We start from the raw sequence: 144,179 nt of genomic DNA, 5'->3' as shown, positions 1-144,179 counted from the left end.
TTTTGTTTTCAACACTGGAGTTTCTTCCTCTTTATTTTGTTTTTTTTTTTTTAATTGTTATTATTTAAATTCAAGTTAGTTAACATAAGTAGAATCCAGTGATTCAAGTGGCTTTTTTCTTTCTTTTTTAATGAATTTCTTTTAGGATGGAAAATTCACAATGCACTTTCCTGGTTAAAATATGTGGCTTGCATTAGTTCAGCCTATTTTAATTTATTCCTTTACATCTATTAAGTGATTTAATGAATCTTAATTGTTTTTGTTTCTTTTTTATTCTGTTTTTGTTATTTCGTTTGTATTTTCTTAAGTTGTTTCTTTTACTTACTTTTCTTACTACTTTCTATGTGGATTTTCTTTTGTTTCCTCTTTTTTATTTTTCCTTGTCATTTAGTTCCCTGTCACCATTTGTTGTATTTTTCATTTTTTATCTTTTACTGAATATGCCAAACACAAAGCTGAGGATTGTATCCTTAAGAATTGCTCATAACTTGACCAAAGAGACTGGACCTTTTCCCTTCCAATTAGCTCTCTGGTCACCTCCTTTCATCCCTAATGTCTTAAAGCAGAACTACTTAGTTTTTCAAATACTAAGCTGGAAAACTAGAGAGGTTAACTAACTAGAATTATCCAGCAAGTAATATTAAACCCATTTTTAGCATCAGTAAAGATGATCTCAAAGCATAAGTATACAGTCAACTAATGTCTGTGCCTCTGGGGCACATGTCTCTCCAAAGCCCAGAGCCATCAACCTACCTATCTACACCTGCACTCAGAGTCAACATGCCAAAATGGAACCTATCATTCCTTCACCCCTCCAAAAAAACTATTCCTCCTTGTCCTCCTTTCTCCTAAAGAAAGGGAACTCCTGAGGTACCTGAGTCGCTCAGGCTGTTAAGTGTCCAACTAATGAAATCATCTCACGTCATGATCTCAAGGTTTGTGGGACTGAGCCCTGGGTCAGCTCTGCACTGACAACTTGGGATTCTCTCTCTCCTTCTCTCTCTGCCACTTCCTCTCTCTCCCTCCAAATAAGAAAATAAACATTAAAAATTAAAAAAAAAAAAAAAAAGAAAGGGAACCCCTCCCATGCCTCTGAGACCCCACAAGGATTACTGACATTGCCATTCAAACAGGTGCCCGAGTCAGAAACTTAGGAATCATCCTACACTCTCCATCCTCCCTAGCTCCCACACCAAATTATGTAATTCTGCCTCTTCGATGCCTGTCCAGTTCTGTGCTTTTCAAACTTGAATATGAGAACATCCATGGACAGTAATGTCATAAGAGGTAATATATATAAAGTACAGAATGAACACAATGAATCTTCCTGGAATGCCCTCCTTCCCCTTGTCATCTTCATAGTAATAAGTAATTTCAAACATCGCATTTCATAAAAATGAGTATATTATGAGGAATTCAAAGTGAACATGTATTTTAAATATGGTGTGTAACAAAAGAAATGTGGAGCTATAAAGTGGGATGCTTAGGGCTCATGTGCTATAGCCCTAAAGTTTACACAATTATTTCCCTATGTCACTGGGATGCTTTGGCAGAAATATTTTAGAAGAATTACTCATAGTAATTCTTCTGTCCTTAAGGATTGCTCCTGTCTTCACCAAGACCTTCCCTCCTCTTTCTGTGCTGCCACAGTGCTTCTTCATTTCCCACTGGGCCACCGGGACGACCTCTACCCTGGTCTGGCTGGAGCCTCACTCAGCTCCAAATCACCCCCATATGCACGCTGACCTCAACAGTATGTGCAAAACACTAACCTGATCGTGTCATTTTCATGTATGAGGTCATTTGGTGGCACCTACTTGATGTAGAATAAGGTAAAAACCCCTTCCTATGACATATGGTGCTCTTTAGATCTGGCCCCTGCCCTCTCACTGTTCTCAGCTCTACATCCTTCCTCCCATCCTCAGTTACTTGCAGTCTGCCAAGCACATGCTTTCTCAAAGACCTATGCTTTTGCACACAGTGTACCTCTGCTACATGTTCCACTCACCTACTTCATCTAACATACTATCATACTCAGCTCAAGCATCACTTCTGAAGGTCCAGCTGGATTCTCCAGAATTATTTGGGTTCCTCTCTTTAGTGCCTGCATAGCACCCATTTTTGGTAACCCCCAACCACAACCCCCCCCCCTTACACATGGTTCCTTAAAACAGGATCGCCTGTTGTTCATCTTAGATCTCTATTCTACTCTGTAGTTTCTCTGAGGATAATTGCTAAGGACACCCTCCCTTGCATCAGGAAGTCTCAAATGCAGTGCATAACCAAACTGCATCAGGATCAGCTGGAATGTTTTCAATGTAAAGATTCCTTGGTCTCTGCAATTTTGACCCAATAGTTCTAGATGAAAACCCTAGGGATTATACCAAAATTTCTTTAAAAGTGATAACTTTAAAACTCTCCAGGTCATTCTAACACAGCTTATATGTAGACTGGCACTTGGGTCCACTGCATTCAACAGTTGGGACTATCTTGATAGGATTTAAATATTAAAACAGCAACAACATACTTTTTTATTAAAGCAGTTACAACTACCTTCTTAAAATGGGTTAACTTAATTATATTCTTTTTTTACTACAAGGTGGTATTTCTGCAGTTGGATAACACAGTATATATTAACTATTAGTATCAATTTCACTAAGGGGGTCTCCTTCTGATTTTGTTTTCAAATTTTTTTCCTTTTTTCTTTTCAAATTCTTGAGAGCTTCTTACTATAGATTCCAAATCCTTACCTACTGCAGTAATGAGAGTTGTACACCATCCACTTACAAAAATAACCTAGAAATTCAGTTTCAAAATTGCTGCATAGAAGTTAGAGGAAGAGGGGTGCCTTGGTGTATTAGTCAGTTAAGCGTCAGACTTCAGCTCAGGTCATGATCTCAGGATTCGTGAGTTCGAACCCCACATCAGGCTCTGTGCTAATAGCTCAGAGCCTGAAGCCTGCTTCGAATTATGTGTGTGTGTGTCTCTCTCTGCCCCTTCCCTGCTCATGCTCTGTTCTCTCTCTTAAAAGTGAATGAACATAAAAAATAAATAAATAAAATAAAATAAAAAAGAGGAAGAATATGGGTCTATTTCTCTCAGGAAAGAATCTCATAACAACCACTGACAGCTTTCCTGCCAAGCTTCTGGCACTAGCATCTTCGAAGAAGAGGGAAATGGTTGAACACAAGTGAAAATCTCACAACGATAAACAAGAACACAAACAAAAACTCAGGGAGTTCTTCCAACATCTAAGTTAATTCCCACCAATCACATTGGTTTTGAAAACAGATAGATATATGGGGTGTGACATTTCGTAAAATGATGTTTTAAAAACAAACTGGCCCCATATCATAAACCCAAATAAGTGTTGTCCCATTATAACACTTGTTTTTATTAGTCTTTAGACAGTTTCCATTGCTGCCACTATGATGTAAGATCCTAGATCTCTTTTGAAACTAAAAGAAAATGACTTTAAAAATGTAAAGGTGCTAAATTATGTTGAAACAGATTTGAATTTTGAAAACAGCCAGGGGATACATGGTTCCAGCTCTGACAAAAACGTTGACAAATAGGCAAGAAAATGTAATTATATAGTGAAAATAATTTTGGGTCTAGTTTTAATTTAGGTCTAAAGCAAACTACAAGAGTATGTATCTAAAATGTTTTAGAAAATGATACTATCATTTGAATAATAATAAAAATTCCTATTGTGTATTCTAATATATTTATTTAGATGTTTATGTGCTACAAGGTGAATGAAGTGAATCATGTTACTTTATAGTCATACTTCATAAACTTTGGGATAGAAATTATTAATTTAACATTGGGCTTTTAAACTACTTTAATTTCAAAATTAAATCTTTAAAAAAGAAAAAAAAAAGCTTTTCCAATTTGCATAAGGATAGCCAAAGCAACAGATGGCTTCTGTCTCTGTTCTTCTCCCAGCTCTGTCCTCTATGTAGATTTTCTGTAATGCTCAAAACAATTCTTCATTGAGAACTAGAATTTAGAAAAAGAAATATTCAAGGTGCTAAGTAAAAGAACTACTTTCGTAGAAAGAGGAAAGCACTTGGCTTGATAAAAATAAGTTCTGTAGGAGGCTTGAGAAATACAGCATTGTGTCTGAGGTATATCACTGCTGGATGCAAAAAGTGTATGTAAGATGTGAATAATGGAGAAGTGGAGATGGGAAGGAACCAAGACCCTTTCCATCTTTGGATTTGATCCAAACTTGGGCAAAACAGAGAAGGAGACCATGTTTGCTCTGAAGTTCTTCTCTTCCCCCTTTAATTATTACATCCCTCCTCCTAGTGGTCCTTTTTATTAGCCAATAATTACTTAAGGAATACAAATTAATCAACCCCAGCAAATAAGGCCATAAGTGAGCTGAAAACAAATGTTTCCCTCATCATGGGGATAATTTCCTATTGCCCTTTAATGGCCGTGGAGCCTCAAGATTGTTATTTCATTACTCACACTGAGTAGTACCCTAAAGGTGTCCTTATACCTTCATACCTTATACCTTATGCTTTCTTTGTAAAGAGAAAACAAAGTCCAAAATTCATGGAGAGAAAGCTCAGTGTCAAATCAGAAGAGATGCCGTTGTACAGACAACCTCTGACCTCATTTTTCTGACTCACACCAGGCTGGTGGCCAGCAGTTCTACCTCCTCGTGGTGCTTATTCACCCAACTCCAGACACCCAAGCTGAGTTCACTGCACTGCCCTGTGAGAGGCATGGTGGGATTGCTCAGCAATTATGTCAGTGACATCTAAATTTAAAAAAAGAATTCTTTGACGTTGATATTGGATGACTGAGTCAGTTTTCCAGTTTTCTCTGCTCATTTGTAGGAGTAATCAAAACTGACTCTCTCCGCTGAATGGGTACCTTTGTGTCTTGGCATTATTACTATATTGCTGTTATTCCTTCCTCAAGGAAGGAAAGGAAGTCACTCTTGCAATGACTGAGGTGCATTTCATTTGCAAGCTTAAAAGGATGATACGTCACCTGGAAATCAATTCATCACATTTAAGATGTATCCTTGTCAGATGCACAAGGTACACAGAAGGTGTGAATCATGGAACAATAGATGTGAGAAGGACCCATGGCCCATTTAGGCCCTCATTCTGATAGCAGCATTCCTGAACCCTACTATTCTCTAATCAACTTTCAGTTTGAGTTGATTCAGTACTTGTTATACCTCCATAAATAATCTATGTTCTCCCCGCTACCTCCAAAATAAGAGGAATAGTAGATAAAGCTTGCAATCCAAAGTAAGTGTAGTTATAAAATTGAAGATTTGAGTTGAGAATACCACTGTGACTGTTACCCACATTTTATCTTCCTATGCTCACCCTAGGTTGGTGTTACTTAGTAAATCAGAAGTTAGAGCCATGTTTTATACACACTCCATATTTAATAATGCAAATGTATATTGTAGACTTAATAGATAATATATGTTTAGTCAAAGATACACTTCCAAAGTTATCTTTTCTCTCATTTTTTGATAGAAAATTACCAAAAATAATATTGCCTCTGAAGGAAAGCATCCGAATTTATTCTTCAGAGCAAAATAGAAATAAAATAAATTTATGTGACTTTCAACTCAATAAAGTAATAGAATAAGAACATTTCATTCTCTGCTTCCAAGACATATTTTAGTATGACACAATCATAAATATTCATGTAATAAGAATGGTAACAATAATAGCCATAAGGTCTATCCTTTGGATGTAGAGAGGAGTCTCCAGCTACATGGAATGGAAACTCTAGGAAAAAAATTATAAAGTCAAATTAAGTATGCTGATGGCAACTATCTTCGTTCCTTTTTAGGTAATCTTGCCTGTTTCTAAGCACAGTCTTCCATTTCCCACCCCTTGGCACCCAGATGTATACCTCCCACCCCTCGACTCCTAGGTGTGTATTGTTCTCACAGACAGTAATCTCCAGGAGGGCCTGCCTCCTCTCTGGTCCTGTGACTTTTGCAGCAATTTCCCAGACCCACTGATTGCAGAACATATACTGCCTCCTCCTGGCTCTAAGTCATCAAACCTTCAGATTCAGCCAAATACCAATTCCCTCTAGCAAGAGATAGACAAGATACGTTTAAGCCATCTAGCTACTACAGAGGTAGGCTTCAGTTTTTTTGTCACTGTCTCTATTATGTATCATGAAGTGTTGTCTTTTCTCTGACCCAAATCTCCCTGTTTATAAGCTGAATCACCTTTTTAACCACCCTGATATACAGGTAGCTGATGTAAAGAACCAACTAGAATACCCAAGTGAGGCATATACTGTCTCCAATGCCCAAAGAGTCCATTGAGTTACTTAGCCTCTTTGGTAGAGAAGAGTGAAGAGTCCATAGTGTTTCCTTTACTGCTGGAGAGATTAAATGTTCTGTGAATTCATCCACAAAGTCTCTAAACACTTTACCTAAGTACACTCCCAGCACTGTGCATGTAGGAAGTATTCAATAAACATTTGCCGAGTTTCAAGATCACTATGGGGAGTAAGCCCCAAGTAGTAGCTCTCAGCAACTGAATTAATTACGAATTATATCATCCTATTGGTCTTCACGTTCATCCATCGATAACTACAGATGACATTTCTAACATGTTGGAAGTCCAATATAAGCAGAATGTTCACAAAAAGGCAAAACACGGATAAAAGTTAAACCATCAGTATCTGACAGCAGGGTACATAATGATAAGTATTGGGATGCGCATACCAAATTTGAAAAGGAGGGAAATTATGACAAGGTTTACCAAAATAAGAATCACATCAGCATTCTAGACAACAAAATATTTGTTTCCCAGACGGTACTTATCATCAGGATCAGCCACACAATCCAGAACAGACAATGCATAGAGACAGGAAGCATATTAGTGGTTGCTAGCATCTGGGGGAAGGAGAGAAGGAATAGGGCATAACTGCCAGTGGGTATGGGCTTTCCTTTTGAGGTGATGGACAAGTTCTGGAACTTATACCATTGAATTATACACTTCAAAATTTCTAAAATGATTACTTTTATATTACATGTTTTTACCACAATAATTTACATGTTTTTTACCACATGATTTTTACCGCAATAATTTTAAAAAATGGACACCAAGCCCATTTCAGGTATGGTGTAGGAAAAAGTAATAAATGACAAGGCAAGAAGGAATGATAAGTCTAAGAGTATCTAGAAGAGAGGGGGACCACTCCCCCTAAATTAAATGAAATCAAATTTCCTTTAGACCTTTATGTGTTACTGTGTGACCACAATTTCACTATTTTGAAAAATATCCAAACGTATATAGTTCAGTAGAAGTGGTCCACAGGTCTTGCAGCACAGAATTAAGTTAGCCATCAGATCAAGACACTGAATAGCACATTTCCCTATCTTTTACATTTTAGTTTACCATGGTAAAGAATAGCAATCTTCTCTTTGAAATCTAGAATTTACGTAAGTGCATTTATTGCCATGAATTCTAAAGCCAAGTTGTGGCATTTAGGAGTTCCTTCTTAGCATTGCCTTCTATACAATAAGATTATAGCCCAGGGGCATAGTAAGTAATGAATTCAAATGATTTCTTCTGATATATAGTTCCACCAATAAATATTTATCCCTGTTGGATGCTCCAACATGGCTTTTTAAGAACTAAACTCAATGAAATTACATAACCAGTGACTGTGCTAGGAACCCTGTGGCTGTCTGATAAATATTAATAGAATCAAAATGCAAACATCGGGACCAAGAATGCCTAGAAGTAAGAAGTCCTTGCTGAATTAGGATAGTCTCCTTCAGTGCTACAATATAAGAAACACTGAAGTCTAAAGAAGCCCCATTTTTATTCAGTTCTATGGAGATATGTGAGAGAAGCAGTCTTGGGATATTTTAGTCTTTGAGACCATCTGTCTCTTTGAATGAGGTTTATTCAAATGAATGAATTTAAGCCAAAGCTATAAAAATTGGTCAGCAGCAACTGATTATTTGGTCAACTAGTTTCTTTCTCCTCTCAGTTTCTAGAGCAATTTTTATGCTTAAATGACTAAATAGAGTCATGATATCATTGGGGCTTTCTCCCTCATTAGACTTGTGAGATTGCCTATATCAGGGATGATGTCTTACTTATACTTGTCATCCCAGGATCTAACTTCAGAGTTAGTTGGCATTAATAATTATTTCTTAGGAAAAGACAGGCTGCAAATAAGCAAAACTTTAATCAGCAAGTCTACCATGTACACAGTGGTCAGTTATAGTTTCTAAATCTGATGATAAGAAAAATGAGTATATTCTCTACAGACATATCAGAAAAACAGACCCTACCTAAGCTCCTAAATGGTCCCGTGATAATAAAGAGAAGACAGTTTAGGGGAATTTGGCATATTTTATAGACTTCGTGATGGCCTTTCCAGACTACACAGGTGCCGGTTTGCTTGGTTTGCTTGGTATTCTTTAACCAAAATTGCAACCAGATCTCCTACCCACAATCTGCTCTGGAGACAGAAAACTATCTGTTGTATAGATAAACTGGTTGAAATATCTTCTCCAATATCTACTCCGTTCCATCATGCTCCTTTACCATAACAGGTCACTCATAATGAACAGTAGACAGAAGGTTTCAGTTAAGTGACCCTCTAGATCCTGTCTTTTTATGACCTCCTCTAATGGGGGAACCAGAAATCAAACCACTCATATCCCAGAGGTTTCTGACCACTTCAGATCTTTGCCCCTACCACCATAAGTTAAGTCCAATATTGTGCTTTGAAGATCCCAAATTGCCTAAAGTGTATGTGTTAGTTGGGTTAAACAAGAGTGGTTTCTGATCAAGATGGCTATAAAACTCGATTGATAAGAGAAAAATGCAAGCTGGCTTAGAGAGTATTCTGTAGCAATTAGTTGAAAAACAAGAAAATCAAGAAAAGTCTTCACACAGAACACATTTGCTCAGTACCTTTTTGTTTGTTCAGATTCCTTGTCAGAACAAAATAATGATGATGATGATGATGATGATGATGATGATTGATGATGATTGATGATGATTGATGATGATAGTGATAAGCTTTGTTGAGGGCCTACTCTGTGCCAGTCCGTATGATAAATATTCTGGGTCTATAAAATTTAATTTTCACTTCAACCTCACTAGGTAGCTAATATTATTATCCCCATTTATGGCTGAGGAAAGCGAGGCAGAGAGAATGGGTTAAATACCTTGTGGAAAGTTTATCCAGGCAGCAAATGGTGGAGGCAAAATGAAACTGAGGAAGCCCACATTCTTAACACCAGACAGCTTCTCCTGGAGCTGTGTAAACCCTGCTCCTCTTCAGCATATTTCATTCCTATTCTGTGTGAATATTATGCATTCACGTGGCTTCATATTAATCAAATATATAAAGTTTCAACTTTGTGAAAAGCAGAAAAAACGTCTACAAAACTGGAACTAGGAGATACTCCAATCTCTATCTCTTCCCTTTTTTATTCCCCCTGAAAAAGGCTGGGCAACCTAGTAGCTGAAAAATACTGATGTCACTTGAAAGAAATTGCATCTTGTCCTGCTCTTTTCTCCTCCAATTTTGGGCCTGAACCAGTTGGAAACTGGTATGAATGTGCGTAGTGATGGCCTCTGAATGATCATCGTGAAATGACTTTCCCCAGTAATGTTAGATTTATCTGATGATTTTAATACCCTTCATTCTAAAATGCTATTATCCCGAGTGCATGCAGGGGACAGTACACTTAGTCATAAGTGATGGATGAATTCATTATCCTCAGCCAATTTTAATGGGTCATCTAGAAAGGAAATCACCAGTCGGTTTTGGCTATTGAGCATTGCTACCTCACGTACCTTATTAAGCCAAATATAAAAATGGGTGGTTTTTCATTTTCCTGTCAGACAACAAAGGTCACCGATCACAAGCTTGAGAGACACTGAGGTTTATTTCTCTTTGGCCTGAAAAAATGGATAAGCGCTGAAGTTTTTATCTTTTTCCATTGTGAACTGAATATTTCAGAACTATGCACCCTGAAGAGGAAAGTGCTTCATTGGAACTTGGAACGAGGAGGTTTCTTTGCAGAGAAATAGAGGTTGACATTAATGTATTCTCCGGGTGACATTGTTAATCTAATGGCACTGTTGAGTTCTAGGACTTCAGCCCCATCATTAAGAGCTGGAAGTAAACACATCAGTGTGGAATATAAGTAGGTATGCCCATGAGTATTACAGGTTCTCTTCTACCCACAGCTACTAGAAACTGAAAATATTTAACACACACAAAAGAACTGCTTTTCATGTTTCAACCTATCTTTTCTGTTCTTGGCTGGGAAATCCTGACTTCTTATCTTTTAAACTGTCATCTTTCATTTGACTCATCAACTTGAACTTTTCCTCTCAGAAACATTTCTGAACATCACACAATCAACAGCTATTGATTGTAGTAATGGAAAAACAGGTATATATTTCAGGATCTGCATTTGCTGTGAGCTAAGCCTTTCCTGCTCTTAATCCCTGGTCATGTACAACTGACTTGGCGCTCTTTTAATGCATTTGCATATTGAATAATTATTTTGCTCTGTCCTGGAAATGCCATGACTAACAAATTCTGTGTTAGCAAATTGTTGAATTCTACAATGAGAATTTTTAAAGGTAAGAATTAAGGGGAGAAACATGTTATAAATTTTCTAATGCCAATGTGTTATACCAAAATAACCTAGAAAAAATATTGAAACTATACTGCAATTCCTGGGTAGAATTAAAATGGAAATAACGGCCTAAATACTCAGAAAATAATGGCAAAATTATTTTATTATTATTAGGTTACCGTTTTACTTGATTAAAAGTGTTCATTTTATATTATGGCTATTAATTATATTCAGCAGAAAAAAATATTATTTCAAAAATAAAACAATCTTGGTAAATCCTCAAATTAAATAGGTAAGGGCCGAGTTGAGCTGTAGAAGAGGGAAGATCAGGGAAGAAGTTTTAGCCCAGGTGTTCCCATCTCCTTCCTTCCTCTGTGGAGGTTCTCATGAGCCTCTCTGGAACACCAGGACTCTACAAGTCTGTTTGAAATCCATGAACTAGCCCAATAATCTTAGGAGATAGACATAATGCAGGGAGCTGTTTTCACTCAATGATTCCTTCTTAAAGATTGTCTGTTAGGGACACTTGCCTGAAAATTAAATGTATACCTCACTAACATTGTTCTGTATGTAACTGTCTCACCTGGAGCTTCTTAGAGGCTTACAGGTTCTAGCTTTTAAATCTAGCTTAAAAAATAATAAATCGTGAAATTTATTCTAAAATAATAAAGTAGTAAGCAAATAATCAGAATTTAAAAGTTATGATCATTTCAGAAAGCATACTTCTTCCTGCTGTTTGGTTATACAACCAAATAAAACTACTAAATACATAATGACAATAGTTTTCTATAAAAATTAACTGGACTAGTGAATTTCATTAGGTTTGGATTTTTTCTCCGATAATCAGAACCATAACTATACAAATATTAGCCTGTACTTTAATTTAAACTTAATTATTTAAGAATTCCTTGAGACCCTGTGTGCTATTTTCTGCCAGTTTATAGGTGTGGGAATAATATTCAAGGTGTTTCCCTGTGGTCACTTTAAAACTAAATCAGGCAAACTCTTACCAAGTAAGGAGTGGACATGGTTACATTCTTTTCTCAGACAGAATTAACAAAGTTAATGGAGACAGGGTGGCTTGCTTTTTGTTCAGGAGAAAAACATGCTACTTACCAAAACAAGGCGGCCTAAGTAAAGACTGAAATTAATAGTCCTAAAATACTTTGGAATTTATAAAAAGCTACAGAAATTATTAACTAGAACAAGAATTTTTCCATGTCTGTCTCCATTCCTTTCATGAATTGAAAATATCATCTACAATCATTTTCTCAGGAATACTCACTAATATGAAAACTCAAAGGCACATTTTGCCTTTCAAACTTATAGTTATCTAAAAGTATTGAAATATACCTCAGACCTTATTTCTAAAGTGGATAGAATACTGCCCATAATTTAAAAAGCATTGCCATATTATAACTTACTAAAATAAATTCTAACAGAAGTTACCAAGGATTTTAAACAGATGTAAGTTAGTTCTACCATATCCTATGTTTATGAATATGGCCAAAAAAATGCTTAGAGAAGATTTGAAGCAGTAGCAGATAACACAAGTCCATCTGCTTATGTCATCTGCTACTCTTTTTGTGACATGGTAAAGATTATAAAAGGAAAATCAAATTCACATAGCATTTATCTAAGAGGCTTCTATAACTGAATCCCTAATAAGGAGTTTTGTAATTTTTCTTTTTTTTTTTTTTTTGTTTTAACTCTAGCAACTAATTAAAATAGTAAACTGATATTTTTAATATGTTCTTTGCTCAAAACAATATTTTTGTTATTCAGTAACCCAATTTGATATGTTCAAATTAGTGTGTTTCTTTTTTAACTAATTTTTCAGCCTATCACTCTGTGGAAACACATAAGAACACATTTGTTTGAATTAGCCTTCTATGTTTGGTTATTTTTAAGTTGTATGTTAGTGTTCAGCAGTATACACATGATCTAACAATAGAAAGTCAGAGTTCTCACCATGCTAATTTAAATTCTTACTGCCTTGTTCATCCATTGCAACACCTTCCTAACTGCTATCCCAGACTACAGGCCTCAAACTCTAATCTCTCCAGTACAAGCCCACGCCACCCAAAACCTCATTGTAACGGGTATATTTTGACCACTAGGAGGAGCACAACATTCTCTCCCATTCCCCTCAAATCCTCTCTCAAGGAAACCTGAGTCAACTCAGACTCCTTGGGCAACAACAATAGCAGGAGATGGAATCTGAGACATAATCAGGCTGGAAGAGATCAGCAGTTTGGAGACATCATGGAGCCATGCTATCTTTGATGAGCTTTATCAGAGTGCTTCTTACCCATATAGATAATGCATTGAGTGAGTCTGGAGCACCTTCCTGATGGGAAGGAGCCTCCCATCTATTGGGAGCCATGGGGCAACTTCAGTGAAAGAGGAATGAAATAAATACTTTACCCAAATCAGCTTCAAGCTTTAGGTTGTGCTTTTCTTTGGGATGTGCTTCTTCCTTTCTTCTTCCTCCCTCCTCCCACTCTGCCCCTTCTTCTCTTCCTCTTCATCTTCCTCCTTCTTCTTCTGTTCATTATGCATTCATCCATTCACTCATTCATTCGTTTAACAAATATCCATTAGTGAATGCCAGTGCTTTGGCAAGCAGTGTATTAGGTACAAAAATAAAGTGGTTCACAAGATATCTGTGGTCACTTCCCTCACGGAGCTTTTGGTGGATCAAGGAATGTAGACATTAAACAAATAATTTAAACTAGGATTGTATAAGGAAGGAGGGAGATCAGAATGTGATGGAAGCAATAACAGAGGCCCTAACTATAGTCCATAGAAGGAAAAGGTCACTTTGAAGAACTAACATTTAAGCTGAAATTTGAAGGGAAAAAAAAAAAAAAAACACAAATTAACTGGATGATTTGGTATGAGTGAGATCAAGGAGGAGAAGGAATGTTGCAGAGAGAGGAAAATGCTGAAAATTCCAAAAGAGCGAGAAGAAAAGGATGAGAGAGAGAAAGAAAAGTTTGATGGATGTTGAGAACTGAAAGAAATTCAACAAATGAAGCATAATAAGTGAGGGAAAGCCAGTAAGGAGAGAGAAGTGTCAAGTACAGAGTAGAAAATAACTAACAGTGCAATATCCTGTTAAGAAACAAGGAGTAGTCTCCAAAACAACAATAGATGGCATGGGCTTATCTAAGAGAGGAACACCTCTGCCAGTGTGACAGGAGGGAAGGAAGAAAGGAAGGTCTGTGGCTTTGGTGGTCGAAAGTTGAGGGAGCGCCTCTCTGCCGACTTATTATTTTCTATGAAGCAGGGGGTGAGCTCATTTGCTGGGAGTGAGGGGGTGGAGATTTGAAATTTGATTAAGAAATATATTAAGATTGCCAGGCAATGTTGAGGGCCCAGGTGAGGTGATGACTGTAAGTTTATAATGGTATCAATCTTCTCAGTTATGTAATTTTCTCCAGCAAGTCTTATCAAGCAGAATAATGGCAGAGAGAGGGTAAAAGTTGATTCATTCAGGAGTGATGACTGTCAGGATAGTATGACGAAAAAAGGCCAGAGCTATTGACAGGAGACTTATTGAAATGATAGTCAACACAATTTACCATCAAAACCAAGGAGAGGAAACGAGAAGAGTCTCATGGATGGGAAGTATGCAAAACAATCAATTGACTGAAGAACTAAGGTAATTGAATAAGCAAACAACTCTTATTCCCTGGAAGCTTACACTCTGCCAGAGGAGCCGTAAAGCAAACAAACAAACAGACAGCCATGATAATAAATGTAAATGTTATAAAATGATACAGAGTGACAGGGTGGCTATTTTATTTTGGATAGTCAGCGTGTCTGAGGAGACACTATTTAAATTGAAATCTGGACAAGAAACATCCAGTGTTGATACATGAAGGGAAAGAGCAATCCAGAAAGGTGAGAGCAAGTGCAGATGAACTTAGGTGGGAATGAGCTTGGAATGGTAAGAAGGCCCACAACACTATGATGAGTGAAATCCAAGTGATACAAGCCACACTGTGTACAGCTTAACAGAAAAAGATAAGGAATTTGCTCTTAATTTTCATTCAGAAGATTAAAGGACAGGAGTGACCTGCCTTATGCTTTAAAGGTTGATTATTGTTGCTCTGTACAGACTATGAACAGAGTCGAGGAGATGAGGTTGTTGTCATGTCCACTGACCCAGAGAGAATACTACCATTCCAGGAGGTGGAATAGACTAAAGGCTAATAATGAAAAGGTTAGAATTAGAATATGTTTTGATGGCTTGGATGTGGGAAACAAGAAAAAGAGAATACAAGCATGGGATTGAAGTAACAGGGTGAAGTGGGGTTATTTTCTGAGGATGGAAGACAAAGAAAGGACAGGTTTAAGGACAGAAATAAATTCAGTTTTGGCAATACACTAAAACCTGGGTTTGTGAGCATAATCCATTCAGGAAACATGCTTGTAATCTAAAGCATTTGTATATCAAAAAGAATTTCCCCATAAGAAATAATGGAAGCTTAGATGATTCATCCCACGACCCAAAATATTCATATAAAAATGATTACAATACGGTAATATAATACAAAATAAGAAAGAAAATACAGGAGCACCTGGCTGGCTTAGTTGGTTGAGCATCTGACTTCGGCTCTCTCTCTCTCTCTCTCTCTCTCTCTCTCTGCCCCTCCCCTGCTTGCTCATATGTGTGTGTGTGTGTGTGTGTGTGTGTGTGCACGCATGCTCTCTCTCTCTCATAAATAAATAAACATTTTTTTTAAATATAAAGAAAAATAATCTGCATCTGCCTTTGAAAAATTTCATGGCTGGTGTGAGGGAGACAAGAGAGAGGAGGGTTATTGTGTGGTATGGCTTTCACTATCACTAACAGAAGTACTGCTGTCTATTGGCTCAATGGAATCTTTCTTTTCGTGCAACTTTAAAAAGGAACCTATCCAACGACACTTGGTTTTGCCTCCTTTTGAGAATTTTACAGAAATGTGACATTGCGTTGATAATCACACACAATCCCACAGAGAGAGAGAAAGAGAGAGAGAGAGAGAAGAACCATTGGCTTAGTTGCGATCATGTGACATTTGGCATCACGTACTACTTGTATTGTAAGACATCACTCTTGTATTAAGCTAAAATTTATTAGACATGTTTACTCATTTTGAGGAACACTCGCAGAACACGTTCCTCGTAATCCAAGGTTTTACTCTGTTAAGTTTGAATTGTTTGTTAGGTCTCTCAATGGCTGTCAGTTTGCAGTAGGACAAACAAGTTTCAATTCTTGTCAGGGCCGCAGATACAAATTTGGAAATAATGGGCATAGAGATGTTAGAGGAGGCAGTAAGGAATAGCAAGAGGGGTGGGTTAACGGAAGTGAAGTTGGATTCTTTGGTCATGGAAAATTCCGTGAGCATGTTCTGTCCATTTGCATAGGCTATTGAGGTAGGCAGGCTCAGGAAAACCAGGCTTTTGTTAAGACCAAAAACCTATGGAGACTCAAGAAGGACAATATTGGTGGAGAGTTTGGTGAGTGAGCTGAGGAGAAAATGCATAGTTTTCTGGGAACCTGACTGTAGAAATATGGAGAAGCTTCCATTTAAAAAAATTTTTTTTTCAATGTTTATTTATTTTTGGGACAGAGAGAGACAGAGCATGAACGGGGGAGGGGCAGAGAGAGAGGGAGACACAGAACCGGAAACAGGCTCCAGGCTCTGAGCCATCAGCCCAGAGCCCGACGCGGGGCTCGAACTCACGGACAGCGAAATCGTGACCTGGCTGAAGTCGGACGCTCAACCGACTGCGCCACCCAGGCGCCCCGAGAAGCTTCCATTTTAACCACAAGGAAGGAAATCTGGAACATGAAGAATGGTGGTTGGAGTTCTGACACTTCCCTGAATCCCTGGAAAATTTAGCTGTGGCTTGGAGAGTTGTGATAAACATATCCTTTTCCTTCTGCCCTGTGGCAGGGTCAGCAAACTACACTTGCTGGCTAAATCCTACCCATCACTTATTTTCATAAAGTTTTATTGTCACACAGTCACGCCCCTTTGTTTAAATAATGCCAATGGTTGCTTTCACATCCAACTACCAAAGCCAAAATGAATAGTTGTGACAAAGTACTCAAAAATATATATTATTATATATTATATATTAACAGAAAAAGTTGACTGATTCCCACTCTATTATTACTGGAGCTGTACAGTAGGAACAATGACCAAGGAAATCACCTGTATAACCCTTATCACCTGGGACACAGACAGTGGTTCCTATGGACTTTCAATAAATGCTTTTGGACCTTCAAAGAAAGATTATGCAAGTAATCACATAACCTAACAAAAGCTCATGTAACATGATGATATATTGTAGAGAACTTTCCATTACACATGTCCTCAAATAAGCCCTGATCTTCCTCATCCCCTGTGGAGGAAAATAGGATTTGGGTTAATCTTTCTCATCCCCTGTGGAGGACTTGGGTTATTCCTCGAAGCAAGACTGTGTAACCATTAGTGTCAATGCTAATTGCACAGAAGCTCAGTTGCCACTGTTGATAATTTAATCCTCTTGGTGCTTGCTAGAAAATGGTACCCTTTGTATGTCTTGATCAGACAAGAAGAATCTCACCGAAAAGTCCCCTGGGATCCAACTCACTTCAGCTGTTTTAATTTATAAACACAGAGCTATTGCCCAAAAGCAAAAACATGCTGCCCATGTGGCTGGGCTGGTATGAGTTTTCAACACCAGTGCAGCAAAGGAAGTTAGGTGTAAATGTAGATGAGGTCACACATTCAAAAGGTTCCAAACACTAGTCAGGACTGTAGATGAACAGCATGGACCCAATATGAGGCTGGAGGGTGGAGACGGGATTGTGGCACACTGAAGAACCCTGGCCCTATCTACCCGAAGTCATTGCTACCCAACCTCCAGCTTTGTAGTCGTACAGGAATAATAATCTAGCCAAATAAACTGATTATTCAAAAACAGTCATACATTTGGATTTTGGCATTACATTTCTGGTTTCTTTTCATCGCCATCACTGCCAAACATGCCTCAACTCTGGCCCAAACACTGCTAGTCATAACCCAGTTTCTAGAAGAAAGAAAAGAAGCCAATTAGCTTGTTGTTGGTGCAGAACTAAGACCTAAGTCTCAAAAGCAGTCTTTGTTGCATATGTGTGTGGAATACTTTAGCTCACTAGGAAACTACCAAGGTGTTAGAATCTTAAATCTCAGTCCAGTCCCAGTTCTCTTCAAAGCTTTCCTCTTGGGCTGGCACTGCTGAACTCCACCAGATATTAGTCATGCCTTTTCACTAAGAGCCTGAAAGAGAAAGCACAAGCTAGGGCTCAGCATTTCCAAATCTGTGAATCCCCTCTGCTGTCACATTTTCAGGGGAAGGACTTTAGATGAAAAAGACAAGCCAAATTCTTCAGCATAATATTCAAGGTCTTCTATATTTTGGTTTTAGTAAACCTTTCAAACTTATCTTCAATTCTTCTATACTCCACTCAGCTGGAATGCCTACTGTACTCAAACTTATGCATCCTAATTTCTGTAATAGCCTCCCTTTACCTGTCTGAGTCAAGTACTTTATGTCTTTTTTGTGTGTGTGTGACCTCTTCAACTGTATCGTTTGTTGCCTCTTATTTTGTAGTTCCTGGTTATGTTGTTTTTAATTTTCCCTGAGTATATTTGATTTCATCATCAGTGTGTTAGGCTAGTCCTCCAAGGGTAAGATGTCAAGATGAGATTAAATATGCATAGATTTTTATTGGGGGAAATGCCTGTGAAAGAAAATAGGGAGCAAGCTGGAGAAGGCAAGTCTGAAGCAGAACAGGAAGAAGGGTTGGGTGGGAGTGTTCTAGATTACCATGCTGTCAGAGGAAGGTCCTGTGACTCTCAGAGGAGAATGGGCCATAAGGGTCCCATGTCTCTCAGGATAGGGCTACCTCTGTGTCTCAGCCATACTCAGCCATTGGCTAGGAACAGCCTCTAGGAAGCATGGACTCAGTGCAGATATGGTGGTGATGAACTTCAGAGCCCAGCGGCAGGGGTCCTTGGTCAGTTATGCTCCCTGTATTTGGAAGATTGAGATGCACATTTTCATGGCTGCCATTAGAGGGAAAATAACTCTTTAAAGGAAGAAATCATTTTGAATATACTTTTTTCTCCTGCAGCAGTTAACAAAGTGCCCTGTTCACTGAAAACATATATACATTGCCATAAATACACACACATACACATGCATACATGCATGCATACATACATGCATACATCACTAGACAATAATAAGCATTTAGGTTTAGGTTCAACTTAATTGTGTGCTCATTTCTTAAAATGGGGGAATACTATCAGTATGGCTATTTTCCTTCTATTAATAAAGCTACTTCACTAATCTAATAATATTTCACTTTGTTTCTCTAAATTTCTCCATATTTATTTATTTGTGTTGGAGAAATCCATAAACAAAACAATCAGTAACAAGCACTACTTCTCTACTGGCCAGAAAGCTGCCTCAGTGACTTAAAGGAATTATTCCATATCTCTAACACCCAACATACCATTACATACCCCTAAGGAACAATGGAACCCAAGAGGAGACTAGCACTAGCACTTATTTGAAGTATTTCGGTAAAACACTCATACATAATATTTTAAGTGCTCCTGCTTTTTAATTTTTTGTGTGTTCCTTATTTTGTACTTAATCTCCATGTAGAAGTCATGGCAATATCACTTAGATTCTTACTGCATACTTCCCACACTTTCATTAAACTAATTATCTTGAAGTATAATTAGCTAATTACTGAGAAAGGTAGATAATGATAGTGAATGGAATGTAAGATAAGCGTTAATGAACAACAACAGGATCCAAATATTCCAGTCAGGGAGAAGACATTCAGAGTTGGCAGAAAGACAAGGAATATTCAATAACCTTTTGATCAGTTGCACTTGAATCAGAACTAACAATGCTACACTGTGCTATTGCAACTGGGTAGGAATCCAAGTCCTCAATTTTTAAATCCTAACAAAGCTCCTTTACATTTCAGTGATACTGAATGATGTACTGAAGTACCCTAGTGCAGACCAATTGCAATTTGTCAACCGGACTTTTCAATCTTTCTCTTTTTTGCCTTTTTAGAAAGCATTATGTGGAGAAGATTTGTTTTCATTTGTAGCTATTGTCAAGAAGCAGAATTTATTATAATTAAGTTACAACATGTCTTGGAAGGGCCAATATTCTAAACTTTAAAATGCTCACAATAAGGTAAGGGCGTATTTGTTTGAAATGAAAAAAAAAAAAAAGGTTGAAAATAGATTTTTAATTAACTGGCTCTGGATCAGAGCACTTTTCAAATGAAAATACAATAAGGCACCTAATCAGATAAGTTATTTACCCAGAATAATTGGATCCATGCTATAGCAAAGTCCTTTAAAATGTGGCTTGGCTGCAGTGTTTTTCAGTTATTTCAGTGTGTTCAACTGGCTACAGCAGGGAAATGATGTAACATGTATCATAATAAAATCCCTGTATGAACCAACAGCCTCGTAGGAGAAAAACCCTGCCAAGATCAAAACCAACCAAGAGACCTCATCTCCTCTAATCATTGGATTGGTAGTAGGAGAAATATGACACCCAAATTTGCTGCACAATGTATTTATCATATTACCTCAGAGTAGTTTACTTGCCAGTCAGAATGCAAGCTCATTTTAGGACAGTTATACATCACCTTTCATCCCCCCATCTAATACCTAATAAACCCTCGATAAGCGTTAGTCAATTTAAAATGTAAACAGTGCAGAAGAACACCAAGACTAATGTAATTCAATACACTATTTGCACTGAACACGGAGCTGGCTACAGATGGAAGAGAAACCAGAAGTATTTTCTGGGAATGTATAATCTCCTTGGAAAGATAAAACAGCCACCCATGAAACACCTACATCCAAATAAAGTGGTTTGTAAGGTGTAGGTGTTAATGACTGATAAGCACAGTAGATGCTGACAGAGATCAGAGGAAGGAGGCATCTGTGTGAGGTAGAGTGACCAGCAAGCACAAACACCATAATTATGAAAGGCAAAGGGGGAAAGGGAGAGCATCCTCTAGGTGGAATAAGATGAGTCATACATTCACAGGACAGTTGGGAAATGGGTCTGTCTGGGGTGGATGATTCATGATGAGGAGTAAAGAGGGTAAGGGTAGAGAGGTAAGGTTGGAAATACAAATGAAAAGCCCTGAAGCCATTCCGAGAAGTCTGAAAAGTGTCATGGGAAAAGCACTAAAACTAAATCAGGAGATCTTATTCTAGGCCTCACTTTGCCCCTTGCTCACTCTGACATTGGGTAAGTCAGCATACCTCTCCAGTGTCAGTTTCCTCGTGCATAAAGTTGAGAGACACCAAAAGACCACTGCAGCTCAAAAAGGTCTTGGCAAGACAGAATCCTGTGAAGAGAAGCTATAGAGCAACGGAGCAGCATGAAGGAAGAAAGCTTTGGGCAAGATGAATTTGGAACTAATTCATAGAAGCAGGCTTGGGGATGGCAAAGTAAATGTTTGCAATATCCACCAGGTACTGGAGGATGTAGTGCTGGAATAAGGGACTAGCAAAGGAAATGCAAAGGTAGGGAAAATTTAGAAGGCATTATCTACCAGACTTTGTGACTTGCAAAAGTACTAACTCAAATGTAATGCCATTATTTTGAACCTAGGTAATTTGATATCAATGTCGAATTAGAATAAAACTACATTAAGGGTAAAGCTGGTGTGAGACGAAATCAAATAAAAATCTACTTTGGGCTCTGTCCATCCTAAATACCTTCCATCCACTGCAAGGACTGCCCTTTAGTTTCATCCTTAGTGTCTACACCAAGGACCTCTCGAGTCTGAACTTGCTAAGGACCCTTAATATTTTTCCCTTTATAACCAACCAAGCATACTGGGTACTTGATCATCACAACGACTTTTGAGGTATTCGTTTTCTCTTGCTGTGTGACAAACTACAACAAACAGAAAAAATAATACCCATGTGTTAGCTCACAGTTCTATAGGTCAAAAGTCTGGGCAAGGCATGGCTGAGTTCTCTGCTCAGGGTCTCACAGGACTCAGATCAAGGCTTTGACCCCTTGAATTCTTATCTGGAAACTTTGAGGGAAATATCCACTTCCAAGCTCATTCATGATTCTTGGAGAATTTAAGTCCTTGTGATTATAGGAGTGAGGTCCACATTTCCATGCTGGCTGTCAGCAAGGATTGCTCTCAGCTCCTGAAGGCCACCTACAGCTAGTCTCTGTTCCCAGGGACCACACACATTTCAAGTCATGTGGCTTCTTTTGTCTTGATAGCCAGACATGGAGAAACCTCCCTTATATCCACTCGCCCTCCCACTCTGTTCTGACGTTGTCTCTGACCCCTAGACCCAGATTCACATGGCTCATGTGATTAGCTTCTCAAATGAAATCTGAAGTCCTTGTTGGGTTTTACAAGGTCCTTTATTATCTGACACCAGGTTTCCTTTCCAGCCTCATTTCCAATCACATTCTGCTTCTCTCATTCACTCACTCCACTTGTGTTCCTGGAACATGCCAAGCAAATTTCTGATTCATGCTCTTTGCATTAACTGTCCTCTGAAGGAAATGTTCTGCCTCAAAAAGAACACGGAAGTTTCTCCCACTTCACCTCAATTGTATCACCCCTGAAAGGCCTTCCTGGAACCATCTGAAACATCCTTTATCACTTTTTCCTGCTTCATTTTTATCAATTATATACTTCTTAACATCTTTGGCTTTTATTTTGTATTCACTTGTTTACTTATGTATTTATTTGTTGACTTGCCTGTCTTCACCTCACTAAAATGGAAACTCCATGAAGGCAGCAGATTTGTTTGTTATGTTCCCTCTCTTGTCTTTAGCATAGTTTTTGATACGTAATAAGTATCTCAATATGTTTGCAAAGTAAATGATGTAAATGTTTCCCTTTCATCCATAAATCACTTATTCAACTCTTATTCACACAGTTAATACCATGTGGCCATGATGCAACAATCACTGTGCCAGGTGCTAGGTGTATAAGGTAAATCAGATACACGTGATTCTTGCCCTTTTGAAATTATTTAAAGAATGATAATAGACAAAGAAATAAGCAATGAAGATCTAATATGTGTGCTATAATATGGGAAGGGCAGTGTGCTTTAACAGCACAAAAGGGTAAAATCTCTCCAAAGATCAAAGAATTGTACCTGTAAGAATTGGCAGATAAGTTGAGATCTGAGGAAAGAGTGAAAGTTAAGCGTTGGAATTAGTTTGGGTGATGATAAAGACTTCTTCTTCATTTGTATGAAGAAAACAGAAAAATTCAAACAAACTGGTTTTTAATGTCCTCAAATTTTACTTAATAACTAATTTAATTCCCAAATTATTGCTCTGATCAAGAAAATTATATCTGTTTTTACTTAGTAATCTCACTTTATTTAAGATCAAAGAAATTTGGATTTCTTTTAAAGAAAAAGGCCAAAAGAGAAACAACCCCCAAATAAGCTACTTTTTTCTTTGAATCATCGAATCGTGCACTACCCAATCCATTTAATGTAATAGATAGTTACCAAGGATATATCATTCGCATAAAGATAAATAAGTCAGTATACCATCCCCCCAGGATTGTATAATTTTGTACAGAAGGTAAGTTCGTATGCAAATAATTAAAATACAAAACAAGAATAGAAAAAACAGTACCTTGGGAGTGGTTCAAAATGCTTTGAAAGTGGAAAAGACAAGGACTAACAGAGTATTTGGCTGGGTAAATGAGTTTATCACAAATGCAGAGAGAGAGAAATATATATATATTTATACATATTCCAAAGAAAAGTCAAGAATGTAAAAAAGAGAATTAAGGAAAAGATAGTACAAATACCTTTGTCTTATCTCATCTGAGATCAAAAGTAATATTTCAATAATAAGGATAAAACATAAATATGTCATCTTGTGTATATTTTAAGCTAAAATGAAGAGTAGATTATTAATCTTCACCTGTAACTATCAAAGATAAAGTCCCAGGTTATGTGGACATTCAAACATGAGAAACCGTACATGTACCATTTGTTGTTTATCCATTCCCCAACAAAATGTATGCAGAACAATCAGAAAACTTAAATGAAAATAAATTTCTCTGATGTATCCCTTAATGTTGGCAGGTATGTTTTAGAACTCAATTCCTCTATTATCTTTCCTTATCACACAGTAATATGAAAATTAGAAGCCTATCCATATTTAATAAAATAGAACCTTCATAGTGCTGCATATAATTTCTTGGAAGATTTTAGCAGGAAAATATTCTTTATTTCCAGAAACAATTATATTAAAATTGTAGTAGCAGATCTTAGGTTGATTCCTTATAACATAGTGCCATCTAGAGATTAAAGTTGATGTTGCTACAAACTACATTTACAACTTAGCTTCTAAATTCTAACATCAACATCACATTTTATAGCTAAAAGTCCACTAGGAGAAACTACAGTATGATACATCTATAGGAGTACATTTGAAATAAAATAATGAGTACATACATGAGAGAACTTACATGTAATATTATCGACATCTAATCATCACATTGTATGGCCTCTCCCTTGGGCAGTATTCTATTCATTTGTGTGCTAAAATGTCTAGTAGTTTCGTGACACACCATAGTATTGAGAGAAGTTAGATGGAGGTACAAGAATATGTATCTGATTAGATTTTGTAAGGAGACTTAACCAAATTTCTACAAAGAAGCAAGGCAGTTCTCATCATAAATATGATGTATTAAGCAGCTGCAATGGGTAAGGCATTGTACTTACCATGTGTATGTTTCCTGAGGCTGCTATAATGAATATGAATATAACTCAATGGCTTAAAATAGCCGAAGTTTATTCTATCATAGTTGTAAAGACTAGAAGCCTGAAATCTAGGTGTAGGTAGGCTGTACCCTCCTGGAGGCTCTAGGGGAGAATCCTTCCTTGCCTCTAAGCTTCTGGTGGCTGTCGGCATTCCTTGGATTCCTTGGCTTGTGGCCACATCACTCTAAATTCTGCCCTCAACTTCCCATTACCTCCTGTATGCATCTAGCTGTGGCCTCATCACTTCAATCTCTCATTTCCTCCCTTTATTCTGTCTGTGTATGTCTCCTCTATGTATTTCTTCTCTGTGTGTCTAGTATAAGGATATTTCTCACTGGGTTTAGAGCACACCTAGATAATCCAGGGTGATCTCCTCACCTCAAGACTTTTATTACATCTGCAAAAACCCTTTTTCCAAGAAAGGCAACATTCACACATTCCTGAGATTTGATGTGTCTTTTGGGAGCCACTATTCAATCCACTACACCATGTTTTTTGTTTTTTTTTAAGTCAGGGAAATAGGAGTTACCTGGGTGGCTCAGTCAGTTAAGTGTCCGACTCTTGGTTTCAACTTAGATCATGATCTCATGGGTCATGAGTTTGAGCCCCACATCGGGCTCTGAGCTGACAATGCAGAGCCTGCTTGGGATTCTCTCTCACTCCCTCTCTCTCTCTGCCTCTCTCTTTGTGCCTCTCTCTCTCTCTCTCCCTCTTCCTCTCTCCCTCCCTCAAAGTAAATAAACTTAGAAAAAAAAGTGAGGAAAATAAATGGAAAAAAGTGAGGAAAAAATGGCTTAAGTTTCGATAAGCTTACAGCATAATCGTGGAAAAGGGTTATATGCTTAGATAAGAAATTACCCAGAACAGAGTCTCTCAACCTAGGCAATATTGACATTTGGGCCAGAAAATTCTTTGTTGTGAGAACTGGCCAAAGAATTTTAGATTGTTTAGCATCCCTGATCTCTACCCATTAGATGTCAGTAGCACCCACCTCTTAGTGGCAACGTAGAGCCTGCTGAATTCAGACTGTAGATTCTGAAAGGGCTTGTAACTGGCTCTAGCCCATCACAGCCATAATCTGTGACCAGTCCTGCTAGCATAGGGACCATGTAGGAGAAACTCCCATGTCCTTGGTCCCAGCTACAGACCTGAAACAAGTCTGTACCACTGAGGACTGAGTCATAGCCCCATTTGGCTTGATCCTGTCACCAGCATCATACACCAAGCAATCTGGGAGCACTCATGCCCACCCATGCATTAGGTAATAGGCATTCAGAACTTGTCCCAGCTGTGGACCCTGAAGTGGCCCCGTGAACTAGGCCTAGCCCCTCTCAGCAATGGTCTGAGAGCCCCTGGATGCAAACCTACCAAACTTGGTGAGATTGTAGATTCTGAAAGGGCTCTGTAACTGGACTCTTATCCCAGCCACAGTATGTGAATGGTTTTGCTGGCACAGGGGCCTTGCAGGTGACATTCTTTGCCCCTAGAGAAACTAAAAGGGTCCTATATATGGCTCAACCCACCTCACAGCCATGATCTGCCAGTAATCCTGAGCATCCATAGTCCCAATGGGAGACATTACCATCTGCACCCTCAGAGATCCTGAAGGACCATCCAACCCCGTCATAACCACACAGTCTACTAACAGACCTGCAAGCCTAGAAACCCAATAGAAGACATTCTTGTTGCATTCCCAGAAATCTTAAAAGGGCCCTGTACTCAGATGTACCCTCTCCAGCTACAATCTAGTCCAACCTACCCAGGGACCTGGCAAAAGACATGAATGGAAATTCATGTCACCAGAGTCAGATCTGCAGATGTCAGTTTTGTTTACTGATTTTTTAAAATTCTTTTTGCAGAAGTAGACAATGTATCACAATGTCACATTTAATTTTTTGAATATGACACCAAAAACACAAGCAACAAGAGCAAAAATATACAAGTGAGTCTACAGCAAACAAAAAAACTTCTGTACAACAAAAGAAAAAGTCAACAGAATGGAGCAGCAACCTGCAGAATGGAGGAGATACCTGCAAAGTATATACCTGCAAAGTATATATCAGAAAGGGGCAAATATCCAAAATATATAAGGAATTCATACAATTCTGTAGCAAATAATAATAATAATAATTCAATTAAAAATAGGCAGAGGACATAAATAGACATTTTTTCCAGAGAAGTTATACAGCTGGGCAAGTTTGGTTATATACCTGAAGGAAATGAAATTACTATCTGGAAGAGATATCTTCACCCCCATATTCATTAAAGCATTATTCACCATAGTGAAGATATAGAAACAATTTTGGTGTCCATCAGTAGATGAATAAATAAAGAAAATGTGGTGTATATATATGGAATGGAATATTATTCAGCCATGAAAAACATGAAATCCTGCCATTTGCAACAACACGGACAGACCCTGAAGGAATTATGCAGTGAATTAAGTCAGACAGAGAAAGGTAAATCTGTATAATCTCACTTGCATTTGAAATCTTGGGGGGAAAAAATTAGTCAAATTCACAGAAACAGAAAGTAGAATAACAGTTGCCAGGGGAAGGGGTGGGGGAAATGGAGAAATGTTGGTCAAAGAATACAAAGGGTACCCCCATTCATTCATAAGATGAGTAAGTTCTGAGGATCTAATATTCAGCAAGATGACTACAGTTAACAGTAATGTATTATTTACTTGAAAGTTGCAAAGAGAATAGATCTTAAATATTCTCCCACACACATACAAAAAATTGTCATCACATAAGGAGATGTATGTCTTAATTAACTAGCTTTATTGTTATCAACATTATTGAATCATTTTGCAGAATATATATATATATATATATATATATATATATATATATGTCATATCATCACGTTGTACACCTTAAACCTACATAATGGTATATGTCAGTTAACTCTCAATACAGCTAGGAGAAGGGAAGAACAAGTTGTCCAGATTATTATTCCAAACACTATGAGCTAGAAGTTTAGGGAAGGAAGAAACCAAAATGGACTAGATTATTAAAGGTTTCATGGAGGAAATGAGAAGGGAACTATTCATTGGATAAAGAACGCATGAGTGGCTCAGTCTGTTAATCCCACTCTTGATTTTGGCTCAGATCATGATCTCACAGTTTGTGGGATCAAGGCGTGTGTTGGACTCTGGGTTGACAGTGTGGAGCATGTTTGGGATTCTTTTTCTCTCTCTCTCTCTCTCTGCCCCCCCTCAAAATAAATAAACTTAAAAAAAAAAATAGTCCCTGGAATTGTGAAGGGGGTCTGGAAAGCATTACTGGCTAAGGTCCTCCTACCGAGAAGCACTGTGAGCTTGTCAAGACCAAGGGCCTTACCTTACTCATCTTTAAGTGCAGTTCCCAGCATAGTCTCTGGCATAAAGTAACTCTCAAAAATGTCTGTTAAGTCAATGAGGTTAAATTAGTAGATCAGGATCAGAAGTGAAGCGTCTTTGATGATACACTAGGGAATTACACATTTATTTTGTTGGTTATGGGGAAATCTTAAAAGATTTCAAGTTAGAAAGATAAACTGAATAAAGAAAGAAGTGGTATATAAAAAAATATTAGAGAGACTAGAAACAAGATCAAGCTAAGAAATTATTACAATAGTCTTGCTATGAAGTAATGGGTCTGGGGACCAAGATGATGATGGGGGGGGATTAAAATGAGGTGTCAATAACAAGAAAAAATAATTGTCATTGTTTTATTCCTGGGTTTGGAGAAGATGGAGAAAAAAAGCAAAAAAGAAAATTTCCAAGTCAGGGTGACGAAGAGAATAGATTCTGTTCATCTGAGAAAAGTCGGAAAGTCCAGAGAGGGAGAGAGATGAGGAACCTGAGATGAGAGTGCATATCCAAGAACAGCAGTTCACTGAGATGCAGGAGAGATTATTTTTAATTTTAAGGTAATCTTCAAAAAAGTAATTATACTGGAGAATGGAGCTAAATAAATATGAGGTGAGTTGTGATTAATTTTAAGAATTGCTTGCTAGATATTATTTCCTTAGAAAGTCATTAGATCTTTTGGGCCTCAAAAAAAAAAAAAAAAGCATTTTGCAAAGATTTCTGGAGAAGTTAGTCTGAATTCAAAAGCATGAGTTTGGTTTTTCCTCAATGACTCTCCGTTGAGGGTAGGGGATTCCAGATTCCTGTATTATTCACACTCTAACATGCTGGCCACTCTTTCCTCTGGATGCATTGATGATGTTCAGGACACAGAAAAGTTCAAATCACCAGTTATTTTAGCATGACAATCAAGCTTGAGAAAAAGTTTCTGTAGAAGAAAAAAATTGAAAAACCATTAAACAATTGGATTTCTTTCATTGCTGCCCATAGTTCACACAAACTGGTTATTAATGACTTGTGAAGATACCTGTATACTTATTTTTTTTTTCACTTTCTATTTGTAATGTTTAGGTTGTCGTCCTTTATAAGCATTTTAATGTTTTAAGTTACCATATGTATTTTTGCGAGTGTGGAACATCCTACTTAGTCAATATGTGGGTACATACACACTGAATTCTGGTGTTCTGGTTTGGAGAATAACTTTTTTAAAAGTTTCAACTAGGGGCGCCTGGGTGGCTCAGTCGGTTGGGTGTTTGACTTCGGTTCAGGTCATGATCTCGCATTTCGTGAGTTTGAGTCGCACATCGGGCTCTGTGCTGACAGCTTAGAGCCTGGAGCCCGCTTCAGATTCTGTGTCTCCCTCTGTATGCCCCTCCCCTTCTCACACTCTGTCTCTTGCATTGTCTCAAAAATAAATAAACATTTAAAAATAAATAAATAAATATTAAAAATAAAAACCAATCAACTCTCAAAATCAGAGCTAAAGCTATTCACTCTGCTGGCATTTATGGTTAAAATTATTATGTTTATTTATGAAAGAAGAAAAATGTATTGTTAAAATCATACCCAAGTAGCATTATGAAATGAGATGAGAATTAAGATTGACTGAAAATAATTTTACATTTAGATGCCCCCCAAGATAACCCTGAATAAATAAAAAGCTTTTTAAAAAAGAGTTCAGTGATTCTTATGAATGCTCTTTAGTTGCATACTCAAGACAATTTCCCTCAGGAGCCATGCATTTGTCCAATAAATGTAATTAATTAACAAAAATAAGTGCAATAAAAATTGTCATTATTCTCACCAGCCCTTTCCAGAATTTATCTGAATTTCAGTCATCACAGGTGGACCCCATTTCTAATGCCAGCCTTCACTGGGATCCCAAATATGTACAAAACTGAAAAGGTAGGTGATTCGTGAGGTCTTGCAGTGCTTTGGTTAATCGTTACAGGAGGCTTGCATTTCGTTTGAAGCCCTCTGGGTTTTATGCTTCAGAGCATCACTCCACAGTTAGATTTGCGATGGGAGAAAGCATCCCTTTCTTTTTATATAGTGGAAGAAGGGTAATTGTGAACTCAGGCACATTCTCAGGCAGACTAGTGTTATGAACAAATAACCAAACTTAAAAATGTAGAAAGTGATTCCCTAAAAACCATTCAGCTGAGTACTCACTGCGTGCACCCCCAGGCTCAGAGAAACTGGCATAAATGATAAATTGGGCCAGTGATGGGTGCAGATGCAAGGACTGCATGTGGGTGGGAACTCAACTGGAAAGAATCACCAAAGGCCAGATCTAAGGATCACTGAGACTACTGTTGCCTTTGGGATTGGAGGCGGTGTTGACTTATCTTCAAATTTAAGAAAATCCAGCAATCCTAATGTCAGATAACCTGACTTTAAAATATTAACTCAAAAACCTTAAAAAAAAAAAAACATATTGTGCACACCAAACAGAACAGTGTTGCTACTGATTTGGTCCAATTCGTGCTTTCTGTTTTTGATTGCTTTATTTTTGTGGTTACTTTCTGCTTTAAATAAATTCTTTTATTTCAAAGTATGAGAGACAATGATTATAACTCCATATAACAGAAGTTTATGTCACCTCTTGATATAAACAGTACAGTTTTCTACTAATTACTACTAATTTCTACTAATTACAAATGGAATTAATGACAATTGAGAATAAATCTTGGTAGTTGTCATTTAGAAACTCATTCACTCATTCAGCCGACATTTACTGAATGTTCATTATTTGCAAGTACATCCTAGGTATCCTCAAGATACAAATAAGAAAAATACATAGAATTCTAATTTAATATGAAAAAATTTTGCAAATAAGTAACGATGATATAAATTCATAAGCCTTATGAATTTTTTTTAATTTTTTTAATGTTCATTTGTTTTTGAGAGACAGTGAGAGAGCACGAGTGGGGCAGGGGCAGAGAGAGAGAGGGAGAGACAGAATCTGAAGCAGGCTCCAGGCTCCGAACTGTCAGCACAGAGCCTGATGCGGGACTCAAACTCACAGACTGTGAGATGGTGACCCGAGCCGAAGTTGGATGCTCAACCGACTGAGCCACCCAGGCGCCCCTGAATTAGGAAATTTTTAAAGCAGGAATATAGACTCAGAGAGAAGCATATGATTATCCATTAAAAATTTCTTTGTAAAAAGTAATTTCTTCTCTAAATATGGATGTATTTGGTTCTCCAACAATGTTAGATTATGAGCACTAAATTTCTGCACCATGTTTAGACAAAGAACACTAAAACCAAGAAAAAGCAATAGCCACTAGTCTTGAAAACATTTTAAAATATTCTGACATATATTTTATAAGTTATGGGAACAAACGTTTTATATCCAATAGAAAACCTGACATTTCCTACACACTAAAATATGAATACTGTTTTATAAGCATACCCTTTCATAAAAACCATGCTAATGAAGACAATGACAAGATATAGAAAACTTCCATTGCCTTTCAAGTTGCATGTACTCAAAAATGTTGAGTAACAGCAAATCGAGAAAAAAAAGAAATAATCTCAAACTCCTAATTCTGCAGGGAGAGTGAAAAAAAGTTGACAGAGTTTATCCTTTTATTTAGTGAAGCTATACATAATAATGCTAAAGAGAGAGGAGTTTATAATCAAACAGACTTTTATAACCAAACAGACTTTTATAACCAGACCGTAGTTTAATCTATGCTCTAATTCTCAGGAGTAGAGTCATCTTATGAAAGCCTTAGGTTTTAAAGTCACTGAGTAAGATGAAAACAAGGGACACAAAAATTACCTTTGAAATCCCTTTGAAAATTGAGACACATTGGAAAACAACACACCATCTCTTAATAAGTCATAATCGCCCCTTTTCTTTCTGTCTTGTTTCTTTTGTTAAGTACCAGATAAATGAGTGTGTGTTTAAAAATCACATTGTACAAAATAAATAAACTCTAAATTCCCGTAACTGTTGAGAGTGGAATAACAGGATCATCACAATTTAAAGTGTTATTTTGCTTCCTATCTTCCTCCCTACAAGTTATTAGTGAATTCACAAGACTATGCACGTATAATGTGATACCATTGTAAAGATAGATAAGCTCCTTTATTCATAAATTAATGAAAATAACATCTCTTTCTGGGAGCTATTTGAAAAGATTAAATGATGAATATATATAATTTATATATATAAACTACTTAAGACAGTGCCTGTCACATGGTAGGCATGTAATACATCATAGCTATCATTCCTTTACTTCAGCAAATAATTTTTCTTATGAATAAATGTTAGCGATGTGAACAAAGTATTACCTTCCAATTTTAAAAATGTTTTTAAGTTTATTTATTTATTTTGAGAAAGAGAGAGAGAGAGAGAGAGAGAGGCAGGGAGGGGCAGAGAGAGAGGGAAAGAGAGAATCCCAAGCAGGCTCTGCGCTGCCAGCAAGGAGCCCAACACAGGGCTCAAACTCAAGAACTGTGAGATCATGACCTGAGCTGAAATCAAGAGCTGGCAGCTTAACTGACTGAGCCACCCAGGTGCCCCCACCTTCCAATTTTGAAGATAGGGGCAAAGGTCTTCCCCAGCCCCCAACACGCACGCAAAGCTATATTCTTAAGATAATAATATGATCAATTTTATGTTTTAGAAGGATGTGTGAATATATTTTCTATTTGCCTCTCCAGATCCACCCATTTTTCCCCCACTCTTCTCTGTGCTCTAAAAGGCCCACCATTATGGACCACATCCCCTGGGCTCCCTGGCTTTCGTTGGATTCAACCAATAAAAGTCATGGCAGGAGATTTGAAGGGGAAGAGATATAAAGGTCAGTGTCTATTTCCCCGTTTTCTTCCAGGCCACAGATCAGCAATGCTGGATTCCTCTACCAAGGTCCATAGCTTTGTCATGTGGCTTCCTACAGTTGGCCTACATGTGGCCTCTCTCTCCTGTTTTAGAAAGGTGCTTCTTTCCCTGGCCACTACAGGTAACTGCTCTCCTTTGTTGCATGGAGGATAGATTGGAAAGGAAGAAGACTCGACACAGAGAGATGCTTAGAATTACTTGCAGACAGGAAAATAATAAGGATCTGACCAAAACAGTGATGATGAGTCAGAGAGAACAGAAATAAGATGCATTTAGAATATATCTAGTACAAGAGACAAAATAAATTGTAACTAATAGAATAAAAGACCAAGTGAGAGAAGAAGTCTAGGATCCAGGAAGATGTTAAAGCAAGTATTTTGCTTTAACAAATGAATGAAGTTTGAAGTTTGATGCTATGCACAGACAGAGAGGTGTAACCAATCTGATTTGTGGATTTTTTTCCTGGCTTCTATTATCATTCATTTGGAAATTGATCATTTGCTTCTTTGAGGTGGCTCTTGTATTTTATTCATCATTTACCAGGACCTTACCTAGTCTCCTTTGTGTGACTGTGAAAACTATTTGGATAAAGGCTTTATTTTTGAGTAGTCAAAAATTTTAGAGCACAATTAAAAAAAAAACTTTTTTAAGCTTTATACAGCTCTATTGAAGTAAAATTGCATAAAATAGATTACTTTTATTTGAATTGTACAATGTGACAAGTTTTGGCTTATGTTTCTCTGTGAAACTATCACCACAAGTAAGACCATTAACATCATCATGCAAGACCATTAGCATATGCATGACCACCCAGACTTTCCTGTTGGCCTTTTGTGGTCAGTCCCTTCTTCCTACATGGACAGTGGGGTTGTTTCCAGGATTTTTTTGTCTAGATACATTAGTTTAATGACAGTGATTACATTTCTGCATAAACTCCTACTCCTGCCGTAAAAATTAGCAAATGCTTACACTCTGAAACTCTCAAAATAAAAAGATAAAAGATTAATGGGGTGCCTGGGTGGCTCAGTTGGTTAAACATCCAACTTTGGTTCAGGTCATTATTTCACGGTTTGTGTTTGAGCCCTGTGTAGGACTCTGTGCTGACAGCTCAGAGCCTGGAGCCTGCTTCAGATTCTGTGTCTCCCTCTCTCTCTGCTCCTCCCCCACTTGTGTTCTCTCTCTCTCTGACTCTCAAAAAATAAATAAACGTTAAGAAGAAAATTTTAAAAAAAGATAAGATTAAGTAAAATTGGGCTTCCAATAAAGCTTTCATTACTTACTGTTTTTATGACTGTTTCTGTTTTTAGGTAAACTAAATTTGTGTGCACCCAGAACTAAGGTTCATTTTAAAATAACTGAAAAAAAACATCACCCACTTGCTTTAAGGACACAATGAACTAAATAGAAAATATCTTGATGGTGGCCTAACTATTTCAGTTTTATCCCTACATCTAGCATTACATACACACAGAGTACTCTGTTTGATAGAAAAATCATCATATACTTTCAATCCAGTGGAGTGAAAAGAGTAAACAAAAACATAAGGGTATCATGAAAACAGAAAATAACAAAGAAAAATGTGTTGAATCAAATTTAGAGGTTTCTAGGAATGCTTGTGGGCCTAAAAAATTCAACTAATATTGAATTTCAGTGTAATTTTATACTATATTGGACCCCAACATCTGGACTGCTCTTGATTTTTCTGAAGTTTTGCTTAGGTTTCCAACTCCTGTTGTAATAGTTATATGGAAATCATTCTGTAAAGAAGCATACATGTGTAAAAAGTCATATTTGTTTTAAATAAGTATTTTCTTCTGTATGGGTTTTAGAATGATTTTTTTCTGTGCCTGGAGGAGAATGAAAAGCACTTATTCCTCCAACAGGAAGCCTGGAGAAATACCCAGCTCAGCCATGTGGTCACGTGCAGCTTCCTGTTACATTCCAGGAATTGCTCTTGGGTGTAAACAATCATCTTCCAGGGGACTAGCCATGGCCGCATCTGCCTTGGGCATCACTCTAAACTTGCAGAGCATGTGAAATATCTGGCTATTGCTGTTAAATTAATTCTGAAATAGCAGAAAGTCTCCATTTGTGGAATGTGTCACACTTGTGTCAAGCTCATTCCGGTAAGCACAACTTTTAGGCGAGCAAAATGCATTATTGATTGGCTTCTGTGCATCTTTTACCCCAAATAAAGCATTCTTTGATTGATTGTTTTACCATATTGAAAAGTATGTTTGAAAAGGAAATTTCCACAAATCTCTTTTTAAGCTTTCCAGCATCTGCCAACAGTAAACGTAATTAACAAAAACCTGCTTATAAAAATACCCACAGCATAATAAGAATATAAGAATATTTAATTTGAGGTATTCAAAAATTGAGCCCAACCTTCAAAATAATGTATATTATGCTTGTTAGTCATGCTTTAGGACTCTACTGCACAAAGACATAGAAGTCTACATTCAATGACTAGATGAAGATATACATGAGATATGAGGAGTTAATTCCAAAGTTGATTAAGAGTGTAAACTGTATTGTCCAATGTGGGAGCTACTAGCCATGTGTGGCTATGTCAGTGTGCATGCAAATTAATTAAAATGAAATAAAATTAATACTTCAGTTCCTCAGTCTCACCAGCCACATTTCAGGTGCTCAATAGCCATGGATGGAGAGTGGCTATCACAGCACACAGCATAGATATAAAACATTTGTATCACAGAAAAGTTCTATTGGACCAAGAGGGTATATAATATATAATACATAAAGAAAAATTAAAGAACTAGGATTATTGCTCTTAGAAAAAAAGGAATGAGTGATTTGACAACATATGAAGAAGCTTCTATACATTTGAAAAAAAACGAGTGACACATCTGATTTTTTTAACTAAATTGATTAGAAGTTTTAACTATCATCATATAGTATAAAGGAGCAAAAGTGGATTTTATGGGACATGAAGTTTATATAATTTGGAGGACACTTTTGAGGGAAAGGATAATAAAATCAGTCATTTAAGAGAACATTTTTACAAAATGATTTTAAAAATCACAACAAATTACAAATTTAAAAAACTGAAAAGTATCACAAACAAAAAATTCAAAAAGCAGCATTTTTATTGACTTTTAACATTCTTTTATATTCCCTACATCTTGTCTCTTCACACAACAATCTTCTGATTGTTTTATAAACTGTTTCTCATTTTTAGAAAGACAGAATAGAGAGGCTTCATTGTGTCTTCTAGTATGGTCAATTAATATATGTGATGCATTCATAATTTTACATGTTACATTTTCAAATATTCCTCATAGAAGACAACTTCTTTTTGACCAAGTGGTTTTTTTTCAAGTTTATTTGTTTATTTTGAGAGAGAGAGAGCATGAGCAGGGGAGGGGCAGAAAGAGAGGGAAAATGAGAATCCCAAGCAGGCCCCACACTGACAGCACAGAGCTGGATGTAGGGCTGAATCCCAGGAACTGTGAGATCATAACCTGAACAGAAACCAAGAGCTGGATGCTTAACCAACTGAGCCACCCAGGAACCTCTTGACCAGGTTTTGATGAGAACCATTCCTTGTTTATAATTCACAAATCTGAAAAATTGAAGAATTTGCCAAAGATTAGCTTCAAGCTCCACACACTTTGTCTCCGCTCCCCACATAGGTCCAACGGCAAGTGCCATAGGACAAACTCCTATAATTTTATAATGCATAGTCCAAATCTTCATTTCATGACACCAGTTAAGTCACCAGTGGGCAGTACATAGGAATATTCCTGGAAACAATCCCTACCATGGGCTAACTACCAACAACTGAACTACATACAGAAGTGATTATGGGGGTGCCTGGGTGGCTCAGTCAGTTGAGCATCCACCTTGGGCTCAGGTCATGATCTCGCAGTTGGTGGGTTCAAGCCCCACTTCTGGCTCTGTGCTGACAGCTCAGAGCCTGGAGACTGCTTCGGATTCTGCGTCTTTGTCTCTCTTTGCCCCTACCCCCTTGCACTCTGTCTCTCGATCTCTCTCTCAAAAATAAATAAACATTAAATTTTTTTTAAAAAAGAAGTGATTATGAACCACAGAAAAGCATGTTCTGCTACACTCAAACTAAGTGCATCCAACACTCAACATCCCTTCAGCTGGATCCCAAAAATGCTCATGGTGAGTCTACTGCCATCACCAAGAGAAAGCATGGCAGAATGTACACACATATACAAAATCATAGCAGTTTAACTGAGTACAATTAAAATAACTTACTTTTGTAAATTTTACAATATATGACATGTGACACAATGCTAGGATCCCTCCCAGGGCCTAGGAAGGGATCTATGCAAGTGAGGAGCTATGAGGCTAAACTCCATTACCTTCCTGGTAAATCCATCTCTGATAAAGGATGCATTCTTCACTGACATGCTGAATAATAAAGGTTGAAATATAAGGATTCTGATTAAATATAAGATAGATTCCCTGACACAGTTATTGAACGTTGACATTGTGACATAATAGTCATAGACTCACAAGTTCAATATTCAAGAAGCTGTTCATTCCTTTTTAACTCTTTTGCCTTTGTTTAAAATGTACTGCCACAAGGTAAGTGGTAGCTTCTAAAATCATCATGATCTAATATCCACATTTCTGTAACATAAGGTAACTGAGAGAGGGTCAAAGTGATACATGTCTATGTTAAATAATTCTTTATAATATCAGAGACCTACAGCCATTACTGAGTGAAGTCTACTTTAAAGAAGTAATGTTAAAAGAAACTGAAAGTAACACTAGCCATCCATTTCACTTATCTTCAATTATTATTGATGTTTTACTGAATCCTTGTTTAAGCCTTTGCTAAGAACAGAACAGTTTTTTCTATTCTCTGATGTCAGGTTACATACAGAACTCTGGTGCTATGTGGCTACAAAAGCATTTGGTTTTTTTCCTTTCTAAAAAGAGATAACCAATGTTTTCTTACTTCCCCCCCCTCCCCCGCCAAATCTCATATAATACAAACAAAACCAGCTAGTCTTGGAGAATGGTGGGTGGATATCAAAGACAAGAGTCTCATCAGCACACCCCTTTCCAGCCTTCCCACACTGGGCAATAAAGAGAGACCATAGATCATAAACCCTCAGCAACCATGGACCCTCACATCAAGTTTTCTCTCTTGCAGTTGCTGTTCTATACTTTCATTACATAGACTATATCACTCTAAGTGTCTTCCTTCCACCACTTTAAAATCACCAAGTCAGTAAGTTAACCCCATTCATTTGTTTCTGGGACAAACATCACATAGTGGAACAGAGACATCTGCTTATTGACAAACTCACCTTGTGAATGAACATACACCATAGTGGCCTCCCTTATTTGTGGGGGATACATTTCAAGACCCTCAGTGGATACCTGAAACTGTGGATAATACCTAATGCTTTACATGGTATGTTTTTCCTATACATACATACCTATGATAAAGTTTAATTTATAAATTAAGCACAATAAGAGATTAATAACCATAATAACAAAATAAGACAATTATAATAATATACTGTAAGAAAAGTTACACGAATATGATCTCTCTCCTTCTCAAAATATCTTATTGCACTGTACTCGCCCTTCTTGTGATGAGGTGAGATAATAAAATGGCCACATAATGAGATGAAGTGAAGTGAGTGACGTAGGCACTGTGATGTAGTGTTAGGCTACTATTTACCTCTGATAGTGTGTCAAGTGTAAACTGTAGCTTAAAATTCTAGGCTTATATTAGAACAGAACTTTAAACAGATGCATTTGATCAGAGCATAAGTTTCCTAAAAAGTGACATGAAGTAGTTTCTCCATAATTAGAAAAAGATTACTAGCCAAGACTAAATTTCTACAAGGTATAATTTATAAAGATGGTTTTAAAATCAACAAATATTTCTTCTATAACCATAACTATTACACATCAAGTCTGCAAAAGTAACTAGACCCTTCTCCTATAGAAGACTGTAGCCTAGTTGAGGAAAAGGATGTTAAAGTTCCTTTAGGTAATTAAATAACAGCAACTGAAAACAACAACAAAAGTCAGGAAAATTATATGACTGTACACAGATTTAGAAAGATGATCCAAAGGAAAGAGTTTGAGTTACAGTTTTGGGGGTGGATGGTATGAAATGAACAAATGTAAATAGGCAGAAAAGCATAAGATGTTTGGGGCGGGGATGGGGGGAAGAGTGATCTACATTCTTTCTGATCCAAAGTTAACATGGGAAATATCAGAAGAAAAAACTTAAAATAAATATTAAGGGTGAGAATATAATGTGGGGCTCAAATTCAAGTTAAATTTTTTATTCTATAGATAATGCAATTCCAGTTGCAAAAAATCTTTACAGATTACGAAGCAACGGGTAATGATATTTTAGCAGAAGTAATCTGGCGATGCTGTCAACATCATACCAAATATAGAGGGAGGATCAGAAGCAAAGAAATTTATTCTATTATTAGAATCCCATGTTTAAGCATTCCTAAGTTCTGAGAAAAATCTATTTGGTCATGAGGAAATATTTTTCACTTATTCAATTATATTAAATTAGCATTTTTTGTAAGAATTTTATGTCTCTATACACAGATTAGGTTGATGTAAGGTTTGCTTGATAGTGAAGTCCTAATCATTTTACTAATTATATAATTTCTTGAGTGATTCTTACATGTACAGAACTATGTCAATTGTTTTCCATCCATCTGTATGTCATTCCATGCATATAGTAACCCCTTTTTATTTTACAGAAGATGAAGTTTAAGCCTGTAGGTGACTACTTTTGCCCAAAGCTACATAAGTCATAAGTGGGAGAGCAAGAATTTGAACTCGGTCTGGCTCATTTAGAAGCTGGAACTCTCATCACTGTGTTATGCTGTCTTATATAGTAAGATTTACTATAGAATAAGTGAAGATTTTTATGATATTTCTATTTATTCTAGAACTAAAGCCATATAATGAAAAGTATCAGTTTCTTTAAATGGTACAGAAATCCCCTGGAGAACCCACTGTGTCTAGCTGTGTTCGCATGGTACACAATATTTGGCTATGAACTTTCTTCACATTAATTAATTCAAATGTATCTACAGAGTACCTGTTATATTCTAGAAATCAAATGCCAGAGCTAAAGAAATGATATGACCACATTCCTCCTTTACAGCTCACATTCTGATGGGAAAATAAGATGGTAAACAAGTATATTAAAATACCTGGAATGAAAAATGTACTAGAGGGGCTCAACAGCCAAACAGGCAGAAAAGAGAATCAGCAAACTTAAATAGAGGCCCATTGAGATTATCCAGTCTGAGAAACAGAAAGTAAAAAGAATGTTAAAAATGAACACAGCCTGAGATAACTGATGGACACCATCGAGCATATCAGCATATACATAGTGGAAGCCCCAGAAGGAGAGAGAAATAAATGGGCAGAAAGAATATTTGAAGAAATGTAGCTGAAAATATTCCAAATTTGAAAAACACTAACTTATAAATACAAGAACCTCAACAAACTCAAAATAGGATAAACTCAGAGATCCACACTTAGACACACCATAATCAAACTGTCAAAAGGCAAAGAGGGGATCTTAAAAGAAGCAACAGAGAAGCAACTCATCTTGTACAAGAATGATTTATCAAGATTAACAGCTGATTTCTCCTCAGAGATCATGAAGCCACAAGGTAATGAGATGATTTATTCAATGTGTTGGATGAAAAGACTATCAAATGAGGATTTTATATCTAGAAAAACAAACCTTCAAAAAGCAAGAGAGAAATTAAGGCTTGTCCACATAAGCCAAACCTAAAGTAATTTGTTGCTAGCAGACTATCCCTGCAAGAAAAATTAGAGCCCTTTAGGCAAAAAAAAAAAAAAAAAAAAGACATTAGACTAACTCTGATCCACATGAAAAAAGAAAGAGCACTGATAAAACTAATTACATAGGCTAATATAAAAGACAGTATAAATTCATTTGGGTTTTTTTCTCTTACCCTATTGGAAAATAACTACATAAAGTAACAATGATGAAACTGTGTTGATGGATTTATAATGTATATAGATGTAATTGTGATGGCAATAATAACACAAAGGAGGGAGAGTGAAATGGAGCTATACTAGAAGAAAGATTTTACATAACATTGAAATTAAATTAGTATTAATATGAACTAAATTGTAAATTAAAATGATAATTACAATCTGCAGGGCTTCATATGTATGAAAGAAATAACAGGAATCAAAATGGTATGTTAGAAAATATCTATTTAACACAAAAGAAGGCAGTAATGGTAGAAGCAAGAAATAAAAAAGGACTTAAGATATATAGAATTGAAGAGATAAATACAGGGGCGCCTGGGTGGCGCAGTCGGTTAAGCGTCCGACTTCAGCCAGGTCACGATCTCGCACTCCGTGAGTTCGAGCCCCGCGTCGGGCTCTGGGCTGATGGCTCAGAGCCTGGAGCCTGTTTCAGATTCTGTGTCTCCCTCTCTCTCTGCCCCTCCCCCGTTCATGCTCTGTCTCTCTCTGTCCCAAAAATAAATAAACATTGAAAAAAAAAAAAAAAAGAGATAAATACACAATTCAACTATAATATATGCAGACTTCAATGCCCCACTTTCCATAACAGATGGAACACGTAGAGACAAGAGTTATTCACAATTCACTTTACCAACCGTTTAAATAATAATTAATGACAATCCATTACAAACTCATGCAAAAGAATAGAAGGAAACATTTCACAACTCATTCTGTGAGGCCAAAACCAGATGAATATTTGGTGAAAGAATGGTTGAAACATCCAAAATTTGAAAAATATTAATTTACAAATACAAGAATCTCAACAAACTCAAAGTAGGATAAACTCAAAAACCCCAATACCAAAGCCAGATGAAGACATCATAAAAAATTTATAGATTGATATCCTTTATGAATGGACACACAAAAATCCTCCACAAAATACAAGCAAACCTAATCCAGCAATATATTAAAAGGATTTTACACCATTACCAGGTGGGATATAACACAGGAATGTGAAGTTTTCAGCATATGAAAATAAATCATCATATTTATAGGATTAAGGACAAATGCCATATAATTATCTGAATAAACACAGCAAAAACATTTGACAAAATTTAACAACATTTCATGGTAAAAACACTAACAAAGTTGAAGTGGAAGAGAATGTCCTTAATCTGGCATATGGTATCTACAAGAAACCCACAGTTAACATCATACTTTATGGTGAAAGACTGAAAGCATTATCACTAAAATCAGGACAAGCATGTCTGCATTTACCACTTCTATTCAGTGTTATACAGAAGTTCCTAGTCAGGACAATTAGACAATAAAAAGAGGACTCCAGATAGGAAAGGAAAAAATAAAACTATCCATTCACAGTGGTATGATCATGTATATGGAAAACTCGAAGAAATCCACTATAAGTTATTAGTAATAATAAGCAAGTTCAGCAAAGGTTACATACAGGATCAATATACAAATATCAATTTTGTTTCTATAAACTAGCAATGAACAATCCTAACATGAAAATAAGAAAAAAAATCCATTTACAGTATAATGAAAAGAATTAAATACTTAGAAATAAATTCAAGAAAATAAATGTGAAACTTATGCAGTGAAAACAACTGACATCATGAGAAAAAAGAAAAGAAGACCTGAGTAAATGGATGAATATACCATGTTCATGGATTGGAAAAGTTAGTATTATTAGCATTGCAATACTCCCCCAAATTGCTCTAAAAATTCAACGCAATCCTTATCAAAATCCCAACTAGCTTTTTTGCAGAAATTAAGAAGCGGATTCTAAAATTCATGGAAGTGCAAAGGACCCAGAATAGCCAAAACAGTCTTGAAAAGGAAGGACAAAGTTAAAGGGTGCAGAATAACCAATTTCAAAACTTACTAGAAAGATGCAGTAATCAAGATAACATGGTACTGGCAAAATGATAGACATATATCAATTTTAATGGAATTGAGAGTCCTATAAATAAGTCCTCACACTTATGGTCAATTGATTGCCAGCTAGGGTGGCAAAATAATTCAATAGGGAAAGAATAGTGTTTTCAACAAATGGTGCTGGATATACACATCCAAAGAATGAAGTTGGACCCCTACCTCACAACATGTACAAACATTAACTCAAAATGGATTGAAGATCTAAAGGTAGAGCTAAAAGTATAAAAATCGATGACAAAAACCACACTTTGCCAACTGCAGTGGACAATGCCTTAGTCTTCTTGAACTGCCACAACAAAATACCATAGCCAGGGTGGCTTAAAAAAATAGAAATTTATTTTCTAATAATTCTAGAGGCTATGAGAAAGGCTATAAGTCTGAGACCAATGTGCCAGCAGATACAGTTCCTGGTGAGAACTCTTTTCCTGGTGTATAGACGGCTGTCTTCTTGCTGAGTCTTCACACAATGGCAGGGAAAGAAAGGAAACGCAAGCTGTCTGGTGTCTCCCTTTTGTGTTTGTTTGGTTTTTTGTTCTGTTTTGTTTTGTTTTTGAGTATACTTGACACACAGTGTTACGTTAGTTGATTAGTGATTAGACAAGTTTATACTTTGTGCTATGCTCACCACCAGTGTAGCTGCTACCATGTGTCACCATACAGCACTATTCCAATATCACTGACTCTATTCCTTATGCTGTGGTGTCTCTTCTTAATAAGGACACTAACTCTACTGGATCAGGATCCACTCTTTTGAGCTTATTTAACCTTCAGTCCTTCCTTACAGGCCCCATCTCCAAATACAGCCACTCTGGAGATTAGGTTTCAACACATGGATCTGGGAGTGACACAAACATTTTTCCATTAGGCAACATCCTCTATTGGATTCCTCTCTTTCTGTTTCACATGCCTCGTTCCTTACTCTTGCTTGTCCTAAGATCGCTTCCCAAATAAACTATCTGTATACAAGTACATCAAGTTCTGCTCTTAGGGGAACCCAAGCTAAGACAGGCATTGCTTCCAGGAATTTCCATAGCAACATTGTTCACTATGGAAAAAAAATACAAATAACAGAAATGTAAATTGACACAAGAATGGAAAAATAAATTGTGGTATATACATAACGGAATTAATCCTGGAGTTAAAATGACATAAGAAGTAAGTTACAAAAGATATACAGTATAATTCTATTCATAGAGAGTTCAAAAACAGACAAAACAGTAATGTGTTATTTTTGTTTAGGGGATATGTTCACATGTGGTAAGACTATAAAGAAAATCAAAGAAATGATAAACACAGCATCAGTGGTAACCACCCTGGGGGTGAAAAAGGCTTCAAAGTTATTGGAAATGCATTTCAAAGTTGGGTTGTGGGTACATTGGCATTGGTTTTACTACTTTTTTATATCAGACATATATCTTTACATCATACATGTATCACATTTATAATTTTATATCAATTTTTGATATATTTTTCAGACATTTTAATAAAAGTAGCCAATTTTTAAAAACAAAAATATTGGCTTGAAGCATGAAGAATGGGTTTTTTTAAATACAAGCTTTGTTAAATGATACATTCATTTAATTTAAAATTAGGCAGCATACATTTTGAAATCTACCAATAGAAAAACATCTGCCAAGAATGAATTTCAGGAGGGAATAAATTTCATAATTTACCATCTAGACTGCTGCCAAACTTTAGTGACGGAGGCTCTACACCAAGAAGCAGCAGATTTAAGGTGCTTTTTTTCTTCCCCTTCACGTTCCAGTTTGCTAACTGGATACAAGCCAAGACCTTTAGATGACTCAATTTTTCACTCTATAAGATGAAGACAATACTTGCCATCTCCCAAGTAGAGGTTATGAGGATTAATCTGTCCATAAAGCATTTGAAGGTCCTTGCAATAAAGATTAAAACCATATATAAAATTTGTTGTATTTTATAGGTGTGAGTTTGCAAGACCAGTTACCTTGAAACTGTTTATTCCATAAAAATTAGGCCTGTAGTTTAAGATTCTATGACACCAAATGTGTGGTTCAATCTTAGTTAGAGATTCATGGCCCTGAATAAGTAGGCTTCCCATTGACACGGTTAATTAAGAGAGATGATAGCAATTTTCCACTTACCATTTGTGCATGCATTTATCCTTCCTGAAATATGAATGAAATTATAAACATGGAAGCCAGTTACTACTGACTCCTAGACACCATCCTAGAAGTAGGTTGGGTAGTATAGGTGGTTTAAAATATAGAAATCTGAATGTTACATGAAAGGTAGGCATAAATATTTACCTCAAAAAATGGTCTTCACCTAGCCAAGGATGCTTTTTTTCTTAACTAAAAATCATGTTCTTAACATTACAGTTCACCAATTAAATACTGGTTAACATTAATATTTGCAGATTATATTAGTGTGAGGAAGAAAATAGCTCTTAACAATTCACTTCTGCCTCTTCCCTAAATTTGCTGTGATTCCATTCAGCATATTGTAAAGGTATTTTTACTTTCAAGACATAAGACGCTGAAAAATCGCCCCATGCCTGAAGTCACTGCAGCTTCAGGATTGGGAGGTGTCAGTTTAGCTTATAAAGACATTGAGGTATCGTGGTCTTTTCCATTCTGCTTACACTTTCACAACATCTCTGAATACATTTAACAAGCTTACTTTCCCTCCCATAATACTTTCCCTATTTGTCTTCTCATTCATTTATTCTTTCACTCAACAGACATTTATTAAATGCCTACCTACATGTGCAGAAGCTTTGCTAAGACAAAACATCTTCCCTGCCTTCAAAGAAATTCATAATCTAGTAGGTAAGACAGAGAAAGAAATATGATTAGAATTCAGAATTTTTTTTAAATCAAGAGTTCAGAAGAAAAATGCGTTTTTGTGGCATCCATGTGTAAATGCTCATGCCACACCTGTACTTAAAACCTCTCCATGGCTTCTGTGGGTTTGAAATAAACTTAAACTTGGTACGCAGGACCATCATGAGCACCCTTTGCTCAGCACTGCCAGCCCAGCCCTTTCCTGCAGCCACACTAATTTCTCACAGCTCCAGCTATACCATCTGGCTCTCTCTTCTGGGGCCTGTGCTGTGCCCTCTGCTTGGTGTGCCTGACTGTAGTTCCTCTTTGTCTAGATAATTCTTATTCTTCAGGTCTCAACTTAGGAATCTCCATAGAAAGCCATCTCTGACTCCTTCAGTTTTAGTTAGATACCTCTCCTCTTTGCTCCCATGGATTTCTATGCCTATCTTATGGCATTTTTATTTCCCTTTATTTCCCCTGGTGGACTATTCGGTCTTTGAAGGCAGCATTGTTGGGGTACCTGGGTAACTCAGTCAGTTAAGTGTCCAACTCTTGCTTTCAGCTCAGGTCATGATCTCATGGTTCATGAGTTCGAGCCCTGCATTGGGCTCTCTGCTGTTGGCTCAGAGCCTGCTTGGATTCTCTCTCTCTCTCTCTCTCTCTCTCTCTCTGTCTCTCTCTGCCCTTCCCCTGCTTGCTTGCCCTCTCTCTCTCTCTCTCTCTCAAAATAAACTTTAAAAATATATTAAAAATAAAAGAAAGCAACACTATCTTATTCATCTTTGACCTTGTTAACTATCACAGTGCATTCTTTCATAGTACCTACTCAATACATTTTGCTGACTTAATGCTTTGCAAAGTAAATACATAACTATACTTGTATATAAAGATACATCTGGGGCACCTGGGTGGCTCAGTCGGTTGAGCATCCAACTTCGGCTCAGGTCATGATCTCGCAGTCTGTGAGTTCGAGCCCCGCCTGGGGCTCTGTGCTGACAGCTCAGAACCTGGAGCCTGTTTCAGATTCTATGTCTTCCTCTCTCTCTGCCCCTCCCCCACTCATGCCCTGTCTGTCTCTCTCTCTCTCTCTGTCAAAAATAAATAAACATTAAAAAAATTTAAAAAAAAAAGATACATCTAATAGAAGGAAACATAGAAAGCATAAGAGCACAGAGGAAAAGCACATAACTCAAAACATGCATCAATTTGGGAGGTGGGCAAAGGGTTGAGCCCCCTCCCCGTTGGCCCCAGAGAGGTGGTATTCCCTGTGCCAAGCTTGGAAGGTATAAGGCAGGCATGGTGAGGAGGGAGGAGAGCTTTGACATGACTAGTGTCTTCTTGTGGAGAAGTAACATCGTGTAACATGGCACAGAAGTGGACATGAGTATATCCAAGTCTCCTGGGGGATTTGACCTTTGCTGCTGCTTTACAAATGAGAAAGAACTAAGGGCCCACCCACAGCCAAAAGTGGAGCATCAGGTAGTCACATTTTCCCTTTAGTCCTACCTACTATGAGGTTATAACTGTCTGACTCAGCCAGATGTTCTGCCCCTCCCTCTCCCCCTCATCTCTTTCCCTCCCTCCCTGGTTCTCTTTGCCTGCCCCTCCTCCTCCTCTTCCTTTTCTTATATTCCTCCTTTCTATTAAAACAATGGCCAAATACAACCATTTTTTGCCTCACAGGTAAAAACATTTGGGGACTTTAAAGATCACCCTGCCCAGCTCCATTTTACATCAGAGAAACATGGGGATCGAAACAGATACAACTTTCCAACTTCTTAGAGCAGTCAGTCTCAGTGTTACAACAACAACAACAACAACAACAACAACAACAAAAAGAATTGAGTCTCCCAACTTTTAATGTAATAGCTTTCAGAATCTGTACTATGAAACTGATACAACCCCACTGAATTTTAAAAAAATCTGTGAAAACCCAGGAGAATAGTTTTAAAGCACTGGTTCCTCAGAGCAGGACAATAGTATTTCTCAATATGGACTATGATATTGGCTTCCTGGAGATTGCAATGATGTGACTGTGGGAAATATTATTTTTATATCGAAGATCATGTATGTGGCAGAGTGGGAAGTTACTATATTAATGGCTGGTATCGGCCTTCATGTTAGGAATGCTGCATTAAATAGGCTGGCCCAGCTCATGAGAAACGAGGAGTAACAGAGTAGCAAGTGGAGGGAGCTATACCCGAAGAAATCTCAGCTCTTCAGTAAAATTATTAAACGTTTGAAATGTTTGGTGTGGAGTGATCTTTGGTGGAAACTGATGAGTGACAAAGCCGTGTGTTCAAATTGTTTTAAATTAGAAGTGGGAAGGCACTCACCGTGGCAGCCATTGCTAATAACTGTTCGATAACCATACCCCCTTCTTTTTGTCTCTATTCTTTGTTTATTTTAATTCTAGTATAATTAACATAGTGTTATATTAGTTTCGGGTGTACAATATCCTGAGTCAACAATTCTATACATTATTCAGTGCTCATCATGATAAGTGTCCTCTTAATCCTCTCCTTCTTGATTAACAGAATTTCTTTCTTTCTTTTTTTTTTTTTTTTAGGGTGAAATGTGTCCAAGTACACAATTCATATTGCTGAAATGTAACTGGAGGACTGCTTGGGATATGGGTTTCTTCATATAGGTGATTCTTCCACAATCCCTTCTTTTTCCTACTGGAAGTGTCATCAGGAGACTGAAGGTGAAGCAGACATCTTGCAACCAAGAGGGTAAAAGCCATGCCCTGGAGGTACAGGAGCAGAAAGAAGAAAAGGGCCAAAGCAATAATGGTATCATAGACTTAGACTGAAAATAATCTTCTATTTGAGCCACTGCTATTTCATTTCTGCTACACAATGCTAAAAGTAGGTGCAATGAATACATACACAAATGTGGGAGAGGGAGACACAGGATGATGAAGAAGTGGAAAGGGAATTTGTGGAAATCATTGGGAGGGCTTTGAATCCCACAGACCATGAAGTGGGGAGTCCAAACAAATTATACCCCAAATGTGAGGAAAATGGAGGATCCAGTGTACATCTTTGCAGCATGGCATAGCAAGGATTTCAGTTTAAACTGGATATATATCTATCCTAAGAGTTGGCATATCTGGGCAAATCTATAGGTCTTAGTAGGTAGGAATAGCAGGAGTCTATTTACATGGGAGTCCAAGGAAACTTCTGGATAAGAACTCATTCTTAGGGGAGAAAACATAGACATGTAGGAGATTGTTTCAAGGATAAAGGATTGTCATCACAGGGAAAACATTATGCGCAGTATTTTTATATTAGATTGCTCTCTGGCCAAATGCCCAAGGACTTCTGCCTGAGTCCTAGGACAAGGAGGCTGCAAAAGGAAAGAGTAAAGCTAAAATGAGCTCTCTTCAAATACCCTCCTGTGACAGGCATAATGGTACTGAAGATAATCACTGCAGTGGTGGCGAAAATATTGGTGTAAGGGACAGGCATTGCTCTCAAGTGCAGCCATTAGACATCCTGGTACATTTGAATGTACCATACACATAACACTAGGACAGACAGTATCTGCAGTGAGCAGAATTCTAAAGGTGTCTGCCCCCCAAGATACATATCACCAGATTATTCAAACACTAACCTAGTTTCTGTTGTACAGAGATTCTGCAGGCGGAATTAAGATTATTAATCAGCTGATTTAAAGATAGGGTGGGCCCAACATGAAATCTTTTAAAGTTTATGTATTTATTTTGAGGGAGAGAGAGAGAGAGGGAGAGGGGATAAAGAGAGAGAGGCATGTGAGTGGGGGAGGGGCAGAGAGAGAGAGAATCCCAACCAGGCTCCACAATGTCATTGCAGAGCCCGACATCGGGCTCAAACTCCCAAACGGTGATATTATGACCTGAGCCGAAATCAAGAGTCAGATGCTTAACCAACTGAGCCACCCAGGTGCCCCTCAACATAAAATCTTAAAAGCCAAAGAGAATGGTAGAAAAGTAGACCAGGAGAGATGAAAAAAGAGAAATCTGAAAGATTTAAGGTGTGAGAAGGACCTGGTCTGTCTTTGCTGACTTTATTTTTTTTTTCAACGTTTTTTTTTTATTTATTTATTTTTGGGACAGAGAGAGACAGAGCATGAACGGGGAAGGGGCAGAGAGAGAGGGAGACACAGAATCGGAAACAGGCTCCAGGCTCTGAGCCATCAGCCCAGAGCCCGACGCGGGGCTCGAACTCACGGACCGCGAGATCGTGACCTGGCTGAAGTCGGACGCTCAACCGACTGCGCCACCCAGGCGCCCGTGTCTTTGCTGACTTTAATGATTAATAAAGGGAATGTAGATGGTCTCTAGAAGCTAAGAATCACCTGCACTGCCAGCCAGCAGGGAAAAAGAATCATAGCCCTCTCACCACCTTGAACTGAATATTCCCAAAAAACTGAATCAACATGGAAACAAATTCTTCCCCAGAGCCTCCAGGAAGAAAAGCAGTTTCCCAACACCTTGGTGTTAGCCCAGTGAGTTACACATTAGGCTTCTGACCTATCTATTGTGAAATGATACATTTTGTCTTAAGCTAAGTTGGTGGTAACTTGTTACAGCAACAACAGAATGCAAATTCAGTATCTTCTTGTATTGAAATTATTTCTCTATATCTCTGTCTCCTCTACTGAATCGCTGTCATGAGGGCAAGGACAATGTCTTTGTCATGCTATTATTTTCTTTATTTCTTTACTCCTCCTAACTAAACCTTCTTGTCAATACTTTTTTTTTCTATTTTAATACAGACATTCTAGTGCCTTTCCTTTAAAATATTCACAATCTGTTTTCAAAAACATTTGCAAGAACAATCGTTCAAATACATTTGTAGGAACAAGGGTATTTGATAATTGCTAAAGTCTTTTTGCAGAAGAGACAGTATTAGTCTGCTCAGTCTGCCATAACAAAATGCCAGAGACTGGGTGGTTTAAGCAACAGATGCTTGTTTTCTTACAGTTCTGAAGACTACAAGTCCAAGATCACAGTGCAGTTGGTTTGCAGTGAGACCTCTCTTCCTGGCTTTCAGACGACCACCTTCTTGCTGTGTCCTTAATGTCCTTTTCTGTGCCTCACATGGCACAGAAGCAGAGAGAGATCATTGGGGTCCCTTCCTCTACTTAGAAGAACATCAGTTCTATCAGATTAGGGCCCCATCCTTATGATCTCTTTTAACCTTAATTATCTCTTTAAAGGCCCTATCGCCAACTGTAGTCACATTTGTAGTTCAGGCTTCAGTATATGAATTTTGAAGGGACACAATTCAGTCTATAACAAAACAATAAGGTCTAACCTTATTTGCATCTCAGATAATAAAACATGCCAAAATAGACGTGTATGTTGTGCTCACTTATTGCTCTGATAGTGTTTGCTATGGATACCTTGGTTGCTCCTCACTATCAAGTTCACTCAGCAGACCTGCAGAGGCAGTGTTATGCCTCTTTCAATCCTCAGTGATTTAAAAACCGGGTGTTTTTTATTATCTGTTGTAATTTTATTACGTTCACATTTATATTTAATTCATATTCCAGTAGAAAATATATTGAAAAATCCCTTTATTTCGAAAAATAAGCAAAAAAAACCCATGATCTTTAGAAAATCACAAAATTGAACCGTCGTTTCTATTTTAAAGGATAATCCACTCCCCTCCCTGCCCCCCAATTTAAAAGGTCAGTAGAGTTGAGGTTGAGAAAACTCTGCTCTAGATTAAGTTTCTAGACCTAACTTTTAGTCCCTACTCTACCCCTGTTCCAGTTGGGAAGACCAGTCAGTTGCAGAATCAGAAACATCACCATCTCTTCCAGGATCTGCACCAACCCTACCTGGAGCTCCCTCCCGGCCTCTCTGCCCAAATGATGCAGTTCTAAATCGAAGTCTCACAGAGAACATCCGGTTAGTGCAACCTAAATCACATCAAGCATCCTAACTGGAGGATAGACTGGTGAAGGTAGTGTTAATATTTTTTTCTCTGTATGCTTGAGGAGGGTTGGAAAGGACAATGAGCAAACTAAACCAAACTATCTGGCACAGATGTTTATTAGAGGGACGTCAAAAGGATTAAAAATATTAACGCACATTTTCTGTAAGTTATTTGTAAACTGCATGTTGAATTACGTTACTTCTGAAGTCTTTGATTAACTAAAATGAACAAATTTCAGCCTTTATACTATCTCAATAGTCGCTAAAAACCCTATTTTGACAGAAGTGAAACTTAACCATTTTATTTCAGAAAGAAAATGCTGTGAAAATCTCCATTCTCTCTATGTTCTTGCCAGTTGATACCAGCTAATATTAAACATCTAGATTTCTTAAGTTCATGTGTCTAATAACACAGTTAGGTCTGGTCATCAAACTCATTCACCCTTTAAACTGCATTATTTATTCTTTTTTTTTTTACTGGCATAGTCACACTCTGGAGGTGCGAAAAAGAATTTCTATTTACTTTCCAGTAACACTTTCAGGAACCAGTTTGTTAAATCTTTGAAAGCTGCATATTTAGTAACCCCAGCGCTTTAAGTAAGTAATTCTTATTTTGTATCAAGATTATGTTGAATTAAAAATCACAAAAATAGTTTCAAATGAGAATTTCAGATAGGAACACAGTGATCATTTAAAACAAATGTCAGGGATTGTGTGTGTGTGTGTGTGTGTGTGTGTGTGTGTGTGTAAGACAGAGAGAAAGGTCAGATAGTAAATATTTTAGTCTTTGTGGGTCATAAAACCTCTTGTGTCACAACTATGTAATTTTGTCACAGTAGCACAAAAGCAGCCATGGACAATAGTAGTGGGTGTGGCTGTGTTCCAGTAAAGCTTCATTTACAAAAATAAATCCAGGTGCTGGCTGGATCTAGCCCATGGCTTTAGTTTGTGGAGCCCTGATTTAAGTCCGTGTTTCTAGTACCAGCATCATCATTATCTTCTGGGAGCTTGTTAGAATCACAAATTCTTAGATTCCACTCAGATTCACTGACTCAGAAACTCTGGGGGTGAGGTCGAAATATGTGTTGTAATAAGTCCGCCATGTAATTCTGAAGTTTGAGCAATGGTGAGTTAAGCTATTCATAATGTATGTTAATGTAGATTTTCATTAACCGGTGACAGCTTTGCTTATATAATATTGATTGTAAACTTTTTTTTTTAATTTTTTAACGTTTATTTATTATTGACAGACAGAGAGAGACAGAGCATGAGCAGGGGAGGGGCAGAGGGAGAGGGAGACACAGAATCTAAAGCAGGTTCCAGGCACTGAGCTGGCAGCACAGATTCCGACGCGGGGCTCGAACTCACAAACTGCGAGATCATGACCTGAGCGGAAGTCAGACACTTAACTTACTGAGCCACGCAGGCGCCCCTTGATTGTAAACTAATAAGGCAGTGATGATTTTCCATTTTGTAAGAACCATATAGAGTTTTTATAGTGTGATTGTACAAATTAAGTCAGGCTGCAGTATTCAGATATAATGAGCTCTTACATACACAGACTTTAACTTACTCTTCTTTCTTGCTTCTACTGTAAGCAGCACATAGTAGGTGCTCAAGAAAAACTTGTGAAAGAAACAAAACCAAAAATAAGAACAGATGAAAAATAATGTAGCTACTTATTTGCTTCAGAAGTATAGACTGACAAGGAAACTAATTAACCATGCTTATTGGAGTTCTTTTGCTTTCTAAATATTGAATGAATAAATAAATGAGTGACTTAAACAGGGAGTAGGGAAAACAATCTGATTTTTTGTGAACCTTAAAATAATATTTCCATGCCTAAATAATTTATAAGTGACAAAAATAGGATATGCATAACTGTAGCACCGAAAGAAGCTTATAGAATAAGTCAAGAGTTCACATTCTTCCTTCCAGTTTGGAATCTCTCCTGATTCTAAAATGTGAAAACAAAGTACTCCGAAGTAAGAAAGATTTCCAAAATGTAAGTGCAGTTCTGGGGTAAAGTTACTAGGGGAAAGAGTGAATGGTTCCTCAAAAAAGCTGTGGCTTTCTTCATATCCACCCTCACTTCCCACCCCTAAACTGTGTTCTTCCTAAACCTAATCTAGACCTTTACACATGTCCCATGGAAACAGGCTGGACTTGATCCAGACGTGATAAACCAACATCCTCCAGTAGAGGGCATTTTTTAGCTTATTTGGGGCCAGTCTCAATCTGGCAGATGTCAATTGCAGTATGTTTCCAAAAATCATGGTCTCTAAAAATCCGCCATAGAGAAGCTCCTTTCAGCGTTCCAGAATTTACCTGTTGGCTTTCCCTCCTATTTTCCTCACAGTTGAGATATTAGTTTTTAACACTGTAATGTCACATAGTAGGTGTTTGTTTAATCAATATTCACTAAATGAATGTGTAAAGCCACTACATAGCTATAGATATAGGTATGCATAGTGTGTATCAGTGTTTTTCATATACACAATAATTATAATAAACTAGACACTGTAATAAAAATATTTATCTATCTATCTTTGAAACTTTTAGCACGTATCCAGTCATTATAGCATTACCAAGAGTGACATTAATAAGATGATATAGTGGTATATACTAGCCTTCATCCTCCTACCTAAAAACAAAAATTAGACAGCTATCCATGAACAAAAATAGTCCTGAGAGAGCTCAAAAGTCTAATGAAGGACCTACTGCAACACAAAGGAGCCAAAAAAATTGGAGAATAACTGTACAGAAAGGATCACTGGGAAGATCAATCCAAATAGCCAAAGCAATTCTGAGAAAGAACACAACTGTGGGCATCACACTTCCTGATTTCAAACTATACTACAAAGTTATAGTAATCAAAACAGTATGGTACTGTAAAAAAAAAAAAAAAACAGACACATAGCTCAAAGGGACAGAATAAAAAGCCCAAAAATAAACCCACACATACATAGTCAACTAATATTAAGAAGGATGTGAGAACACACAATGGGGAAAGGATAGTCTCTTCAATAAATGGTGCTGGGAAAACTGGATATGCACATGCAAAGAAAGAAATTGGACCCCTATCTTACACCATTCACAAAAATTAACTTAAAGTAAGCTAAAGACTACATTTAAGACTGGAAACCATGAAACTCCTAGAAGGAAATGTAGGGGAAAAGCTCATTGACATTATTCTTGCAACGATTTTTTTAGATAGGACACCAAACGCACAAGCAACAAATTAAAAAATCAGCAACTGGGACTACATCAACTAGAAAGCTGTTGGGGAGCAAAAGAAACAATAAACGAAATGAAAAGACAACCCACAGAATAGGAAAAAATGTATTTGCAAAACATTAGGGGTCTTTATCTAAAATTTATAAGGAATTCATACAATTCAGTATCAAAAAAAACCCAAACTGATTAAAAAATGAACAGAGGACCTCAATAGACATTTTTCCAAAGAAGGTATACAAATGGCCAAGAGGTGCATGAAAAGATGCTCAAGGTTGCTAATCATCAGGGAGCTGTGAATCAAAATCGCAATGAGATATCACCTCATCTATTAGGATGACTGTTACTGAAGTGTCAACAGAACAAATAATGAAGAGGTGAAGAAAAGGAAACCCAAACTTGGCACAGCCACTATGGAAAACAGTATGGAGATGCCTCAAAAATTAAAAATAGAACTTCCATATGCTCTAGCAATCCCACTTCTGGATATACCCCTGAAGGAAACGAAATTAGTATCTCAAGATAGATGCACTGCCATGGTCATTGCAGAGTTATTCACAAGAGCAATGATAAGGAAACAACCTAAGTCTGTTGACAGATGAATGGATAAAGAAGATTTGAGATAGATAGATAGTTAATGGAATACTATTCAGCCATAAAAAAGTAAGAAATCCTGCCATTTGTGATGACATAGATAAAACTAAAAGGTATTAGGTTAAGTGAAAAAATCCAGGCAGAAAAAGACAAATAGTGTCACTTACACATGGAATCTTAAAGGAAAAAAGAGCCGAACTCCTGGAAACAGAGAGTAGCATGGTGGTTCCCTGGGGCTGGAGGGAAAGGAAAATGGGCAGTTGTTGGCCAAAGGGTGCAAATTTTCAGTTATAAGATGTAGAAGTTCTGGAAAGCTAATGTACAGAATGAAATTAAAAATGGTAATTTTAGGGGCGCCTGGGTGGCGCAGTCGGTTAAGCGTCCGACTTCAGCCAGGTCACGATCTCGCGGTCCGTGAGTTCGAGCCCCGCGTCGGGCTCTGGGCCGATGGCTCGGAGCCTGGAGCCTGTTTCCGATTCTGTGTCTCCCTCTCTCTCTGCCCCTCCCCCGTTCATGCTCTGTTTCTCTCTGTCCCAAAAATAAAATAAAAAACGTTGAAAAAAAAATTTTTTTTAAAAAAATGGTAATTTTAATGGTTATCTGGATATTTATAAATACAGAATCTGGTTGTTTAGAACCAAGCAGATGATAATTTATATACTTGAAGGTTTTTTAAAAATCTGGATTGCATAAAAATAGCCTTAAATTGTAGCTATACAAGGGAGATTTGGTTTCAAGATATATTCAAGGAACTGGTTATTAAACAACTTCAACCATTACTAATTTTTGTATAACCTAACTAAATTCAATCAGTTAGCACTTTTCTACAAAGTTTTATTATGTGTGTGCATAGTGTTAGAGACTTTTCATAAAATAATTTTATAAATTAAAAATGGTTTTGGTTTTATTAACAGACTTGATAGTGATGACAACTGTACATAAATAATACAGCCTTATGAATCCATTATTTTGCCCACCAATTATGCTGGCTGCTGGCTGCCCCTTCAAACGTTAATGTTAGGGATGTGGGCTAACTTCAAATTTAAAGAACTTATCCACTATTGATATAGGTTTTAAAATTTTCACCACCGACAATACTTCAGCTGTCTTGTTGAAAATTAAATGGGAATATTTCAGAAATGCACATCATTTTTTATATTCTCCAAGGAAGAATAACATCAAGGCTTTCATCTTTGGGTCAGCACAATGTGTCATTTAGCTAAGGCAACTGAAATTTTTTTATGTAAATTATGGAACAGAAACATTTACTTATTAACTGAATATCAATGAACAGAAGAGGTATTTATTGCAACTGATAAGGGAATCTTGTGTCTATGGGAGAAAAAGGTGGTGTTTCAGTATCTTTGCAAACATCAGCCCTGTGTTTGGCTAAAATAAGAGCTGTTAGATTAACTACATTCATCAGAGGCAATAGTAAATAATTTGAAAAAAGTGAAATAAATAGTGAAAAACTGAAATACAAGTGAGGTAAATAAATACAAGTGAGGTAAAAAAAAAAACTTAAGTTTTTATTGATGTTAAGAAATTGTCGTTAAAAAATCATCTCATTACTAGTCCTCCAGAGGAAATTATAATTAAATAAAAATCTTTCTATGAATTTCCTGAAAGTTTTAAATTACATTTAATCTATTTATCCTTAAATCACTGTATTTCAGACAATACATAAAAACATTAACAACACATAATCCTCTAAAAATAACATTTTTTAATGTTTATTTATTTTTGAGAGAGAGAGAGAGAGAGAGACCCAGCATGAGTAGGCGAGGGGCAGAGAGAGAGGGAGACACAGAATCTGAAGCAGGCTCCAGGCTCTGAGCCCAACTTGGGCTGGAACTCAAGAACCATGAGATCATGACCCTAGCCAAAGTCAGACACTCAACCAACTGAGCTACCAAGGCACCCCTAAAAATAACATTTTAAGAGAAATAGAATGTAATGTTTCATAAGTAGAATGTTCCATGCTGATTTTTTTTAAATTTTGAATTATAAGCTTCATTTTTTTGGCATTTTTTATTGAAGTATTATTAACATACAGTATTATATTAGGTTCATAGTAAGCTTCTTTTTTTAAAGTTTTTATTTAAGTTCTACTTAGTTAGTATACAGTGTAATATTATTTTCCGTTGTACAATTTAGGGATTCAACGCTTACATACAATACCTAGTGCTCATCACAAGTGCCCTTCTTAATACCCATCACCTGTTTCACCCTTGCTTCATTTTGTCTCAACTTTTATTTCATTAAAATAATTTTAGCATAGCTACATTTTTTAAATAGTTTTAAGATACACATTTTTATATTTTTTAAATTTTTTATTTGGAAATAACTTCAAACTTACAAAAAAGTTGCAAAATTATAATATGTAACAGTAAAAACAATTCACCCTTTCACATATTGTTAAAATTTTATCCCATTTACTTCATAATAGATGTGTGTGTGTGTGTGTGTGTGTGTGTGTGTGTGTGTTCTGGAACATTTGAGGGTAAGTAATATACTTGATGACACTTTCCCCTAAATATCTCAGTATTTATTTTCTATATTGAATAGGGAATTGTCTTACAAGTACAGTGCAGTTATTAACTTCAATTATTAAAATAGCTAATTTAGGGGCGCCTGCGTGGCGCAGTCGGTTAAGCGTCCGACTTCAGCCAGGTCACGATCTTGCGGTCCGTGAGTTCGAGCCCCGCGTCAGGCTCTGGGCTGATGGCTCAGAGCCTGGAGCCTGTTTCCGATTCTCTGTCTCCCTCTCTCTCTGACCCTCCCCCGTTCATGCTCTGTCTCTCCCTGTCCCAAAAATAAATAAACGTTGAAAAAATAAAATAGCTAATTTACTTTTATTCAGCCCACCATCATTCTTCCAATTTTGTCAGTTGAGGTTTAACAACTAAGTGGCATATCTGACTCTTGTTTGGCTATGTTTAGTTAAGCCTCATTAGACTTCCTTTAAGAAGACTAGAAATGGAGCATTTCCTTAGATTTTCTTTGTCTCTCGTGACTATGGCACTTTGAAGACCAGAACCCTCCTTTTTTTTTCAATAGACCATTTTTCATTTTAGGTTTGTCTGATGTTTCCTCATGATTAGGCTCAGTAAGAATACCGCATTGGTTTTGCTGTGTCCTCTCAGAGTGGCATACAATGGCCATCTTCCTCTCATCAGTGATACTTTTTTGGTCACTAATCAACGTGTCTTCTGATTTCTCCACTGTGTAATTCCTTTTTTTTTTTCCAGGTAACTAATGAAGAGTTTGTGAAGAGACTTTAGGACCATACAAATATCCTGATCTTTTAGATTCAGTATCTACTGATGATTCTTTCTTCATCAGATCTCTCCTGTGATGGTTGCAAAGGCTGATTTTCCAATGTCAGCATTCCCTCCACATTTACAAGTCAATCCTTAGCATTCTACCATGAGTAAGAGCCTCCCTTCTCCAGCATTTATTCACCCATTCATCTGTCTGTCGCTGATTATCAGGATGCGCTCATGACTTCTACCGTTCTTTCATTGCTTTATCATTACTGGAGCTACTTATTTTTGTGCTCAAGTTCTGCTTTATGATACTCACTGTATTTGTAATTTCTTGAATGATGACTATCATTCCTGTTAGAATGGAAGCTCCTGAGTGCAGAGGTCACCATGTCCCCAGGGCTTATTACACAGCCGTACTCAATGAAAGAAGTCAAGGAAAGATTTGTTAAGTGGTCAAAAGAACCATGATCCAACACAAAACATGTAAACAGCATTGTTACGAATCTTCTGAGGTGTATATCTCAACTACAAAATGAAGAGCACACTGCTATTTCTTAATTTTTTTTAATATTCATTTTTGAGAGAGAGAGAGAGAGCAGGAGAGGGGAAGAGACAGAGGGAGACACAGAATCTGAAACAGGCTCCAGGCTCTGAGCTGTCAGCACAGAGTCCAACATGGGGCTCAAACTCAAGAATCGCTAGGTCATGACCTGAGCCGAAGTGGGATGCTCAACCTACTGAGCCACCCAGCGCTGCTATTTTATTGGAGGACTTAGGGGGAAACTAAAGAAAATTTTGAGAGGTAAATGAGAAGTTACTTCAGTTTAATCCTTTATAACTTCATGGATTTCCACCACTTTGGCTGGTAAAGCTTTTGGTTTACTCAAATATTCATCCTTGTCCCAGAGTCCTTTCTGCTCACAATTAATAGACAATGACTAATCCACATGAAGCACAGGCCTGATCAAACCCACAAACACTTATGGAATGAATGTAATAACTGGAGATGAGGGTAGATCAAAAATAGATTTAAGTTTTTTGAAATCTAAACTAATAGTGCATTTTTAAAAATTATTAGGGGCACCTGGGTGGCTCAGTCGGTTAAGCGTCCGACTTCGGCTCAGGTCATGATCTCGCGGTTCGTGAGTTCGAGCCCCGCGTCGGGCTCTGTGCTGACAGCTCAGAGCCTGGAGCCTGTTACAGATTCTGTGTCTCCCTCTCTCTCTCTGACCCTCCCCCGTTCATGCTGTCTCTCCCTGTCTCATAAATAAACGTTAAAAAAAAAATTAAAAAAAAATAAAAAATAAAAAATAAAAATTATTAGACAATGACATATTGTCTAGATGTCAAGATGTTTTGCCCTCCTTGGTGGAATTAGTATGGCCCTGCTAGAAATGCAATGTCAAATTCAGATCACAAATAGCTCTTTCACAGATTTTAGGAGACACTGTATAGACTGATTCTGAATTTTTGGTTTTAAGCAGCATGTTATATTTTCTAATTATTGTTTAAAAGGAGAATTGAACCAGGAGCCAAGGTGGAGAATTAGGACTAATGAATAGAAGTTAAAGAAAAATCAACAATAGAATATTGTAAAGAAAAACTTTCTGATAATCAACATTATTGCTTTAAGAAAATAATGAGGACTTATCTTTTCCTTTCTTTTCAGAAACTAGGTAAGATAGAAACCAAGAATATGAAATTATATATATACATAGATATAGATGATATAGATATATAGATATAGATATAGATATAGATATAGATATAGATATAGATATGGTATATGATATATATAAAAGGCCAGTTGACCAGAAAGAACGGGTGTAGAGAATCCATGATGCATGGTGTAGTTGGATATCAATGTTAAAAATGACTATATAGGGGTGCCTAGGTGGCTCAGTTGGTTAAACATTGGACTTCAGCTCAGGTCATGATCTCACAGTTTGTGAGTTCAAGCCCTGCGTCAGCTCTGTGCTGACAGCTCAGAGCCTGGAGCCTACCTGAGATTCTGTCTCCCTCTCTCTCTGTCCCTCCCCCCCCACTCTCTGTCTTTCTCTTCCCTTAAAAATTAAATAAACATTTAAAAATGTTTTAATGACTATATAAAACTAGCTATAATATCTTAGCACATGTCACATGCACAATGGTATATATACATCCACACAGTCTTATTTAAATAAAACTTTCAAAATATATTTTCATAATGATCTACAAAAGTAGATATAACTGTTCCCAAGTTATGTAGGAAGGTACTAAGGCGAAGTAAAATTATGAAAGGCAGTATGCGAAGGAATCAAATTTAAACTTGTTACTCCAAAAGCAATGAAACTTCTCAATCAATAATGTAGATTCTAAATACATAAGAAATTTACAACTTATATTTATAAAATCAAGATTTCCTCCCAGGTTATGCTCTGCATCAAATGCTGGGTATTCTTTTCAAATCAGTTCTTTATTGAACATTTACTCAAGCAAGTGAGTGATATCTTCAAAATAATAATAATAATAATAATAATAATAATAATAGTAGTAATAATGGTGAAGATTTAAATGGTGTTTACAATGTATCAAGCACTGCTCTAATATGTGCCCTTAGCCAAATTTCACCATTATCCATAATAAATATAGATTTCAATATTAAAAATATATGTACAAATATCAGGTATCAGTATAGATTCAGAAATGTTTTTATGTCATTAACTCCATTTCATTAATTAAATAACCTAAGCTAAAAATAAGAAATGACATAAACAAATTTCTTAGAGTCCTATATGATTCACTATTCCCTGCTTATAATAATTTTCCATAGAGAAATTAAGTGGATTTTCTGTTGTGATTTTGTAAGTATTGGGGAAATGTCCTGTTTGCAAACTACTGAATGAGTATTTCTGTTTAGAACTCTTTATACTAATACCCTCTCTATTGAAAAGCATTGCCCTTCTAATATCATGCCCTAACATACATTCCGCATTAAAATATTAGCTGATTATTAGCCAAAAACGGGAGAAAGTTGGGATTCTATTTCTTGTTTTATAGTATATAAACTTGCTAGGGAAAGGAAAGACCACCAGTTTCTTTTAGTATTTATTTCTTATCATCACAGTGCTGCATCATATATTTTTCCTTCTTAGGATTGTAGAACAAGCATCCAGTAAGCTCCTTAGAACATTCATTCATTCACTCATCCATACATTCCTTTATTTGGTACCTACTATATGCCATGTGCTATTTCAGAAAGAAGGAATGCATTTACAAGCAAAAGAGACAAAGTCCCTGCCCTCATAAAACGTAACATTCTGTTGTAGTTGTAAAGACAGTGCACCCATAAAAATATGGAATTTAATGCCACATCTTTAAAAAGTGCATTAATTAAAAAAATAAAGCAGTATAATCATTTTCCTCATAATTCTAATGTAAAGCATAATTGTAACAGGAAAGACAACAGGAAAGCTATGCCATTATTCTATCTGCAAAATAAAGGTGGTATATGAATATGAATTTCTGGGGACTTCTCTGCAGTGTAACTCTATCATTTGCTGAGAGAAAGGAAATGCTTTTTATGTTTTAGGGTTTCATTTGAATTTCAGGAGACCTGCAATATCATTTTTGAGAAAATTCTTATTAATCAAAATCTTTTGTAAAGTGGAAGATTAACCTATTCAGCCTGTTATTTCCTATAAATTCCTGGCTTCCAAGGACTCTCCCTTCATACTCAGAGACAGCTTGCCAGGAGAACTTACCTGTATTTCCATGAATACAGGTACATATCTTTTCTTTTAAGTCAGTAGCAAGTATGTTTTCACTGTCAAAGAGTATTATCTTCAGAGAGGCAAAAATGCTGCCATCAGATAGGGCTTGTGCTGCCCCTTTGGGGTTTTGTCGACAGAGGTTTTGTTCATTGAAGAGCTGCCCTCAGTTTTTTCTTCTATGAGACTTCACCAAAGTATTTTAGATTTGCTCTCACAATTAGTCTATTTGACTTTACATTCACTTGGCTCTTGTAAATAATCTTACACTATACTTAATCCCAGATTTGAGATTTATTATAGTTCCAGTGCCCTGAAAATCAGCCAAACTCCTCAGCCTAGGCGCTCACACAAGGAGAATACTAAGGACAGTACTAAAGTTGGATGGTCTGAATTTTCATGAAGAAGGACCTTTTGTTCTCCTCCCAGGAACTAAACAAAACAAGTCGCTAGGCCAACTCCCGGAGCCAAAGTTACAGAGTCAAGCAGAGGCCATTTAACTGAGAAATAGGCAGGTTTTTAAAGGGAAGAAAATTTTAAAAGAAAAACAACCTGTCCCTCTTACCTATACTCTTGGATCATGCTCACTTTAATGCTACCTGTGTTTTCTATAATAATTTCATTTTTTCTCCTTTAATAATTCATTTTGTGGAAATGTGGTAATGGCACACTACTTCAAATGTACTATTTATCCAATTCATACATTTCCCAACTTATACACCTTTTGTCCCATAATTGAATTCATTTTATGTCTACCTCTAGGTTATACCCCAGCCCAAGATTCTGAGGATCTGTAGGCATCTGTGACAGTGGATATTTATTTGGCCCCAGCCACACTTTCTGAAACTCATCATTATAGGCACTAGTCCAGTGCTAAACAGTGCCTTAGGTCTGATAGAGTAGGACCTGCCTTTGCCTCTGTTTCTGAGTTCTTGTTCAGCCTAATATTCAGTCCACCCTAGAACCGAAGCCTTTCTAAGCTCTTACTAATTCCTATCCCAGTGTCAGGAACTCTTTCCTAAATTTTTTACCAGTGTCCACATCATTGCTGCTTACAGAGTAGAATAGTAATACATTAGGTGGGCATTCAGAGGGCTCAGAAAAGTCTAGAAAATTGTATGATTATAACATTATACTTCTAAAATTAGCTTCATTACCAATGTTTGCCTTCTAGAAATCTTGCATTATTTGACTTACAATAGTACATTATAAAATCAAAACATCTCATAAATTTTTTACTTTCATCATCAAATTCCTAATGACATTTGTTTCTTTAATACCAAAGTGTTTGTTCTTTAAAGAACATAATCGGAAGGGAAAATTGTAATGATAGTCTGAAAAATAAATGCAAACTTTCAACTTTGTTTATATTTATTCAGATAATGCTTTCACTAGCTCAATGCAAAAGTGTTCGAAACCAAATATTTTGAAATGTAAGCATCTGAAAAACAGTAAAATAGAAACATTGCCTAATAAAGGATGTTAAGAAACATTCAGATATCTTTAAGAAATATTCCTATTTCTGGGAAATAATGTACTACATAGAAGTGAAAGTATGTCCTCTCATTTGACATGATGGATAGCCAAGATTTTATGTAATGGAAAACATAAAGATATTTCACCATGGCAAGGAACTAGTACCTTATCCCTTCATGTTCTAGTATTTCATTGCAAGGTTTATATTATCAACATCAAGCAGAAGAGTCTCACAAGTAGACAAGGAAAAGAATAAATGAAGAAAGAATATTGATGAGTGGTAATATGTAAGCAGGCAAATTTATAGAAGTATTATTTAATGCCATAATATTAAAATAATTCTGACTTTAATTGACCTTTAAGAGTTGAGTACCAGTCATGTATTTTATGTAATTATTTACACCCGGAAAATTCTATTTGTTTCAGTATTGTTTAAATAATAATGAAGACATTTGACAATTCCTAATAATGAGACATGAGAGACATTTTTCCTATGGATACTTGTGAAGAGGACACAATATTATAGCAAGCATCCCTTAAGAATATCCTTAGCATACATACAGCTATTTCTTTTAACATCCCTCAATGTAAAGCAATAGTTATACCATAAAAACCAAAAAATGCTCCATGAAAGAGGCTCTATGGAGATAGATGGATTTGTAAAACAATGTAGTGCAGGTATACATTTCTGTTGGTCCAGTTTAATCTAGATATAATCTACATTTGGAGCACTTTTCCAAATTTTTTTTTTTTTTTTTTTTTTGGAAATCAGATACGGATGAGAATTGGGGAGGGGCACTTGAATAGAACATCTCCAAAGAGAAATTCTCACAAGCACAATCTTTTGCATATAGATACAGCATTTTAACAAATTCCATGATACACAACATGGACTTCTTAGACTCTTGCTTTTCAAATTGCAGATCTGTACCCATTAGCTGTCCATGGATTAATTTCTTGGGCTGGAAATGGCAGTTTAAAAAAAACCCTGAAGGATTCAGGTAAGTTTCTCACAGTAGTGATGTAGTTTTGGAATCTTCCTTCATTCGTCCATAAAAACAGACCAGACAGGCAAACAAGAATTGCAAAACCAAAACTGCTGACAGCATCTACAACAAAACTTCATGAATCTCACAATGTGAGCACACAGAGAACCTACAACCACAAAGATCTACAATACCCCGATGGAATCAGCATCTGATTGGCAGCAAGTGGAGGAAAGGGAATAGGCTTGATGGCCCTACAACTAGTAAACAGCCGATCGCCATAGGGTACTCACTGGAAATTGTGGCAGGTCAATGTGACAATGGAAGCCAAAACCATGCAGGGTTTCTGCAATCATGGATAAAGTCAGGGTATTCAAATGTGATATGGTCTGATGATGCCTGAACTGTATACACTATTAAACTGTTGTACAAAACAATCTTCTAATTTTAGAAGTACAATATATATTATAATCATACAAAGAAAATTGCTTTTCTTTTAACTGAAATATTGCTAATTATGGCAGGGCAGCAATATCAAGGCTAGTCAGCCCTGAGAATTACCTAGAGTTGTACTGTACTTCATTGATTCTAGAGGCATTTTTTTTTCACATTTTAACATCTCTCAATCATCATGGTCCTTACATTTGACAGTGTCTTAGACTTTTAGCACTTTTCCTCAGATCATAATACATTAAGTAAATAAATTATTTTTCATACAATTGATGGCACCTTAGATATGAAGACATACAGTATTTTCCTATTATCTGCGCAATGGCCCATCATAGGCTTTACCCATGTAGGGCCATTATTTTCTGGTCAAAGTCAAGAAGTTTGGCACAACAGAACTCAATGCTACCTCAATACAGAGATGGTAAAAATGATAAGCAATTACTATTGGAGATCAAGAAAAACTACTTCCTAGTTATGTAACGTTATACAGGAAAATTGAATTGTACTTTTTCATGTTTCCTAAATTTTAAAAGTTCACTAGCTGAGACAGTAACATTTATAATTATGATTTATTGGTTGTTTTATAATGTTGGTCTTATGGAAGTTATAGGTAGAGTAGAAATCTGGATAAAATTGAAAGCAATATCCACAGTCCTACAGCTATTTACATCACAAGTGCCCATTGCCATTATATGAATTATTTCTCTGATGCTAGTAAACAGAAGAAAACATAATGACTTAAGTTAATTAATATGTTAAAAATAGTATAAGGGCGCCTGAATGACTCAGTCAGTTAAGCTTCCAACTTCAGCTCAGGTCTGTGAGCTTGAGCCCCGCATCGGGCTCTGTGCTGACTGACAACTTGGAGCCTGGGGCCTGCTTCGGATTCTGTGTCTCCCTCTCTCTCTGCCCCTCTCCCCCACTCGCACTCTGTCTCTCATGCTCTGTCTCTCTCTGTCTCTCAAAAATAAATGTTTTTTAAAAAACTTTAATAGTATAAATAGTAATTATAACCTAGGTTACTGTTGTGACTATCATAGATTTTTGACATGATTATTTGATATGTTAGCAGCTAATGGGTTAGTCTGGGTCCAATCAAGAGACAAAAATCACACAGTAATTTAAACGGGATGTTTAATATAAAGAATTATTAAGTTATAGTAGGAGAGTAGTTATGAAAAGGATGTAAAGAGAATACTAAAGGATACCCTAAGGTTGAGGAAGTCCTTAAGGAAAGACAAATTTGGGGGGCACCTGGGTGTGTGAGTTAAGCATCCAACTCTTGGTTTCAGCTCAGGTCATGATCTCACCGTTCAGGTTCAAACCCTGTGATGGGCTCCACAACTGGCAGCATGGAGACTGCTTGTGATTCTCCATCTCCCTCTTCAGCCCCTCCCCCACCAATGCAGTCTCTGTCTCTCTGAAAATAAATAAATAAACTTAAAAAAAAGGAAAGGCAAACTTGGAAGAAGTTCTCCCTTCCAAGGCTGAGGTTCAGACCTAACGGGAAAAGGCATGATTGTAGCCCACTGGTTGGCAGGGACGTTTGCTGCACTGCTGGGCCAGAAGAGGTCCACATTGCTAGGAAAATAAGAAATTACCCTTCTGGGTGAGGAGAGCCACAGCTATCAGAGATTGTGCAAAGGGGGTAAGAACGCGGCTGTAGGAGAGAAGCATGGAGCATGCAGTGCCCACACTTGGCGGGCTGCAGAAAGATGGTCACCATGGCCAGCGATGCAAGATTCCCAAGGAACTATGCCCGCTGGGTCCAGGCTCTGGCCAAGTGCCACCGCGTGTCTTCACACATACAACCACTGACTAACCCTGCAGCAGAAGCAAGAAAAAGAAAAGCCACACACACAGGAGCCACGAAAAGCTACTCCCTGCTGGAATGTTTCTCCCACTCTGCTGGCTAAATTTACATCATGCTCCTTAGAAAGAAAAAACGTATTGTTCAGTATGGGCACTCAGAAGTAAAGGGTGAATTTGGAGTTGAGAGGCGATAAATTGATAACTGGCACTGCAAGCGATTAAAGACATATTTTAAGTGTCTGCTGTAAGTGTAAGCCCTGAGTGACATACTAGGAAGAACACCATCACTAGGAAGCTGTGTGGCGTAGCAGGAGTGGAATGAGAAGGAGAGGAACGGATGGACAGAAATTATGCTTATGAAGAATATGCCTAGAAACCCAGAGTCCCAGGTAGTTAGGGAAAACACCTTTCATTCGATAGTATTTTAGAATTTTAGGAATGCTACATATCATCTCATTTTTGATGTTCACAAGTATCCTGTGAAATTAGTTGAGTCATTACTATCACTGCGAACTTATAAATGAGGAAACGGTGGCCCAGAGACATTAATGCACTTAACCAGAGTCTCAAAGCTAGTGAATATCAGAGGATTTGATGTTCAAATTTTAGAAATGCATGTTTAGGACTGTGGAACTTACTGTGGCTTTGACAATGAAATTAGACTAGAGTTGTCTCAGGGTCCCATTACCCAGAAACATGTTGCATATTACAAAAGAGTCTATCAGCAAACATTTAAAAGTGTGCTCTACAAATCTAGCTATATCTGTAATCGGCTAGGACAGCTGCTACTTTTCTCTCTTCTGCAGTTCTGGATAATCCCCATTTTCTTCCAGAATTCACAATACACACACAAACATACACACCACGAACTGCCTGGGCACAAAGGTGGTGCCTATCATGGAAACTTTCAAAAGTCTAGCTGTGAATATATTTAAACTTTATAAAAATGATCCCCGGCTGTTTTTTTCTTTAATGCCTAATGTGCATCTATCATAGGAAGAATTAATGAAGCATACAAAAGTAAAATATGACAACTCACAAACGCTAATTAGATTTGCTAGGTATTAACACACCTGCTATATTCCCTGACTCATTGGGTTTTTTCCTTGTTTAAGTAGTTTTTAATGTCATGTCCTTAAATCCAGACTCAATGCGTATAGCCTTTCAAACTTACCTAAATCTTTAGGTCTGCTGAGTACACCCTCTCCGTTCTAAGTATTTAAATTGTGCCCGAGGCCAAAAAAACACAAAATTTATTCCAGCCTAAAATATCCAGGTAATAAAAAGGAATACTCTTTCGTTTGAATAACGGATAACCTCCTCTATTTTCCAAGTCATTTTAGGTATTTTCTAAACAATAAATATCAACTGTGGGATTTTTTTTTATATCCTTCTTTGGGTATTAGTGGTAAAATTAAATTTGCATTGTTATGGCACTCACTGTCCAGTTTGGGGGTTATGTGCATCCTGTGCCTTCCCTCTCTGCGGCTCCCTACATAAGCATCTCATGGTCACTAACGACCACTACCAGAGAGCGTCACGGTAAGTGTGTGTCAGTAAAACTAAAAATCGCCACTGGAGAGGCTGTGACAAAAATTTTAGAAAGAAGCTGAGACCACTGAATAATTTATAATTATCCTTTGTCTAGTAAACAACATCAGAAATAATTGTAAAATGTGTAGTCTTCAGACTCTTCCTTTGTATGAACAAATGTAATTATATAAGGAAGAGGAAAGAAGAGCATATTTTCTGTCGGTCCCCTTTCTTTCCTTCAGTATAACTTCCTTCACATCTGGATAAATCTCCTATTTGCAGCAATTTACAATTATGGCAACATTTGATGTAAGACTTGAGTTTTCCAAATTATTTGAAATAAAATATCTTAAAAAATTCTGGGAATCTAAATGTGTGAAGCATCTAATACGAGATTTCTTGACAGGAATTTTTCTAAATAATGTTTTGTTCCTTTTTTTTTTTTTTTAATCATGCTGTTTTAACCTTGAAGGACAATTTCCTGTGGTGTCTCTGTAAAGCTGCAAATGCCATGTCAGAAACAACAGGGAGCCCCAGACTGTGTGACGTGGAGTGAGAGGTACGTGGTATAAACGATAGGAACTGAAGTCCTCTGCCAGAGAATAGTAAATATTTTTTAGAACAAAGGTTATTACTACTGAGCGGAAGAAAATAACTCCACGTGTTCATGCTACAAAGACATTTAGACATTTGAAAATAAAAACTTAGCAAGAGTAATCTGAGGATGCAGGTGGATTTGGTAAAGAGAGCTAGCTGTTCAACCATCCTCTGGTCCATGTTCTAAAGACGCTTCTCATCCTAGTCTGACAAATGGGGGACTGTGTCCCGCTCCTACCTATAGATTGACAGGTAAAGAAAATGTTAATGCGTTTGTTCATGTTGGATGATACCGCCTTTTTTTCTTTTACCATTTTTAAAGGTTGCAGATTTTCACCATGGCAAATTTTGATTTTGTTTAAACAGTTAAGAAAATATTTTCAAATCTTAAATAAATAGATATGTAGGATCTTACTTAACGTGTTTTCTGTTTGTAGGTAAATACCAATATTTGCAATTGACAAAAAATGACAACAAATACTCAGTATAGTCCCTCAGCTATTTATATTATATACAATTTTTTAAGGCATTTAGAATTTTAAAGCTAATGTATTTAGTGTCAGAACCTATGTCTGATGAAAACCACATCTTGAAACAAACATTTTTTCAGTCTTTTAAGCTATCTAGACTTCAGAATTATTATTAATTCTGAATAGGTCAGTTCTGATCGTTCTGGGCAAACAAACTTTCCAACTATCATCTGTTTTTCTTAATATTACTTGAGGAATTTTGGCAGAATTTTTAATGAGAAATCATTAGGATTTAATTCCCATACATAGGTATGTAATGATTAAAAAAAAATTAGCTTGCTTTCCTGGTGGATAATCTAATTCTCACCTTCTTTTGTATGTGCCTACTACTAATTATTTTAAAGTCAGAAAATTTTAAATAATTATTCAAAGTATATATAGGGGTCATTGTGAAAGATATGAATTAGGAAGCACATGGCAATTAAGATATGAATAGTTATGTTACTACTAATCATGAAGACAAATGCAATTTTTAAAGGCTTTTTCTTGTGCAAATCTATTCAGAAAAAAACACTTAGGTTCGGTTTATATGCACAACGTGCTTCACCCTTTCCTTGACTATTAAAACCACTAATTAGCAGCTGTTCGATTACTTAAAATAGTCAAGTTGTTCATGCTGTAGCTAAGGACAGAATGCACAAGTAAAAGAAAACTCATAGTAAATCCGTTATTTCCCTTGGAAGTACAAGTGTTAAATAGGATCTTATGTCTTGATTCATTGTCACAATGTGAGCCTGGATTCCACTAAGAAACTGTCATTTCACAAGTATTTGTCAAACCAAACATATTTTCTTTATACCATTAGATATATTAGTAAAGAACAAAACTGAATTACTAAAATAACATTTATTGGCTGATTATATATAAATTTTAAATATTAAAGTACGGTAACAATTTCCCTTTCATTGTTAGCAATGTTCCCCAGGAAAAATATTCTGCATTCTTTACAAAATTCTGCAGCAAAAACATAAATTCATGCTGAATTTCAGATTTATATATACATGAAATATTTGGGTGAAGTAGTTGAATTGGTTAAGTACTCTCTTCATAACTAATAACTAATGAAATATTTGCTTAATATTTTAATTGTAACTTTTTGCAGTATTTTTATTGTAGAAACAGCATCATTTAATAACATGTGGTAAAAATGAACAATTACGATATGTTTACAACAGAATACATTTTGTTGATTTCGACTTGGTCATATAAAATATTTTCTTTGTCATTTTCTCATAGGTTCTGTATTTCTTGGAATCATTCATTTTTGCTAGTTGGGAAATTTGGATCAAAAAGTTATAAACCTAAGATGTAGCAGAAATTTGAAATTAGAAGCATTTGATAGGGCAATTAAATCCAGACTCTTCCGAATGAAGTGTCTTTTTCACATTTGGCAAATAAGTAACTTTGCCCCAAAAACTTTAAAAAATATTTAATTAACACAGTTTGGAATAATGAAGAAATAAAACTTGTTTGTGCCTTAAAAATGTAGAACTTGCACATAGTTTCATTTTTCAAAGCACAAAATATCAAAAGTAATTCACAGAATTGAAGGAACGTTATTTCAAGAAACTTTTATTTTTTTTTTAATTTTTTTTAACATTTATTTATTTTTGAGACAGAGAGAGACAGAGCATGAACGGGGGAGGGTCAGAGAGAGAGAGACACAGAATCTGAAACAGGCTCCAGGCTCTGAGCCATCAGCCCAGAGCCTGACGCGGGGCTCGAACTCACGGACCGCGAGATCATGACCTGAGCCGAAGTCAGCCGCTCAACCGACTGAGCCACCCAGGCGCCCCTTCAAGAAACTTTTAAATTAGAAAATGTTTGGCAGTCTTCTGACAGCAAAGAAAAATAGTAATATTTTCTCCAAAACTCTGTAGTCAAAAATCACTTTTAAGCTCGTACAGTTCTTATAAAATAGGGACAAAGTAACCTTGAGGTACGTTATCATACATATGGTATACCATATATTCAACAATTCAGCAATTCAACACTCAACCATTAAGTTCAAAGATGTAATTAAGAAGATCAAAAAATGTATTCTTTTCCTTTTTCTCTTTTTCTACTACTTTAATTTCTTTTTATTTAATCACCATGTTAGATTAGCATAAACACAATTTTATGTATTCTCTGGCTCTCCCCTTCCTATGGAGAATATAAGATTTAAAGAAAAAGAAGATCAAGCTGCTTTTTTCTTCCAATTGCAGCGATTCCACAGCAATTCAAGATACAGATAAATCTATACATGCCTGTCTTGTTTTGAAACGCTGAATTTAAACATCCACACACAGCTGGCAGGAGTGTAAACTGCTAAATCCAATGGAGAAAAGTAATTTTACTTTACTTGGTAAAGTTGAATATATGCATACCGTATGGCCATTCCTGTGTATAATACTCTAGTCTGGCAAAATTCCTCCTCCTGTGCACTGGGATGCATGCCCAAGTTCATAGCTATATTATCCACAGTAGCAAAAAACAAACAAACAAAACTGTAAATAATTCGAAAACTCCAATGACAATGGATAAAATAAATAAATTGTGGCATACTTAGACACTAGAACATTTTATGGAGTGGAAAATCAATGAACTACAGTTATGGGCATCAACCAGAAAAATTATTTTAAAAAAACAAATATTAAATGAAAATTTAAGTAATGGAAGAATACAATATGATTCCATTGACTTTAATTTCAAAAACAGGCAAACCACATACACATTGTTTGGGAACACATTCAAATGTGGTAAAATTACAAAGAAAAGCAAGGCAATGATTAGCACTAAATTCAGGTGATTAGCACCACCTCTAGGAATGAGGGAAAGGGATGCAAGGTTAAGATCATTTGCATTCAGGTGATTTCTAAGATGCCTACCATGTTTTGTTTTTCATTGTGGGTGGTGGATGCACAAGTGCTCAGTTTTTTGTCTTTATGTATTTTGTTTGTTTGTTTTGTTTTTTGTTTTGGGTTTTTTTTTGTTTCACTTTGGTTTTGGTTTTTGGTTTTTGGTTTGGGTTTTCATAACCGCACTCGGTTTTTGAGATTTACATATGTCACGTATTTCACAATGAAACAAGGAAAAGAAGGGGAAAAGAAATTAAATTTAGTCACATAACTGGTTGGCAAATTGCTACTGACTTTCTGATTGATTTTAAAGAGCTTTTTAACTAACTTTTTGTCTTCCCCAAACCAATAAACAAGCAAACATGCAAAAAAGTGTGTATGTTAGGGTGCAGAGTGAACCAAGACAAGTATTAATCTTAATGGACAAGGAATTATATCTGAATTTGTCAGAACTAAATTACAATACAGATGAGAGTTTAGGGCAGTCATTCTCAACAAAATTACAAGGGATCTCAGCCAAGAAAAGGACAGAAGAAGCTGAGAGCGATGATACTCCCTGAGGATAAGTGTCTGAATGGTTGGGGCAGGGAGAATATGAAAAAGTCATTCCCCCAATTATGTCATCTACTTAAAAGAATAACATTCTCTTTGTGCTCCTTTCCTTCATCCCCACCAATCTCCCACTGCACCCTCTATAACGGCGTTAATATGTACACGTGAACATTTTTTCTTTCAAATTGAAGAGCCCATCATCACATTTATTCACACCTTGAGCAGTTATTTACTAAGCAGTTATTTACTAAGCCAGGCACCAACTTTCCAAATAAAGCCATGAACAAAACAAACAGAAAACCAAAATTCAAAAGCATCTAAATAAAGCAGAAGCCATGTATCTGATAGGATTAACACCACTGTCTGGTCTGTTAATGGAAAAACACATTTGTTTGTTTTAAATTAAAATATTTAAGGTTTAGACACCCACATGGACACCCACAAATCTTTTGCTATACAGTCTAGTCCTTTGAGTATTTACATAATGAAGTAGGGATAAGAATGAGCTATCAATTATAAACAATAGGAAGGATGCAGCAATACACTCATTACCTACATGTGATATGATCATGTATCTGGATTGGAAGTACACACGAGCCTTAGGAAACAGGCTCTCTTATCCCAGCCATATTGCAGGAATTGGGTTCCACATCCTTCTCTGACATGAGACCATGGATAGTTACAGGCCAGACAAAGAGGCACTATTGGGTATACAGGCAAATGTGTGGGTCCACAGATTTTAAAAGTGAGCTGAGTTAAACTACAGTAGTTCCTGGTTTCTCATTATGTTTTAGGGGGAAAAATAAGGAAGAAAGGCTCCTAGTTGTCCCTTTTAGCCAGAATAATCATTTCAAGGGTGTGGCCAAATGCATACATCCATGAAATATTACATTCCTCTTCTGATTCCTCTGGCTTCCCCGGACCTATCTATCATCTAAATGGAGCCAAGATGGCAGCAAGAAAGTGTGGGTCTCAACAGCAGCCATGACAATCATATCCTTTACTAGAGAGGCAGCACCACATAGAGGCTTGGAGCACCGACTCCATAGCCACACTGCTCGAATGTGAGTCCTGGCTCCACAGCTTACTGTGTGACTTCAGAAAAGATAGTTAACCTCCCTATGCCTCATCTGTAAAATGGAAACCATAACAATACTAGAAACTACCTCAGAGAATTTTAATGAGGATTAAATGACTTGATATTTGTGAAGCACCTATAGAAACGTAAGTGGTATGTGAATATTTGATAGTAATTCTTAAAAAGTTATACTTCACGAAAGGCTGTGTAATGATAGTGAACAAAATGTTTAAGCATCCTTCACCTAATTGCCAAGGTTGTTCCTGTTTTGTTTTCTCTTGTTTTGGTATTAGCATTAGGGTTAGTTCTTTTTTTTTTTTTTTTTTTTTATTCCCAGGAGAACTATAAACAATCTTAAATACTGATTGAACCGGGAGAAAGCCTCAATTATTAATCTAGCCTTATTCAGTCTGATTTTTCCACTGATTTCTAACAAGATCCTTATCTCAGAATGGAAATCACTGGTAAGTGTTATGATGGAGTATAGTTATTTTACATGTGAATGGTACACATACTCTTTATCAGTAGTGCCCACAACCAACTGTGTGTGGTTCCAGAGAAAATCTCCTCACCCCCAAAGCTGACTGATGCACATACCGAACATGTAATCACAGTTTGATTCTCTCCCTCCTCCTTACTGTAAGTAGGCCAACAGAGCTTGGGGTGAATTGAAAACATACATCTATTGATGGTAACTATACTCATCCTTTTCTTAAAACAAGCCTGATCATTTCCCTTCCTCCAGGAGCATCCAAAGCTATTCAAATTCCCCTTCGTGTTTCTATTTTTGTAGACTGTAGAACAATGGCTAATCAAACTTTATCAAGATAAACATGAAAAAGTCCACCTGCTTGAATCACTCCCATGAGCCCATATCCATATTTTTAATAGAAGCCAGTATAAATAAGATAGGTAAAATAGGTCATATATAATTCCAATCCCATTCATGAGGGCCCCCTCATGACCCAATCACCTCCCAAAGGCCCTGCCTCCTAATACCATCTCACTCTCACTGGGGGTTAGAATTTTAAGATATGAATTTGGGGAGACACATTTAGTCCGTAACAACCGTTTAAGCACAGGCCCCTTACCACCTGAGCACTCCATTTCATCCCTTCAACCTGACATGCACCAGGTCTCATAAACTGACCTCAATTTTAGGAAATACTGTAAAGAATTGGTCACTGTGTTATAAGCCTAATTCAATCTAACTCCCTTTGAAACATCGCATATTACAAACAAACTTGCTAACTGCTACAGTAATCAGTGTTTTACAGTGCACCCTTGGAATTAGGCTTCACAAAAATTGTGGCATGTCAATTAGCAACTTGATACCAATAGTGTGCATTAATAGAAAAGCAAATGCAAAATGGTTAACTTGCATTCTAACTGTTTTAACATTACATACTTAGAACACATTAGCACAGAATACCTAAGAGTGTATTTTACTTTGAAATCTCCAGGCAGTGTTGTTAAGGCATTTTCTTCAAATACAGTTTCACTGATCACAATTTTATTGATTAGATCATGTTCTTCCCATATGAACCATATCCCAATGCATCTTCTGAGATTTCTAATATTGATTTCTGTAGAAGAGGGGAAAAATCATAAAACATTAGCAAAATAACATGAGAATCTTTATTAGATTTTTGGGTTATTTTCTTCATAATCTTTTATAGTTTTTCACCCACATCTAAGTTAGCAGCGTTTTAAAAAAAAAAATCATATTGTCTGCAGGGAGTCTTTCTAAAGCATTCAACTTAGTTTTCCTAGAAACAACCATTTTCCCTTCCAATTCTTATTTCATTAGTTTATGTAACATTTAATGCCATTACATAATTACAATAACAACTAGCATAAATTGGTTTGGAAACAAACACAACTGATTTTTGGCAAGCCCCCAACACTGACTGGTGGGAGCAGATATATAGAACTTAAACTGGAAGGAAGCCTGTTAGCTCTAGTGAATACTCTGTGGCTTTGGGTCAGTGTGTTTTACAGAGGGAAGAGAGAGTTTGGGTTAATGCACTGAAATGAGAAAACATATGTTCAAGTTAACTGTTCTGTCACTTAACCTCATTAACTACTAGAAAAGTTCATCTCAAATAGAATATTAACATTTTAGCATTGTTACCTTATTAAGTGACACAGAGAAAGTTGTAATAATGGTATTCTTTACAAACATAATTTTTAAAACAAAATTGTATTAGAATCTCTTGGCTTAAAACAAAGAGGTTCAATGGGACGCCTAGATGGCTCCATCAGTTGTGTCCAGCTTCAGCTCAGGTCATGATCTCACGGTGCATGGGTTGGAGCCCAGCATCGGGCTCTGTGCTGACAGCCCAGAGCCTGGAGCCTGATTCTGTGTCTCCCTCTCTCTCTGCACCTCCCCCACTCACGCTCTGTCTCTCTCTCCTTCAAAAGTAAATAACCATCAAAATAACAAACAAACAAACAAAAACAAAGAGGCTCTAGGTCTGGGGCAGCAATATTAGATCTATCCTGTCCCCAACTCAAATTTGCAAGCTGACCATAGGCAAACCATGATACAGACAAATTTTGTTTCATCTGTTTTGCCCTCCATCTGTTCTCTTTCAAAAACCATTATTTTTATCACCCTTATCATTTATTACTTCTTTCAATCCCCTGATCAATATTTTAATATGCTTCCTGGATGGTCAAATGCCCTTAACTTTTACATCCAAAATTTTCCTCCTCAAAGTTCTCCCACATCAAAGCTTAGCTATTCCGTTTTAGCTCCTCAGATTCTGTCTTTGCCAGGTTAATAGGTTAATGGTTAACAAAGTATATCAGCATGAATACATTAATGTCAATAACATGAAGATGTAGCATGTGCTTGTGAGTTAGTGTACTACCCTATGATGATAGCATATGGATTTTAATAGAAATATTATGGAGATAATCTCTCACCCAAAAAGGTGTGATTAATGGTAGGGATCTCTCATCTTTAGAGCTTAGTTCCTTGTACCCAAGATATATGTAAAATTATCCCTACCAAAGAAGCAGGGTGACTTCACAAGCTGCATCTAAAACTCAAAAGCACCTTTATTTTATTTTGATCTAGAAAGTCAGTCTGTGTATGTGTGTATGTATGTGTGTGTAGGTGTGTGTATTTTTGGCATACTTGTTAAAGTATAAGTTTTCAATGGAAAAGGAGCATGCTATATATAACTTCTAGAGGAGTACTGATCTCATTTTAGGTCCAGCCAAAGAGGTTATTCTTAATAGAATAGTTGGAGACACACCCTTATGAACAGGCACCTAGTCAACTATAACCCACAAGCCACTGACACCATGTTTCCCCCCAAAATTAGAAGCAAATATTGAAGCAAACAAACCCCCCAAAATGAAAAGCTCTCCTATTCCTGAAATCATTGTTATACTATATGTTAACCAACTTGGATTTAAATTAAAAACAAAAATGTAAAGCTCTCTACTCCTATATAGTTTGACTGAAACTCTTCCCCATAAATCAGGGGTAGGAAGACTTCAGCCTCAGGCCATGCCAGTTCATGGCAAGTACAGTTAAATGTTCATCATCCCATTTATTCAATAATTCTTAAGCATTTCTCAAGCTTCCTATTTTCTTCCTTTTGCTTTTAAGTTACACTAACTGCATTTTTAATCTAAGAAAAAAATAATTCCACAAATTTTGACTGAGGCAATGTCACTTTTACAGGTTTATCATTACCTCCTTAAAGTAGAATTATTTTTTAAAGTTCTTTTCAATCATTCAATTATTTTTAATAACATTTATTACAGATTTTTATACCATCGATTTTGTTTTTAAAATATTTGTCATTTAACATTTTCTGTCAGAAAGTTCTAATTTAACTAACATACCAAAAATATGCACATGCCTATTTATATGGGCTTTCTAAATCAAAATAAAATAAAAGTGTTTTTTCCTAGCTTTAAATGTAATTCCTGAATTTTCTCTGGTTCTTTAGTGAGATGGTTTTGTGGTATACCTTCTATGCTAGGAATTAGGAGTCAGCCCTAATGATTGGGTGCCTTCCAAAGTATGCTTCTGAAGTTAGTTTCTACAGTTTTGGACTCTTAAAGAAAGATTATATGTTTCTGTCAGTGTAAGCTACTAAAGAGAATTGTAGAGTTGACATTTTCTAAAGCCTCTTTCAAAATGTATTGACACTGTGGTTGATGGCCTGTGTTACCAATGGTTTGTAAGCAAGATTTACAAAGATCACTGATTATATACACAGTTCATTTTAGAAGACTATTTAAAGGTTTTTGAATGGTAAAAGAGGTAGATTTCTAAAAATATTTAATTAGAGGCTCTTCCAATACAAAGAGGCAAGTTAAAGAGTTCATTGATCCAGATTTCTGCATTCTATCAGGGTCAGCCTTTCTCTGATTGTTTCATTGCGTAAATAAATTAATCCTTGGAAAATCAGAGAATGACAGCTAAAGGGACAATTACGTATAATTACGCCAATTAACTAAGGTGTTGCCATTTTTTTTTGCGCCTACCATGATAACAATACATTCATGTCTCCCAAGATGAGGCTAGAATCTTAGAAATAGTAGTCTTTTTCTTTCATGCACACACCTACACTGTTAAAGTGAATTGGATTTAAGAAGATTTAACTGTAAATAACATTTGCAATTTTTGTTTTCTGTTGTTGTTTTTCTCCAGTGTGCCTCTATGTTTCCAGTTTGGCAGAGCAATGGGTGCAAAAGGTGTTGGGGAGACTAGAGTGAAAATGACTTTGAGTAAAAATTGGAATTAATAAAAAGATCAAAGAACCATAATCTTTGGGTTATGAAGAAACTGAGAAAATATGGCTCCCCTTAGAGATCTTATATTCAAGTAGGGAGACCCAGAAATAAACAATGGACATAATAAGAAAATAAATTAAATTGGGTGTTGTAAGATGATGAGTGCTTAAAAAAAAGTAGAGCCAGGAAAAGATTAGGGGAATTTGCAGCTTTAAATGCATTCTGCAAAGAACAAGGAAAAACAATACTTAACTTTAATTCTTGGGGTGGAGATAGAAGGGTTCAGAGGTCCTGGCAAAAGATCCTTAAGAGAATTTTGGGTAAGCCCTTGCTCTTAACTAAATAAGGAGAGAAATAACCAGTCATGCCCTCCTCTTGCTTTCCCTTTACCCATTCAGCAAATACTGGCAACTCTCTTAACCTCAGTCCTCTGTACAAACAATACTGAAATGGTACAGGCATATCAGTGAAGATCCACTTTTTGTATATTTATTTTGAAAACATATAGACACATACAAAGAAACCCTGTATCCAGGATCTTCTCACTGCAAGGCATTGTGCTGGCTATTTTCCCACACAATACTTGTACACATGTCCACTCTAAGGGTAGTTCTTGAAAACAAGCTCTCTGTGTTATACATTTCTGTATCTTACTCAAGAATTATTTGTTGACTGAATAAATGAACTCATTCATTCATTCATTCATTCTTGAACATTGGATTTGGCCCATCAAATAAAAATTTTTTTTCTATCATGCTCCAAAGGAGACAACATCAAGTTCAATTCAGAGCAAATGTAACAATTTAGAGGCAACTGGCAGTTATTTTCCATTCCCATGAATCTTAAACCAAGGAGAAAAGACTTCGGAAGAAAGTAAGTTTCTCCTCTCCTTTGCACTCTCTTTGCATGGCAAGCAAGAATCATATGTATTCTTGATCTTGCTTTATGAACACACAACCTACCTGGTTTTATATATATATCCTGCACATATAAGGTTGTGTGTGGTATGTAGAAGATTCTATGCAGAGAGAATTTCAGATACTTTGATAGTAAAATGGCCACTTTTATGGTTCAAAAATTATCACAGTTTCTTCAATTATAATTTACTCTTATAATAGAACATGTTGAGAAGCTGGATCAATAGATATAATAATATAATTTAGTATCTTTGTGACAATAAGAACTTAGATGTTGGCAAATAATCTTATCATAAATATATTTCAATGTTATTATATTGTTAATAATAACAATAACTAATATTTATTGAGTCCTTGTATGTCATTTATGACCTTCAACCATTTACATATATTATCTCATTTAATTCTTAAAAACAACCTGGTAAGGTCACCTGAATGGTTCAGTTGATTGAGCTCAGGTCATGATCCTAGAGTCGTGGGATCAAGCCCCAGTGTGGGCTTTGTGCTGAGCATGGAGCTTACTTGGGATTCTGTCTCTCTCTCTCCCCTCTCCTCAACTCATGCTCTCTCTTTTCTCTCTCTGAAATAAAAAATATATATATTTTAAAAATTCTTAAAAACAACCTGGTAAAATAGATATTATTAATATTTTTCTTTTAAAGATGAAGAAATTGGTAGGTAGAAGGGTGTCCATGGTTTCAGGCTAGTATACAGGACAGTTGGGACCCCTGAGATGGATTTTTATTGCTCTAAATTCCATTCTTCTTTTTTTTAAATTAATTAATTTATTTATTTAGAGGAGGAGAGAGAGAGAGTGTGTGTGTACACATGAGCAGGGGAGGAGCAGAAAGAGAAAGAGAGTGAGAATCCCAATCAGGCTCTGTGCTGTGCCCAACATGGGACTCAATCCCACAAACAGTGAGATCATGACCTGAGCTGAAATCAAGAGTCAGATGCTCAATTGACTGAGCCACTCAGGTGACCCTGTAAATTCCATTCTTTAAACATCAGTATATGTTGTTTGTACTTTAATAAACAGCTATGCAAATGCAAGCTATTTTATAGAGCAGCTGAGAAAGTCATGATATGCCTTTGAGACTTCAGGAGAACTCTAAAGGGATTACTTAATCTATATTATACTCTCAATTTTCTATTGTCTCGAACTGGCAATATGAGAATAATTCTTGTCTTTTGTTTCTTCTCCTAGCAATCAGAACAATAGCAACTTTGCATTCATTGAATCTGATGCAACCGAAGAAAGTAAGATTTTTTTTAAGTACATTTTTATAATTTATGGGGTGCCTGGCTGGCTCTGTCAGTAGAGTATGCAACTCTTGATCTTGGGGTTGTGAGTTCTAGTCCCATGTTGGGTGTAGAGATTACTTAAAAAAATAAAATCTTTAAAGTACCTTTTATTTATTATTTTATTACTTTTTACTTATTAATTTATTATTATTTCTTTTAAAGATTTTCCAAAGGAGGATTTGGTGCCTTGGAAATGTTCGGATTTAAATTATTTAATTTTCTTTAATACATTCATGTTGACTAATTCCAAATGACTAGTAATCCCTTATAAAATCAGCAATACTGTTCAACCTAGCTTGGCAGTTTTTAGGTAATAAAGACACAGGATATTCCTAACAAGTCAAAATGAAAATGAAAAATATATGAAGTGTTTTAAAATGCTAAATCTCTGAATCTAGTTTAGCTGATACTGTTTGTGCCCTAAAATACATCAAATATGATAGTACACCCATGAAGTTCTGCTGAAATGCAGTAGTTCATCTTACTCAAGAAGATTAAAAGACACTGGAGAGGGTTTCTGCCTCCAGGATCAGAGCTGCAGTGCCCACCCAGGGGAACTCCGTAAAAGCTGGCCCTCAGGGGGGTTTGTCTTAGAATCTACCCACCTTCTGTTTCTTAGGGCACTGTCAGTCTAACCTTTATCTACCAGCTGTCTCCTGTTGATTCAGCACTGCCAGATTAGTATACTCCCTGAGAAGGAAATATTGAAGAAACTCTCATTTGGGACAGAATTCTGTGCCTGTATGAGTTTTACCAGGCAGTGTGGTGATTACTGGTGCTTTGCACTGATTTTTTTCTAGCTGTAGTCCTCATTTGCTTTCCAAAGTTCCACAGGGAACCACAGCCTTTTGAGGGGAAAGGGGACCTCTTCTAATCCTAGTATCTTATTTGCATATGCCATGACCCCAGTTTGATGAGCTAGAGAGCATATTCACAGATAATGATTGGTGGTCATTTGAATGTTCTTAAGCAGACAAATCCAAATGTGATTCACCACCACCAATTGCATCAGCTTCTAGGTTATAGAAAGGGATCATAAACCCTCACTGGCCAATCCATGTGAATGAATCATTATATTAATGGTCTCTTCAGCTGGTTAATAGTCAAATACCAGATACTATAACCTGTTGAAGCTCTTTCAGAATTCCAGTCAAAACTTGGTCTGCTAGAAACTTATTTCTATTCCACCTCTACTTTGGTTTTATGTCCAGGGTATGTGATACAGCATGGAGTTCCCAGGAAATTGGATCAACCTATCTAGCCCACTGCTGAATTCCCTTACTTGCCCACTTGTAGAGAATTAATTCTGTTATCAGAGAATGATATCAAATAATATCTAAGGATTCCTTGATGGCAGAAGAAAGCAATATCTAATGCTCTAATGCTCTTTAAGACAGAGAACTTTCACCTGGGGGCCACAGGTTCTGTGGGAATCACTGGACCATCCCAGATAAAATGTGTCTTCCCAAAATCCATTCATGATATCAGTGGCTGATTCAGCACTTCACCTTTGTTTCTCTGATCCTGAGTTAGCTGGTTAATCCTGATCAGCCTCTCCTGTTCATAACTTGCTGCCTGCCCGCCATTTCGACTACAGTCCCTTCACACCCCCCATTATCAATGTTTAATCCCCCAGTCCCAACTTGCATCTGATTTCATAACTTAAAACCCTGATAATCTTGACAGACTCTAGTATCTAGTATCAATGTCTCCATCGTTTTTTAATGCCAGTCCTTTCCCATCTCTAGCATCTCACTGGTTCCTACTAAGGCTTCAACTAAGTCCCTGTTTATAATACTATGTAAGTGTAAATAAAACCAAAATAAGTCTGTCTCCCTTTTCAGATAGAATTACAAGACTTATTTATTAAGTATGTCTCTAAGGATACATTCATAAAACGGAAACTGCATTCATGATTCTGCAGAAAGGACTTTCACATTCATTGATTAATTCAACAAACAATTTTTGAGCACATACTCTATGGCAATTATTTTAGATGAACATACATTAGACTTCAAAATATCTCATTCTTTTTGCCAATATTAGGCATTAATCTTTCTTGAACACTGGGTATTGGAATAACCAGCTGCTACAGCTAATATTAGATGTGGGTCTAAACAATGCCCATTAAAATAGTCAGCTCGCCCAGATAATGTAAGACATTAGTCATCTCTTAAACATTTAATATTGAAAAAGGGAATTCTCTTAGCTAATGCTAGAGGTTAGTATTTTCTTGAATATTTGATATTATAAAAGCCAACTCCTCTGGCTAATGTTAAGCATTAATAGTTTTTTAAATATAACCTATGAGTGATTTATCCATTCTGTCCATTACTCTTTAATTGCAACTGGCACATCCATGTGTAATCATTTAGAGAACACACAAAAGCCAGCAACAGACAATACGCAGGTATTTAACCACACCATCTTTCTATGGGTCTCGTTAATCCCTGCTCTTCTGTTTGCCCTGGGTTCTTAACACTGATTCCTTCCTCCTTGTTGTCATTGCTGTCTGTATTGTTTTTTGATATTGAGAGAAAATCTACATAGAATGAAGAGCATAAAATTCACTAATCTAAGTGTGCAACAATGACTTTTTTTACACCCAAATAACCACCACCTCTTAGATGAAAAAATAGAATATTTTTAGCGTCAACATTTCTAGGTTATTTTCCATCCCCCATTCTTATCCTTTGAGCTGTCTTCCTCCTTATTTTGATATCCTGCATGGACTTTTATGGCTCGTAAACTTCAGCTTCCATCATCCCATCCTATCTTGACTTGCTTTAAATTCTCTCTTGGATTAATTTAACTTGCAGTTCCCCATAACAGCTACCTCCCAGCCAGGAACAATTTGCTCTAAGTATTTTGCAAGCAAATGTCAGCACTGGGAACATCTAAGTATGTATAGCTAATCTAATATCATTTGCTTTTAAGTTTATACCTACATAATTTGGGGAAATTTTTATAAACAAATGTGTCAGTCATAGCTGGTCTTCCTACCACCAACAATGCCATCATGCACATATTCTCGGAAAACAAAGAAAATCATTCACATTCTCAAGGAGGATTTCTGAGCCTCGGGTGGGTACTGATTTCTCTTTGGACAATTGTAATTTACAGCCCATACTCACTCTCTGTAATGTTTTTAATCAGCCCTTACACTTTTATCATTTCAGACAGAAATGTCATCTTTTGTTCCAATTCAGTTTTGGTTTTACGTGGTCAAACTTTGTAATATACCCCCTTGTTTTGAACATTGTTATATGAAAAATAAACTAACACATTGAAATTTATGGAGTGCATATGGAAATAGCTTAATTAACTGTCATTTAGGAGAACAAAAGTGCATTGGTTTGCAAGATTTTCCAAAAATGTATCCCCGTTAGTGGAAGTCTCAAATAATACTTCTGTGTTTTTGTAACGGTATCAATTTCTCTATTTGTTAGACACTTACAGAAATACAGCAATACAGAAATACAAACCTTCACTCTAAACAGATTCTCATCTATTCACATTAAAGTAACTTCAGAAAGGCAAATTATGTATATATGATTATAATTCACATAACCAATTACAGTTTCCATAACATTAAAATAATTCTTCATAACCTTTATATACATAGAAGGTATTAGGCCTGAATGTTAAGTACTCAAGTGTAGTTATGTAAAATAACATGACAATTGTGAAATCTGTGTTATTTTAACCAATCTTAAAGAGGTAATTGTATAATCAATATCTTAAGTTGATTATGGAACTATGAGCTACCCGAACAGACTTAGATGATTGGCTGAATCAACTTGTTTCCTCTGATATAAATTGAAGTTAAAGCCTATGTTTGAAAGCAAGAAATATAAAGAAAACCTAAGAAGCTTTTAGGAAATTAAATAAAAATTCATTGAAAGCATTAGCATTCAGTAATTACTCCACCAGAGATCTGTTTGTTGTCTGTCTTTTATTATTTTTAAGATATTATAGATGACTGAGGGGTTGTGGGAGGGAGGATGGGCTAAATGGGTAAGGGGCAATAAGGAATCTACTCCTGAAATCATTGTTGCACTATATGCTAACTAACGTGGATGTAAATTAAAAAAATAAATTAAATTTTAAGAAAAGATCTTATAGATGACCCAGATGATCTTTGTATATATCCTTTTCTCACTGCTAAATGATTGAGAAAAAAATTCAACTTACATCTGAATGTGTCCACTACAGACAATTTTTCAAACACAATCCATATTTGGAATGATTTTCCATTGTTAAATAGATTTCTTAAATTATATTGCAACCCCAAATAGCAAAAATATTACAGAATGCTAGCTTCCAATGTGCCTTATAAACCAAGGTTGCTACAGTTAAAGTTCATAGGTTTTTCAACATTATTTCTGAAGTTTTTGCTTATTATTGTTTTTTTAACTTTTATGACCATGACTCTTGGGTGAAGGATTTAAAATACCCTGGGTCAGTTTTGCATGGTTTCTCTGTGTGTATTAATAATGCAAATATGTAATATGGATGGATACCTGCACAAGCACCTATCAAGATTAACCAGCTAAAGGTACTGATTAATCAAACACTTTTATCTAATGCAAACACTAAGTACCAGAGCTTGTCAGTTCTGACTTAGCGTAGGCATGACCTGGAAATTTATTAAAAAATGATGTTCCAGTCCCACTTCTGACCAATTAAGTTAGAATATTTTCAAGTAAGGGCCAGGCATTTGCATGTTTTAAAGACTCTATGGGTAATTGTAAAGTACAGCCAGGTAAAGAACTACTGAATTAAGTTAAAAACAAGAAATTAAACATAAGGTATTTCTAATTTTGATGTTGCATAAATTAAGTGAAAAATGAGTAAAATACTTTACTATAATTATGATACATCACCTTTAACTGTTTAATTAAAAGTATATTATCTGTAGGGGTGCCTGGGTGGCTCATTCGGTTAAGCGTCCGACTTCGGCTCAGGTCACGATCTCACAGCTTGTGAGTTGGAGCCCTGCGTCGGGCTCTGTGCTGACAGATCGGAGCCTGGAGCCTGCTTCAATTCTGTGTCTCCCTCTCTCTCTGCCCCCACCCTGCTTGTGCTCTCTGTCTCTCATAAATGAATAAATGTTTAAAAAAAATTTTTTAAATATATATTATGTTTCTTAAAGCCATACAGTTTACATATATTGATAACCATAAGTGCACACCAAATCTCTTTAAGAGACTGTCTCTTTATTGTGACAAATAGTACCTAGTATATCTAGTTTTCTTTTTTTTTAATTTTTGTAATGTTTTATTTACTTTTTGAGACAGAGAGAGACAGAGCATGAGCAGGGGAGGGGCAGAGAGAGAGCAAGACACAGAATCCGAAGCAGTCTCCAGGCTCTGAGCTGTCAGCACAGAGCCCGATGCAGGGCTCGAACTCACAAACCGTAAGATCATGACCTGAGCCAAAGTCAGATGCTTAACCGACTGAGCCACGAAGACGCCCCTAGTTTTCTTAATTAAATAATAATCAGTTACTCCCATCTGATTCTACAGAGTACCACAGTGACACTTTCAAGGATACCAAAAAAAAAAAAAAAAAAAAGGACTTTCTTCAAATTGCTTCTTTATTCAAAACCACACACATTGATCTTTCCCTCTATAATTTGTATTTTCTTAATTTCAAAACCATAAATGGAACTATCAGGTTAAATGATCATGATCTTTGTGTTCACTATAAATCTATTGTCATCAACAGCACCTTGGAATGCCATTTGTAGCAAATAATCCATATATTCATGTTATGTGTGATTATCAAATAACATATATGGAGTACAGATATTCTAAATTCTCAACTAAGGAAATAAGATAACCTGACATCAGTGGGATTACTTTATTAGACATTGGAAGGAACAAATAAAAGCCTGAAGACCTAAATCTTTTGGTTTATTTGTGAAATATTAATGATAATCTGTAATATACTATAATTCTTAAACTTTTCATAAGCATAGGCTCTGTCTTATTCCTGATTAAAATGTTGACCAGTACCCAGAGAATAGCAGATACTTAATGGATGATTGTTAACTTGGATTGAATATCTTTAAAATCCTAAATATAAAACATGATTAATGTGGTTAAGACTAGACTATGCATTTTCAAACATTTACAAATACATATTGTAAAAATCCAAAACGTCATCAATAAATTTGTATCACTGATCCCTTTTTGCTACCTTATAAGAGTTCAAAATGTTCTTGATTTATAAAACCTGTTAATTTTCCAAAGTCAAAGTGATGTTTAAATATATCTCCTTTTCCCTTAAAATTCGAATACTATAAGAAAATATAAATTACTATAGGAATCTATATTAAAAATGCCAAATTGCCAAAATATGAAATATACTTAATTGCAAGAGCCAAGTTACAGGCAATCTCCAAATTACTATTCAAATTATACAGAGATACAGGTTTAAAATAACACATAATTGTATTTGTCTTGCATTCCTGCACCATTCTTGAGTTTTCACATCTCTAATGTGAATGGGATTATTGCTTCATTAGTTTCTTAAAATCCTGTAATCATGCTACAAAACAATATTTAAACTGAATTTCTCTTTCAAAAATTCAATACAATTAAGTCTGGCTGATGTAGCCAAATAGCAAAAAATAGGGAATAAAATTCTGAATGTTACAAGATCAGAACTTTTCACATGTTTTCAACTCATAACACCTATAAGACTGAAACATCTGGATGAAAAGTAAAAAATACAAATATTTCTCTACTACTTGTTATATATAATGTACAAAGTTAATGCAAATGTTCTCATGTTGAATTTAGCTTTTCAAATCATCTAAAAAGTTCTGGATTGTGTAAAACAGTATCGTCTGTTTTAGTTAACTTGAGAAGACTGTGTGTCTACTTTGGCATTTCAGATAGCTTTGTTTTTACATTTCTTGGGTGCAGAAGGCATTTGTTAGCAGTTCAGAAATTTTTTCTGATCTTCAAAATCATAACCACAAAATCTTTACTTTAGTGATAAAGTATACCTAGCTGTGGCCCTAGGTGTGGCCCCTAAAATTGAGAAGGATGAGTTTTTAGTTAGTAATGACTTAAAACAATACAAAGTTGGTAATCTTTAAATTCATTGGGATTGAAAAGTTTTCAATTATTCTAATTATACTCATAATTTGTTTCTTAATTTTGAAAGGAAGTGTAAGTGAACCCCTTAAAAATAAAATGCAATCTACTAATTGTGAAACTTTCTGGGATTTCCAAGTAAGTTGGTTTAAATGAATTTACATCTTCCAAAATTCTGATTACCGTAAAAATGTATATACATCAAGAATTAAATCTCGCAAACTGTAATCACAGAAAATACTTACTTGTATGTTAGATTTCCACAGAAATATTGTTAGATGTCTAAAAAAGAGCTTTTTAAACACAGGAGTATTGCAGTGTTGACTTTAATTGGAAAAAAAATTGAGATAAATAACTCTCTCCTGCTAAGAAACCTGTGTACAGGTGGGATTTCCCATGATTCAGAGAGTGTTATGAACACTCACAGCACTCCTCCTCCCAGCCATTCTAACTTAAAGCAGAAGAAGTTTTAAAGAAAAAGAAATTGATATATCTGTCAATCCTGGCCAAAAGTAATGTAAATACAGACTTTAAATAAAATTAGCAATAAGTTTTCCCCCTTTGAAAGTCTCATAAATGACCATTATAGAAAGACTAAATATTGTAAAATTTCAGATTTGGCCATTTATTTGGATTTGTAAAGCAAAAATATATAGAAAAAAATGTCCTTCGTATAAAAGACTAGCAAAAAGAAGAGTTAATCCTTTACTTTTTATATCATCTCTAGTCTGACAATTTAAGCAAAGCATGACAAAATGAGTCATAAAGATAGTAAATATTAGCAATATCATCAAATTTGAATGTCGAATATTTTAACATTTGGACATTATAGACATCTTCTGGTAATATGGTGTTTCCAGCTGGCTTGTAAAATCACGAAATAGTGGTTATGTGCTTTCCACCAAATACTTACTGGATTATTTAAAACCAATTTAAAATTACTGTATTTGTAGTAAATGTTATGAAACCTCACTTCTTTTGACAATTGTTTCCGAGAATTCTGGAATTTCCTAAACCACAATGTGTAGAAGGACGTGCTCCTGAGTGGGCTTCTTTTCTCAGCTTTATGGTTGTTGATGAGGTTCTTTCCGAGCTCTACTATTTGCACAGGGGAGCCAAGTGTTCTTACTAAGTGCAGCGGGGTATGAGAGGAGGATCAGGTACTGCAGCTGCGAAACCTCTGCTCGGGCATGCGTTTTGGTTTACACACGGCCGGGTTAAGGAAACACTTCAACGATGTGTGCATTCATGAGTCCCGGGTGTAATGCATTTATCTCTGTTCTAAAACGATCTGTGCACGCAGTAATCCGGTTTCAATGTGAGAGTAAGTCACTGGGTTTTATTTATCTTTGGTTCATGTTGGCATGAAGCAGGCCCCTAATTACCACCGAGACCCATCGTGGGCAAGGAAAGTAATAAACAGTAATCACATCGCGTACACGTCGAGTCCCAGGGAGAGCAGAGCTCTCAGGAAGCCGCAGGAAGCGTGCGCTTCCAGGAGGGTGTGCGGCTCGCGGGGGTCTGCACGCGCGCAGAGCTTGTTAACGGAGGGCGTGCCGGAGGCGTGGCGCGAGGTGTCCGGGCGAGGCGCTCCGCGAGGCGGGCGGCGGTGGGCGGGCGGCGGGGAAGCGCGGCCGGGGAAAGGCAGCGCTGCGCCGCGAGCGGCTCCCAGCTCCCGCTCTCCCGGCCGCCGAGCCGAGCCGCCGTGGGCGGGGCCTGCGGTGATTGGCGGGCGGGCGGGGAGGTCGGAAGTACTTTGTTTTTTATGCTAATGAGGGAGTGGGGCTTGTCCGTATTTACGTTGAGGCGGGAGCCGCCGCCCTTCATTCACCCACATGGCCCTTCGAGGTGCTGCCGTCGCCGCCCGACCTGCGCCTTCGCGCCACTTCGCGCCCTCGGGCGAGGCCGAGGGGGTGGGGACGACCCCCGCCGCGTAGTCGCGGCTCGCGCCCCTCGCGAAGCTCCTTGGCGGGGCCGGCCGGTCGGCCGGCCGCACCCCCGGCCTGGGGCCTCCGGTCGTAGTAAAGCGGAGGCGGGTGGGGAGGCGGGAGCGAGAGCCCGCGGCGGGCGAGGCGAAGATGGTGGCGGCTACTCCTCCTGGTGAGTCTGCCCGCCCCTCCGCCGAGTGAGTGAAACCTGTTGTGTGCGGCCCCAGTCCGGAGGGAGGGCGGGCGGGCGGGTGGGGCGGAATGGCCCGGGGCAGCGTGGCGGCGGCGGCGTGGCCGGGGGCCGGGGCGGGTCTCGGGCCGTTGGCCGCCCCTGCGTGTGGCAGCGGCGACTCGCTGCCCCCTCGCTTGCTTGCGGGCTGGCGGAGGGGCAGGGCAGGGCCGGGGAAGGGAGGGTGGGAGGGGGCGGCGTGCGCGAGGCGGCCGCGCCCGGGACCCGCGCGGACCCTGCCTGGGCCGGCCCCGGCGGGCGGGTGGGCGCGCGGCGCACACAATGGCCCCTCAGGGAGGGTACGCGCGAGGCCCGCGCCCCTTCCAGGGCTCGGGGTGCACGCGGGGCGCGGGGTCCCCGGGAAGGGAAAGTTTCTCCTGGGGGCGAGAGTTAAAGCGCCTCCAGAACAAAGCGGCGGCGGCAGCGGCACATGGGGCAGGCCGCGGGCCGGGAGGGGGCGCGCCCACGAGGTACCTGCGCGCTGGCGGGCGGCGTGGCGTGGGCGGGAGCCCGCGGGCCCCCAAACTTTGTACGCGCGAGGGTGGGCGGAGGGCGCGGGAGCTCGGCGCGGCGCGGCCTGGACGCCACCCCCACGCCGCGTGGGCTTTGTTAACCCGCGTGGGCAGTCCCGGGTGGGGCTCGCAACTTCCCGGGCCGTGGCCCGCGGAGCAGGCCCTGGCCGGCCTCGGTGACGGCGTGGAGCCGCCTTTGCCCGCCCGCTGGCGGGGAGCGCGGCGCGGGAGGGCCGGCCCGGCTCGGCGGGAGCGGCGGCCGCGCCGCCATATTCCTGCGGGGCGGGCTGCGCGGGGGTGAGGGCGGGGGACATGGCGGCGACTGCGCGCCGCCGCCGATTGTTCCCGGCTTAGGCCTCGGGCCGCGTGCGACGGGCACCGCAGTCGCGGAGCCCCCGCCCCTCTGGGCCGGGCTGGGGGGGGGGGGGCGGGGGACACAAAGGAGGGGCGGCGCGCCCGCGTCCCCGCCGCGCTCGGGCCTCGGCGCCGCCGGTCGCCGCGCGGCTGCCGCCGGGAAACGGGGTGGGGGGTTGCCGCGTCCGGCAGGGCCCGACTCTGACCCACCGCCCCCTGGCGGCCGCTCGCGAAACCGCAGGGCCATGCACCCCCTTGTGCGACATGTGCTGCCGGCCCGGGCTCCATGAGCGAGGCGGGCACTTTGCAGTCTCGAGCGTTCCTGCTCCCTTTTCTACTCCTTAGCCGGAGCAAAGGGGACGGGAACTGGAGAAGGCAGACTCTTTCCTGCAGTATCGCCAAAAGAAAAAATTACCAACATGCCATCCGACCACATCACTTGAGGAAACAACTCTTTATCCCGGCTTGCAGCCACGAGGTCTTGGATGGGGGAGGGGTGGTAAAGAATAGTCCCTTTGCTGCTGCTGCTTTTCCCTCTCATTAGAACTGTACAGTAAAGGATTGCTGTGGATCATACTGGAGTATTTCAGGATCTTTTTAAATAAGACATGAATTTAATACCTGTGGGTTTTTCAACTTTATTCTCTTACACGTTTACACTTCTGTACATTGTTGGTCTTTTAAACATTGCCAGTGTTGCTTGGCTATGTTATCCTCGTTTTGGCAAATGAATGTAACTAATTGATACAAGAGCGTTAGAAATAAGCAAATTTAAATTTAAGTATGGGTTTGGAGGGTGATAATAATTTTCAGCAAATATGTTTGTCTTTTATCCCTGTCTCCCCACCCCCCAACCCAGTCATACACGTGGACCTAACTGCACCAAAAGCTTTTCTAAGGATACTTGCAAGAAGAAAGTTTTCCCTAGTGGGTAAGTGTATTCTAATTCTTTTTGGTTAACTTTTTCTTTAAAACAATTTTTTTTTTATTTTAATCATTTGAGTAAAATGGGAGTGGGTTTTCAAATAGTGAAATAGGTATCTTGTATTTTGTTCACTTACCTTTTCCAAAAAATTAACTCTGTGGCCAGCTAATTTTTAAGTTAAAGTACAATGCAAATACCATAAAAATCTTTGGAAACTGGTATGCAGTTTATAAAATGTAATTTTAGAACTGCTTTAAGTTGGGTGATAAAGTAGATCTAATTTGGAGTAAGTTTTCAAGGTTCAAAACAATTTAAACAGGATATTTAAGTTCTATAACAAGCTAATAACACTTGAAATGTAGTCTGAAAGGTAATTTTGTTGATTGATTTGCCAAGTATTTGCTAATTGGAAGCCAGAAGAAAAAAATGTTTTGCCACGTGGATATGAAGATTTCCTCTAAAAAGGTACATGTATGAATCAAATTGCCCTGTTAATTCTCATTCATATGCAGTCTAATCTTGATTTTTTTTTTTTTTTTTTGAGTATGTCTTTGGGAACCTCCAGGTAAAGGAAGAGCCACCAATTTCTTTGACAGTATTAGATGGTTAAGATTGTCTTGTGAAAAAGATTTTTTTTCTACTTTTAAGGTGTAAATGTGCTTGTGAATGAAATTCGCAGGTTTGAGATAAACTCATTTTCTCTTCCGCATTAGGAATTATGCTGAATTTTGTATGTTTTCTAGCCCTTAAAAGTTTGAGGTGTTCTTCTAATTATTTATTTCAAATTTAGCAGGAATAAAGAGAACATCACCTTGTGAGACTGAAGATTGTGACCAGTCAGAATAATGTCAAAGTGCTTACAGTGCAGGTAGTGATATGTGCATCTACTGCAGTGAAGGCACTTGTAGCATTATGGTGACAGCTGCCTCGGGAAGCCAAGGTGGGCTTTAAAGTGCAGGGCCTGCTGGTGTTGAGTGCTTTTTGTTCTAAGGTGCATCTAGTGCAGATAGTGAAGTAGATTAGCATCTACTGCCCTAAGTGCTCCTTCTGGCATAAGAAGTTATGTTTTCATCCAATAATCCAAGCCAAGCAAGTATATAGGTGTTTTAATACTTTTTGTTTGCAGTCCTCTGTTAGTTTTGCATAGTTGCACTACAAGAAGAATGTAGTTGTGCAAATCTATGCAAAACTGATGGTGGCCTGCTATTTCCTTCAAGTGATTTTTACTAATTTTGTGTACTTTTATTGTGTCGATGTAGAATCTGCCTGGTGTATCTGATGTGACAGCTTCTGTAGCACTAAAGTGCTTATAGTGCAGGTAGTGTTTAGTTATCTACTGCATTATGAGCACTTAAAGTACTGCTAGCTGTAGAACTCCAGCCTCGGCCTGTCGCCCAGTCAAACTGTCCAGTTACTGAACACTCTTCTATGGTTAGTTTTGCAGGTTTGCATCCAGCTGTGTGATATTCTGCTGTGCAAATCCATGCAAAACTGACTGTGGTAGTGAAAAGTCTGTAGAAAAGTAAGGGAAAATCAAACCCCTTTCTACACAGGTTGGGATCGGTTGCAATGCTGTGTTTCTGTATGGTATTGCACTTGTCCCGGCCTGTTGAGTTTGGTGGGGATTGTGACCAGAAGATTTTGAAAATTAAATATTACTGAAGATGCGACTTCCACTTTAAACGTTCCAGAAATGTAAAGTATTTTTAAAACCTTTGTAATTTTAATTTTGAAATTCATCTATACAACTTTCTGTTTCTTAAACTGAAGTTTTGTCATAATTTTGTGCTAAAACATTCTGAGGTTGCATGTCAGGATTATAAGTTTTTACTATATTGGAATAGATTTATTAAGTATTTGATTTTAATCGTGTCTGTGAAGGAAATTTATTTTAATAAACGTATGATAATTTGTGAAGTTGGGAGATGCCTTTTTGCTTTTTTAGAGTTGGTATTTGCACTGTCTTCATCCAAAAGTTAATAATTGCATTGCTTGTGCATTGTTTATTTAAATTTGGTGAAAACACTCTGTTTAAAGCAATGTATTAAGAAAGTTGTGGGGTTTGGTTGCTTTTTAAGCATGTTAATTGACATTTGGGGAGGGGAGGTTGTCTTGTTTCTAGTAATCAAATACTGTTTTACCAGTACTGGTGTTCTTAATGTATAACTGTTAACTGGTTACATACTAGTTTTCTTAGTAATTATCTGTGCTGTATAAACAGTTAGTGGTCCTTAGACTGTTGTTAACTTTCTGGAACTTAAAAAACAGGAGTTAAAAAGAAGACACACTGATGCTAAGCAGAGTGACAAGTATGTGTGTGTGGACATGTCTCATGCCAAGAGTGTAGGCTGGGAGTCTGAAGTTAGGTTTTCTCTAATGCTGTAATACTATTAGTACTTCTCCCTTCATAAACCGGACTTCTGCAGCATTGATAGTTGGTCTAGGCATATGTGACTTCAAGTCACTGGAGTGGAACCTAAGAAGTGGCAGTAACAGTATTTTATTCAACATTTCTGCCTTTTCTTTCATGTGTTTGTGTCTAGCCTGTGTTTTCACCTTGTAGAAGAATGTGGGTTAACTTGAGAATAATCAGATTTTAAAGGATCCGTTGTTAAAATTGGATCCAAGCTAAATTTTGAAGGAAAGCTGTAATATGGAGTAAATTTGCCATAACTTATTTATTACACCGTGTTATAAAATAGATTATGTAAAATCTGAACATGGAAAGCTTAACTGCTAATGTATCCCTTTTTAAAGAAACTTAGAGTTTAATCATGGATCCCTGAATAGAAAGGTAAGAGTTTCATAGTTCTGGAGTGATTATTAAAAGGTAACTTTTCAGAGAGAAAATACAAAGAATTGTGCAATGATTAATAAAATGAGGATCTAATTGTCCTTTGAGTTCTTAAACCTTTTGAATTGAAAACCTTAAAGTGGTTTTGTTTTGATCATTTAATGACAAATACTGCTTTAAATGCTTTTAAAGCCCCATAAGGTTAGCATGGGTTATAGTAGTCTCCAGAAAGATGTGCCATGGTGATTAGTGAAAAAAGTGATGTTTACTCCACCAAACCATATAATTTCATTTTAAAGCTTTTAGCATTACTATTTAACATAGAATAGTGATAAGACATTTAAAGGATTTCTTTACATGCTAAAATGGAAGTCAGATTTTAAATAAAATCTTAAATGGTTAACTTTTCTCCTTAGATGCTGAACCTTTGTAGTATTTGTGTTCAGAACTCAATTGGACTGTAACTAGACTTAACACACACATTTATTAATTTGTTTGGTGGGTGTTTTCTTGTGAGGTTGGCAGTAGGGCTGAGGTTGTCTAGAGTTCACTAGGAATTGCATTTTATTTGTTTCTGGTTTTAAAATGCGTGGCAAAGTTTATGTTCATGAATCTGTTAAGATTTTCTTAAACAATACAACATAGTTTTCAAGTAGCACTAACAAAAAGCCATCTAAATATAATTAGCCATTTTGAGATACAAATAATTTGAACACCTTGATTATAGCTCATAATTGCCTGCCTTCTCTCTAATTGACCGGGGAGGGGGGAAGCTCTAACCTTTTTTGTATTTTAACCTTGTTAAGAATTGAGTATTAGGGTACTATTGCTTGAGTTTTGATAGCTTTAAGATTATTTTCAGGAAAAATAAGTTTTTCTATTTTTTTGCATGTTATACATGTATGATTCTTAGCCTGTGTTTAAAAGGAAAGCACTTACAGCTTTATGAATTTTCAAAACTGCAAAGTAGTGGTGATTTTACTAAAAACTTTGAGATCTTCATTTTACAGGCAGACCAGTCTAAACAGAACAAGCCAGAGTTGGGTTTTTCCCTGTAGTTTGAAGAGCCCTACAGAATGATTCCTGACAAAATGCAACCTGCAATTGCCTGGAGAACAATTCAGTATTATGTTAAAGTTTATTATGTATTTAGTGAAATATTGTTCTGTTAGAAGTTGACAACTATGGTGTAGTTGTCTAGCATTAGAAAACTAGCCTTTGGGCTGAGTAGTAAAGGTAAGGAGAGCACAAGTATACAAAGGCCAGTATTTGGTGTCCAACTAAAAATAAGATCATCATGTCTAATTGAGTCTTTGCAGATTATCCTTTGCCTTAGAGGTTGTTTAGTCTACATTGTTTTTAAAGTCTGAATTAATACAGTTTTCTGTTTTTATAAGTTCAGTTCCAGATGTAATATTCCTCAAGAGTTTTAAAGGATAACTCGGATGTATCCCATGAATTTTAAGACAGTAGGAAAATTGTTAAGGCTTAATTCCAGTAATTTGAGCAGGCATAGCATTCAGAGGCCTACTTCTGTATTTGCAATTTAGTCATGCTGTTTGAGTTGTTTGGTGCGTTTAATGTAAACAAATAAAATTCCATATTTTAAGACTGTTAAGAAATTGTCCAGAATGAGCATATTAAAATAAAAATTTTAAGGTCATTCTTAGTTGTGGCAGTTTCTCTGGTGTTGTTTGTTATTATAAATTGATCCAAACATCTTTGCTTATCAATTTAAGGTAGTTGGGAAGTGGAGACGGGTCCTGAGGTGATTGTACTGCCTCTATTTGTTTACTAAAGCATTTGTAGTATCTATGGCAGCATTTGTGTCTTAGTTTTACAGATGAGGAAGTGAGATCAATAGTATTTATTTGCAAAGATCTAAGACCAGTGGAGTCTGGATTAAAACCCAGGTCAATTAGTCGATTAAAAAAAAAAAGGTTATCCTATACTATTTTGAATCTGACAATGCTTAAATCACATTTGAATTTGCTTGATTTGGAGATTTGGGTTCCTAGTATATTAAATTCTGCTCGGGGCTCCCAAGTACAATTTTTTTTTTTCCAATCACAGATCATAGGCACTTAAAATCCAGCTAGTTAACTTGTTAATTTAAGTAGGAAGCATCTTTATTTTGTACTTATTGGGATCTTGTCCACATGTTAATAGTTTTGTTTTTGTTTTTGACCTATTGATACATTGAAATTTAAGAGAGGAAGCCAAAGTGTGTAGTCTTAAACTGCTTTTTAGTAAATATCTAAATATTTGATGACAGGGTTGAATGTTTTTTAATGGGTTTGTATTATACTTAAACCAAATTAAGATCTTCAGCAGTTTGTCCAAATTGTAGTGTTTTTATAATAAGATGAAATTTAAGATTTTTTTTTTTTTTTTTTTTAATTTTTTTTTTTTTTTTTCAACTTTTATTTATTTTTGGGACAGAGAGAGACAGAGCATGAACGGGGGAGGGGCAGAGAGAGAGGGAGACACAGAATCGGAAACAGGCTCCAGGCTCCGAGCCATCAGCCCAGAGCCCGACGCGGGGCTCGAACTCACGGACCGCGAGATCGTGACCTGGCTGAAGTCGGACGCTTAACCGACTGCGCCACCCAGGCGCCCCGAAATTTAAGATTTTTAAGATATTTTGCTTGTGGCCAGTAAAGCAATTCTAAAAGCAGAAATTCCATCCCTGTGCAGTTTTGAGTACTTGAAAAAGTAACTAAATTGGCAATGTAAATACAGGTTTGGTCATTAATGGGGCAAGTATTTATGGCATAGAGGTAAAAACAAAAAAATCCTGGGGTTGATGGCAAGTGGTGCCAAATATATTCAGTGCAATGTTTCCGTTATTAATAACTGCATGCCTAAACTTAGGAGTATGTACGCTTAGTAAAAGAAGATGAGTACATACCTGTTTACATGCTTGTTTATAAGATGTATGTATTCTATGAAATTGTTACAGAAACTATAATGTTCACTTGAACTTAGACTAAAAGACCTAAAGACATTAAAAGGTTCTTAAGTTCCACTGATTAAAGGAATCATTTTCCTTTACTTGGTTGAGGTGTTATTTGTATGGGAATATAGACATACAGGAAGCTGGGATTGGCAAGAGTGGGTGAAAATTACTTAATATTCAGGTTGAGGATGTATGCTTCTTGAACTATTAGGTACCTTAAAAGTCCAGTTACATTCCTCAACAGATTCAATGCAAGGGCCATGTTCAGTGAACACTACTGGAATCTAGAGTGGTTACATGTTGAGATCAGGTTCTTAACCACAGGTGGGTTTTCAAAATAAAAACATGAATTCAGGTGTATAACAGTCTAGAAAGCGAGTAGGGCTGGATGCTAGGAAGACCAGCATTTTGAGAAACTGGTTGGTTTTGGTCTATGTATTGTAAGAACATGATGAGCCATATGAATGCAGCACATGAAAGCAGTACCTCGGAATTTGTATGGAGGTGAGACTAAATAGGAATAGAGAATGTACATTTTGTGTTTCATACAGGTTTTATGGCTATTTTGCTTGGCATAAGCCTTTTAGCTGGTGCCAATCTTACATTTGCTTCTGAAGCCATAGGATTTTCCTTCCAACTCTATGTAGTAAATAGTAACCCCTTTCTGCCCCAGTGATAAGCCAACTATGCAGTTGTTTTTGGATCTCCTTGGGGGTTGAAGTTTGTATTCACACTGGTCTACAGATCATTCTTGACAAATGATTTCCTAGCCCTCCAAAGAATTGTCAAATTTGTGCCATCTCATGTTCTTTGATCTATAAAATTCTAGGTTTACATGGAAAAGATGTAGTTTCTGCCATTCATTTTCTGAACATTTCTGAATGAATTCTATTCTTTACTGTTAATGATAACATTGTAGAGGCTACTTTTAAAATGTGGAACTTAAGCCCCCAGCTCATTAATTAATCATCTTTGTGCAAAGACCTTAAAGTGCTCTGCCTCCCTTCATCCTTACTCAACTCTCCGAGCATCCTGATGGCTGACTTTCTTCATGGACTTTGCGCTTGCTCTTCCCTTAGCTTGGAAAAACCCTTTCATATGGCCACATGATAACTGTTTCCAGTCTGCACAAATAGATGAAACTAGTTCTCAACTACGTTTTTTTATGTTTATTTTTGAGAGGGGAGGGGAGGAGAGAGAGGGAGGCAGAATCTGAAGCAGGCTCTAGGCTCTCAGCTGTCTGCACAGCCTGATGTGGGGCTCGAGCTTGTGAACCATGGAATCATGACCTGAGCTGAAGTCCTGCTCAAACTGACTGAGCCACCCAGGCTCCCCCTCGTAACTACATTGATTTTTCACTCGCTGGGTCACTTTTCCTGATAGGGGACTAGTGGCCTCACTTGGGATTTTGTTAGAAATGCAGGATCTGGGGCCCTTTCCCAAACTTGAATTAGTGTCTTCTCTTGAAAATCATTTGCCCACCCACTCCCTTCTAGGATGCTCTGTGAAGGCAGGGATTTGTAAGTGTATTGATGCATAGTCAACACCTGGAACAGTACTCAGCACATACAACACCTAATATGTCTTGCATAAGTGAGTGGAAGTGCCCACAGGTGAATATGACTGCTTAAATGAGAGGCTCCGTAGAAGTTCACAGGCAAAACAAGACATTTGTCTGTTAGTCCATAATGGACTTTACAAAGGTAATCATTGTAAACTACATTAATGATAATCTATCAAATGTCTGTTGGAAAGGATTAGAGTAGTATGAGATGGGAAACGAAAGCAAAAGATTACAGTATCTAGTCATCCAGGAACAATGAATATCTTAAAGTGTCTGAAGCTTTAAGAAAATAGAAAACCTTCCCTTCTGTGTTACCTTTGTGTGGCAGTGTTTTGGTGATGGAAGTAAATGTTGAACTTCACAATCTCACAAAATGAGCAACTGATGTTCAGGCTACCAGGTTAAAGGAGTGCTCGCCAAAGTGGTGCCGAGGAAGGTAACCTTGATGAGAGGCTTTTAGTGACAGGTTCTCAGCAGGATTTTGTTGCCTGAATGAAACAAGGCTCTGTCTTGTAATGGTTTTTTAGTCCCTGTTCTCTGTTCTCCAATTTTAAATCCCCCCCCCCTTTTTGTTTATCAAACAATTTAGCATTCAGAAAATGTCACCATGCTTACCAAAATACCATATGGTGTTCTAATTTTCTAAGTCTTAAGTTTCACCACCAGCAGAAGGTGTCAGGAATACAAAGAAGTCTTTACGCTGGTTTACTGGGCTTTGATGAAATTCTGAGTTGTCTTTTTGACACCCTGGGACATAGCATCAGTAAAACCAATATCTCAGGGATATTTGTGGTGTAAGAAGGGTCATGGTAGAGTTGCTGAAGGAAAACCAGGTACCTTCTCGGGTTAGTTTTAGGAAACAACATACAGAAATTGGTAATGGCAATCGATTTTCTCACACATGTCTGTAAATTCATTTAGTTTGTGCGCCCCAGAAATATGCTGTAGACTGGAAGACTTCTAAAGTCACAGGTGGTACTGGCTAACTGGTTGAGATATTAAGTACCTACTTAAGGAGCCCCAGGGTAGTATTTGAGAGGGAGACTTCCCAGTTCAAGTACTAGCTTCTCCCATTAGCAATTTAGGCAAATTGTCTTTAATTTTCCCACCTTGGTCAGCAAGGTAAATACCTGTTCTAATGGTACCAGTGTGTCATAATGTGATAAAAAGGGTTCAGAAGAGATTTCAGACAGAAGTTAACTCACAGTTTTCCTGCTTTGTAATTTAGGAAATGGGTCCATGACGTCAGAACCACTTTTTTTTTTTTTTTTTTTTTTTTACTTTCAGTACTGTTCTCCCAGATCACTGGAGTCCTTGGGCAGTAAACTGCTCAATGAACTGACAAGTGTTTATGAAAGTATATATTGATAACTGGTGTGTCTTCAAGAAGACATCAGTGATTCTGGGATAAACTTAACATGTGTAAATTAGAATTAGTCAAATGAAGAAGTAACTGGTACTAAATAAAACCCTGAGCAAGTAAGTGTTCCCTGAGCTCAGGGACAGTGACTGATACCGTGTGTGCATTTGGCATATAGGTATTTATAGCATTTAGGTAATTAACTCTGTCTAGTTTAGCATGCATAAATACAGTAATCAAGTGTTTCACTGATTTGGTCTTGGTATGTTTCTCCTTGTTTAATATGAAGAATCTAGTATTTTCCAGATTTCTCCAGCCAAAGCTGGAATGTGCAGTTTAGTGCCCAGTGAAACCATTTGGTCATGATTGATGCTACTGACAGAGAATAAGTTTCTGATTTTGAATTTGAGACTTCTCACCACTATAGAAGTGTTTTGCCCTCTTAAAATGGTGAATTTAGTGAGGTTACATTGCAGAAATTAAATAAGCATGTTATATAAATACTATTGTATTTTAAGTAACTGAGAATAACTTAGTCTTGACCTTTGTCCACTTTTTAAAAATACAATGCTAAAGACAGTATGTGCTACTAAGACTCTGAAGAAAAGCTTGAGACTACTGGTTGATTTTTACACTTTAACCATGATTTAATAATCTATGTCCTCCTGACACAGTTTTGTCTTAAACTCATTGAATAATTGGGCCAAATTCGAGGTGATCAATTTCTACTAAATAGTTAACCATAAGGTATATTTGTGTTAGCAAACAAAATGCTTTCAAAATGTCCCACTTTTGAAACTGTTTGAATTTTTTATGTTGACCCAGTAACTTTGTTTGCAAAGGTAAACTGAAGTGGAGTTAAGCAATTGCCTGGCAAATTTTATCACTGAGGTGACCATACAGGATAAAATGAAAGAGCTGAATTTTAGAAAATATACTTGATGACAGCAGACCTTTACTCTTCCTAGATCTTTAGTAGGAGTTTTTGTTCCAGGAATTGTTGGAGCTCTAGTCCTGCATACTTTTTTCTCCCTCTCTTTCTTCCCTCCCCCTGTCTCTTACTACCTCCCTTTCTTTCTCTTTCTCTCTTCCCTTTTCTTTTTTCTCTTTCCCTCTTTTCCTTTTTTTTCCTCTTTCCCTCCCTTTTCATCTATCATTTTTCCATCATCAATGATACACACATGGTTAAGGGTTTTGTCTAATAATCATTAACCAATCCTTACAAAATTTTAAGTATTTGAGGAACTATCAACGTAAAATACATTTCTAGTTTCAATTGGATGCTTGTCATTCATATGGAAAACTCAGAGGCAGAAGTATTATTTTAAAAAATAGTATATTTTGAAACAGATGACTAAGATCAAGATTATTTTCTATCAGATTCATTAACTTACTTCAGAATTAACTGCCTATTTGTTGAACCATCTCCTATTTCCTAGTCATTTCAGCTTCAAAGTTCCTGGACTTAACATGGTGTCTAATATGTCCTGCTGCCATTTTAATCTGAGATTAAATAAAGGCCTTTTAAGTATATTTTAATCTCATGAACCCATCCCCAAGTAACTGTGTTTAAAAGATTGCATAATGATTTAAAAAAATATATTGCATAATGATGTCAAAGAAAAGCTTCTTGTATTTCAAGACCAGGAAAGATTCCTTGGAATGTGGATAGCTGGGGTTGAAGGGAGCAGAGAGTGCAGAAACACCATGGCTTACCCCTGGTTTCATGGGGGCGGGGCCGAGGTAGGAGGTAAACAGAAAGTCCAGACACACTGGGAATGTGACAGCCAGGTTTGCCACCTCACTCAGGTGACAGGCCTGAGAATTCTCACCAGATTTCTCACGACTAACTGTGGCATGAGAGAGCAGCAGAATGATTCCTGTGTGTGTAAGGAGGCCTGGAAGTGTCAAGGATCCTGCTTGCCTGAGAGTGTCGTGCTTGAAAAGGCCTTCAGTCATGAATAAGACACAGCCCAACGGTGGCAAATATGGTCTAATATCCAAAACTCAATGTGGAAAAAGCCCCTCCCTATCCTGGAATTTGTGGCTGAAATTCTTTATTGCTACATGTGTCCATGGGATTAGAGGCCGAAGATATTAAGAAAGCATTATTGGAAAAGTTTGGTCTAGAATCGTGTAAGAGAGCAAGTAGATTAGAAAAAAGTAGGTGGTAGTTACGGAAGTGAGGTGGGAGTTGCGACCACCACAGACACTAACCTGTGAGCCCACAGTACAGAACTGGTGGGATAAAGTGGACACTGCTGAAAAAAGCAAAAGGACCTGCTATGCCTCCTTATTCTCTGAACTTTGACCTCCACAGCAAGGAAGGGGAGTGATAGCCACTCCATCCCTACTCATTTATTTAGTCTCTTTGCTGAAACGATGTAACGAACAAGCCAGGCTGTTATGCTGCAGAACTGCATAGGGCAGGATGATGTGCTGCATTGCCTTGTGCAGAACCTTGAGACATTATTTCTTAATAACCTGAAGATTTATGTTGAGTGGCTTGAGTAATTTTGCTTTAGACAATTTATTCAGTTCTTCATCCTTCATAGAGGACTTGTGAATGTCTTTATGTTTAGTTACAGATAGTGGCAACTAACAATTCTCGAGTGTCAGGCACTGGGTATCTATTTAATCCTGACAGTAACACTATGAGATAACTGCTGTAATTACTGTTCCCATTTCATAGATGAAGGAACTGAGGCAGGGAAGCTATGCAGTTGACCCCATTCACAAAGCTGATAAATGGAGGAGCCAGAATTTTAATCGAAACAGTCTAGTTTTAGAGCCAGTTCCCTTAACTGCTGCACTGCCTTTCAGACCAGTGTATCATTATGATAATTATGCTAACAGGATGTAAGGGAATAGCAGCAAAGTATTAACATTACCTACTGCCAAACAGACAAATCTAGGGCAATTTTAATATCTGAGTTTTTACCTTCCCCAAATTTTGTAGAATGACCACATTTTTATTATTATCACAAAAAAGATAAGTATAATTTCTATGAAAATTATGCAGAGAAATACATGGAAAATGTCCATCACAATGTTATCCAAGTGGTGAGATTTTTTCAGTGATTTTTTATTTTCCTGCACTTTTATTTTTTTGGTTTGGATTTTAAGCCCCTAGTTTTAAGAGAAAAAAATAAAAATTACATGTGGATTTTATGCTAAAAATTGATAACCCTGGTACAATCAATGATTTTCCAAAAAAAAAAAAAAAAAAAATACTACCAAAAACGATACCAAAAGCACATAAATTGTTAATGGATCAATAACCAAGAAATATTTTAAAATGTAACTGAACTACACCCCTCAAAGACTTTGAGCCTAGAGAATTTGCGTTATTGAGTTATTTTAAATTTCTGAGGCTGAGCCAATTCCAATGCTATTATAAACTCTGAAGCAACAGAGGAAAGGTAAAAGTCTTCCTAATGCATTTCTTCAAGTTAGCACTAACATCTGAGAAAAATACTAAATCTAATAGACGGTAATCTCACTTATGACAGATGCAAGATAACTACATAAATATAATGCAAATAACATAACAAATGTAATAGTATATTAAAATGGTTGCTGTCACCACTGTGACTTAGCTCTGCTTTGGTAGTGCTTAATGAACTCAATGAAAAAAATAGAACACAGAAGTAATTGGCCTAACTATTGGACAAGTGGAGGCAAAATTATCATTATCAGCCTTCAAAATGATTGTCTTCCTGGGAAACCCAAAGAAAATCAGTGGAAAAATTACTAGAACTAAAAAAAAGAAAAATTGGACTAATGAGAGATTTCAATGAAGTTATTTAACACAAAAGTAAGATATAAAAACCAATGGTTTTCCTAGATACTAGCATATTTATGCTACAAAGCAATTTTAAAGGCTAAAAAACTACAAACAGTAGAAAACATTTAGAAAAAAATCTTTAGATATGGAGAGTGAAAGGTAGAAAATTTAAATTTCACTGAGATTCATAAAAGAAAAGTTGTATAAACAATGCGAGCCAGGTTTCTATATGAGAAAAACAGCAATATATCAGTCTTCCCATACTGCATTATTGAGCTAACACTGCTCCAATAAAAACTCAGTGGAATTTACTTTTGGATCTGGCAAAAATAATTCCAGTATCCATCTGGAAGAACAAACAGGTGTGAAGATGGGAAAAAGGTGAACAACACGGGAAACATAGGCACTGAATGTTTTATGAAGTTAGACTAATAAAGTGAGACACACTGGCAATAATCAAGACAAATCAGTGGATCAAAATAAATAGGCTTCCAGCAGCCATTATATACAAGAACTCAAAAATAGGTAAAATACAAACCTACACTAAAGAAAATGTCTGAAATAAAAAAAGGAAATTAATAATAACAAAAGAGAAATAGAAGTACTGTTCTTAATATAAAAAGCAATCATAGGGTTGCCTGGGTAGCTCAGTCGGTTGAGCGTCCGACTTCAGCTCCATGATCTTGCAGTTCATGGGTTCGAGCCCTGTGTTGGGCTCTGTGATGACAGCTCAGAGCCTCGGAGCCTGCTTCAGATTCTGTGTCTTCCTTGCTCTCTGCCCTTCCCCCACTCATGCTCTGTCTCTCTTTCAAAAATAAACGTTAAAGGAATTTTTTTTAATTAAAAAAAAAAAAGTAACAAAAGACATCACAAAGTTCTCAAAGAAGTGAACAGGCAAAAGGTGGATGTTGATAATTTAGGGAAAATGAAAAACAAGTTGCAAATAAATATAGTGTGTGCTGGTTGGGAGAAATGGCAGAACTAGTGCCAGGCAAGGGCAGTATTGGTGCTTATTTCTATGCCACAATAATCCCAGAGATTTCTACTTGGTGGTGAAGGGAATATTTTCAGAAGATTCTTAACATACATCACTACATTTTCTATTTTTGTGGCAGACTGTTCATTCCACCTCCAAATCTGTTGTCTCACCCCCCACATCTAGAAACAGGATCAGCAAAGTTTTACCTGTCTGTGGCTCCCAGGAGTTAACCACCCCACTCTTCTGGGTAGTGCATATATACAGGTACTGGCACACAACAGACACATAGATCAATGGAACAGAATAGAAAGCCCACCAATGGACCCAGCTAGAGACTATTGGCTCCTTTGCAGTAGGAGTGGCTAAGTGAGTAAGTTCTTGCTAATGATAAGTAAACACAGGTGATAGGTGCAGCTTCCAGGTCACTTCCTTTAAAGCAATGTGCTTATCTTCCTCTATCTCTTTTCCCATTCTTGAGAGGAAATACGGACCTGGTGCTGGTGAGTCAACTTTGGCTATGCAGAGAAGTAGAATGGAACTCTAGGGTTGAAAGCAACAGAGTGAAGGAGATTGGATTTCTAGACATCCTTTTGGAGTGGAGCCTTCGACATTAAATGGGGCTGCGCTGAAACAAAGGCTGACAGGCAAGTAGTTTATGTTAGAAGTAACTCCCAGAGCGGGGATGAGGGAGAGGGGAGTGAAAACAGGAAAAGAGTTAAGTTGGTCACTACTAAAATTGCCAGGTGTTCCATCCCATGAAACCCTCAGAATACCCTCACAAAATGCATTCCAAAACTGTCTGCCTTGGGAGGGAAAAGGAGGACTCGTTTTTCTTATTGGTTTTCATTTCCTGCTGAAATTGCTTCTGGGTGTTAACCACCCCACTCTTCTGGGTAGCAGATATATATGGGTACAAACACAGACACAAAGATCAATGGAACAGAATAGAAAACCCAGCCATGGACCCACAACTATATGGTCAGCTAATTTTTGACAAAGCAGGGAAGAATGTTCAATGGAAAAAAGACCGGCTCTTCAACAAATGCTGTTGGGAAAACTGGACCACTCTCTTACACCGTACATAAAAATAAATTCAAAATGGATGAAAGACCCAAATGTGAGACAGGAAACCATCAAAATCCTAGAGGAGAACACAGGCAGTGCTGTAGCAACTTCATACTGGAAGCTGGAGCATGAGGTGTCTTCAAGGAGATTAAAATGGTGCACACGAGATGTCCAATAGCACACACACCCTTTGCCCCACTCAGATCTGCTGGTGTCCTGCATTAATTGCAATCCATTGTAGAGTTCCTGTAAAATGATGCCTGGTCATGATCTCAGCACACTTAACATGACAGCATTACTGAAATAAGTGTGGTCCTATTACTGCAGCTAGTCCTGCCTCTCTTTTGATATTCATCATTTCCTTCTTCCACCACGTTTTCTGGATTTCTTGATCTCCTTGTCTCTCAGCTTGCATCTCAGCTGATGTTGGTCATTTGCTTGGTGTGATTATCCAGGCCTTCACCCCTAAAGACTGACCCCTTACTTGCCATATCATATTTGGGTTGCAGTTGCTGTAATTACCATTCATCATGATCAACAGGCATAGAGGCACAAAGAGACACCCTAGTGAATTCCCTGGGCTCAATATATACTCTTCACTCACCTCATTTTGTACTAGCAACTCTAGCTCATGGTGATCAGGATGAATTACATTCACCATTACAGTAACTCCTTTATCTGCCTCCCCCCCCTCGCAAACTTGTCACCTGCACTAAGAAGCCCAAAGTTACCAAGGCTAGTTTTTGTAACATTCCAGAGGGGAATATCCCCAACAACTCACTTCAGATATGTCCAATGATCACCTTGGACCTCCAAATTTACCCATCATTGACTGTTCTACAAAAATGGAGCTCACCTTTTTAAGTATTTTTCCCTGATAACTGGTGTAGTACTAAGCTTTGTCAATAGAAGGTGCTGAGGACAGACTGCAGGAGAAAGAGGTGTTCTTTTCTCATCCTGGTGCTCACTTGGCAGGCTCTTCTCCATTGCCCATCTCCTCCAACTTATAACTGTCTGCAGCTCCCAGAAACAACAGTTCCATTGAGCAATTTCACAGTGGAATACCTAGGACAAGACCTAGCCCCATGAATAGCTATCCCTAGCACACCAGGGGGTGGATTTCTGGCAAATTCCACTGAGTCAATCCCACAGTGACTTCTCTACCATTCAGTGAGCCGTGCTGACAATTTTAACAAGGCCTGGATCTCAGTCCTTGGGGGGCTTCTTCCTTGAGGCCCTTATCTAAGCCTATTCCTATATTCTCTGGAGTTCTTGCTCCTAACTAGCCAAATCCTCATTCTTCCAAACCCCTGTTTAGTTAGTGATTCTTGATATATTTTTTAAAGATTTTATTTGTTCATGTTTCAAGTAAACTCTACACCAACATGGGGCTCGAACTCAGGCCCCTGAGATTAAGTGTTGAATGTTCAACCAACTGAGCCAGACAGGAGCCTCAGTGATTCTTGATATTAAACACTTCTTGTTCAAATTACTGCATGTTTTCTCTCTCCTGATTGGACCCAGGCTTACATAAGCAGACACCACAGTAGATAATGAGAAGAATGAATCTTTCAGGGGTGAGGCCAGGGACCATGGGGAGCAAGTGGACAAATGAGTTCATTTCAGAAGTCAGAACCAGAGCCTAACCAAGGAATTTACTTTATTGTCTAGTAAGGAAATCTTTTCAATTCCTGCCAGAAAGAATACATCATAGTGATTGCAGTGTTGCCATTCTTTGCTTTTAGAATGGTAATTTTTATTGCAGCTCTTAATCTTCATCATTTTGTATTGAGATGTATTGGAGTGCGAGTAACTTGTCTGTAAGATAGTAAATTGTTAGTCCTTGAAGGTCCGTCTCCAAATCAGATGGACAGAAATGAACACCACTAGGAGATCCGAGATTTTGAAATGGGAACAATAACTAGATGAACTTTGAGCTGAATTCCCTGGGGAGGGCCTGTGCTTTCTGTTTGGGAAGATTGGTGCATGTGGACAAGTGGGCACTGGAGGCCAAAGGCAAGACTTCTGTTTTCCAATATTCTTTCTCCATTTTTCCTTTTAATAGTAAAACTCCTCGAGTTTTTGATGAGTATTTGCCCAGCCAGAGACTGTATTTTTCCAATCTCCTTTGTAGATAAGTAAGGTTGGGTTCTTGACAATGGGATGTAAAGGGAAGAAATACATGTGACTTCCCAGTCTTGCTCTTGACATAATTAGGTGTGTGCTCCTCTCTCTTTTATCCCTTGGTCTTGACTGAAGACTCAGTCTGGTGAGCCAGTTTTGAATAGGTGGTCCAGGGGAGTCCTCTGCTTGCCTTGCATCGCCTGCTTGCCTCTGGACTAATACTTGAGAGAAAGCTAAAATTATCTTTCTTGTTTTGTTTTTGTGAGCTAATGTATTCTCGGTCTCTTTGTTACATCAGCTTAGCCTGTTCCCTAACACAATCTTGTTTCTCACATTCCTTTCAAATTAAATGTTAGTTTTCTTCTATCTGACATGGAAATTTTACAGTATTTCTTTCCCTTGAGTCTACCCTCCCCCCATTTTTTTGCAGAGAGAAGAGTTTGCAGAAATCTTTGGCTTCATCTCATTATTCTTTACTGTCACTGCCTGCAGGCAGAGTCCATAATGTAAATGTAAAATTGTGTTCAGCATAAGTTCCCTTGAGTATGTAATTATAACGCCTTCCAGGGTGCACCTAAATAAGAAGAATCTGTTTCTCCAGCCCAAGATTGCTTTTGGTGTCAATCACACAGTGAGATATAGACAGAGGCAATAACTGTAGTAACTAACACCAAATGAGGCAGACCACAATATGAAACATTATGCATTTTCATTGCTGATAATCTTGGGAGGATTCAGAAAATATGGAGGGCCCTAAGCATGGAATGGGAGAATTCTAATTTATTTTGTAGGTGTCCAAAATATCTCATAACCAAATAGTAGTTTTGCTCATCACCAAAAGCACTAAGTGACTTAGTTCTGTTTTATACTAAACACAAGTGATGATTAAAACATATCAGTATTTTCTATTATCAAAACACTGATCAAATACTGATCAAAGTGTAGATATTAATTTCAGTTACTGTGTAATCTATAACAACTAAATACATACACACATGAAAATCCTTTAGTATATAGATATACTAAAATATGTTTTTAAAATATATAAGTATATATAAATATATACAAAACCTTTAAAACATACAATATAAGCAATATAAGTAAGCAATGATTGTTGATGGTCACTTATATTAACTAAATCAAAATATACTCATTTCAAAAATTAAACGCTTTTTAAAATGTTTATTTAGAGAGAGAGGGAGAGAAAGAATGAGCGAGGGAGGGGCAGAGAGAGAGGGAGAGAGAGAATCCCTACCAGGCTCCACACTGTTGGCACTGAGGCCAACACAGGGCTCGATTTCATGAGCTGTGAGATCATGACCTGAGCTGAAATCAAGAATTTCATGCTTAACCGATTGAGCCACCCAGGTGCTCCCCTAAATTAAACTCTTATATGAAGCAGAGTTTCATGCATACATAAATAAATAATTATGCTATTTATTTACTTCATAAATAAATAATAGATTATTCTGATTGGATTTTAAATACATCATAACACTCAGAGAAGTTTGGATCTAGAAACTTTGTGTAGGAGAATGTAGTTTTTGAATCATTTAGTAAAATATTCAAGTAATTAAAAATAAATTCTTTTGGGGCACCTGGGTGATTCAGTCGATTAAGCATCCAACTTCAGCTCAGGTCATGATCTCATGGTCAGTGAGTTCAAGCCCCACATCTGGCACTGTGCTGACAGCTCAGAGCCTGGAGCCTGCTTCGAATTCTGTGTGTGTGTCTCTCTCTCTGCCTCTCCCCTGCCTATGCTCTCTCTCTGTCTCTCAAAAAAATGAATAAACATTAAAAAAAATTTTAAATAAATAAATGCTTTCAATTTCTTCAAAAAAGTTTAATTGCTGACATTAACTTGATGACTTTGAAAATATACTTTGAAAGAGTAAAGGAATACAATTAATTTTAGAACTAAAAATCAAAAGAGGTAAAAAGTTTAGAGGCAATGCAGTGTTTCCCAAATTTTAATCATTTTTCAATCCCTCTCAATTTCTGGCGTATCTATATAATACTTAAAAAATATTTACCTAATCATTTTATTTTATTCCATTACATTCCTACTTAAATATGTTTATTTTTTAAAATCAGCATTATGGTTTTACCTGCCGTAAATATTATGCTTAACACATAATATTATTTTCTAACTACTTAAGTAAAAAAATATTCTTAGGTTGCAATCTAAAGTCATCTCACATGACCCACATACCACACTTTGGTTAATAATTGATACAGCATTGCACTATATAAAATTCTTCTGGTATCTGAAGCCTAAGTAAAATACAAAGTCTGCTATACTTTAAAATCACATTGTGGCAAAAGTGTGTTCATGACCTGACTGCCCAGTATAGTGGTAATGCTAACTATGTCTCTTTTTTTAGGTATTGAGCAAACCGATAAAACTTAGAACCCATTTTATACTGAAGTATGACTTGGAACAATCTGTGGCATATACTGTTATTAATAAGGTTAACTTCACTATCTAAACAGGCTGCTGTGACCTCACATTTACCATAGTTAAAGAGACAGAGGCAAAAGGCAAGTGCTGGCAACGAATTGCAATTCTAAAATTTACTCTGTTCAATAACAAACATGTTATTTAAAAAAACATTTTTTGTGTAACTTCTCAAGAATGTTTCAGTTTGCTAAAAAAATGAATAACATGCTTTACTATTATCTTTGAAGTAAGAAAGTCATCGTCAGCATAACATTGAGTAATGTTTTAGGTTTGGGGGATTATGTTTTTGCATATCTGTAAATTGCCAATTTGCAAGCAAGAACTCCCAAAAATTCAGATTCTATTTATTGGGTGATAAATAAAGCAATAAGAAAGCCATATAATTCTACAAAATACAATTCACCCTTTTCAATGACTGTGATACATCTTACTGTAGAGCAGTGGATTTACATTTGGAGACCAAGTATTTATGACACGATTTTTCTAACATCTAATGTCTGTATTGTTATGAACCAAAATGCTTGCTGGAGTCAAGCTTCGACCTCATCCAAGCCTTGGATCAAAATGTTCTTGATAACTAGGACACTATACATGCTTTTGGACTAAAGCTGAGTAATGAAACCCCCATAGTGCCTAAGCCCACTCCAGTTGTTCAGAGTAGAGTGGAGAGTCCTAGCATGACCATGTGGAGGAAGTGTATGTGCAGAAGTCCCTCTGTGTTCCATCCACCCCATGCTTTCCCAGTGTGCTGAAAAGGATCTGTTCACACCACCTTTGGAGATGTATTCCTGTTCTATTGCTGTGTAACAGATCACCACAAATTTAGCAGTTTATAACAACATCTGTTTATTAGCTCATGCTCCTATAGGTCAGAAGTCCAGGCACAGTGTGGTGGGGTTCTTCTGCTCAGGCTAAAATTTGGGTGTCAGTTGGCCATGTCCTCATGTGGAGTTAAGGTCCTTTTCCTGGCTCATTCTTGTTATTGACAGAATTCATCACTGCTGTAGTAGGACTAACATCCTTGTTTCCTTGCTGGCTGTCCGATGGGACTCAGCTCTAAAGTCCTAGAGGCTGTTCCCATTTCTAAGCATGATGTCCTCCCCATGTTAGCAATGGAGAACTGCCCTTCCAATCTCCACTTCCTCTTCTGCTAGCAACCATAGAAAATTCTCTATTTTTAAAGGGCTCATAAGATTGGGTCAAGCTTTCCAGGATGATCCCCCCCATCTCAAGGTTAATGGTGTCATATGTCATAACCTAATCACAGGAGTAAAACACATTAAATTTGCAGACTTGGGGATTATGCAGGGTGTGTACACCAGAGGCAGAATACTGGGGAACATCTTAGAATCCTGCCTGCCACAGAAGCTTTTGTCACTTTCAGCTTGACACATTTCTTTGGCTTATACCCTCACACTCAAGACTTTTTCTTTCTTTCTCTCCCCAAAGAAACTCAGAAAAACTAAAGTTGTCACTAAATTAGTCTACATGAAATAAAATATACATGAAGGATATGTATTCCTGGGCTTTCAAACATGTTTCAAGGTGACACCAAATAAGCTTAGACGCTGTTCATCATTTTCAATGCAAATGTAGCTTCAACTAAACCATCACTTTATGGGGGACCCCTTTTGTGACACTATAGTAACTGATAATATAGTTTATATTAATGAGAACATTGTATTAATTCAATATGATTTCTTTCTAACTAATGTCAGACCTACTGTGTAAGCAATTAACCTGTTTATTTCAATACTAATACTAATTTATTCATGATGTTTTTTTCTACAAATTAAATGTATTTTTAGGCTCTATGAGATTAGTATGCAAATAGTGAAAATTTCAAGTAATTATTGGTGATTTGGTTTTGTCCATTCATCCTGAAATGCCTTAATTCTCCCTCCATGTTTGTTTATTAATTGGATTCCTACAGTAATTCTCAACCAAAAGCTTTGATTTATCAAAGTATAGATGAAAAGGTACTTATGAAGAATACAAATAGCTCTGATTTGGAGGTACTTACTAAAACATTAAAATTTATTATTAAATAACATGGCAATTTTCTTTTTTTTTTTAATTTTTTAATGTTTATTTTTGAGAGAGAAATAAGGAGTATGAATGGGGGAGGGACAGAGAGAGAGAGAGAGAGAGAGAGAGAGAGTGGGAATCCGAAGCAGGCTCCAGGCCCCAAGCTGCCAGCACAGAGCCCAACGCAGGGCTCAAACCCATGGACCAGACCGTGAGATCATGACCTGAGCCAAAGTCGGACCCCTAACCGACTGAGCCACCCAATGGCAATTTTCAAAGCATGATTAAGACCAATGATAAAAAATAAAATAGGCAATGTGTACTATGGTATAGTGGGAAGAATAATAAAGAATCAGACACTGGGTAAGCTACTTAATTAACTTATCTTTCAGTTTTTTCACTATAAAAGCAGGGTGATCCTCCAATTTTTTTGAATTGTGGGAATTGAATGCTTTATAAAAGCTATCATCTGTAATAAATGTGCAATAAATACTTCCTTTCTCTGAAAGTGAATAAGCTAATTTAATCAGTTTATTTTAATAAACTTTAAAATGGGTTAAGCCACAACTTAAAGAACACTCTACAGACTTATTTTAATTTGCAAAAATTTATAGATTCAGTTGCTATGCCTGAAATAGAGTAACAGTAGCTTAAACAATACTAAGTACTTTTAAGAATTTGAAACAAAGGACATTGAACAGTGGAGTTAGTTAGATGATGGAATCACTGAGAGGAGTCAAATAGATGATATGTCAACCCAGAGATGAGCAAAAAGTAGGGCATTCCATCTCCCTGAATCCAGAGAGCAAAGGAAGGATGAAGTGTTCTTGAAACCCAGAGGACGGAATGATGAAAAATGCAGCCAGAGATGCCACTCAAGGCACCGGGAGAAATTCCTGGTTTCTTCTTTCTAGCAAAACACAGATCACATGGGAATATGGAAAACAGTCCACGAAGTTTGAGAATAGCACAAAGGCAGTGCTGTATCTGAGGTCAAGCAGGCCCCTGGACTAGCATTCTAACTGGTGAAAGTAAGAGACATGTAATTGACCAGCAACTCAGATTTTAGGTAACTCCAGAGAAGCCTGGATCCTGAAAATACTGTGGTGATTAATTCTCTTAATTGCGTTTTCTCAGAGCTTCAGAACACCACTAACAAAAAGAGAGCTGTCAAAGATAGAGACTTATTCCCTAAACCCTTTCAGGTTAAGACTGTGGTGGGCACACAACTGGTGGCCGCCAGACTGGCAGCCTGAGGAACAATCATCAGGAGAGAAGGCCTTGTCTTCCTGGCCACGAGGCCTTGTGTCAGGCACGGGACCACTATTTGTTGCTTTACTTTTGCTCTTTTTCCAAATGTGGGAATTCTGCCTGTCTTCATTGTTGTGATTAAGATTTGGGGTATGGAAGAGTGTGTTTTCCAAAGGCGATCACGATGATATATAGCCCATCCTTCAAGCTTTTGATACAGTGTGATGTTGACACATGTTCATTGAGATGTGTAAGGAGTCTGTATTTTCTCTCTTTGAATCTAGGAAATCCGGTGACCGTGGAAAAAGTGACACTGCGACTTTTGAGGCTGCACATAAAAAGCATACAACTTCCACCTCATCCACCTGACACTCACCATTGGAACCAAATCACCATTTACTTGGGGCAGCTAAGTGCCCTTAAGAAGAATCTATGTGTCTGTATCCCTGCCACCATCTCAGTTAAGGGTGACTGAGTCTCCAGATGATGCCAGCCATCATCCTTCAAGCCTTTTCAGCTGACTCCAAAGGGCACCGAGATGGCATGCCCCCACCAGACCCTTCCAGAATTATGGACTTATGAACAAAATGTCATTGTTTTCAACCACAAAGTTTTGGAGTGGTTTGGTAACTCAACAATAGATAACCAGAACATAGGGTGATTAAACCTACACTTGAGTCAAATGTTGCCAAACATGACAAATCACATTGGACTAAAAAGAGTGTGCTTCTTAAGAGATCCTGGACATGCCACTTTCCATAGTAGCTGGATTTGATTTTGTGTTCTCTGCCTCTGGGGAAGTATAAGTGCATTTTCAATGTGAGTGGGATAATTGTATTTACTATATTAGGCAGAGGAAATGTGGGAATTTTTTGTGCATATCTAATATGATGTTATAACTGGATCTTTCCTGTCTCCATTTTGACAGAGGCACCAGTGATCAACATCAGATCACTTAAATGACGGTCTCCAATTTCATATTGATTTATTCACCACGTGATGCCTAGCATACGTCACTTGTTACTCTGGGTGCTGGGAATGAAGCAATGAACAAAGCAGTTAAAATTTTCTTCCCACATGAAGCTTACATACGCGGAATTAGAAAGTACCCATCTCTTAAAACCTGTTCCTTAAGGTCTATAAAAAGGAGTCAGGATGTAGTAAAGAGGAAATTGGTCAGGACACTTTATTGGAGAGAGTTGTTTGTGTGTGTGTGAGTTAATCAGGAGCAGCTGGGTTATGTTATGATAACAAATACACACGGATGAGCCAGAGATTGGACATGTGTAGGACGTCATGAATATTGTCCAATAAGGGCCAGAAAATCTCAGCAGGAAAAGAATGAAGGTGAACATACATAGTATGAGTGTGGAACAAAATGATAGAAGATCATTAGGGAGTCATCTGCCTGATCAAGGGCGGTGTAGCAGAGAGATCGTGTGTTAAGGAGTCCCTGAAGAGAGGAAGGGCAAGAGCAGAGTCCAGAGGGATTCACACTTTGTTCCCTCTGCCTCCCTCCTCCCTTCCCATGGCATGCCTCTAGAGAGAGCAGATCCAAGCTTGGGATAAAAGAACGTTCGATGGTGAATCAAGTTAAAGATTTTGCTTACGAGTTTGTATTGGATGTCCAATTTTTAAATTGAAACTGTGTTTACTACTGATAGTAACTGAACAACTTTTATTTTTTGCAAGTGAGTGATCACAAAAATCATGGACCTGTCCAAATATTCTTTCAAGGTAAGGGGATATTACCAGAACTGAGTAAATCTTGAAGCCAAGGTAAGAGACATAACCTAATTGTCACCGCGATCACAATCCTTATGTCATGCTTGTTCAACACAACCAGTTTACATCTATGGGGTAAAGGGTTTGTTTCTCCTGGGTGGACAATGCATAGATCTCCACTTTTACTACTCTGTTACTGGTAAGAGAATTCCATTTCCTTAGGGGAATAAGTTAACTGGAGATCATTCCACCTATCTGTAATCATAAAGTGGACACCTGAGAATCTCAGGTGAGAATGATGGGTAGGTAGCAGGATCAGCATTTGACCCAAGAGTCCATGTGACTCTTGTTTTCATAACTTCAGGGTAAGAGCTGCAGCTTTCTGTTGGGATTACTGATCTGTGGGTGGCCATTTACTTCCACAATGTGGAAAGAGAGAGAGCACAAGCCTGTTTCAGTATATCACTTTAAACCCAGATCCAGCTTTACCATGAAAAAACCTCACTCATTAAAGCGACTAAACTTCAGTTTTTACTTAAGTAATTTGAGGCGTCTCTTTCAACACAATTTTGACCAACACCTGTGGTGTATTTGAAGAGGAACCAATATATGCCTCATCATCTGTAGTATGCCTATCAAACAATACTTCTTAGTCTTTATGGGTCTTGGATCCTTTGAAATATAATGAAATCCAAGGACTTTCCATTAGTTACATATTAGCACAATTAACTCTATATTGGAATTTGGTTTTCTTCACATAGATGACAAAGCAACATTTATAAAGAGCTATATCTTCCTTACATTTCTTCAAATATTGAATATGAATTAAAAAATTATCAAATAAGGTAAAAAGTAAATTCAAGGAGAAGGATGCTCTGCTTGGCTGGGAGGCAAACTTGACACGGTGGAGTGGTTTTTGATTCATTCCGCTATGGCAAGCAATCCTTGCGGCTCTCTACCTCTGACCACACAGAAGACCCCTTCAGTGTGGCTTGCAGTGCTTATAGGTGTTTGTAAGTTTCTGTTTATAGTGAAGTTTTCAGGACTCTGTCATTTTAATCCATAGCCTGAAGAATTTTCTCAGCGCTGGACTATCTCCAGGGTTAACTGCTTTCAGTATCCCTTTCCAGAGTGGCAACTTGTACCTAACAATAAGTTTTTGTTTGTTTTTTTTTTTCGTCAGTATCTTCAATGCCACATCAAGGCCTCCAGTCAAAGGATTTACCTTATTCATGTGGCTGAAAATATCTGTCAAATGACCCTATTCATGAGTCAACTCTTCCCTGTCAAATGGAGCTGGAATTTGGGTTGATTATATCCTCCTAATAGTGAAACTTCTACATAAGGTTCATTTAAGTATATGAAGACTTGTCTTTTGGAAAATCAACAATTACATACTACCTTCCTTGTTATGACAAAATCTCTCGAAAGGTAGCAATTCAAGGCCGCATTTCAGTTGTCGACTGATCTTAAACATGCCAGTGTAGAACGCTGTGATCTTGCATCCCAGTGATGTTTGGCTCTTCTTCACTCACCCACAAAGCTAGATGAATTCCAACTACTCACATGCTTATCTCTGCTTGGAGTAGCGGGAAGTTTCTTCTAATTGAGTTTTCTTTGGCAAAACCATAATCTTGAAGATAATGATGCCAAATTGGTAATTCTTTTTTGGGGATCTGTGAACACCTTGAACATAAACCGGGAGCTGCCTGGTTTTATCCTATCTTAAGTTGAAGGAAAAAAATAACAACAACTAACATTAATTAAATTTAAATTTATCCGAATAAATATTGGTATTGGAACTTGTTTTGATCATGGTTAAGTACATACATACAAAGTGACTTGACTGAATTCGACAAACCATTTTGGTAACATTATCTAATAACTGGTCTTAAGAGGACAGTGTTTTTGTTTTGTTTTATTTTTTTTTTTTGTTTTTATAATTTATTGTCAAGTTAGCTAGCCTCCAGTGTAAACAGTGTATTCTTGGCTTCAGGAGTAGATTCCCATGGTTCATCACTTACGTGTAACACCCAGTGCTCATCCCAACAAGTACCCTCCTCAAAGACCCTCACCCATTTTCCCTACCCCCCCAACCCCTCACCCCCATCAACCTTCAGTTTTTTCTCTGTATTTAAGAGTCTCTTATGGTTTCCCTCCCTCTCTGTTTGTAACTTATTTTTCCTTCCCTTCCCCTATGGTCTTTTGTTAAGTTTCTCAAATTCTACATATAAGTGAAAACATATGATATCTATCTTTCTCTGACTGACTTATTTCACTTAGCATAATACCCTCCAGTTCTATCCACGTTGTCACAAATGGCAAGATTTCACTCTTTTTCATAGCCAAGTAGTATTCCGTTGTATATATAAACCACATTTTCTTTATCCATTTATCAGTTGATGGACATTTGGGCTCTTTCCATAATTTGGCTATTGTTGATAGTGCTGCTCTAAACATTGGGGTACATGTGCCCCTATGAATCAACACTCCTGTACCCTTTGGATAAATTCCTAGTAGTGCTATTGTTGGATTGTAGGGTAGTTCCATTTTTAATTTTTTGAGGAAACTCCACGCTGTTTTCCGGAGTGGCTGTACCAGTTTGCATCCAGGGAATGCAAGAGGGTTCCCTTTCCTCCACATCCTCACCAACATCTGTTGTTGCCTGAGTTGTTACTTTTAACCACTCGGACCAATGTGAGGTGGTATCTCAATGTGGTTTTGATTTGTATTTCCCTAATGATGAGTAATGTTGAGCATCTTTTCATGTGTCTGTTAGCTATCTGGATGTCTTCTTTGGAAAAGTGTCTATTTATGTCTTCTGCCCATTTCTTAACTGGATTAATTGTTTTTTGGGTGTTGCGTTTGGTTAGCTCTTTATAGGTTTTTGATACTAACCCTTTACCTGATATGTCATTTGCAAATATTTTCTCCCATTCTGTTGGTTGTCTTTTAGTTTTGTTGATTGTTTCCTTTGCTGTGCAGAAGCTTTTCATCTTGATGAAGTCCCAATAGTCCATTTTTGCTTTTATCTCCCTTGCCTTTGGAGACATGGCAAGTAAGAAGTTGCTGCATCTGAGGTCAAAGAGGTTGTTGCCTGTGTTCTCCTCTACGATTTTGATGGTTTCCTGCCTCACATTTAGGTCTTTCATCCATTTTGAACTTATTTTTGTATATGGTGTAAGAAAGTGGTCCAGTTTCATTCTTCTGCATGTTGCTGTCCAGTTCTCCCAGTACCATTTGCTAAAGAGAAAAAGACTATCTTTTTTCCATTGGATATTCTTTCCCACTTTGTTGAAAATTAGTTGGCCATAGATTTATGGGTCCATTTCTGGGTTCTCTATTCTGTCTCATTGATCTACGTGTCCATTTTTGTGCCAATACCTTATTGTCTTGATGATTACAGCTTTGTAGTACAGGCTAAAGTAAGAGGACAATGGCTTTAAATCAGGTACTTCAGAAGATAAAAACAAAAATGTGTGTGTGTGTGTGTTTCTTTTAACCTCTTGTCCTCATTATTTCACAGGAAAATCAAATTACTATTTTTCTATCTTCTTTCATTTTGTTCCCATTTCCTGGAACATCTTTCTCTTTCTCTTGTATTTGTCCAAGCTATGTTTATTCTTTAAAGCTCTCACAGGTCCCTTCTCTTCAATGATAACTTTCCTGCTGCATCAAGACTTCTTGGAACCCATTGGCATTCATTACAAAGTTTAACACTCACTCCTACTCTGTAATTTTCATTCCCATGTCACATGTCAGTCCTGCCTCCACAATTAGTGTATAATTTCCATCAGGGTGGAAATCATATCTCTACCGCTTCTGTGTAACATGAAACAGAGTGTTTTCTACCTTGCCTGCCACGTCTACTTTAATACTTTTTTGTTTTTCTGTTTGAAATTGTATCAGTGGTAAATGTTATATGTTACAAAGCTTCACACATGTTGGCTACCCATAAACATCTAGAGTTATTTTTTTCTAAGAATAATTCTTAATGTAAAATCACACCATAAATAAAACATGTTCAAATGAGACAGTTTCAAATAGATGCATTTAAGAGATAATAAATCAGAACAAAGCTTTGAGATGGTGTCTAGTTTCAAACATACTAAATGCATTTGAATATAGATCTTTACCAACAAATTGATAGTTCTAAGAAACTTTCTGAGGGAAGATTTTATTTATCATATATTTCAGGCCAGTATTAGAAGACCTAAAAAACTAAGTTTCTAAAAAGGTTGACTGAGTCCACAAAGGAAAAGAGAAGATTGTACACTATTCTTAAAATCACAGAAAATTCCTTTAAACATCAAAACTCCTCATGTTGCCTGAAGATATGTGTGCCTCAAAATAAGAAAAGCTTAAGTTTCCAAACACAGTTTTCATGCTTCTTTACTTAAATGATCTATGAAGCCAGGCTCCATCTTCTTTCAATGCATCCTCCTCTAAAGGCATCACCACTATAAACACGCCAGTGTTCATTTTAATGTTCTCCAAGCACAGCAACTAGGAATTTTTTTCTCAGATGTCACCAAATTTCTAAGGTTCATTTTGCTAGTAAAAAATAAGATTAGGGGGACGCCTGAGTGGCTCAGTCTGTTGGGCGTCCAACTTTGGCTCAGGTCATGATCTTGCGGTTTGCAAGCTCGAGTCCCCTGACAGCTCTGAGCTGTCAACACAGAGCCTGGATCCTGCTTCAGATTCTGTGTCTCCCTCTCTCTCTGCTCCTCCCCTGCTTATATACTCTGAAAAATAAACAAACATTGAAAAAAAAAAACTAAAAAAAAATAATAATAAGGTTAGTGGTTGGAAGTATTATATTTATATGTGGATGACACCAGAGAGTTTCAGGGTTGTCTTTTGCCACAGGCATCACAGGTAAGAGCCATGGCCTGTCTTTCCTGGTAGAAGTTTCCCCAGAGCTGTGGTAATATCCTTGTTGGGATTGTTAAACACCCAAGAAAGACTAACTGGATGGATTAACATTCCATGGTTGGACCCGTGCCCTAAGGTTGGGCATCTGAAAGTTTAAGTCTGCTAAATTGAGTGTTTTGCCTCTGTTGTTTAGCTTCGGGCACAAGACACGGACCTCCTCATTCATCAGGCCAAGGAAGCCTGGAAATTTTCCCACAAGACCAGCCAGGAGACTCCGAACACTGGTGGGAGCCAAGAGGATACGTCAGGGTCCCTGGTCCTGAATGAAGCACCACCAGCACTTGGGAAAGTGCTACCAGCCACAACAGTCATTAGAACACTCCCACATGCAAGAGGGCCCTGTAGAGCCATATTCCAGAGTGACAACTACTTTTTAAAATCACTAAAATCTTCTCAAACTTATAAGCATGTCTTTAAAAATAGGTATAATCTGCTTCACTTACGAAAGATGTATTGTTGTTATTTTCTGATTTCTTCCAATTAAGATTTTCAAACAGCAAAATTCTATGTGACCCATTAGTGTTTATTAGAAATCTTTCAGTCAGCATACGGTTTTCCAGATACTTCCCATCTATTTTCCAAATCGAATTTCCTAAAATGTGAGCCACTATATTTTTGTTGGATGAACAAACCACATTAGTGTAAAACAGAAATCATACATATTGTCTACATATTATTTTAAATGTTTTTTTCCTTCATAGACTTGAAGTTTCTCTCAGCTGTTTATTTTTTGTTCTGTGAGGGTTGGAATTAGTCGGGTATTGCCACTTTTGAACAGTTGGTGGCTCCAACGCTTTGCAACTGTCTTACAAGTATGGCACCAAAATAAGATCGCTCTCTTTCACTGTTCCATGCAGAATTTGAAAACAAAAGTGCATTTGAGTAAATGTGGTGCATTTAATCAGAAGCTAAAAGTTATATCAGATATGAATTCAGAAGAAAAGTTTTAATCTTAGCATATGATTCAAACTATGTAATAATACAAGTAAATACATAGTAGTATATTCACTAAGTGCACTTAAAGCATCAAAAGTGTTCCACTAGAAATATAATGTAAGCCATATAGGTAATTTAAAAATTTCTAGCAGCCGCATTTTTATTTATTTATTTATTTATTTATTTATTTTTTTTTTAGCAGCCACATTTTTAAAAAGAATAAAAATAAATGGGTGAAATTAATATGAGTAATTTATTTTATTTAATCTGACATATCCAGATCATTATTTCAACATGTAATTAATATAAAAGTTACTAATGAGATATTTTACGTGTTTTTTTCCCCTTCCACACCCGATGTATATTTTATACGTACAGCATATCTCAATTTCGACTACCATATTTCAAGAGCTCAGTAGCTGCATATGGCTAGTGGCTACTGTATTGATGAGTTGAGGTCTAAAGTACCTAAGGGTAGCTCTTCTATTCAGATTAGATGCTATCTATGAATATCAGGTGGCAATTAATTTTTGTAAATGAAATTCTGTAAAGAAATTCTTATTTTTGCATTAATTTGGTCCTAAGATTGGAGCTTTTTTCCCACAGAAAATCATCCAGGAGACTTACCTTACAATTTTGATGAGATAGGAATGAAGCATATGACTTAGCTAGCAGCATATTAGTTTGTGTTACTGACAATTTTAGAGACTGCATTAGCAAGGATTTTGAGATTTCCCTAGAGCCATTATTGGTCCCTTAATATTTTAGGTAGATTCTAACATTTACCCAATGCTTGACTTTGATTTCTGATTCTCCCCTTCCGTTATTTCTAGAATTTAGCTTGCCGCATTCCTTTATTTGGCCTTTGCAGTCTACTCAGACTACATTGTGTTTCCTTTCTCAGGCTGCTGTTAACATTCAGATTGTATAAGAGCATGGCCTCTGGAGTCAAACCCGCTGATCTGAGTCCAGGCTTCACCACTAACTGGTCATGTGGCCTCGGACCAACCAGATACTCCTTGTGCTTCAGTTGACATCTAAAAACTGCAGAAAATTATAATGCCTGGTTCCTGAATTGTGGTGAAGATTAAATAAGACATGTCGGTCCTTGGCATCTACCACACAGTAAACATCAACTTGCACGTGGCTTAGCTCAATCCTTTGGTCCTGTGAAATGTATTGGTGTTGTCTCTTATCAACTCTATCATATTTAACAAAATAAAATAACTTGATGGTAGACCTTTATTTTTTATTGTTGAATGAGGAATTTCATTGGAGATGCTTCCTATTGACACAGATAACTTAATAAAATAAAGTTGTCTGGTCTTCCTCAGATCACCAGATAGGATCTTCTGAATATTTCACAAGGAAAGTGCTGAGGAAGCACAGTGACTGAAGGTCATGGCTCTAGACAGCATTCTGGAAAATATGGCTTCAAACAAAATACAAATTTTCTTATTTCTCCCCTGTGTTGTTTATTCTTTATTAAATAGGATCTATTCTGTTGCTAAGGAAGGCAAAAATTCAACTTTTCAAGTGTAATTGTTCTGTACATCTACGCAACATATCTACTGTGTAATTATGGTGTGCTAGGTGTTATGGTTGTTACATTGGTTTTGCTTAGAGAAAATGAAGCATTTAAAAAGTTTGAGAACAGTAAATTGGTTCTGGGTCTTCGTGAATAAACTTGACATACTACTTAAACACACAGAAATTAAACACGCTTTTCAAGGTAGTCAAGAACGTTTATTACTTCCTCAACTGTAAACTGAGGTTTAAAAAAATGTAGAACATTTGAAAAAAAAGTCATCTCTGCCATCTGTTGTAGTCCAATCCGGGAATAATGATCTATGGAGGAAAAGGAAACAAAAGTCAGTAAGTTGGTAACAATTCCAAAAACACCTACTAGAAAAGTATTTGTGTACTGATTAGTATCTTGGATTTTTCAATTGATTAAGTTTTTACCATCTGTGGCCACAGCTGTCAGATCTATTTCTGGACAGTAAGAATGTGGAATAAGTCAGGAACTAGAAATACATTATAAAACATATCATGTGGCATAACTTAAGATGAAATTGTACATTAAGAATATGCTGTATTTGTGTTTTCATCCTCTATCCATTAAAATATTCATGAATAGATTATATCCCTACATTCAATAAATATTTATTTTGTACCTGATGTGTAGATCTTATAACTAACTTTGTTTTCTTGTACGTTCGGATCTCTTTTGTAGTTAACATGTTCTTTGAAGGGACTTTCATGTTGTAGCTCACAGAGGTCTGTGCAGGATGGATGGCTATGGAAGCCGCAGCTTGGATTAGGCTGAAGGTGGTAAGAATGATGAAGAGAAAAATCCCAGAAAATTTCCAAATGGAGAATTGATGATGTAATGATTGATTATATGGATGCATATGGATGCTAAAAGAGAAAGGAATCTCAGTGACATAATCCAGTAAGATGATAGTGATTTAGTCTGAAGTGTTGTGATGAAAGGTAGTGAACCTGGGGCCCTTGGATAAGATGGCTTTCTTTTTCTTAATGACAGATTATTATTTGGAAGAGTGGAAAGCTGATGGATTCAGTTCCTGTAGAGGTTTCTAGGGAAGTGAAACAGGCAGGCAGTTAAGGATGAACAGACATACTGTAAGCAGAAAACAGGGCCAAGACATTGTTTGATGGCAAACATTTTGTTAGGAGCCATAAATAGTTGGCCATAGAGCTTTTCACAACAGAACTCTATAGCCTGGGAGGGCAAATTATGTGTGCACATTGAAAGTTTATTTGATCCATGTTTTCTGCTTCTAATTAAAATCTCATAAGAAAAAACTTTTTTTTTTTAAGAAAAAACTTTTAACATTAACTGTAAAGGTACAGATGTTTTTACTGTGCAGACACTGCTACAGCTTTTATTTTGACTTTTACAGATTAACCAGAGAGGTAAATAAGAGTGAAAATATTAAATTGATTTTTCTTTGATGAAATTTTAAAAATTACCAGATTTCATTCTGGGCATCACCAGTTGTGAGAATCGGAAATGTAAAGGAAGGCCTAGAGTTCTATGGCCCAAGTTGATTCTGTTTCTTTATGCTTCAGTGACAATTAGCCAAAACCAACAAATAATCTCAGCTTTCCATATTTCTACTTCTATTTTACTTAATTTCCTTAAGAGAGTGTGTGTGTTGTGTAAATATGAGTGCCTTCTTAAATGTTGCCCTCTTAAGACTAGAGCAGCTCGAGTTTCCAACGCATGTTACCCGGACTTAAAATAAAATATTCATTTTTAAACTTTCTAACTAATATTCCAATCCAATCACATTCCCTTTGTGCTATATGCCTTGAAGATACAAAAATATACTCTTCCTTGATTCTGTGCATAAGAACTCCACTCTAGTGGAGGTGATAAATCCAAACATATGAATGATAATACCCAATAATGAGGTGATAAATGCCATACAAGAGGAGCAAATGATGAGAATTGAGGGCAGGACTCATAGCTTCTCTACAAGGCAAACTGGTTTCACAGTCAATGAGTATAATAGTCTGAGATATGTTTAGGAATTCAGGTTCTTTGACCAAATAGCTTGGTCAAAGACACAAAGGTGGGAAAAAGAAGTGATTCCATTTTGCTTGAATGAAGTACGTACAAAAGGGAAAAGTGGAAAATAATTCTAAAGAGGTAGGCTGGGGGTCAGCTCAAGAAGGACCTCGTATGGTAGGTCAGGTAACGGACAGTGGTGTGTTACTGAGGCATTTGATGAGCAAAATGGGTGTTAGGGCAATGATAAGAGCACGGGCAGATCAGACAGACCTGTGTCCAGATCTGGCGCTGCTGCTCGCTGGCTTTGTCATCTCATCAGGTTACTCAACCTCTCTGAGCCTTATTTTTCCTGGGATTATAACTGTACCTACAAGCTATAATGTGGACTAAATTAACAATGAGGTTAAACATCACAGACTCTGACAAATGGTGGTAAAAAACTGTTATGCTAATAGAAATGCTAATAACTATAATAATAAGATAGGCTTGGTTTTTGCATTATGTGAAATTATTTTAATTTCTTTTTTAAGAAATTTTTTTTTAATGTTTATTTATTTTTGAGAGAGACAGAGACAGAGCATGAGCAGGGGAGGGGCAGAGAGGGAGACACAGAATCCAAAGCAGGCTCCAGGCTCTGAGCTGTCAGCACAGAGCCCGACGCGGGGCTCGAACTCACGAGCTGTGAGATTATGACCTGAACCGAAGTCGGACGCTCAACCAACTGAGCCCACCCAGGCGCCCCAGAAATTATTTTAATTTCTGAAGTACCCAACTCATGAGGTAAAACTACCCACTGCCATTCTATTGTAGAACTAGACCCTATTTTCTGTTTTATTACGAAGATTGCCAATTTTGTTTTGAGTTCTATATATTTTGGTGCTGCTTTTATACAGTTGTAAAATATGAAGGCTAAAAAACTATGTGTATAATTTTTTTAAATCTACATAAATAGTGGGAATAAGTGTCTTAATTCATTTGAGCAACTAAAATGTTTTCCAGTTTAATTTTTTTTTTGCTTATTGTTTTTCAAGAGGCCTTGTTTAAACCTAGTAACACTTAAAAAATTTTTTTTTAAGTTTATTTATTTATTTAGAGAGAGAGCGAGAGAGAGCACAAGTGGGTGACGGGCAGAAAGAAGGAGAGAGAATCCTGAGCAGGCTCCACACCATCAGTGCAGAACCTGATGTGGGGCTCGAACTCACTAACTGTGAGATCCCGACCTGAGCTGAGATCGGGAGTCAGATGCTTAATGGACTGAGTCACCCAGGAGCCTCTAAACCCAGTAATATTTTTTTTTAATATGAAATTTATTGTCAAATTGGTTTCCACACAACACCCAGTGCTCATCCCAACAATATTTTTAAAAGTATATATATACAATTTCATAGCTGACAGAGATATAACAGGCCAATTTAGCTCAGCACCCCCACGACCCCTCTGGAGAAACTGGGACGTTTTAGAGGCTTGGCGACTGTTCCAAGGCAACAATATCAAAGATGAAGGGAAATTTTGATCAGATATAGTAGCTGATTATTCTCCCTCCTAATTATCTTGCTTTGTTTTTAGTAATGTGATTAAAAGTGATTTTCAAAGTTAAGTTTATCACAAAATACTGCAAAGAAACAAAATACTGCGAAGAAATCTTTCTGAGCATTTTCTGGCCATATAATTAGGGAACGTGGAGACATTTTTTGTACTGAAAGCATTATCCAAATTAGCATACGAACAGCACAAAAAGGTCAGTTACACATTCTTTGGTCCCTTTGGCCCTTTAAAAATAGTTATTGAGGGGCGCCTGGGTGGCGCAGTCGGTTAAGCGTCCGACTTCAGCCAGGTCACATCTCACGGTCCGTGAGTTCGAGCCCCGCGTCAGGCTCTGGGCTGATGGCTCAGAGCCTGGAGCCTGTTTCCGATTCTGTGTCTCCCTCTCTCTCTGCCCCTCCCCCGTTCATGCTCTGTCTCTCTCTGTCCCAAAAAATAAATAAACGTTGAAAAAAAAAATTAAAAAAAAAATAGTTATTGAAATTAACTTCTTGGACTTCCACCATTCGCTGTTGAGATTGACTTGGTTTTGCCTCTCTGCTCCGCCACCTTTCTGACAAGCTGCTGGAGGGGAGGGGGTGCTGAGGCCACGCATACGGGGGGGGGGGGGGGGGGTGCAGGGGCGTGGCCGTAGGGGAAGCCACAGGGGGAAGAGCAAACAGAAGGGCTGAGCACATTTTTAATAATATGAAGGGCCTGGTGTGCTTACTTAACTGCTGCCCCAATAGTTAGGGGCAGTAAGTTACTGCACATTATTGGGGAGTGCAGTAAGGCACACTAATTAATTTGGATATAAAGATTTACATTTTGTAAAAATTTACTGAGCTGCAAAATGAGCAGTCCTTATAAGCTCCCATGAAATATCTGAGAATCTCTTGTGATGAGGATGTTAGGCAAGTGGTAGCTTTCCTTTCAATGCCTTTTCTTCCACCAAACTTTGTGTGTACTTACTTCTTTTTCTTCCTCAGACGTTGGGGAGTGTAGTTTTCCTTTTTAGGACAGTGTGGAGTTTTATTTATATAAAATATTTATTTTAAGATTACAACAGTAAATTTAGAAAATACTTGATACTCTAAAAAGGAAGTAATAAATTGGAAATAACTAGTTAGTATATTTGTATCATCCCTTTTTGTAGGCAATTTTTAGTACAGCTGCAAACATATTCTTGATGCATTTTCAATCTTAATTTTTTCGTATAACATTCCTCAAGTTATTTGAAACTTTAAGAGTATGATTTTTATTGACTACATGATATACCATCATATTGATGATGTGATATATGGATTGTTTTTATTAGTGCTGTGAGTTAATGAGAGTAACTGCATGAGTCTATGTTGTCTATGCCCTATGATTCCAATGTCATTCCCCTAGATACAACAGCTTCTCATGAAAAGATATTTGTACTTTGAAAAGTAAATTGCACTTTGAAATATTCAGAAGGACATTTGTTAAGTAATTACACAATGAAATCAACTTGTTTCTTGAGCCTTGTGCTTTGTGAAGTCATGGAAGCCATTGTGCACTTTGATCAGGGTGTCCACACCTCTTTATGGTCTTTTTTTATGTGCATGTCTATCCTTCGGATTTGTGAATTGTTGGAGGGTAGGGGCTGATGTGATTCAGCTCTTCCTCCCTAGTTTTATACTTGGAACAGAGCCTGGCGTATAGTTGCTCTGATGTTTGAATGAATCAATGAGATGCTTCGGGCCACACTGAGTGTTGATGAAGAAGTCAGTGGGGTTTGGTCTGAGTGAGTGGTTTAGGTAATGCTGTTTGGATTTTGAAGGAACATTCACTGTGTCAAATGTGTGGACAGGGGAAGTACTGGAGATATAGTATTGTTGTTTGTCCAGTTTCTCTCTATGTAACATCTGAGAAGTGAGAATAAGGAATGGAGAATGCAGGGAATGTATTTTGAATTCTGAAATTTGTAATGTGAACTCTTCTTCTGGGAAAGGCAAAAGCTAATTAGTGAAAGCCAAGACAGGATTTAAAAACATATGTTATTTTATGATTGTGAACAAATCTTAAAATATTATTGGTGATTATTTATATTTATTTGGATTAAAAGCAGGCTCATTGAACCTCTGTATTATTGGTATTTCTCTGCAGAATATTTGTGTTTTCCTCTTCATAAAGACTGACAGAGATCATTCTATGTTCAATTTCCATGGTTAGTGTGCCATGGACCAAGTAATCAGTATTTTGATTTGCATAGTACATGTTATGCTCAATAGATATTTGTCAGCATGAATGGAATGATTTACATTTGAAAGTGAGTAATGAATACTGGTTTAGTTTTAACATTATACTTTTATAAGCATAATTATTTTCCTAGATTCCTAACCAAGTTTTGTAGTCTTAAGACTAATCCAATGGCTATTAGACCAGTAGACAATGTTACTTAAAGTTGGTGGTTTCATTCTAGTGATCTACTCTCAAATTTACGAAGAGCAAATATCAAGCACATTATCATTATTAAATTATCACCAGTCAGGTTTCATAATTGTACTCAAGTGGAAAGAATGGGAATATAAACATCTACTTCCATTAGTTTTTCTAATGAAGCAGTATACATCTAAGTCTCCTATTATAACTGGTTAGATTTTTAAGATGCGACACCTAACCTTGCAAACGTTGATTCAGCACACACTTAGATCCTCTGAACAGTGTGGAGAAGCTTAACATTTTCTTAGGGAAACAAAGCTTAACCACAGGATAGCTTAGATAATGATATGTAACTGATCAGCAAGTAATCATTGGCACAATAATATGCTATAGGAATCCAGAGGTGGCAAAGAATAATTTGAGTGGTGTGGCTGGAAAAGTCTTCACAAAAAATAAGAAATGAGCTTTTAAAGAAAGAGAAAGAGAGGAGGTTAAAAGTGATATTCAGTTTAATGCTTTTGAGTAGAAATAAGCAAGGCATATTTTGGGTGGGGGGAGTGATGGATTTCTTTCCCTTTGGCAGAAACAGAGTAAAGTGTATTCACACTATTGAACTTGCATAAGCATTTTGTGGGAATTACTCTCCATCCCAAACGAAGAGTTCATTTTTGGAAAATGTCCAGAAATCTGCATTCTAATATTCCACATTAACATGATGCAGGCATTCCCTGAATTAGACTTGAAGAAACACAGGGGTACTAATTGCTTTGCCATCAATTAGTAATTTTCCTGAATAGAGTATAGACCTGCTGCAAAGTGATTGATCTGGGCCCAGGATGGAAGATGATTTAGATCAGGAACAGGGTGTAGGTGATGAGTCTTCTCTGGGAAATAATGCAATCAACTGGTAATTTAATGAGAAAAGGTGGGGCAGTTGGAATGAAAAACATGAATATGAGAGATAGGTAGATATATTGGCAAGTCTTGTAATTTATATTACATGGAGGCATTAGAAGAGAAAGAGGATACGAAACACTCTGAGCCAGCAAGATGATCTTTATTAATAAAAAGAACAGACTTCAGGGTCTTGTGTTTGTAAATTTAGTAGGAAAAAATCAGTGCATGAAGAAGAGTGTGAACTGGGGGAGAAGACAAAGTCCTTTTGATAAAATAGAACTTGAGATACTGGTAGGGTATCCAGATGAAAAAGCAGAGAGAGGAGGGGGTAGATGAGAGAACAAGGGCTACGCGCACTTAGCTCGCATGCCCGGATCACTTCCCATTGGTGTGAGAACCACCAGATCGTCGGTATTCATTTTCCAAGCATTGCTTTAACCAATTGCCACACTAGCCACAAACTCTGTGGCTTAACACAGCAGGTTTCTTTTTTTTCTTTTTCTTTTTCTCTCATAGTACAAGAGGCCAGAAGTCTGAAATATGATGTCGGCAGGCTTGGTTTCTTCTAGAGGCTCTGAGGCAGAAACCATCCCATGCCTCTCTGCTAGCTTCAGGGGCTTGTCAGATCCTTGGCGTTCCTTGGGTTGCAACTGGGTCACTCTAGTGTCTGCCCCCATGTTCACGCTGCCCTTTTCTCTCTGTGTCGTTGTCTCTTATAAGGATGGCACTCACTGGATATAGGGCTCACCCTAACTCCAAGACAAGTTCATCTCAAGAGCCTTCGTTAAGGCTTTTTACATCTGCAAAGACCCTATTTTCAAATAAAGTCACATTCTGAGGTTCTATAGAGAATTTTAGAGGACACTTCAACCCAGCACATCCTCCTAGAGATATGTAGGGAATAAAGAGGGAGCATAAAGGTGGAAGCTTTGGGAGAAACTAAGCATTAGGAAGTAGGAGAAAGGGGAGAAAGGCAAAACAATAGAGAAACAGATACTGGAGAGCCAGGAGGAGGAGGAGGACAGTGCGTTGTCAGGAAAGCTGAAGAAGTTAGAGTCTTCAGAGAGACGGTGTTTGGCAATGTCAGGTTCAGCAGATATATGCATAAAATTGGCCACTAGGTGTTGGATGAGGGTGATTTATGAACATCAGGAGAGCAGTTACAAGATGATTTGAGAATATGGACAGAAAAAGGAGAGTGAGGAAAAACTAGAATGATATATAGGAAACAGCTCAGATGGAGTTTTTTCCCCCCAAGATAGAGAGGATCAGAATACAATTTCTCCTCCAGGAGAGGCTGGCAATTATGTAAAGTGTCCCCAGACACATCCAGAGAGAGAATTGTTCTCTCTCCTCACAAAATCTGGATCAAGTGAATTCAAAAGTGGTCAGAGCAAGGGATTTCTCCTCTCTGCCTGAGAGCATGAACTGCTTGTACCTTTTCATATGCAAATATAAAGAATTAGGCTGAATGCTAATTAAATTGCAAAGACATTTGTAAAGTGCTATCACATCTAGGGATAGTTAATAATAGTTAATAGTTAATGCATGGACCTTATTTATAGATAGCAAAGATCAAACATAAGATAAGAGGATTCTGTAGATGGAAGGATTAAAGATCAATTACGACAATGGTACACAGCATTGAAAGCTGCTGGAAGAACTTCCTACACGTTAATCAAAGATAATTATCAATTATGAGGCTTTATCATTAGTAGAGTGTCTACACTTTGCATCTTAAAAAGCTGATGATAATTAGTCTCTAGTTCTTGCTCTAAGTGCTCATTATGTTCAGAGAGGATTGACTCTTTCCTTTAAAAATGACTTTTAGCTCATGACCTTGGGCAACTTAGATTCTTCTGTCCCTACACAAGTTGAGATAATGCTCATTTTTTCCATTGTTCAAAAAAAATTGATATTTGCATAAACGCTAAATAATATGAAGAAACCATACAATGAATACAGAGAGGGCAAAAGATTTTAGCTTTGAATCGTTGTTTAATTCAGAGGAGCAGATTTATTATGCCAATTACATCTAAGATGTAACTAATAGATCAGGAATTAGTGATGAGCATTTTTCCAATGGAGAAGAATAATAATGTCTATTTACTGAGTGATGATATGAACTAAGAATTGTACATAACACTTCACAAGTGTTATCTCAGTTAACCCTCTCAGTAACATCATAACATAGTTATTATACTTTCCCCGCATTTTACATAATAAGGAAAGAAAGTGTCAGAGTGATTTAACAGCTTGCCCAAGATGATACAAATGATGAATAATCATTCTGGAGAATATTTGATACATAGTATTAAAATTCATCTGATCAGGGGGCGCTTGGATGGCTTAATTGGTTGAGCGTCCAACCTCAGCTCAGGGCATCATCTCACGGTTGGTGAGTTTGAGCCCCACATCAGGCTCTGAGCTGGTGGTGCAGAGTCTGCTTGAGATTCTCTCTCTCTCTCTCTCTCTCTCTGCCCCTTTCCCAATTGCGTTCTCTCTCTCTCAAAATAAATAAACTTAAAAAATAATTAAAAAGAAAAGAATTTAAAACATTCATCTGATCTAAAGGTATTAATATTTAAGATATTGTAATATCAAAAGTTGTAGGAAAACAATTAAGAAAATAATTCTTTAACTCTTGATTAAATAATTAATTTGGTGGCAACATTAAAATTTAAAGCTATCCACCTCACATTTTTGTCATAGAAAAGTAAATGATAAGAAGTGAAACAGACGTCGGAGAGTTATTGAAAGTCAAATGCTTGACGATACAATGATCTATACATAATTTTAGTTGGGAAGTTATAACCTGGTTTTCAAAATGTTTGCTGATGCTATTCCATCCTATGGTGATATTTGCCACCTTGAAAATAATATAAAAATTTAGCAATTAAGTTGAAGTTAAAAGGTTGACTGCTGCTTAAAAAATAATCAAAGAATTCTGATCAAATTAATGCAGGACACAGGAGAATGTCACACTTACAGAGGGCAGGTTCATTCACTAAAGGTGCAGGAAACGCAGAATGTGTACTCACTCGGTGCCTAGAGGGTGGCGGCAAGCGTGCAGGCTCTGTGCCCTCACAAGGCTGCTAACCAGGCAGATAAACACTTGTGGCCACTTCTCACATTAAGCAACCAGCAATAGACGGGTTTAAAGTTGGGGTTTTTGTTTTGCAATTCCCGAAAACATTATTTAAGCAGGAATGTTATATATTCCATACAGGTAACAACTGAATTTATTTGTTCACGCGATTGCCTTTCCTTAAGTATTGGTTTAATTAATGGTGGGATTGAACTTTGAATGTGAGTTTTGCTCTATTTGGAAACCACAAATAGTTGGGGCTGTTTTGAATGGTGCAAAATATAAATCTGAAGATGAGAGAAATGTGTACTGTACCTGTTTTCATTATAATGTCTTATAATTTACAGATTTACTATATATCACAACTCTGAAGGGCACTGTTTTCATATTCTTGAATATAGACTAGAAGAAAGTTATTTAAAGGAATTTGGTTTAATAAACTCATCGAGTGTTCCTGGCTTCTTAGTGTCTTTACTAGTACTTTCATTCTTGTTTAGAAAGCAACTAATATATTTATTTCTCACTAAATTCTCTAAAATAAAGAAATAAAATGTCATTCATCAGAAATTGAGACAAAACCTATAACATTAAATACAGTTTAAAATACTTTAGAATTTCCATACAGGAACAATTTATTTATATAATGCCTTTTGTGAAAGAGGTATGTTGTTTTTGCCTTAAAGCATAATTACTAGGAGATAATGCTGTAAGTGCATCTAATGTATTTCAAAATCATAAACAAATGTGATTAGAAGATGAGAATTTTCAAATTGGAAATATACATTAGCAGTAAATACATATTTTAGAAAGACTTTGCTGGAAAATGTGTTTCTGATTTCCATGTAAATCTCAATGTAGTGTCTGGTTTTGGGTATTTTATGGAATTTCGTACTCTGTTATGAGAATCTCTTGCAGGCAGCTTTTTCTCAATCATTGCTCTGAAACGGGGAAGACGTCGGGGAGAATCCTTCAATTTCCTTCTGGTTACTTGGCAGCAGAAATTCCTTACTGACCTCCAATTTGGCTTCCTTTAGCAGGGCAGCTAGGGGAATAGGGCCTTCATTTGGGAGAGGTAGAAGGTAGGGCAAGAAAAAAAGTCAGGATTGTTTGGCAATACCTAAGTGAAAGCACATGTATTGGGGATTTTCTTGTTCTAACCACCTCCTATTGAGCCCGTACTTTGAGATGGTCCAACACGTGACAATGGACAGGTAAGATTCACAGCAGCTTATTAGTCACGTATACTCATAGTCCAGGGGAAGAGAACACCACAAAGCACTCAGGGCCCCAGAAGTACCTGAGAGCAGAGTGAACCTGTGGGAGGCAGGCTTGACAGACAGGAGGGTGAGGTGACCTTTGGTTCTCCAGGAAGGACAAAGGGAGATCTGTTAGGTTGAAGATAAGGTGGGATGGAGCTGGTCTGGCTGACGGGGGAGTTAGCCAGGGTCAGAGCCTTTCTTGCTGGTGGTGGGTGGGGAGATCATATCTGGCAACAGCAGAACTCATATCTAAGCCTTTGGGACCCTACAAGGCTCAAAGATGTCGAGGCAACACATGAAATTTTAGTCCTGACAATACCATTCTCACGACTGAAAGTTTCGTGGAGGAACAAAGGAGGAGCAAGTAGTACCTCAGCCATCTACTGAGGAAGGCGCTTTTGGGGTCAGTGTCAGAGCCACTTTTGGGTCTCTGGACCTCTATAAAGATGAGATCAAGCTGGCTGTACACAAGGAACAGCATTAAGTACCAGTGCCTTTATATGGTAGGTTGAGTCAAGGAGCCAGAAACAGGAACCTGTTTTGTCAGAGGCAATAGGGTGTAATGGCTAAGGGGGTGCAGAACTTGGCATACCTGCCTTACATTTGGGCTCTTATCAGATCTGTGGCTTCTGGAAGGTTATTTAATCTCTTTGTACTTCTGTTTCCCTATTAGTAATGTAACGTAACTATCTCGTGGGGTGGTTGAAATGTTGAATGAAATAATACCTGTAAGCGCTTAATAAGTATTAGCTATTATTATTGATTGGGTATATAAGTCACCCAACCAGCTTCTGGAGGTGAGTTAACCAGTGGCCAGTCTTAGCCTAAAGCAGTAGTCAAGGCTGAGGGTATTGTGATATTATCACCTAAATCACACTAGAGGTTCTTCATTTCTCTTGACAAGGTCTTGACATATTTTAAATGGCTACTCAGAAGCTTTGCATTTAGAAGATACAAAGGTGTGTTTTCCATAATGACCGTTTAAAGATTCTCCTGTCTGATGGTATTTATTGGTCTTTCAAAAGCAAAACATATGCCTATTAGATAAGAGGCATTCGATAAATGTTTATTGAATAACTTTTGAAAAATGAGACATTATCACTATCAAAATATGGAAATTCCTCTCTAGCTTCATCCGTAATATTTAGAGGTAAATTGAACAAAAGATTAGTTTTAGTACGGTATGTAGAGGTTGTTCTAGAATGTTCATAGAAAAGGCACTTTGGCATTGCATTCTTTTTTTTTTTTTTTTTTGGCATTGAATTCTAGTCAGAAGAAGGAAACTCATCCTGAAAGCTTCACAGCAGAGCCAGCACATACTGTTTGAGCGCCTGGCATAAGGATACTGCTAGGAAAACCCTTTGAAGCCACTTGGCTTAGTGTGGTGGCAATAGGGAGTAAGAAGTAGAAACAAATATTTATTTTTTTGTAATTGGGCACATTTAATATGGATTAAATATATTTATTTGCTCATTAGCCCCTACTCCATTTCTTTATATCACTTCCCACCTACTTGTTTTGTTGAAATAAATGGTAAAAACACAGAGAACTTGCTTGCATGTCTTTATAATCCCTATTATGCACAGTGGTTTATTTTTTTACATTTAATATGTGTTCAATATTTGTTAGTTGATTAGTTTTCACTGAACCATCAATAATTCTCAGTTGTGTTTGCGATTTTACCCTTGCAAGACAAATTGTTTTAGAAATTCCAAGTGAGTGAATTGGACCAGGTAATCGCTAAGAATTCTTTTAATGCTAATGCTCTATGATGATCAAATCTATCAAGGAGAGACCTTGGTAGGGAAAAAAGAAGTTTTGGAAAAACCTGGGGATTTATTACCCTTATATTGACACGGAAGGAATTCTAGTAGAATAAAATTCCATAGATGAAAATTATATATAATTATTACTGCAAAATCTGATAAATTAGGAAACTGTCTTTGGTGTTACTGAATGTAACCCAATAGGTTCTTTGGCACTGAGTAGCCGAGAGTCTGAGGTTAATAGCACCTGTTCTGTATTCCCTGTTTGATTCCTGGCTCTGCTCCTTAACAGCCATGTTGGCCTAGGACAAGCCACTTCACCTCTGTTTCCTCACCTGTAAAACAACAAAAATAGTAACTACTTTACAGGGTTGTCCTAAAGAGTCAATGAATGAATTGGTATCCATAAAAAGCCCTGAGAATATTGTCTGTCACCCACTATACACGTCCTCATGGTCATTCTTCTTGTTCTTCTCGTAGATACATATATAGCTGACTTCCAAGCCACCTTTCCATGCTTGGTGTCTAGAGACAAAGGAATTCATGGGGAAGTTCCCCCCCTGCCCCACTCAGGATACATATATAAAGCTTTGCTTGAAGTCCTTGAATTTAAAAGCAGCTATTTTTTTTTCAATTCTCATCTTTTAAGAGAGCTTCTCCAAAAAACACACAAAAAACTACTATTCATGCAATTGATGTCAAAAGCCAAGTGAGCACTATTTTACTGAAGAAGTATTTCAGCCATTTCCCTGGAATGGTTTTAAAGCAAGCAATCTACTGCTTGAAAGTGCTGCCTTTGATATCAAATGGTCATTAAAAGTCCCATGACACTTAACTACGGCTTAAAATTATTCATCTCTATCTCTTGGCAAGGGTTCAAATTTGAGATTAAATTCCCTTTAAGTGGCAGAGGCATTCATAGTCCCCCCTGCCTGATGCTTTTAAGTACTTTTGTTTTACTGGAGGAGTACCACCTTCAGATGCTTGTAGATGAAGAGACACTTGTCACTCACAGGCTTAGCACTGAGTCAATCACATTCAGAAAATGCACATGACCCATTGGTTTCTGCTTTCTAATGCATTCTTTCTGTAAGTTGTAAATTGACAAAATTCCTTTGTCATTTTTAAATCACTTAAAGTCTTTATTTTTCTATCTTTCTTTTTAGAATCTCCCCTAAGCACTCTTATCTTAGAAGTTCTTTGAAAAATGTTTTAAAACAATTCCAGAAGTGATGAAGCCCAGAGGACCCATATGGATACAAAGTAATGAAGTAAAATACGATGCTAAAGGTTGATGAGAGAATAAACTGGACTTTACTGTGATGATAAGAACCTGATAAGGTCTGAATGTAATTCTTACGACTTCTAAATTCTTTCAGAGAATCATAGCTAATGTTACAGAAAAATGTTCTAAAGCAGTAACATAAACCAATTCTCATGTACACTCTTAAAACCCTATAAATGCTATCAAGTCTTCAATTGGGATCTCAACTGTAAAGTTTTTGCCTTTTGTACTGTACCTAGATCCCATTTTGCGCAATTTCGATACAAATTCCCATGTACTGAAGACCTTGACTTATAGTCAAATATTTCATCGTACTTCCAGTTGGTGTTCCTCATTTCTTATCTTCTCTGAGCCTCTTCCCACATTCGCTCTTTTTTTCATCAGACCGTTGTTCCATGGAAAGGCCTGGGAGAACGCGGCCCGCGTTTCGTTTTATTTGCTTCCTTGCTCCATGCAGCGCCGCTCTGAGGTCGGCCCCGCGTGGGCCGGCATTGACAGAGGAAAGGCGGGTGCGGCCTGCGGCCGCGCGCAGGGGGCGGGGCGTGGGCGGAACCTGGGGCGGGGCGGAACGTGCAGGGGCGGGGCTTGCCCGCAGAGCGCGGCAGGCGAGCGCGTCTCAGGTTGGCTGTTCCTGGCTGAGCCCGCGGCAACCCAGGCGGCGGCCGTAGCCAGATGCTCGCGGGCTCTGTGGGCTTCAGGCGTTTTCCTCAGTGGTACAGCGCCAACTCTCTCCCGCCGGATAGGGAGACCTGGCGGCGCTCTGCTCGAAAACTCGTATCTCAGCCTCCGAGCTCCTCCGGAGAAAGCCAAGTGCCACCAGGTGAAGCCGGTGTCCCAGAACAGCCCCGGAACCTCTGCCGCCAGATTGCACCTTTTGAGAACCGCGACCGCCGAGCGTTTTCCAGCGCCTGCAACGCAAGGCGCGCGGGGACATTTGGGTCCACTACGTGGGAAGGGGCGACTAGGACACTGATGATGGATGCACAGACCTGGCGCGCGGGATGTTGCTGTCTCCTCCTTCTGGCTCTCGTTGGGTCTACTCGGAGCGAGGGCGTGCAGAGCTGCGAAGAAGTTCGGAAACTTTTCCAGTGGCGCCTGGTGGGAGCTGTCAAGGGGCTGCCGGATTCGCCGCGGGCAGGTAAGGCGCGGCGGGCAGGCTCTGGGCGGCGCGCCAGCGCTGGGCGGCGCGCCGGGGCGAGGGCCGGGGGCGTCCTGAGCTCAGAACCCGCGCTCCTCAGCCTCTGGGGGTGGCCCTTCGTGGGAAGATGACCTTTCAGGCACTCCGGCCGGGCAAGGTGAATCCGGGGGAGGCCTCGGGGAGGGGCGAGGGGGTGGTAAGCTCGGCGTGAACATCCCGAGCGCAGCGCAGCGCAGCTGCGGGGACACCCAGACTACGCCTGCGGCTAAGCCGGGCTCTGGGCGTTTGCCGCCCGCGCTGGTTCCCGTAGTCTCTGCTGGTGCGTTGCGAGAGGTCAGCAAAGCTGGGGCAGCGCGGCCTGTGTTTCTGTTCCGAGTGGGAATTTCACCACTGCCCCGCCGGGGGGCCTCGGTTTGCTGCTGTCTCCGGTGGACCAAGTTGGCTTGGTCGCTCCAAGTTTGCTACTAAAAATACAAACCGGTGTTCGTCTCCTTTGCTGGAGTATGGGACATTGAGAAGGGCAGCCGTCTCCTCTTTAATTAGGACTCGGACCCTGTACACCTGCACTGGCGTGACCCTTAGCTGCTTCTGTGCCCTGGCACCGAGCCCTCCTTGGGGGAACCTGCACTAAGTACCCAGTGTGTCTCTCAGACGACTGGGTAGTGTCGACGCCTGAAAGATGTGACGGCAACAGGCGATCAAAACTGAATGAATCGGGAAGTCACTAAACATGGGTGAGACACATACCAGAGATTGAAGAGGAAAGAATACCTTGAGTGTAGCCAGTGCAGAGTCTGCTTCTTGTAAGGCTGTTTGCCTGCACCTTTACCCCCTGCTCCCCACCCGTATCGCGCAGATTTCCTTCTGCTGCTGGGATTTCCAGTTTACCTTTAGTTTGGAAGATCAGGTCTTAGCTGTCAAATGCAATAGTAGGTGTCTGAAGCTACGATTTTACTGGAGCAATGCACCCTGCCTATGAAGGCAAGACGCAGACGAGTGCCGTGAGTTTATGGGTTGAATAAAGAATTTATGGAGGATGCTTGGTTCTAAAATACGTCCCCTGGCTATGTTTTCAGGGTGAAGCGACTTGCTCTTAGCGCTATGGATGGAACTGTAACTATTTTGCTTTATTGCTTTGCTGTTTGTGAACTCAGTTCTCCCCTCATCCTGCAAGGAAAATCTGGGCATTGGGGAACCCTAAGTCCATTTTAGTTTACATGACCAGTCTTTTATATTTGAAATATTTCAAGTATTTTTTGAATGCCTGTTCAGTACAAGGTGCTTTTTCTATACTACTTGAAACAAAATAGTTGATATTCTCAGCTTAGGGCAGTTCTTTCCTCAAACAATAGTACCCCCTTATAAGCCCATTCTCGTATTTCAGTGCATTCTTTTTATTAAAAAAAAAAAAAAAAGCTAAACCTCAGGTATCAGTAGCTAATACTGCTGAAGTGGGTCTTTGTGTTGGTGGAGGGGGATAGGGCGAAGGCATTGAGCTTATGAAACCGTCACCTGCATTATTAGATTTTGTTCCCCAAATGCCTTAATTTTGGCTGATATGTTCAGGAAACGTTGACAGCTCCCCAGTAAAGGCCTTGATTTCACCGCCCTTCTTAATGTCTCAGTATTCCTGGTACCTGCTGAATGCAACACATTGATTAGCTGTTACATTCCTAGAACTTTGTGTATTTCATGTCTTTTGAAGAGGAAGTTTCTAGAGTATCAATCACTGGCATACCTTGTAACGGGGATGTGAGGGGAAACTGAAGCTGTGCCTTATAGAGAAGGAAATGGTGTCCTTATTTGCATTTGATACATATGACCCCCCCCCCGCCGCCCCTCCCCCCCCACAAAAAAGAGCCAGGATGGCAAGCACCTTCTTTTCTGAGCCATTCTGGATTGTTTCCCCATTGCTAGTACATTTCTTCATCTGTGGCTTAATGAGATGGAGGAATCCTAGCAGTACAGATGCCGGGGGCTGTTCAGGGTTACACTCTTGGGGACATCAGTGTTGCTGGCGGGAAGAAGGGCTAAATTCCTTTCATAATTGCATTAAGAAAAAGTCACATGAAAGTATTATTTTGAATTAGAATCATCTTGATTAAAACCATTCTTGTCTCCAAATTGTTAGCCATTGTTTTATTTGAATAGGTAAATGAAATATTAAACTATTTCTTTTGACATTGCTACTTCTCTCCCGCTATAATAAACTCATTCCCAAACTGAGTAAAGCACACGTACTACATGCTTCATAACTGCTTTTCCTTATTTTTGTATTTATGTATGATCTGTAACGTTTAGCGTGATTGAGTATAACAGCTGGGTATCCGATTTTCTAACAGCGTCCTCAAGCTCAAGAGAAAACAATAGTTAATATAAGTAGTCATTTCCATGTAAGAATACAAATGTTAATATTCCTTGTAATAAATGTGTTTATTTGGCACATGGGCTTTCACTCACTAAAGCTGGTACATTTCAATTTGATACTCGTTTTTTTTGAAAGTTAATCTTTTTTTAGTGCTTTCTTCATTTACTGTCCACAAGTGGTTAATTCCTGAGATGTCCAGCCCAAATGCCATTTTTATAATAATAGCAGGTAGAACAACTTTTTAGTTTCTTCCTATATTTGCGACTTTTACATCTTCTGAAAACTATGTTACCCAATTTGAAATTATCAAAATGGTGAGAACAGCCATTCAAGTTGTTTCTCAGATTCTCCTCACCTTTGTTCTTTACTCTGCTCCAATTCTTTTAAGCCTATTGAGCTCCTAAGGATGTTGGATGAGAAATGTAAAAAAGGAGAGAAGATGTAAATGTGATTAGAATTACAGATTTCCCTGTGTTCTGATTTTATTTCCTAAGTAGTAGTCAAGGTGCCCTTTGCTCTTGTTTATTTTATTCAGAAAAAAAAACCCAAACAAACAAACTTAGTGAAAGTGTCTTTTAAAGGTCCTTTGATTTTCATTTTATTTACTGGGGAGGAGGGATACTGCTTTTACATTGAAATTCTCTTCCCACATGCATTGTTCACACTTGCATTATTTCCCCGTTTTAAGAAGGTATTTCAGAAAGGAGAAGCTTATAAAAAAATCCAAGACTACCTTCAGGTAGTTTATATACCAACTGGTTTTTGAACAGTGGATGTTCATTGGTACAAGGAGTAGTTTGTGAAAGAACTTTTTCTTGGTAACTTTTGGTTATAAATGGGATAATAAAAATAAACTTGATGTGGCAAAATGAAAATTTAATACTACAGGACACTTTAGTGCTGTGTAGTTTTATTTTTTAAACTGCTTTCATCATGATTTAGTCTTATAATTGTTTCAGGCACAGTGTTGATTCCTTTTCACACGCAAGAGAAACAATCTACCTGGTAACCTCAGAGTTTGGAATTATAGACATTGGGTTTCAAAACTTGGATCTCCCACGTGTAGTGGTGGGCCTAGGTTAATTGCTTATCCTTGAACCTCTGTTTTGTCATCTACAAGATGGGAATCTTAGTTTTTTTTTTTTTTTTTTTTTTTAATGTTTATTTATTTATTTTGAGAGAGAGTGAGCGTGAGTGGGGGAGGGGCAGAGAGAGTCCCAAGCAAGCTCAGCACTGTCAGTGCAGAGCCCGACTTGGGGCTTAATCCCATGAACTTTGAGATCATGACCTGAGCCGAAATCATGAGTCTGACGCTTAGCTGACTGAGCCACCCAGGTGCCCTGGGAATCTTAGTTCTTGAAGAGTTGTTGCATACACAGAATGAAATAATGTGTGTGTGTGTGTATAAGATAGCACAACTCCAGGCACATAGGAAGTGCTCACAGAATGTGTTGTTGTCACTACAGTTTTTTAATTTAGTGTCATGATTTTAACTAGACTTGGGCTTTAAGGGTGAAATTTTAGTTTTAGATCTCTATGTAACAGAAGATGTTTTTTATATTAACTAGGTTTTTTTTTGGCCACAAATGAGTATTTCTAAAATTGGGAAATACCTTTGTTTTTTAAATAAGATTATTCAGCTATTTTATATCTATGCTTATTTTTTTTAAGTTTACTTATTTATTTTGAGAGAGAGAGAGAGAGAGAGAGAGAAAGAGAACACACTAGCACACATGTGGCTGGGGGAGGGGCAGAGAGAGAGAGGGAGAGAGAATCCCAAGCAGCAGGGCTCCATTGGTAAGATCAGGACCAGAACTGAACTCAAGAGCCAGACACCTAATGGACTGAGCCACCCGGGCACCCTAGGAAATATATTTCTATTCAAAATGGTATTTATTAGATTATAGTGACTCTCTTGTTTCTTCTCATGAGCTAATGGAAGCTCTAAGAAAGAAACCTATCTGAAATGATTTTTATTATGTTATGGAAAACATATCTATATCTATGTATCTATATATCTGTATTTGTATCTATATATTTCCATGAACTAATGGAAAGTCTAGGAAACAAAACTATGCTACTGCTGGCTGCAGCACCCCACAGCCACGGCCTCCACTACCACGGCCACGGCTCTGCTGTCTGTAATTCAGGGAGGTGAAGTAGTGCACACAGGATGGTTTAAGGATGTATATACTAGATGGCTGGTGGCCATAGTCACTCATGGACAGTAATCTGAAATTAAGACTTGTATCTCATGAATTTAACCTTTTTTTGCTGCTTGAACAACATAGTTGTGTTGATAAGATTTCCAAAGCCATAGAAGGAACCCAGGCTCTGATGTTGGGGCAGATTATTAATATCAGGATCGCCCCGTGTTGAAGCCCATTCACCAAAACCCACCAGAAACCACCCTGTACTCAAACAAATTTGGCTCATTTTGCTTGCTGCAGCAAGGACTATCACTCATTGTAGGAATCGTGGGTGTCATGGGTAAAGGGCAGCCAGGAAGGGGCTTTTTCTAAGATTTGAGCTTGTGCTGGGTGATCTCATGGATGGTTTAATGGAGCGGGGCAGTTCAGGAGTTGGGTGTCTTGATAACTTGCTTAGGCGTTGGGAAGATGAAGGTGGGGGTAGTCGCCATGATTGAAGAAGCAGCAGTCAGTCTTGTTGATCAAAAGAGGGGGATGTTCAGTCATTTGTGAGGCTGCAGAGTGTCCCTGTGTCTCTGCTTCTCCACCACAGGTCTCAGGTGGCCCTGTCTCATCACTGCGGGGTGATTCTGTTCATGTTGTCTGTGTTGGCTTGTAAACATGAACTTA

The 144,179-nt window shown here is 37.7% G+C and overlaps 2 protein-coding genes and 1 long non-coding RNA gene across 3 annotated transcripts in view; all 3 read left to right on the top strand.

Moving 5' to 3' along the window:
• The first annotated feature begins 51,865 nt into the window (after nt 1-51,865).
• On the top strand, nt 51,866-81,166 carry LOC147584663 (uncharacterized). Its single transcript, XR_015255713.1, has 5 exons — nt 51,866-51,977; nt 64,626-64,703; nt 68,956-69,042; nt 74,418-74,544; nt 80,966-81,166. It is a non-coding gene; the product is annotated as an uncharacterized LOC147584663 (long non-coding RNA).
• An 8,196-nt stretch (nt 81,167-89,362) lies between these two features.
• On the top strand, nt 89,363-124,269 carry LOC147584662 (uncharacterized). Its single transcript, XM_086717258.1, has 6 exons — nt 89,363-89,431; nt 89,626-90,272; nt 92,055-92,126; nt 114,777-117,563; nt 121,286-121,575; nt 122,993-124,269. The coding sequence occupies exons 1-4, from the start codon at nt 89,363-89,365 to the stop codon at nt 114,859-114,861; spliced, it is 873 nt and encodes a 290-aa protein (XP_086573384.1). The 3' UTR covers nt 114,862-117,563; nt 121,286-121,575; nt 122,993-124,269.
• Nucleotides 124,270-138,490: 14,221 nt separating this feature from the next.
• GPC5 (glypican 5) overlaps nt 138,491-144,179 on the top strand; it is a 1,436,730-nt gene continuing 1,431,041 nt past the window's right edge. Inside the window, exon 1 of the mRNA XM_086709551.1 lies at nt 138,491-138,992. Within this exon, the coding sequence (XP_086565677.1) occupies nt 138,527-138,992 (466 nt within the window). The 5' untranslated portion in view covers nt 138,491-138,526. The remainder of the gene's footprint in view (nt 138,993-144,179) is intronic.

This window comes from Puma concolor, chromosome A1 (genome assembly GCF_028749965.1).
Source record: "Puma concolor isolate L17-30 chromosome A1, mPumCon1.1.hap2, whole genome shotgun sequence".
In the NCBI taxonomy this organism is placed as follows: Eukaryota; Metazoa; Chordata; class Mammalia; order Carnivora; family Felidae; genus Puma; species Puma concolor.
The sequence above is the reverse complement of the archived record's forward strand: the minus strand, read 5'-3'. Positions and strand labels throughout refer to the sequence as shown.

What these genes read in the sequence shown, in the direction of transcription:
- LOC147584662 (XM_086717258.1), top strand. Translation starts at nt 89,363, where the DNA reads ATGCGTTTTGGTTTACACACGGCCGGGTTAAGGAAACACTTCAACGAT. An exon ending in TGTGCATTCATGAGTCCCGG is followed by an intron (nt 89,432 to 89,625) that starts GTGTAATGCATT and finishes GTCGAGTCCCAG; the next exon opens with GGAGAGCAGAGCTCTCAGGA. An exon ending in AAGAAAGTTTTCCCTAGTGG is followed by an intron (nt 92,127 to 114,776) that starts GTAAGTGTATTC and finishes CTTTGAATCTAG; the next exon opens with GAAATCCGGTGACCGTGGAA.